This window comes from Ranitomeya variabilis, chromosome 1 (assembly GCF_051348905.1).
Source record: "Ranitomeya variabilis isolate aRanVar5 chromosome 1, aRanVar5.hap1, whole genome shotgun sequence".
NCBI lineage: Eukaryota > Metazoa > Chordata > Amphibia > Anura > Dendrobatidae > Ranitomeya > Ranitomeya variabilis.
Window position 1 is genome coordinate 689,640,598 of NC_135232.1, and position 144,179 is coordinate 689,784,776.

The 144,179-nt window shown below is 45.0% G+C and overlaps 1 protein-coding gene across 1 annotated transcript; it reads right to left on the reverse strand.

The window, feature by feature from the left end:
• Positions 1–2,890: 2,890 nt before the first annotated feature.
• Positions 2,891–79,532, reverse strand: LOC143798431 (uncharacterized). Its single transcript, XM_077281111.1, has 4 exons — positions 79,406–79,532; positions 77,772–77,922; positions 76,242–77,081; positions 2,891–3,005 (listed from the first exon to the last, which is right to left on the reverse strand). The coding sequence occupies exons 2-4, from the start codon at positions 77,783–77,785 to the stop codon at positions 2,891–2,893; spliced, it is 969 nt and encodes a 322-aa protein (XP_077137226.1). The 5' UTR covers positions 77,786–77,922; positions 79,406–79,532.
• Between the last annotated feature and the right edge of the window lie 64,647 nt (positions 79,533–144,179).

A 144,179-nucleotide genomic window follows, 5' to 3' on the forward strand; every position in this document is an offset into this window, starting at 1 on the left:
GAACCAGGTTTAGCACAGAGAGGCCCGCTTACTGATAGCAGAATAAAGAAAGGTAACTTATATGGTCAACAAAAACCCTATCAAAATCCACACTGGAAATTCAAGAACCCCCGAACCGTCTAACGGTCCGGGGGGAGAACACCAGCCCCCTAGAGCTTCCAGTAAAGGTCAGGATGTAGATTTGGAACAAGCTGGACAAAAATACAAAACCAAAACAAATAGCAAAAAGCAAAAGGCAGACTTAGCTGATATAACTGGAACCAGGATCAGTAGACAAGAGCACAGCAGACTAGCTCTGATAACTACGTTGCCAGGCATTGAACTGAAGGTCCAGGGAGCTTATATAGCAACACCCCTAACTAACGACCCAGGTGCGGATAAAAGGAATGACAGAAAAACCAGAGTCAAAAAAACTAGTAACCACTAGAGGGAGCAAAAAGCAAATTCACAACACAGAAGAGAATGGCTTCGGTGGAATGGGCGAAGTCATAAGTACGATTTAATTAAGATTTATTAAAGCAGTCTGTCATTCTTTCAACTAAAGGACTTTTTTTTCTAGGTGTGTGTTTTTATACGATATGACTATGGGGTTAGTAATGAGGGCATCATATTGATGCTTCTCCAATACTAACCTCGGGGTTTAATGTCACCTGATAATACAAGAAGTGCCATCAAGCCCCCCAAGTATCACCCCACTTGCCACCGCTTCAGGGTAAGTGAAAAGAGCGAGAGTATCTTAGAAATGCGCTTTTTCTGGGGTGGCTGAAAGCTGATGCTTTTAGCCTTGGGAGGCCAGTATCCATGGCCCTTTCCTAGGCTGTTAATATCAGCCCACAGCTGTCTGCATTGCCTTTGCTGGTTATTAATTATAGGGGCACTACATAATTTTTTTAGGGTCCCCCATTTTAATAGCCAGTAAAGGTAAAAGTATACAGTTTTGAGCTGATATTAATAGCCTGGGAAGCTCCATGGGTATTACTCCCTTCCCAGGCTATAAACATCTACCCTCAGCCATCAGCTTTCCATATGATGGTTAAGAAAATTACGCAGGAGCCCACGTCATTTTTTTTTTCAGAAAAATAATCTTTTATTAATTAAATACATGTACAGGAAGCTGCACACTCAGTAAGGCTGGTTTCAGACCTGCGTTCCTGTGCGCTGCGGATGGCAGCATACTTCCTCCTTGCTTCCTCAGTGAAGCTCCGTCCAAAATTTTGCGTTTCTGTGCAGGTGCCGCACACCTCAAGTCACCGCATGCGGACACAGCCGCATACAACACATGTCGCTGCGTACCCAATGTGAAAGATAGGCATGCAGGGAAACACTGGACGCAGCTGGTAGTAGGCAGAGCCTGGGCAGAGCTTCACTCAGGAAGCAAGGAGGAAGTACGCTGTCGTCTGCAGCACACAGGAACGCAAGTCTGAAACCAGCCTAAACTAATTGTATTTGTTACTGACATCTGTATAACTATCTATTCTATGTGTATTTACTGTATGTAATTCATCTCTAATATATATACATATGTGTGTGTGTGTGTCACTGACATCTATATATCTATCCTATGTGTATCTTTCTATTCTTACCTGTCACTCTGTGATTTTACTGTACATGGCAGATGAATTGCCAGCATTCCAAAACACATTGGTGCATAAAAATCGGACAGCACTTGAATGGTTCGAGTGCTGTGCATTTTGTTCTCACACCCATAGGCTTGCATTGGCGATTTTACACGCACGTCAAATGCGCCTGAGAAAAAAAAGCTAATGTGAGCTGCCCCATAGATTAACACTGGGCCGAGTGCTATGCGATGTGTTCTCACATACCACTTGGCCGTATTTTACGGTAGTGTGACTCTGAGTAGGAATAAAGCCAGAGGCACCGATATTGCGTCGGTCCTCAGATCCTTGAAGACAGACCCTAATTGATCAGAATATTGTAGCAAATTTTGGAGATATTCCATATCGCTTTATGATGGGAATACTCCTTTAATCTTTTATACACTAAGTTTTATTAAGCTTGATTAATGCATTTCCTTATGAATCATGATATTATAAATAATGTCAATTCATCATTCATATGTCCTAAACCACTTACATCACAGGCCACAAAAATACAAAATTTAATGTACATATCTATTAAACTAAAGCCGCAATTCCTTTCATCTCTTTGACAAAGATATTTCACTTAGTACATTTCGCTGCACAAAAAACGATTTAGGCTTTTTCTAAATTGTGTCCAAAAAGCTTTTCCCCTCACTTGTCAAAAAAGAATTGTGATGTCTTGCAATCAGCTTAATCCTTCACATTTTGTTAATGGCTTTTTGATTAGTAGACTTAGATCTTAGTACTCTGGTGCTATCTTCAAAAATATGGCTGCAAGAGTCAGCACAAATTGTGAGTGTTAGTAAAAACTTTTCCAAGTTTAAGCCAGACAATACACTTGAAATGTGTTTAATAAGGTACTTTAAAGAGGATTTCCACCGATGATAGAAACTTATAAGACATAACCTTCTTTAAAACTTAATTAACATACTAATAAAGGTACATAAAAAATAGAAAATATCTGCTTTTCCAGCACCCACATAGGTAACTCAGATTTATAGTGTCCTGAGTGGCAGTGATTATTTCCCTGCTCTCAAATTTCTCCACTGGGCATCAGAGACAGTGCCATAAAAGCAAAAAAGGTTGACCTCAATATAGGATATAACTTTGATCAACTCTGTCTCCAAGATTTCTCTAATGCTGTGACAGTTTTCTTGAATGCATTACCCCAAACGATCCGACTAGTATCTAGCCTCCATGTTTTTAAGCCTGCTTTAAAACCACATCTCTTTAGACAGGCCTATAACCTGAACTCACAAACCTAACTTTCCCTTGCTCACTCCTAATTGTTAATCATAATCTGCTCCTTCCTTTTCATCTGATCTGTCCCCACATTCTCCGTACACCCAGTAGCGCACGGTTGCTTCACTTAAACAGATACTGGCTGATGACCGGATCATGCAGCTAAATACGAAAACCCTTATTTGTTATAATCATGGCTGGACCATCCATGACAAGCACATTCTACCTTTTGTGTGCCCCTATTGACTTATAGACTGTAAACTTGCGAGCAGGGCCCTCACTCCTCTTGTAAATGTTGAAATATGTTACATTGTATTGTTTTTATTGTCTGTATACTCCCCGCTTAATTGTAAAGTGCTGCAGAATATGTTAGTGCTATATAAATAAAAATTATTATTATCAACTGATCACTGGGTATCTGGCTCTTTGATCCATGTGATAGGGTCAACCTCTTTAACATTATCACGTCCTTTAAACCAGATCCAATGCTCAGTCCGTTAACCAGCATGAACTTTATTATCATTTTTTAGGTGGAGTGTGCACTATAATTGCCCAATTAGACAAACCAATAATTGATGATTGAGCAACAGGAATGCTCATTTCTGACTACCGGCCCATAAAAACAGACCAGCAATCACAAGATGAACAAGCAAACCATCTATTCGTTGGATGCGATAATCTTTACGCTCGCTAAGAAAATCATCATTATCGGCAGCACATCGCCAATGTATACAGGGGATGTGTTGCAAATAGCATGTTATTTTAAGGGCGCATAAGGATTGCATGGCTGAAACACATACTATATACAGTACAGACCAAAAGTTTGGACACACCTTCTCATTTAAACATTTTTCTGTATTTTCATGACTATGAAAATTGTACAGTCACACTGAAGGCATCAAAACTATGAATTAACACATGTGGAATTATATACTTAACAAAAAAGTGTGAAACAACTGAAATTATGTCTTATATTCTAGGTTCTTCAAAGTAGCCACCTTTTGCTTTGATGACTGCTTTGCACACTCTTGGCATTCTCTTGATGAGCTTCAAGAGGTAGTCACCGGGAATGGTCTTCCAACAATCTTGAAGGAGTTCCCAGAGATGCTTATCACTTGTTGGCCCTTTTGCCTTCACTCTGCGGTCCAGCTCACTCCAAACCATCTCGATTGGGTTCAGGTCTGGTGACTGTGGAGGCTAGGTCATCGGGCGAAGCACCCCATCACTCTCCTTCTTGGGCAAATAGCCCTTTAACAGCCTGGAGGTGTGTTTGGGGTCATTGTCCTGTTGAAAAATAAATGATGGTCCAACTATACGCAAACCGAATGGAATAGCATGCCACTGCAAGATGCTGTGGTAGCCATGCTGGTTCAGCATGCCTTCAATTTTGAATAAATCCCCAACAGTGTCACCAGCAAAGCACCCCCACACCATCACACCTCCTCCTCCATGCTTCACGGTGGGAACCAGGCATGTAGAGTCCATCCGTTCATCTTTTCTGCGTCGCCCAAAGATACGGTGGCTGGAACCAAAGATCTCAAATTTGGACTCATCAGACCAAAGCACAGATTTCCACTGGTCTAATGTCCATTCCTTGTGTTCTTTAGCCCAAACAAGTCTCTTCTGCTTGTTACATGTCCTTAGCAGTGGTTTCCTAGCAGCTATTTTACCATGAAGGCCTGCTGCACAAAGTCTCCTCTTAACAGTTGTTGTAGAGATGTGTCTGCTGCTAGAACTCTGTGTGGCATTGACCTGGTTTCTAATCTGAGCTGCTGTTAACCTGTGATTTCTGAGGCTGATGACTTGGATAAACTTATCCTCAGAAGCAGAGGTGACTCTTGGTCTTGCTTTCCTGGGGCGGTCCTCATGTGAGCCAGTTTCTTTGTAGCGCTTGATGGTTTTTGCCACTGCACTTGGGGACACCTTCAAAGTTTACCCCATTTTTCAGACTGACTGACCTTCCTTTCTTAAAGTAATGATGGCCACTCATTTTTCTTTACTTAGCTGCTTTTTTCTTGCCATAATACAAATTCTAACAGTCTATGCAGTAGAACTATCAGCTGTGCATCCACTAGACTTCTGCACAACACAACTGATGGTCCCAACCCCATTTATAAGGCAAGAAATCCCACTTATTAAACCTGACAGGGCACACCTGTGAAGTGAAAACCATTCCCGGTGACTACCTCTTGAGGCTCATCAAGAGAATGCCAAGAGTGTGCAAAGCAGTCATCAAAGCAAAAGGTGGCTACTTTGAAGAACCTAGAATATAAGACATAATTTCAGTTGTTTCACACTTTTTTGTTAAATATATAATTCCACATGTGGCAATTCATAGTTTTGATGCCTTCAGTGTGAATGTACAATTTTTATAGTCATGAAAATACAGAAAAATGTTTAAATGAGGTGTGTCCAAACTTTTGGTCTGTACTGTATGTCAGACCTGACACAAAACCAGGATCACCTTTGCACAGGCCCACTAGACACCTCAATACAAAAGATAGTGTAATGGTCTGATCATTAAAGCTATCTACATGTGAAGATCTGATCTTGACAAAGACTTTTCAGTTAAAATGTGTTGATCCATCCCACAATGTGTTCTATATCCGACATTATGTGCCTGTTTCCATGTTTTATTTGATATGGATTAAAAGTTATTTTTTAGCTGCAACTGATATCGCTGGATTCTCTCCTGCTTTACCTTATGTTTTCTCAGTTGGAACCGTGCTGGACGTCAGCTGGCAGCAAGGAATCTACACAATGGTGAGCTTAGAATTAAAACCAAAGCAATATGAAACAAAGAATCACCAGATAATATATGAGCATGAGAATAATTAAAATATGCCTTTATTCATAAAAGTGGCGATGATTACATAAATTAAAAATTGCATAATATTACAAAAAGTGCGCAAAAGCAGGATTACAAAAAGTAAATATAATTCCCAACAGAACCCCCACCAGTTCCAAATAACAGGATTTTTGTTTCAGCTGTGCATATCAGAAAGTGCCAAAGAATATATAATATGTAAACTGTTTGTGCAAAAATATGACTGTAGCAAGGAAAAAGTGCCAAAGTGCAATACGCCAGATAATATATATGGTAGTGTATAAAAATAATTAGACACAAGCAAAAATGCATAAAGTGCCAAAGTGCAATGACCTACCAAGAGGTTAAACAATGTGCAAATACATGCTAAAAACTGAAGATATTCAAACAAATGTGTGAGATAGCACAGCAGTATATGTCTCATATACCTGGGGGGTAAGCTGAGTCCCGTGCCTGCACACACCCGACGCGCGTTTCGGAAATAATTCTCCTTCGTCAGTGGGTGGCTATTGTGGGCTCTGGAGGGGTTTATATAGCGTGCTAATTCTGAGCGCTGTGGCCCGGGTGTAACCGGCGCATGCGCAGTCAGGAGGTCCGGAAGTTCCGGTCTCCGAGTCACATGACTGGCCGCACAGGAACGGAGTACCTGGCTTAACCAAGGATACATGGACGCAGAGAGCCGGGACCTCAAGACACAGACTGGGCATGACTACGCCATTTTTTTTTCTCTATCTACATGTGTTGTTTCATGAAACAAAAGAAAGTTAAAGTGTGAAAACACTCCAGTGGCCAATGTGACAAAAAAAAACCACAAAACCTGATTTAAATAATAGGTCATTTTTTATGATAGCCTCCCTCTAAACCAGCCCAAGTGGATACACTCAATGGGAAGATTACACTGAGATATCATGGTGTATGTCCCACTTATAAGAAGTGTGGTAGATCAGCTCACTTGGTTGCACATAGTAGACACAGGAACACTGTATCTTTAAATCTTCCACTGGTTTATTAAGAGCACTGCATAAACAGGTGCAACGATAGCAAAAACAAACCCAGCCTTTGTGGCCTAACAGCAAAACAGAAAGATAACGTATGGCAGAGTCCTTGTTGCTACGGGAATCAGCCCACTTCAGGAACAAAGAACAAAAGGTTCATCTTTTCTTAACTTGAAAAAAACACACCTCCACAGCTTTGCACCTCTAGGCCTTCCTGTCACGGGTGTGTCAGAGGCTGCAGACCGTCGCACTGCAGAAGGTCTCAGCAGTTGGCTTTGCAGACTTCTTCCTGGACCTTCTGACTCTTGGACCCAGTGGTAACCTTCCTTATACTCTAAAGGACACACCTGGGACTGGGTATCTATAACACTCAGCTTGCTGTTGAAGTTCCGGTGATATTTCCATCGCCATTTTCCTGTTGAGACTTAGAGCTAAAGCAGTCGGCTACCATCCTCTTTGTGTTTGGAGGACGTTGATGTTTGTCTCTGAGTCTACTCAAGCTAAGTGTTTCCCTTTTTTGTGTATCCCATCTGTCTTTAGCAGTAGTGGGGATTGACTAGTGGCATCCGGTCCATCCCTATGCAGGGCTTATCGTCTGGAAGGGGTTAAGTATCCTGCTCAGCGATAGGTAAGGAACCTATATAGGGATGCTTAGGGCAGACAGGGTGACGTTAGATCTGCCTAGGTGTCTCCACTCCCCCTTCTCTAGTGTTGGGTTCCCTACCCCTTATCCCCTCATGTTGCACTTTGTCTGTCCTACACTGTGCGAGACAACACCCTTCACTGAATGCTCTAGAAGGCTGGGTATTTATCCTCTGGGTTCCTCCCACTCTACAGCTGTTAAATCAACCTACCTAGCATTAAACATGGCTGATTAAACCCTTTCAGCACTTAGTGTGCTGGAGCAATTTTCCTAAGTTGCTATCACTGAAGCTAACACCTTTATGGAAACATAGCTCCCCTCTAGTACTTTGCCAGTGACTGTGTCACATATCTCCGGCTCTGCCGAAAGCCTGTTTTGGCACCTTCAGTCAGCAAACAGGATCTGAGTTACCATTCAGTTTCCTAGGCCTGTGTTCAACATGAAAGTTGAAGTCCTGTAACACTGAGTATCAAATGTGTGACATACTTCTCTGTTTCAAGGGCATAAAAATTAGAAGTTTGAAAATTGCTAATTTTTCCAAATTTCTGTTTTTTATATAAATAAGCGCAAGTTATATCAATTTTTTTTTTTACCAATAACGTGAAGTACAGTATGTCACGAAAAAACATTCTCAGAATCGCCAAGATCCGTTGAAGTGTTCTAGAGTTATTACCTCATAAAGGGACTGTGGTCATAATTGTAAAAATTGGCCCGCTCATTAATGTGCAAACCAAAGGAAAGATAATGATGACCCTGCTGGTAAGAGCTTACAATCTACAATGAGGTGGTGGGAGACAAAGTACAGGTGCTTATTTACATTGATAGTCCAGCCATCTTGAGGAAATGGGGTTAGATAAAGACTGTACGAGTATTTGTAGTGCTTTTGGGTGCAGTGGAGTTTGATGGAGAATTATGTTCAGCACAATAGTGAATGGGCTATATATAAAAGGACTTTAATTAGGGAACATGATAGGCTGCCCTAAACCGGTATGTTCGTAAGGAGCGTCTAAAACTGTGCAAGTTATGATTAGTCCTAATTTCTTGGAGTAGAGCATTCCAGAGGATTGGGAGGATTGGTGCAACTTGTGAGAAGTTTTGGAGCCGGGAGTGGGAGGTGCAGATTAGTGTGGATGTTAGTCGAAAATCGGAGCTTAATGAGCTTGTAGGCTGATAAACAGAAATGAGGGGGGAGATCTAGAGGTGTGCGGCACTGTGGAGAGCTTTGTTGGTGAGAATAAGCAGTTTAAAGTAGATCATATAATGTGTGGGCAGCCACTACAATGACTGGCACAGACCAGAAGCGTCCAAGTAACAATTAGTCAAATAATAAAAACAAAACATATTGCAGAGTATTTGTTGCCACGGGAATACGCCCGCTTCAACAAAAACAACAAAAGAACGGAACAAACAACAAAAGATTGAGCTTTTCTTAACATTAAAAAAAAACAGCTCCAGAACTTTGCACCTCCAGGCTCACCCCTCACTGATTGCTCTAGAAGCCTAGGTATTTATCCTCTAGTGTTATGATCCTTAGTGGTTGAGGATCACAAATTACTACAGCTAAGTAACAAACGTAGGACAAGCTCTAGGGAGGTGGCAAACTGGACTGACCGCAAATCTGAACCTATCCAAACACACTAGAAGTAGCCGGTGAACGTGCCTAAAAATCCTAGACGTCTCGAGCCAGCCTGAGGAACTAACTACCCCTAGAGAGAAAGAAAGACCTCTCTTGCCTCCAGAGAAATAATCCCCAAAGATATAGAAGCCCCCAACAGATAATAACGGTGAGGTAAGAGGAAGGCACATACACAGGGGTGAAAGCAGATTAAGCAAATGAGGCCCACTAATACTAGATAGCAGAAAATAGAAAAGGGAATCTATGCGGTCAGTAAAAAACCCTTACAAAATATCCACACTGAGATTTCAAGAACCCCCACACCAATTCACGGTGTGGGGGGAGAAACTCAGTCCCCTAGAGCAACCAGCAAGCGAGGAAATCACATTTTAGCGAGCTGGACTAAAAACATAATGAACACTGATAATCAAAAAATGATCAAACAAAAACTTAGCTTGTCTTGGAGAGACTGGGAGCAAGGTAGACACAAGGAATCTGAAGAGCACTGAATACATTGATAGCAGGCAAGGAACTGAGTATCCAGGTGAGCTAAATAAGAAACCAACCAAGGATAATGAACCAGCTGATGCTGCAACCTGCAGAAAGACAACACTACACAGTACCGCTTGTGACCATTAGAGGGAGCCCAAAAATAGAGTTCACAACAGTACCCCCCCCTTGAGGAGGGGTCACCGAACCCTCATCAAGACCCCCAGGGCGATCAGGATGAGCCGCGTGGAAGGCACGAACCAAATCGGCCGCATGAACATCAGAGGCGACAACCCAGGAATTATCCTCCTGACCATAGCCCTTCCACTTAACCAAATACTGAAGCCTCCGTCTAGAGATACGAGAATCCAAAATCTTCTCCACCACGTACTCCAATTCGCCCTCGACCAGCACCGGAGCAGGAGGCTCAACAGAATGAACCACAGGTACCACATACCTCCGCAACAAAGACCTATGGAACACATTATGAATGGCAAACGATGCTGGGAGATCCAAACGAAAAGACACCGGGTTAAGGATTTCCAAGATCTTATAAGGACCGATGAAGCGAGGCTTGAATTTAGGAGAGGAGACCTTCATAGGAACATACCGAGAAGACAGCTACACCAAATCCCCAACACGAAGTCGGGGACCCACACCGCGGCGGCGGTTGGCAAAGTGCTGAGCCTTCTCCTGTGACAACCTCAAATTGTCCACCACATGGTTCCAAATCTGCTGCAACCTATCCACCACAGAATCCACCCCAGGACAGTCAGAAGACTCAACCTGACCCGAGGAAAAACGAGGATGGAAACCAGAATTGCAGAAAAAAGGTGAAACCAAAGTAGCAGAACTAGCCCGATTATTAAGGGCAAACTCGGCCAAAGGCAAAAAAGTCACCCAATCATCCTGATCAGCAGAAACAAAACATCTCAAATAAGTTTCCAACGTCTGATTAGTTCGCTCGGTTTGGCCATTAGTCTGAGGATGGAAGGTCGACGAAAAAGACAAATCAATGCCCATCTTAGCACAAAAAGTCCGCCAAAACCTGGACACAAACTGGGATCCTCTATCAGACACAATATTTTCAGGAATGCCGTGCAAGCGAACCACATTCTGAAAAAATAGAGGAACCAAATCGGAGGAAGAAGGCAACTTAGGCAAGGGCACCAAATGGACCATCTTGGAAAAGCGATCACACACCACCCAGATGACAGACATTTTCTGAGATACTGGAAGATCCGAAATAAAATCCATGGAAATGTGCGTCCAAGGCCTCTTCGGAACAGGCAAAGGCAAAAGCAAACCGCTGGCACGAGAACAGCAAGGCTTAGCCCGAGCACAAATCCCACAAGACTGCACAAAGGAACGCACATCCCGCGACAAGGAAGGCCACCAGAAGGACCTAGCCACCAAATCTCTGGTACCAAAAATCCCAGGATGACCCGCCAACACCAAAGAATGAACCTCGGAAATAACTCTGCTGGTCCATCTATCCGGGACAAACAGTCTCTCTGGTGGACAACGGTTAGGTCTATCCGCCTGAAATTTCTGCAGCACTCGTCGCAAATCTGGGGAAATGGCAGACAAAATCACTCCCTCTCTGAGAATACCAGCCGGCTCAGAAACTCCCGGAGAGTCAGGCACAAAACTCCTAGAAAGTGCATCAGCTTTCACGTTCTTCGGACCAGGCAGGTATGAGACCACGAAGTTGAAACGGGAGAAAAACAACGACCAACGAGCCTGTCTAGGATTCAGGCGCTTGGCAGATTCAAGGTAAATCAGATTTTTGTGATCAGTCAAGACCACCACACAATGTTTAGCTCCTTCGAGCCAATGTCGCCACTCCTCAAATGCCCACTTCATAGCCAACAACTCCCGATTACCAACATCATAATTCCGCTCGGCAGGCGAAAACTTTCTTGAAAAGAAAGCACATGGATTCATCACAGAGCCATCAGAGCTTCTCTGCGACAAGACAGCCCCTGCTCCAATCTCAGAAGCATCAACCTCGACCTGGAAGGGAAGAGAGACATCTGGCTGACATAAGACTGGAGCTGAAGAAAACTGGTGCTTCAGCTCCCGAAAGGCCTCCACGGCCGCAGGAGACCAATTAGTCACATCAGAATCCTTCTTGGTCAAATCCGTCAAAGGTTTAACCACGCTAGAAAAATTAGCGATGAAACGACGGTAAAAATTAGCAAAACCCAAGAACTTCTGAAGACTCTTAACAGACGTGGGCTGAGTCCAGTCATAAATAGCCTGGACCTTGATTGGGTCCATCTCCACAGTAGAAGGAGAAAAAATAAAACCCAAAAAGGAGACCTTCTGTACTCCAAAGAGGCATTTTGAGCCCTTCACAAATAAAGCATTAGCACGCAGGACCTGAAACACCGTCCTGACCTGCTTCACATGGGACTCCCAATCATCAGAAAAGACCAACATGTCATCCAAATAAACAATCATAAATTTATCCAGATATTCTCGGAAGATGTCATGCATGAAGGACTGAAACACAGAAGGAGCATTAGAGAGTCCAAAAGGCATCACTAAGTACTCAAAATGGCCTTCGGGCGTATTAAATGCTGTTTTCCATTCATCTCCCTGCTTAATGCGCACAAGGTTATACGCACCACGGAGATCTATCTTGGTGAACCAACTGGCACCCTTAATCCGAGCAAACAAATCAGACAATAGTGGCAAAGGATACTGAAATTTGACTGTAATTTTATTCAGAAGACGATAATCTATACAAGGTCTCAAAGAACCGTCCTTCTTGGCCACAAAAAAAAATCCTGCACCAAGAGGGGAAGAGGATGGGCGAATATGTCCCTTCTCCAAAGACTCCTTTATATAACTCCGCATCGCGGCATGCTCTGGTATAGACAAATTAAAAAGTCGTCCCTTAGGGAATTTACTACCAGGAATTAAATTTATAGCACAGTCACAATCCCTATGAGGGGGCAGGGCACTGGACCTGGGCTCATCAAATACATCCTGGTAGTCAGACAAAAACTCAGGGACCTCAGAAGGAGTGGAAGAAGCAATAGACACCAACGGAGTATCGCCATGAATTCCCTGACAACCCCAACTTGACACAGACATAGCTTTCCAATCTAAAACTGAATTATGAGCTTTGTTATGGTTCTCAATGGCAAGAGAACATAGCCCAGCAAACATGAGTACTAGCTCTTGGAAGGATGGAAACTAAACTGACCATGAACTAAACCTGCCGCACAACTAACAGTAGCCGGGTAGCGTTGCCTACGTTTTTATCCCTAGACGCCCAGCGCCGGCCGGAGGACTAACTAATCCTGGCAGAGGAAAATATAGTCCTGGCTCACCTCTAGAGAAATTTCCCCGATAGGCTGACAGAGGCCCCCACATATATTGGCGGTGATTTTAGATGAAATGACAAACGTAGTATGAAAATAGGTTTAGCAAAATTGAGGTCCGCTTACTAGATAGCAGGAAGACAGAAAGGGTACTTTCATGGTCAGCTGAAAACCCTATCAAAATACCATCCTGAAATTACTTTAAGACTCTAGTATTAACTCATAACATCAGAGTGGCAATTTCAGATCACAAGAGCTTTCCAGACACAGAAACGAAACTACAGCTGTGAACTGGAACAAAATGCAAAAACAAACGAGGACAAGAGTCCAACTTAGCTGGGAGTTGTCTAGTAGCAGGAACATGCACAGAAAGGCTTCTGATTACAATGTTGACCGGCATGGAAGTGACAGAGGAGCAAGGTTAAATAGCGACTCCCACATCCTGATGGAAACAGGTGAACAGAGGGGATGATGCACACCAGTTCAATTCCACCAGTGGCCACCGGGGGAGCCCAAAATCCAATTTCACAACAGAGCTTGCAGCCATGGCAGACCCAAAACGACAACATCATGCAAATTATGCAGAACGAGAAAGCGAATCACCTCCTGATGTACGGGAGTCATGCACATGGTCATTTGCGTCCAATACTGAGGCTTATTCTCAGCCAATGGCGTAGCATCAATTCCCCTCAGAGGAATATGAAATTCCAAAGGCTCCAGGACAAAACCACAGCGCCTGGCAAACGACAAATCCATCAGATTCAGGGCAGCACCCGAATCCACAAAAGCCATAACCGGGTAGGACGACAAAGAACAAATCAAAGTAACAGACAAAATAAATTTAGGCTGTATAGTACCAATGGTGACAGGTTTAGCGATTTTTTTTAAGCGTTTAGAGCATGCTGAGATAACATGAGTAGAATCACCACAGTAAAAGCACAACCCATTTTGACGTCTATGACTTTGTCGCTCAATTCTGGTCAGAGTTCGGTCACATTGCATAGACTCAGGTCTCTGTCCAGAAAATACCGCCAAAGGATGAGCAGATTTGCGCTCCCGCAAACGCCGATCAACCTGAATGGCTAAAGCCATAGAATCACTCAGACTTGTAGGGGTGGGAAACCCCACCATAATATTCTTAACGGCCTCAGAAAGACCTTCTCTGAAATTTGCAGCCAGGGCACACTCATTCCATTGAGTAAGCACCGACCATTTCCGAAATTTTTGACAATACACCTCTGCTTCATCCTGACCTTGAGAGATAGCCAGCAACGCTTTTTCTGCCTGATTCTCAAGATTAGGCTCCTCATAAAGCAGTCCAAGAGCCAGAAAAAATGCATCTACATTAAGCAAAGCAGGATCTCCTGGCGCCAGAGAGAAAGCCCAATCTTGAGGGTCGCCACGCAACAAGGAGATAACAATTTTAACTTGCTGAGCGGAATCACCAGAGGAATGAGGTCTCAGAGATAGAAATAACTTACAATTAATCTTAAAATTTTGAAACCTAGATCTATCTCCAGAAAACAACTCAGGAATGGGTTTCTTTGGTTCTGACATAGGGCTACGAATAACAAAATCCTGAATACTTTGCACCCGTGTAGTAAGATGATCCACACTAGAAGTCAGAGTCTGAACATTCATGTCTGCAGCTGAGCTCAAAACCACCCAAAGTTCAAGGGGATGAAAGAAGCTAAACAGACTGCAGCAAAGGAAAAGCGGGAGGAAAAAAAAAAAAATGTACTCAGGTCTTCTTTTTTTCCCACTTCTGCGATGCATTAAACACTTTTTGGCCTGCTATACTGTTATGATCCTTAGTGGTTGAGGATCACAAATTACTCCAGCTAAGTAACAAACGTAGGACAAGCTCTAGGGAGGTGGCAAACTGGACTGACCACAAATCTGAACCTATCCAAACACACTAGAAGTAGCCGGTGAACGTGCCTAAAAATCCTAGACGTCTCGAGCCAGCCTGAGGAACTAACTACCCCTAGAGAGAAAGAAAGACCTCTCTTGCCTCCAGAGAAATAATCCCCAAAGATATAGAAGCCCCCAACAGATAATAGCGGTGAGGTAAGAGGAAGGCACATACACAGGGGTGAAAGCAGATTAAGTAAATGAGGCCCACTAATACTAGATAGCAGAAAATAGAAAAGGGAATCTATGCGGTCAGTAAAAAACCCTTACAAAATATCCACACTGAGATTTCAAGAACCCCCACACCAACTCACGGTGTGGGGGGAGAAACTCAGTCCCCTAGAGCAACCAGCAAGCGAGGAAATCACATTTTAGCGAGCTGGACTAAAACATAATGAACACTGATAATCAAAAAACGATCAAACAAAAACTTAGCTTGTCTTGGAGAGACTGGGAGCAAGGTAGACACAAGGAATCTGAAGAGCACTGAATACATTGATAGCAGGCAAGGAACTGAGTATCCAGGTGAGCTAAATAAGAAACCAACCAAGGATAACGAACCAGCTGATGCTGCAACCTGCAGAAAGACAACACTACACAGTACCGCTTGTGACCACTAGAGGGAGCCCAAAAATAGAGTTCACAACACTCTAGACTTCTCCCACTCTACAGCTGTTCAATCAACCTAGCACTAAATGGCTGATTAACAACTTTCAGCACTGGAGCAATTTCCTAGGTTGCTATCACCGAAGCCACAACCCTTACTGAATCAAGCTCCCCTCTAGTCCCCTCTTACTTTGCAAGTGACTTTGTCACAGAGTTGACAGACTGAAAGTTAATATTGATGAGTGCCATGAATTAGACCTCACCCTTCCATATGTATTTACCTGTGTTTGTCCATATATTGCATTATTAGTTGCCAGTACCAAAATATGTGTGACTAACATTATGGATTTATTGTTGCTTTGATTGGTAGGTTGCTATAGTTCAGCCGGCTGGCACATCTAATATACTGTATAATTGCCAATCGGCTCTGTCACAGCTTCCGGCGATTGTGTCGCTACCACAATCCACCGCGCCGGAAGTAGCCGACCACCATATCGGAATACCCAAGTGATGGGTATTCCAATATGGCACCCGCTGGTGGTACCGGGCCCTTGCGCAGTACCACCAGCAGGTTATATCATATCCACCTGCTCCCGGCGTGTCTCTGCCTGTCCCTGCTTCTCTGGCGCCGGCAGCTTCTTCCTGTGTTCAGCGGTCACGTGGTACTGCTCTTTAAAGTAATGAATATGGATGCGACTCCACTCCCATAGGGGTGGAGCTGCATATTCATTACTGTAATGAGTGGTACGATGTGACCGATGAACATAGGAAGAAGCTGCCGGCGCCCGGAGACCATCTGTCAGTGAGAAACAGGGACCGCGCCAGGAGCAGGTGAGTATAACGGGGGAGGGTGAGCATTCTGATATTCACCTGTCCCCGTTCCACCGCAGCGTGCTGCTCCATTTTCCACATCCTCTGCCTGTGACGTTCAGGTCTGAGGGCGCGATGACGTGTTTAGTGTGTGTGCGCCGCCCTCTGCCTGAACAAACAATCACTGCAGAGGATGCGGAAAACAGAGCAGCGCCCAGAGGTGGAACGGGGACAGGTGAATATCGCAAGTGCCGGGGGCCTGCTCAGGACAAGAGGTGAGTATGTCATTTTTTTTATCGCAGCAGCAGCAGCATATGGGGCACATGTTTCTATGGAGCATCGTATGGGGCCATAAACAACCATTACGTAGCATTATATGGGGCAAATGTTTCTATGGAGCATCTTATGGGGCCATAATCAACCATTATGCAGCATTATATGGGGCACACTTTCTATGGAGCATCTTATGGGGCCACAATCAACCTTTATGCAGCATTATATGGGGCAAAAGTTTCTATGGCGCACCTTATGGGGCCATAATCAACCTTTGTGCAGCATTACATGGGGCACATTTTCTATGGAGCCTCTTTTGGGGCCATAATCAACCTTTATGCAGCATTATATGGGACAAATGTTTCTAAGGAGCATCTTATGGGGCCATAATCAACCTTTGTGCAGCATTAAACGGGGCAAATGTTTCTATGGAGCATCTTATGGGGCCATAATCAAACTTTGTGCAGCATTATATGGGGCACATTTTCTATGGAGCATCTTATGGGGCCATAATCAACATTTGTGCAGCATTATATGGGGCACATTTTCTATGGAGCATCTTATGGGGCCATAATCAACCTTTGTGCAGCATTAAATGGGGCAAATGTTTCTATGGAGCATCTTATGGGGCCATAATCAACCTTTGTGCAGCATTATGTGGGGCACATTTTCTATGGAGCATCTTATGGGGCCATAATCAACCTTTGTGCAGCATTATATGGGGCAAATGTTTCTATGGAGCATCTTATGGGGCCATAATAAACCTTTATGCAGGATTGTATGGGGCAAATGTTTATATGGAGCATCTTATGGGGCCATAATTAACCTTTGTGCAGCATTATATGGGGCATATTTTTGGATGAAGCATCTTATGGGGCCCATCATAAACTTTATGGAGCATTATATGGGGCATATTTTATTATAGAGCATCTTATGGGGCCCATCATGAACTTTATGGAGCATTATATGGGGGGCATTTTGTATGGAGCTTCGCTTGGGGACGAGAGATTCTCAGTGCTGCAAAGCCTGCCCCCATCGGGATGTCACCACCCTCCCGATGCAATAGCATCAGGCCTCATCTAGTCTTTCAATATTCATAAATCACTTCACCTGCTCTCTTCTGTGATTGTATTTATGTGATTGCATTTTATACAGTGGCTTCATGTATTAATGTCAGATTTAGTGGTTCTGTAGTTTGGGTCATTTGCTGAAATATTATTCTACGTCCAAAACACAAAAACTGCCAATCTGTTTTAAGAAATTCCTACTACCTATTTATCAGACTAAGGGCAGTCATACACCTTCAGTTGCTGATGGATAAATACTAATTTAGCAGACCGCCTTCATACCAATCTCTGCAGCCACATACATGCATAATTTGGCCAAGAGTGCATGCATTCTCAAAAAACCTGTCAAACAGCTCTGGTGGTGGACTATCTCCCATTTCAAAAAAGGATTGGACAATGTTGATATTTTTTACATACCCAATTCTTTTGAACATTGATAATTGCTTAAAAAAATGTCATCTGAACATCTAATCAATCAACCAACCGCTGCAAGATCAGCTCTATCCTCACCTACTGTATTCTCACCCATCCCTTGTAGATTGTGAGCCTTCGCGGGCAGGGTCCTCACTCCTCCTGTACCAGTTATGACTTGTATTGTTTAAGATTATTGTACTTGTTTTTATTATGTATACCCCTCCTCACTTGTAAAGCGCCATGGAATAAATGGCGCTATAACAATACATAATAATAATAATAATAATAATCTAATACATGGATGGTAGACAAAGTTAGTCTAACGCCTATATTTAGAATTGAGAGTCCTCAGTGGTTGATACCTTTTAATGGCTAACTACTGGCTAACACGGTACCAAGATATATTTATTTCCTGTATCTAACGCCTATGACACCTTCAGACATTCTATAAAATATATCAGGATGTGTATTGTGAGTAAGAGTTATTTTAGGAGCTGCGCTATATTTAACATTTGTAAAACTACACTTCAGATATTGTGAAATTACTTCATCCTATAACTACTAAGGATGTTCTGCAAAATAGCAGAATTTTATGATCAGTTCTCAGAAAAGGAAATAATTCAAACACCTGATATGCCTGTTGTGCACATGGATGAGTTTATTGATTATTGTCACACTTTGAAACTGAATACATTTAGGTGTATTAATAATGCATGTAGTATTTACTATACATCCTAATTGCAGTGGTTGCATGCTTAGGCCTAGAGTAGGTAACTAATATGGTGGAATGGGCTTGAGCACACTTGGCTTGACATGTTGAAAACAATAATGCACCTAAACGAATCTCCAATGTCAGCACTAACATGTGGTTTACTGTGCAGTGTAATAAATCTTCTGGGGACAATATAATTTATTGAAATAATTGATTGGGTGGATAGTTCACATGTTGTTCTAATCTCCAGACACCATCCATGGAATTGACTCCGGCTGTGGTCTAAAATGCAATGTCCTCTGACTATATGTGAACACTATACTGGACAACAACTTATATTCCTTAGGACAAGTTAAACGACCATGCAGAAAAAAAGTACTATGCAAGTCCTATCAATAATGAACATATTTTGAGGCATCTCCTTTTCTAAACCATTGCCTGAAACAAGACTGTAACAACCCTGCTGGCATCACTGCATGGCCTTCCATTCCCCATCTGCCTGTTACATCAACTCACTGACCGAGTGCCATGCTGTGAGATCTGTCTGCTGCCAGCTCCATGCCATGTGCTTCATGGCGGCTTGCTCTGTGTACACTTCCTGGCTGTGTGCATAGGGGGGCGGCGCCAGCCACTCCGGATTCTTATTGAGACTGTGTGCACCTCCCTTGGGTGTTCCTGGCCAATAGCCTTGAGGCCTCTGATACTTAAGGCATCCTCACCCATTGGAGGATGCCTGAGCAAACTATTCCCCTCAGTTAGCATTTGCTACTGAGCTGCCAGGTCATGTCTGTTTCCTGTCTCAGAGGGCTGCAATACTGAATGCCTTCATCTGTGTTCTGTTTGTGTATCCGTGTCCGTTCCTGTCTGAACTCTGGTCTATGTCCGTTCCTGTTCCTTATTTGTCATTTCCCACTCTGCTGTGTGTACCTCTGCCTTATCTCTCTGCTCTGCTTGCCACTAACAGTGGTTCTGCATCTCTCTGCTCAGTTCTGCCACAACCTGTGGTTCTGTGCTTCTCAGTTTTCCTCGCCACAACCTGTGGTTCTGCACTCTTTTGCTCTTGGCGTTACCTCCTGCGGTTCTGGCTCTTGGCTCCGCCTCCAGCGTCTTGGCTCCGCCTCCAGCGTCTTGGCTCCGCCTCCAGCGTCTCGGCTCCGCCTCCAGCGTCTCATCTCCACTCTTGGCTCCGCCTCCAGCGTCTCCGCTCTTGGCTCCACCTCCAGCGTCTCTGCTCTTGGCTCTGCCTCCAGTATCTCCGCTCTTGGCTCCGTCCTTGGCTCTGCCTTCTCCTTCTCTACTCTCTGCTCTGCCTTCTCCTTCTCTACTCTTAGCTCCACCTCCTGCTCTTACTCCGCCTCCTGTGATTCTGCTTTGCTTCCACTCTTGCTCTATCTTTATTCTGCAACTTGCTGTACAGGTCTCTACCTGTTTCTTTATGTTCTCCAGTCTGAACAGGTTCTTACCTGTTTCCATACAACCATCTGAATACCAGTTCCTACCAGAGTATCAGTCCTGTTTGCCAGTGCCAGTCGTGTCTGCCTGAGTGCCAGCCGCGCATGGCTGCCTGCCTGTATCTCCGTCAAGCCAGTCTGCCCGTCTGGGCCTCTGCCAAACCCATCTGTCAGCCAGTGCCACAACCGTGCCTGTGTCTTGTCCCCGGTGGGATCAGCATCCACAGTCTGACTCCACCCTGGAGTGGTACCTGGTAGCTTCCTATTGCACAAGTCTGTCCTCACCATCAGAGGCTCCAGTGAACACCCACGAAGCTACTTAGTTACGCCCCTTCGAGGGAAGTTTGGTCTGTGGTCCAGTGGGGCCACACCCCCAGGCGCCCGTGCCAACCAGTCTCGGCGTGAGCGTTAAAGAGACATTATGACTTTGGAGCACCCGCCAGGGCCGTGGGGAAACTCGGTACCGGGCTGGTTCTTAAAGGGATGTGGTCAGGGCAGCAGTGACCCGGTCCATGGTCATTGGCATCCAATAAAAGAGTCAATGAATTGAAAGGGGAAATAAAGTTTGTAGGGGTATTGTTCGTGATGCCACCTGTGGTACTCGGCCAGGAATGGCCGACGCAGCTTAAAGGAGACCGCTGGGGCTGATGGTGATGCAGCAGAGTTGTTACAGCTCTCCACAAGTAGAGCTTATTCCCAGGGCAATTACGGTATTAAAGTCAATGATCGTAGAAGTGATAGTTGTCATGCAGGGAAAGTGATGCAGGAATATTCAGAGGACACAGCTGGGTGCAGTTTTTAACGCTTTACTCACAGTTCTGCAGATTACGGTCTCCAGCCGTGTGCTGTGTCTTCCGGGTCTGTGGACCAGCCAACCCTCAGATGATTCGGGGTACACTTTTCCAGGACTCCTCTATTATGTTCCTTTCCTGGCCATGTCACTGCACTGGCTCCCACCTCTCCGGCCCTGTGCCTTCACACACAGTGTCCCAAGCCACCAACCCCGGATCTTGTCAGGCGATGTCTCTCTAGTCCCCTGGGTCCTATATGGCTGCCTTTTCAGTGAATATGTGTGGCTGTGGCACATACAGATACCACAGCTTCTGGCTGTCTAGCTGAGCCTTGAAGTTCTCCACTTGTCTTGGGGGCCAGTTCCCCATTGCGACCTGGTCCCTCCACCTGGCGATGGGCAGAGTGGATGTGGGCCCCACAGGTGGATTGCTCACTACTCATACCCCTAGGACCCCTTCTTCTTCCTGGAGCTTCCCGCTCCTCACTCTTCTTTCTCTAGCTCCCTCTGACAGGGATCTCCTTTCTGCACGTCTCACTCCATTCAGCTCCTCTCAGCATGTGCTTCACTTTCCCTCAAATTAGCTCCTCCCCTAACTACTGGCTCCACCTACACCCTCTACCTAGTTGCCCTCTCCAGACTGGGATGAGGCCATCCTCCCATAAGGTACGCCCAGGTGCCCTGACTGGAGTGGTGAGGTGTTGGATGCTGGTGTTAGAGCCCTGGGTAGTGTCCCCTCCTTACTTAAGAGTGGGATACCACACCTCTGGCTGAAGTGCAATACCTCTGAGGAGACTGGACCCTCAGGGGCGCCACAATTCTACTTGTGTCTATAAAGGCTTTTGCTGAATGCAATCTGACAAAATTTTGTATCGTACGCAGACCAATGGTATTCTATGGCGCTGTGCACATATCCAATTTTTTTCCTCAGACTAAACCTGTCCAAGAGAAAAAAAAATCGCAGCATACCAGCGTTTGATCTGATATTTGGATTGCACTCTGCCATACAAGTCAGTGAGTCAATGGACTGCACTCCAATGGCTTTTTTTCCTATCTTCTCCCCATTTGAGAAAATTGGATCACACTATGATCACATTCTGATCAGAGTTTGATCAGAGTGTGATTAGTATAATAGTCCTGATTCTCTTGGATGAGAGAAAATACTGCAGTATGACCCAAGCCTAAGGGAATGTGCACACGTTGCAGATTTGCCTGTGGAATTTTCTGCGCAGATTCTTCATTTTCCTACTCCATTGAAGAATAATGTTTACACACACAGATAGATAGATAACAGATAGATAAATGGATAGATAGATAATAGATGAATAGATAGATAATAGATAGATATATCTATAGATCTATCTATAGATCTATTATCTATCTATAGATATATATATCCATCTATCTATAGAGGGACCGGAGATGTTAAACATCCTTGCTTTAGGCAACTTGGCCCCTGGTTTAAACCTGATAGAACAGTCATAGGGACAGTGTGGCGGCAACTCTGAACAACCCTTTTCAGAGAACACATCCACAAAATCCAGAAGTGACTCCGGAACGCTTGAAGTCACCGCAGCCACACATGTGGCCAGGCAATTCTCCTGGCAGAACTCGCTCCACTGAATTATGTCCTGAGTTTTCCAGTCAATTACCGGGTTGTGCATGGACAACCAAGGAAAACCCAAAACCACTTGAGCAGGAAGATTCCTGAGCACCTTACATGTAACCCGCTCGGAATGTTAGAACCCCAATGTGGAGTTTCACCTCAGCCACAAATTCAGTAATCTCCCCCTGAGAGAGAGGAGCAGCATTGATGGTGACCACGCGGATAGGATGAGACAGTTTTTCAATCCTAAAACCTGCTGTGCACGCAAACTCCTCATCAATGAGATTTGTGGCAGAACCACTATCCACAAAAACAGTAATTGGCAGCTCACTGCCAGCGATAAAAACCTTAGCAGGGAGCATGCATTGAGAAACCACCATGGAGGATATACATAAGCTCAGATTGGTCTCCTCCACACCCTCTGAGCTTAGAAGTTTTCCGCCGTTGCATTTTTCTTAGACAGCAGAGGACAGATGTTAATAAAATGACCAGTTTTACCACAGTAAAAACAGGCTCCCTGCTTCCTGAGCTCAGGGGCTCGACGCTTCACATGTGACACCCCTGCAATTTGCATAGGCTCCGTGGGCTCACCTGCAGCAACCTCACGTGAACCTAAACCCTCTCCCATAGGTGGTGTCTCATGCTCCCCCTGACGCAAACAGCGATCAATGCGGACAACCAGACTCATAGCGGAATCTAGAGAAGCAGGAGTCTCATACATCAGAAGGGCTTTTTTAACCCTTCCAGAAACCCCATGAATAATCTGACTGCGCAATGCTGGATCATTCCATTGTGTATCGATCACCCAGCGACGAAATTCAGAAGAGTAATCCTCTGCAACTCTCTCCCCCTGGCGAATAGTGCTTATCTTAGATTCTGCTAGAGCCATTTTGTCGGGTTCATCGTAGATTTTTCCAAGAGAGGAAAAAAAACTCTCCACAGAGTCAAAAGCAGCATAATCAGATGGCAAAGAAAACGCCCATGCTTGGGGATCCCCGCTTAACAATGACAACACCAGGCCCACATGCTGAGCCTCATTAACCGAGGAGATCGGGCGCATACGGAAATATAGTTTGCAAGCTTCACGAAAAGAAACAAATTTACTGCGTTCCCCAGCAAATTTTTCAGGCAAAGGGAATTTAGGCTCAGCAACTCTTCCTGTCGCTCCAGCTTGCACATTAGATACTGCTAGTCCCTGTTGCTGAACTGCCCCCCTCAACTCAGTGACCTGTAGGGACAGCGCCTCCAACTGGCGGGTTATGGAAGTCATGGGATCCATGACAAAAGAAAAAAAAAAGAAAACCCTTTTTTTTTCTCTTTTTGTTGTTGGGCCGATTATAATGTCACGGGGAGACTAGGTGAGCGAGAGCTAATAACCCAGGCCCCTGCAATTTCCCTCAGACTAGGGAAATACTGACTGACCCTCTACCTGGAGTTTACACTGATGGTGTGCATGTCCAGGCCCCGAACCTCACCCTGTCTCCTGTTTCAACCCTAGGCTGAAACCTCCGCCCACCACCCAGTGAAGTGGTAATACACCAATACCCACAGTTAACACAGACAAGGATAAAGGAAAATATACACCACGCCGCAGTCACTCGGGAATACACTATAAATGTGCAGGGCAAAATAAATACAAATATAGGAAGGAGTAAATAAGACTAAGGAAAATACACCACCAGCAACGAATCTCCAACAACCAGCTCTCCACTCCAGACAGAGATAACAACGCACAAGACAGAAGCTATAATCGACGACGCCCAATGATCAGGAGAACTATTTAAAGGCAATGGGCATGGCCCAACTTCCAATCCGAGGATCAGGTAAATTAACCCCGGAACAGCTAGATAAAATCTAGCCGATGCCAATGAGCAAATAGTGATCAAAAGCGGAATTACCGCTGTCTGTCGAACGACCTGGTCTGAACAGCGTCCGACATGACAGCTGCGGGCTGATATTATTAGCCTAGGAAGGGGCCATGGATACTGGCCCCCCAGGCTAAAACCATCACCTCTCAACCACCCCAGATAAGGCACATTTCTAAGATGTGCCAATTCAGGCACTTAACCCTGTAGCGGTGGCAAGTGGGTGGATAGTTGGGGGGGTTGATGTCACCTTTGTATTGTCAGATGACATCAAGCCTTGAGGTTAGTAATGTAGAGGCGTCAATAAGGTGCCCCATTACTAATCCCATAGTCAAATTGAATGAAAACAGACACCCATAAAAAAAATCCTTTTTCCTAAACTGTCGCTCTGTGATTTTACTGCACACAGCACATGAATTGCTGGCTGTTATTCTATCTGTCTTTCTATATATCTATTATTTATATGTGTGTGTTTTGACTAATATTTCCTTTGAAAACTATGTGTAAATGATATAGAGAATTGCTCTATGTAAAAGCTCATGCTAAAATCGTATTGCAATCGGATAGCAATCGCACTGCATTCGGATGTAAATCGAATTTGTATTTGTACTCTGCACTCATAGAGCAAGTTTAGAAATGACGACAATCCAGAACTGGCTATGTGTCATGTCTATTCACCCCTAATTTCCTAATCTTGATGTATATTTGGCTAGCCATCAGATTTCCTGAGCTTCAACATAGGCATGGTATGGTCATGGTCTTATTGACGCCTCTCCATTACTAAGCCGGCTTGATGTCACCTTACAATTCAAAGGTGACATTAACCCCCTATTACCCCATATGCTCCCGCTACAGGGCAGCGGGAAGATGCACCATTTCTGGGCCAGTTGAGTGCTGGTGTTTGTAGCCGGGCGGTGGCCAATATCTATGGTCCCTTCCTAGGCTATGAATATCAGCCCGCAGCTGTCTGCATAGCCTTTTCTGGCAATTAATTATAGGGGGACCCCAAGGTTTTTTTGGGGGGTCCCCCTATTTTAATAGCCAGTAAAGGCTAAATATACAGCTGTGGGCTGATATTCATAGCCTGGGAAGTCCATGGGTATTAACCCCTTCACTGGCTATAAACATCGACCCCTAGTCGCTGGCTTTCCCTCTCTGGCACAGAAAATTGCATGGGAGCCCACGCCATTTTCTTTTTCAATTTTGTTATAAATTAACCGGGGTCACACTTGTGAGAAACTCGCACGCGTCTATGGCATCAATACTCGGCATTGCCGCCGGCACTTGGGACCGGAGCATGCGGCTTCATGTATTTCTATGCAGCTGAACGTTCCGGTCTCGAGTGCCGGCGGTAGTGCCAGGTATTGAGGTGCGAGACCTGTATGAGTTTCTCGCAAGTATGACCCTGGCCTAACGCAGATTTTGTGTGTGTGTGTGTCTTTATTTAAAGACAATCTTATACATCAAGATTAGGAAATTAGGGGTGAATAGACATGACACATAGCCAGTTCTGGATTGTCGTCATTTCTAAACTTGCTCTATGAGTGCAGAGTACAAATACAAATTCGATTTACATCCGAATGCAGTGCGATTGCTATCCGATTGCAATACGATTTTAGCATGAGCTTTTACATAGAGCAATTCTCTATATCATTTACACACAGTTTTCAAAGGAAATATTCGTCAAAACACACACATATAAATAATAGATATATAGAAAGACAGATAGAATAAAAGCCAGCAATTCATGTGCCGTGTACAGTAAAATCACAGAGCGACAGTTTAGGATAAAGGATTTTTTTTATGGGTGTCTGTGTTCTTATTCAATTTGACTATGGGATTAGTAATGGGGCGCCTTATTGACGCCTCTACATTACTAACCTCAAGGCTTGATGTCATCTGACAATACAAAGGTGACATCAACCCCCCCAACTATCCACCCACTTGCCACCGCTACAGGGTTAAGTGCCTGAATTGGCACATCTTAGAAATGTGCCTTTTCTGGGGTGGTTGAGAGGTGATGGTTTTAGCCTGGGGGGCCAGTATCCATGGCCCCTTCCTAGGCTAATAATATCAGCCCGCAGCTGTCATGTCGGACGCTGTTCAGACCAGGTCGTTCGACAGACAGCGGTAATTCCGCTTTTGACCACTATTTGCTCATTGGCGTCGGCTAGATTTTATCTAGCTGTTCCAGGGTTAATTTACCTGATCCTCGGATTGGAAGCTGGGCCATGCCCATTGCCTTTAAATAGTTCTCCTGATCATTGGGCGTCGCCGATTATAGCTTCTGTCTTGTGCGTTATCTCGGTCTGGAGTGGAGAGCTGGTTGTTGGGGATTCGTTGCTGGTGGTGTATTTTCCTTAGTCTTATTTACTCCTTCCTATATTTGTATTTATTTTGCCCTGCACATTTATAGTGTATTCCCGAGTGACTGCGGCGTGGTGTATATTTTCCTTTATCCTTGTCTGTGTTAACTGTGGGTATTGGTGTATTACCACTTCACTGGGTGGTGGGCGGAGGTTTCAGCCTAGGGTTGAAACAGGAGACAGGGTGAGGTTCGGGGCCTGGACATGCACACCATCAGTGTAAACTCCAGGTAGAGGGTCAGTCAGTATTTCCCTAGTCTGAGGGAAATTGCAGGGGCCTGGGTTATTAGCTCTCGCTCACCTAGTCTCCCCGTGACATTATAATCGGCCCAACAACAAAAAGAGAAAAAAAAAGGGTTTTCTTTTTTTTGTGTTTTGTCATGGATCCCATGACTTCCATAACCCGCCAGTTGGAGGCGCTGTCCCTACAGGTCACTGAGTTGAGGGGGGCAGTTCAGCAACAGGGACTAGCAGTATCTAATGTGCAAGCTGGAGCGACAGGAAGAGTTGCTGAGCCTAAATTCCCTTTGCCTGAAAAATTTGCTGGGGAACGCAGTAAATTTGTTTCTTTTCGTGAAGCTTGCAAACTATATTTCCGTATGCGCCCGATCTCCTCGGGTAATGAGGCTCAGCGTGTGGGCCTGGTGTTGTCATTGTTAAGCGGGGATCCCCAAGCATGGGCGTTTTCTTTGCCATCTGATTCTGCTGCTTTTGACTCTGTGGAGAGTTTTTTTTCCTCTCTTGGAAAAATCTACGATGAACCCAACAGAATAGCTATAGCAGAATCTAAGATAAGCACTATTCGCCAGGGGGAGAGAGTTGCAGAGGATTACTGTTCTGAATTTCATCGCTGGGCGATCGATACACAATGGAATGATCCAGCATTGCGGAGTCAGTTTATTCATGGGGTTTCTGGAAGGGTTAAAAAAGTCCTTCTGATGTATGAGACTCCTGCTTCTGTAGATTCCGCTATGAGTCTGGTTGTCCGCATTGATCGCCGTTTGCGTCAGGGGGAGCATGAGACACCGCCTATGGGAGAGGGTTTAGGTTTAGGTTCACGTGAGGTTGCTGTAGGTGAGCCCACGGAGCCTATGCAAATTGCAGGGGTGTCACATGTGAAGCGTCGAGCCCCTGAGCTCAGGAAGCAGGGAGCCTGTTTTTACTGTGGTAAAACTGGTCATTTTATTAACATCTGTCCTCTGCTGTCTAAGAAAAATGCAACGGCGGAAAACTTCTAAGGTCAGAGGGTGTGGAGGAGACCAATCTGAGCTTATGTATATCCTCCATGGTGGTTTCTCAATGCATGCTCCCTGCTAAGGTTTTTATCGCTGGCAGTGAGCTGCCAATTACTGTTTTTGTGGATAGTGGTTCTGCCACAAATCTCATTGATGAGGAGTTTGCACGCACAGCAGGTTTTAGGATTGAAAAACTGTCTCATCCTATCCGCGTGGTCACCATCAATGCTGCTCCTCTCTCTCAGGGGGAGATTACTGAATTTGTGGCTGAGGTGAAACTCCACATTGGGGTTCTACATTCCGAGCGGGTTACATGTAAGGTGCTCAGGAATCTTCCTGCTCAAGTGGTTTTGGGTTTTCCTTGGTTGTCCATGCACAACCCGGTAATTGACTGGAAAACTCAGGACATAATTCAGTGGAGCGAGTTCTGCCAGGAGAATTGCCTGGCCACATGTGTGGCTGCGGTGACTTCAAGTGTTCCGGAGTCACTTCTGGATTTTGTGGATGTGTTCTCTGAAAAGGGTTGTTCAGAGTTGCCACAACATCCTCCCTATGACTGTTCTATCAGGTTTAAACCAGGGGCCAAGTTGCCTAAAGCAAGGATGTTTAACATCTCCGGTCCGGAGAGACAAGCGTTAAAAGATTATATTGCTGAAAGCTTGAGCAAAGGGCACATCAGGCCGTCATCCTCGCCGGTGGCAGCAGGGTTCTTCTTTGTGAAGAAGAAGGATGGCGGATTACGCCCGTGTTTGGATTTCAGGGAGTTGAACCAGATTACGGTTCGTGATCCATACCCGATGCCACTGATACCAGATTTGTTCAACCAGGTGGCGGGTGCTAAGTGGTTTACCAAGCTTGACCTCAGGGGGGCATACAACCTCATAAGAGTCCGTCAAGGTGATGAGTGGAAGACGGCTTTTAATACCCCTGAGGGTCATTTTGAAAATTTGGTGATGCCTTTTGGGTTGACTAACGCACCTGCAGTGTTCCAACATTTCATCAATGATGTGTTCTCGCATGTTTTGGGGAAATTCGTTATCGTGTACCTAGATGACATCCTCATATATTCTTGCGACCGTGATGCTCATTTAAATCATGTCAGGCAGGTGTTACAGCTTCTCAGAGAGAATAAGCTGTATGCTAAACTTGAGAAATGTGTATTTTCTGTTCAAGAGTTGCCTTTCTTGGGTTATATTGTGTCTGCTACTGGTTTTAAAATGGATGCCGCTAAGGTGCAAGCAGTGATGCATTGGGAACGGCCTGATAACCTGAAAGCACTTCAGCGGTTCCTTGGGTTTTCTAACTACTATAGGAAATTTATCAAGGATTTTTCCATCATTGCTAAACCGCTAACTGACATGACTAAAAAGGGTACCAATTTCTCCGTTTGGCCTGAGGCTGCTGTACGAGCATTTGAATTTCTTAAAAACAGTTTTGTTTCAGCCCCCAATCTTGTGCAGCCAGACGTATCAAAACCCTTTGTTGTGGAAGTCGATGCGTCTGAGTTTGGTGTGGGGGCGGTACTATCTCAAGGCTCATCTTTGAGTGGTTTGCGTCCGTGCGCCTATTTCTCCAAGAAACTGTCGCCCGCCGAACGTAACTACGATATCGGCAACAGGGAGTTGTTGGCAATCAAGTTGGCCTTTGAGGAATGGCGACACTTCTTGGAGGGGTCGGTACATCAGGTTACTGTTATTACCGATCATAAGAATCTGCTGCATTTGGAGTCAGCCAAGCGTCTGTCCCCCAGGCAGGCTCGCTGGGCATTGTTTTTCACGCGGTTCAATTTTGTTGTCACTTACAGACCGGGGTCTAAAAACACTAAGGCGGATGCTCTGTCCAGGTGTTTTCCGGGGGGTGAACCTCGGGAAGATCCAGTACCCATCCTCCAAAAGGGTGTTGTGGTTTTGGCTCTCACTACCGAGGTTGAGGCTGAGATTGCCGAGGCTCAGGAGGAGGTACCATCTGAGCTTCCCATCAACAAATCTTTTGTACCGCTTCATCTCCGCTTAAAGGTTTTGGCGGAGCATCATGATACTGTCCTGGCTGGCCACCCAGGGGTTAGAGGTACCTTGGAGTTGGTGTCTCGTCGGTTTTGGTGGCCCAAGATCCGACAGGACGTGGTCTCATACGTGTCAGCTTGTACCACGTGCGCTAGGGCTAGGACACCCCGCTCCCGTCCTGTTGGCACACTACTTCCTCTTGAAGTACCTAGTAAGCCATGGACGGAAATCTCCATGGATTTCATCACTGATTTGCCTTCATCAGCTGGGAACACGGTCATCTTGGTGATTGTTGATCGGTTTTCTAACATGTCGAACTTTGTGTCTTAGCCTTCGTTGCCTAACGCTAAGACTCTGTCTCAGGTATTTGTGCAGGAGGTGGTCAGACTTCATGGGGTTCCGTCTAACATCGTGTCTGATAGGGGGTCTCAGTTTGTGGCAAAATTTTGGAAAGCATTTTGCTCATGGCTGGGGATCAAGTTGTCTCATTCTTCGGCGTTCCATCCTCAGTCAAATGGTCAGACTGAGCGTATGAACCAAAATTTGGAACAGTACCTACGCTGCTTTGTCTCTGATAACCAGGAGGAGTGGTCTACCTTTCTTCCTTTGACTGAGTTTGCTGTTGTGGATTCTGTTGGTGGGCTCCCTCTGGTGGTTACTGCTGGTACTGGGTGACTTTGGTGGGTTGCGGCCTTTGGTTTCCACCTGTCCATCACAGGCTGGGTGTTTCCTATTTTACCTGGCCTTTCTGTCATTTCCCTTGCCGGCTATCAATGTGTTCAGATGTGCTCTGTTTGGTTCCTGCCTACCTGCTCCCAGATCTTTCAGGATAAGCTAAGTGCTGATTTTCAGTTGTTTGGTTTTTGGTCCAGCTTGCTTAGAATGTCTCTATGCTAGCTGGTTGCTCTAGTGGACTGAGGTTCTCCCCATGTGCCATGAGTTGGCACATGGGTTCTTGTAATCTCAGGATGGTTTTTTTGATTAGGGTTTTTTGCTGACCGCTCAGTCCCCTTTTGTATCATTCTGCTTTCTAGTTTTCAGCGGGCCTCTATTTGCTAAAGCTATATACATCATCTCTATGTGTGTGCCTTCCTCTCATTTCACCGTCAATACATGTGGGGGGCAACTATACCTTTGGGGTTAATTCCTCTGGAGGCAAGTGAGGTCTTGTTTTCTCTGCAGTACTAGTTAGCTCTTAGGCTGGTGCGTGGCGTCTAGAACCAACGTAGGCACTCTCCCTGGCTATCTCTAGTTGCGTTTGTCAGGCGTAGGGCAGCGGTCAGCCCAGGTTCCATCACCCTAGAGCTCGTCCGATATTTGTTATACTTTGCTTGTCCTGTGCTATCCCTAGCCATTGGGGATTCATGACAGTTTGCCATCAATAATCACCGCCAGGAGTCGTCTGGGGAGTCTCCGTTTTTTTGTGTTTACGGGCTACATCCTCAATTTTGTACCTTGAGTCAGAGGGGCTCTTCCGGCGTTCCGGAGGAGGATCAGTTAGGAGCACAATTGTCATCAGTCTGGAGGAGAGTTAAACAGCGCCTGTTGAGTGTGGGTGCTAGGTACAAACGTGTGGCTGACAGTAGGCGTGTGCCAGGTCCGGACCTGAGTGTGGATGACTGGGTGTGGTTATCCACAAAAAACATAAGACTCAAAATACCGTCCCTTAAATTGGGTCCACGGTTTATTGGTCCTTTTAGGGTCACCGCCGTCATTAACCCAGTAGCGTACCGATTGGAGCTCCCTACGGTGTATAAGATACACAACGTGTTCCACAGGTCTCTTCTAAAGAAGGTGGTGGGTTCTGTGGACGCGGTGCCTATGCCACCTCCAGTCTTGGTGGATGGTAATTTGGAGTTTGAAGTCTCCAAGGTGGTTGACTCTCGTGTAGTGCGTCGCACTTTACAGTACTTGGTACACTGGCGTGGTTATGGGCCTGAGGAGAGGTCCTGGGTACCAGCCTCGGATATTCATGCGGATCGGCTGGTCAGGTTTTTTCATCATCGCCAGCCAGACAAGCCGGGTCCTATAAGCCGTGAGGGCCCTCGGATCCCTCGTAGAAGGCGGGGTACTGTCATGTCGGACGCTGTTCAGACCAGGTTGTTCGACAGACAGCGGTAATTCTGCTTTTGACCACTATTTGCTCATTGGCATCGGCTAGATTTTATCTAGCTGTTTCGGGGTTAATTTACCTGATCCTCGGATTGGAAGCTGGGCCATGCCCATTGCCTTTAAATAGTTCTCCTGATCATTGGGCGTCCCCGATTATAGCTTCTGTCTTGTGCGTTGTTATCTCGGTCTGGAGTGGAGAGCTGGTTGTTGGAGATTCGTTGCTGGTGGTGTATTTTCCTTAGTCTTATTTACTCCTTCCTATATTTGTATTTATTTTGCCCTGCACATTTATAGTGTATTCCCGAGTGACTGCGGCGTGGTGTATATTTTCCTTTATCCTTGTCTGTGTTAACTGTGGGTATTGGTGTATTACCACTTCACTGGGTGGTGGGCGGAGGTTTCAGCCTAGGGTTGAAACAGGAGACAGGGTGAGGTTCGGGGCCTGGACATGCACACCATCAGTGTAAACTCCAGGTAGAGGGTCAGTCAGTATTTCCCTAGTCTGAGGGAAATTGCAGGGGCCTGGGTTATTAGCTCTCGCTCACCTAGTCTCCCCGTGACAGCAGCTGCCTGCCTAGCCTTTGTTGGTTATTAATTATAGGGGGAACCTACATCATTTTTTTTTAGGGTCCCCAATTTTAATAGCCAGTAAAGGCTAAATATACAGTTGTGAGCTGATATTAATAGCCTGGGAAGTTCCATGAGTATTACCCCTTTCCATGCTATAAACATTGGCTCCAAGCCGTCGGTTTTCCCTCTGCTGGATACAAAAATTGCGTGGGAGCCCACGCTACTTTTTTCCAAAAAATAATCTTTTATTAATTAAATATATGTACAGTAAGCTGCACACACACGGTACTAATTGTATTTGTCACTGACATCTATACATCTACCTATTCTATTTGTATTCACATATATATAACTCCAACTAAATCAAACTTCTGTGAAATCAAACTGTCCACTTAGGAAGCAACACTGTTTGACAATCAATTTCACATGCTGTTGTGCAAATGGAATAGACAACAGATGGAAATTATTGGCAATTATCGAGACACACTCAATAAAGGAGTGGTTCTGCAGGTAGGAACCACAGAACACATCTCACTACCAATGCTTTCTGGCTGATGTTTTGGCCACTTTTGAATGTTGGTTGTGCTTTCACACTCATGGTACCATGAGACGGACTCTACAACCGACACAAGTGGCTCAGGTAGTGCAGCTCATCCAGGATGGCACATCAATGCGAGCTGTGGCAAGAAGGTTTGCTGTGTCTGTCAGCGTAGTGTCCAGAGGCTGGAGGCACTACCAGGAGACAATCCAGTACACCAGGAGACGTGGAGGGGGCCGTAGGAGTGCACAACCCAGCAGCAGGACCGCTACCTCAGCCTTTATGCAAGGGGAAACAGGAGGAGCACTGCCAGAGCCCTGCAAAATTACCTCCATCAGGCCACAAATGTGCATGTGTCTGCACAAATGGTTAGAAACTGACTCTATGAGGATGGTCTGAGTGCCCGACATCCACAGATGGGGCTTGTGCTCACAGCCCAACACCATGCAGGATGCTTTGCGTTTGCCACAGAACCCCAGGATTGGCAAATTCACCACTCGTGCTCTGTGCTCTTCACAGATGAAAGCAGGTTCACACTGAGCACATGTGACAGAGTCTGGAGATGCCGTGGAGAGCGATCTTCTGCCTGCAACATCCTTCAGCATGACCGGTTTGGTAGTGGGTCAGTAATGGTGTGGGGTGGCATTTCTTTGGAGGGCCGCACAGCCCTCCATATGCTCGATAGAGGTAGCCTGACTGCCATTAGGTACCGAGATGAGATCCTCAGACCCCTTGTGAAACCATATGCTGGTGCGGTTGGCCCTGTGTTCCTTCTAATGCAGAACAATGCCAGACCTCATGTGGCTGGAGTGTGTCTGCAGTTCCTGAAAGATGAAGGCATTGAAGCTATGGACTGTCCCTCCCGTTCCCCAGACCTGAATCCAATTGAACACACCTGGGACATCATGTCTTGCACCATCCACCAACATCGCGTTGCACCACAGACTGTCCAGGAGTTGGCGGATGTTTTACTCCAGGTCTGGGATGAGATCCCTCAGGAGACCATCCGCCACTTCATCAGGAGCATTCCCGGGCATTGTAGGGAGGTCATACAGGCATGTGGAGGCCACACACACTACTGAGCATCATTTCCTTGTCTTGATGTATTCCCAGTGAAGTTGGATCAGACTGTAACTTTATTTTCCAATTTTATTTTGAGCATCATTCCAACTCCAGACCTCCGTGGGATATTAGTTGTGATTTACGTTCATAATTTTTAGGTTTTATTGTTCTCAACACATTCCATTATGTAATGAATAAAGATTTACAACTGGAATATTTCATTCAGTGATATCTAGGATGTGTGATTTCAGTGTTCCCTTTATTTTTTTGAGCAGTATATATACAGTGGGGCAAAAAAGTATTTAGTCAGTCAGCAATAGTGCAAGTTCCACCACTTAAAAAGATGAGAGGCGTCTGTAATTTACATCATAGGTAGACCTCAACTATGGGAGACAAACTGAGAAAAAAAAATCCAGAAAATCACATTGTCTGTTTTTTTATCATTTTATTTGCATATTATGGTGGAAAATAAGTATTTGGTCAGAAACAAACAATCAAGATTTCTGGCTCTCACAGACCTGTAACTTCTTCTTTAAGAGTCTCCTCTTTCCTCCACTCATTACCTGTAGTAATGGCACCTGTTTAAACTTGTTATCAGTATAAAAAGACACCTGTGCACACCCTCAAACAGTCTGACTCCAAACTCCACTATGGTGAAGACCAAAGAGCTGTCAAAGGACACCAGAAACAAAATTGTAGCCCTGCACCAGGCTGGGAAGACTGAATCTGCAATAGGCAACCAGCTTGGAGTGAAGAAATCAACAGTGGGAGCAATAATTAGAAAATGGAAGACATTCAAGACCACTGATAATTTCCCTCGATCTGGGGCTCCACGCAAAATCCCACCCCGTGGGGTCAGAATGATCACAAGAACGGTGAGCAAAAATCCCAGAACCACGCGGGGGGACCTAGTGAATGAATTGCAGAGAGCTGGGACCAATGTAACAAAGGCTACCATAAGTAACACACTACGCCACCATGGACTCAAATCCTGCAGTGCCAGACGTGTCTCACTGCTTAAGCCAGTACATGTCCGGGCCCGTCTGAAGTTTGCTAGAGAGCATTTGGATGATCCAGAGGAGTTTTGGGAGAATGTCCTATGGTCTGATGAAACCAAACTGGAACTGTTTGGTAGAAACACAACTTGTCGTGTTTGGAGGAAAAAGAATACTGAGTTGCATCCATCAAACACCATACCTACTGTAAAGCATGGTGGTGGAAACATCATGCTTTGGGGCTGTTTCTCTGCAAAGGGGCCAGGACGACTGATCCGGGTACATGAAAGAATGAATGGGGCCATGTATCGTGAGATTTTGAGTGCAAACCTCCTTCCATCAGCAAGGGCATTGAAGATGAAACATGGCTGGGTCTTTCAACATGACAATGATCCAAAGCACACCGCCAGGGCAACGAAGGAGTGGCTTCGTAAGAAGCATTTTAAGGTCCTGGAGTGGCCTAGCCAGTCTCCAGATCTCAACCCTATAGAAAACCTTTGGAGGGAGTTGAAAGTCCGTGTTGCCAAGCGAAAAGCCAAAAACATCACTGCTCTAGAGGAGATCTGCATGGAGGAATGGGCCAACATACCAACAACAGTGTGTGGCAACCTTGTGAAGACTTACAGAAAACGTTTGACCTCTGTCATTGCCAACAAAGGATATATTACAAAGTATTGAGATGAAATTTTGTTTCTGACCAAATACTTATTTTCCACCATAATATGCAAATAAAATGATAAAAAAAACAGACAATGTGATTTTCTGGATTTTTTTTTCTCAGTTTGTCTCCCATAGTTGAGGTCTACCTATGATGTAAATTACAGACGCCTCTCATCTTTTTAAGTGGTGGAACTTGCACTATTGCTGACTGACTAAATACTTTTTTGCCCCACTGTATATATATATATATATATATATATATATATATATATATATATATATATATATATATATATATATGTGTGTGTGTGTTTGTATGTCACTGACATCTATATATCTATGTATACCATGTGTTTATATCTATTCTATTCTAACCTGTCAGTGTGATTTTACTATACGCAGCACATGAATTGCAGTCATTTCAAAGGACTCCGGTGTTTAAAAATCAGACTGCACTCTCATGGTTCGAGTGCTGTACAATATTTTCTCGCACCCATGGGCTTCCATTGGCGAGTCTCGGTGACAATCACAGCATACTGTGATTTTACACGCATGCTGAATACGCCCGAGAAAATAAACGGTGACGTGAGCTGCCTCATAGATTAAAGGGAACCTGTCGCCCCCCCCAGGGTGTTTTTAAGAAAAAGAGCCACCTTCAGCAGCACTAAGGCTGCATTCTGTGAAGGTGAAGGCTCTTATGTTTTTTTGGCCAAATTTTGTGCTAAGCATCTCATGTTTTTTCATAGATTTCACGAGCCATTATGCTATTCACATTTCATGTATCGCACGTTCATTTGCTTTAGTACAATTGAGTGCAGCCATTCATCTATTTGCTATGTAAATTGTTTTTGGTTATGCACCAGTTCAGACTAGTTCTCTGTTCAGTCAGTTTACCATAACTGCTTATGTTTCTTATCCCTAGGAACGCTGAAATACAGACTTTTATAAATTTCCCGCCATACCTCTTTTGTGTCCTAGAGGTATGTCTTCTCCCCCAGTGTCACCTGCCTCAGAGCCATCAATCAGGTCCCTCTTGTGTCTGTGTGCTGCCTCCTGTGTGCCTGTTACATGCCCGGTGCCTGCGCTCTGCAATCAGTTCTTGGACTTGCGCCATGCGCGCTGCCCGTGAACTTACATCAGGTGCCTGCGCCTGCATGTAGTGGAGGCCACAGATCCCGTCCCGCAGTGTATTATGATTAGTGTTGAGCGATACCGTCCGATACTTGAAAGTATCGGTATCGGAAAGTATCGTCCGATACCGGCAAAGTATCGGATCTAATCCGATACCGATACCCGATACCAATACAAGTCAATGGGACTCAAGTATCGGATGGTATTCCTGATGGTTCCCAGGGTCTGAAGGAGAGGAAACTCTCCTTCAGGCCCTGGGATCCATATTAATGTGTAAAATAAAGAATTAAAATAAAAAATATTGCTATACTCACCTCTCCGACGCAGCCTGGACCTCACCGAGGGAACCGGCAGCGTTGTTTGCTTAAAATGCGCGCTTTTACTTCCTTCCGTGACGTCACGGCTTGTGATTGGTCGCGTGCCGCCCATGTGGCCGCGACGCGACCAATCACAGCAAGCCGTGACGTAATTTTCAGGTCCTGAATGCCTAATTCTAGGCATTCATGATTTTAAAATTACGTTCCGGCTTGTGATTGGTCGCGTCGCGGTCACATGGGCGACGCAACCAATCACAAGCCGTGACGTCACGGGAGGCAGGAGACGCGCGCATTTTTAAAATTACGTCACGGCTTGTGATTGGTTGCGTGCCGCCCATGTGACCGCGACGCGACCAATCACAGCAAGCCGTGACGTAATTTCAGGTCCTGAATGCAGAAATAGGCATCAGGACCTGAAATTACGTCACGGCTTGCTGTGATTGGTCACATCGCGGTCACATGGGCGGCACGCAACCAATCACAAGCCATGACATAATTTTAAAAATGCGCGCGTCTCCTGCCTCCCGTGACGTCACGGCTTGTGATTGGTCGCGTCGCCCATGTGACCGCGACGCGACCAATCACAAGCCGGAACGTAATTTTAAAATCATGAATGCCTAGAATTAGGCATTGAGGACCTGAAAATTACGTCACGGCTTGCTGTGATTGGTCGCGTCGCGGCCACATGGGCGGCACGCGACCAATCACAAGCCGTGACGTCACGGAAGGAAGTAAAAGCGCGCATTTTAAGCAAAGAAGGCTGCCGGTTCCCTCGGTAAGGTGCAGGCTGCGTCGGAGAGGTGAGTATATCCCTATTTTTTATTTTATTTTTTTATTTTACACATTAATGTTGTTTCGATACCGATACCCGATACCACAAAAGTATCGGATCTCGGTATCGGAATTCCGATACCCGCAAGTATCGGCCGATACCCGATACTTGCGGTATCGGAATGCTCAACACTAATTATGATGTATTCACACTGTGGGGCTAGGAATCTGGCACCTGCGCAGTGGAGCGGGTCACCGTGCTCCTCGATAGAAGTGCCGAAGTCTCGTGAGACTTCACAAATCTCGCGAGACTTCGCCACTATCTTCAATGGAGCACGGTGACCCGCTCCACTGCACAGGCACCAGATTCCCAGCCCCGCAGTGTGAATACATCATAATACACTGCGGGACAGGATCTGGGGCCTCCGCTACACGCAGGCACCTGATGTAAGTTCACGGGCAGCGCGCACGGCGCATGCCCGAGAACTGATTGTAGAGCGCAGGTGCCGGGTATGTAACAGCCACACAGGAGGCGGCGCACAGACGCAAGAGGGACATGACTGACAGCTCTGAGGCGGGTGACACTGGGGAAGAAGACATACCTCCGGGACACAATAGAAGTATGGCGGGAAATTTATGAAAGTCATTATTTCAGTGTTCCTAGGGATAAGAAACATAAGAGCCACCTTCACAGAATGCAGCCTTAGTGCTGCTGAAGGTGGCTCTTTTACTTAAAGGGAACCTGTCACCCCCAATATCGATGGTGAGGTAAGCTCACCGTCATCAGGGGCTTATCTACAGCATTCTGTAATGCTGTAGATAAGCCGCCGATGTTACCTGAAACAGGAGAACAAAACGTTAGATTATACTCACCTAGGGGCGGTCCCGCTCCGATGGGCATCTCAGGTCCGGTACAGCACCTCCCATCTTCATTCCATGACGTCCTCTTCTGGGCTTCACACAGCGGCTCCGGCGTACTTTATTTGCCCTGTTGAGGGCAGAGCAAAGTACTGCAGTGTGCAGGCGCCGGAAAGGTCAGAGAGGCCCGGCGCCTGCACATTGAAGTAGTTTGCTCTGCCCTCAACAGGGCAGACAAAGTACGCCTGCGCCGTAGCCGCGGCGTGAAGAGCAGATGAGGACGTCATGAAATGAAGATAGGAGGCGCCGGAGCGGACATGAGACGCCCATTTGACGGGACCGCAGCGGGACCGCCCCTGGGTGAGTATAATCTAACCTCTTTTTCTCATCTTTCAGGTAACATCGGGGGCTTATCTGCAGCATTACAGAATGCAATAGGTAAGCCCCTGATGCCGGTGAGCTTACCTCACCATCGATTTTGGGGGTGACAGGTTCCCTTTAACACTGGGCCGAGTGCTATGCAATGTTTTCTCGCATAACACTCGCCCGTATTCTACGGTAGTGTGACGCCAGCCTTACACTGACTGTCCATAAGCCAATAAGAGGCCATCATTAAAGGGGTTTTCTGATCTCAGACATTAATGGCATATCACTAGACCAATGTTTGCTACAACAAAGCGCTACGAAAGTGCTGTGACACTTCATCTTCTATTGGCTTCAACTCGTCATTTTGATATTTTTAGCATATCCTAGTAACATGCTACTAATGTCTGAGACATGACAGCACCTCTAAACAATAATCAGTAATATAAGAATCATGAATGTGAATATTTAACTTGAACTGTACCATTGTAGTCTTTGTCATTCAGCAATTATTTTTCGAGTAGGTTACAAAAACACACATGACAGGAAATGAGGAGAAAAGAGCTAGTGATTTCCAATAAAAAAAATAAGTTCTATCCTGTAATATTCTAGTTATACAATAGGAGCCCTGGGAATTGGTACAGAATGACTTCCTACTATTCACCTCAGCACTAAAAAGCCTATTACAATAGTCAGTTCTCCTTTCCCACAGACAGATCAGATTCTGAACCGGAATGAGAACATATTAATCTCACCCTGGGAGATTTTTGTTTCTGAGTTTGGAAATATAATTATTATTATGTTAAGCTCTGATAGAGAATTGCCAACCTCAGGCATTATCAAACCAAAAGGGAAGATTGACATTTGCCTGCTAAAATTAAGTAGCAAAGTTCAATGATTTCATAAATGAACTGTTTGTGATTGAACTTGTCTCATAGATTATCTCAATGGGAGGTCGTGAGAAATGCTCAGCTTTGAGCTTAGTTTCCTGAATAAAATAAAATGATCTTTGTAACAAAGGTTTTAAATTATCTACAGACAGTGAAAAAAGCATTTTTTTTTCCAAAAAAACAAATATTAATTTTCTATGATAGTATTATTTTTAATCAAACAGCTTTAGGCCAGTTTCACATGTGCATATTACGGATACAAATCCACATGGAAGGGTGTAAGGGCTCAAACTGAATACTTCATAATATCTGTATTGTGGATACATGTCCCAGCTGAGTGAGAGTTTAAGAAGCCAAAAAGACTAATTCATAGATTCCTATAAGGCAGTGGTGGGGAATCTTTTTTCTGCCAAGGGCCATTTGGATATTTATACCATCCTTCGGGGGCCATACAAACTCCGCCCACAAAGTACATCCTGACTGTGGCACTGGTTTCAGGACGTAATCTTTCATTGCATGCCCTTCAGTGTTCAGTAGTGAACATTGTGTGTGTGTGCTAACAGAGCAAGAAGAAATTAATGAGCTGGTTGTAATCCAAATGCACCTCCCTGCCCAAGAATGCGGTCCCTGAGAATCTGCCCGAGGGCCTGATAAAAGGTCATCGAGGGCCGTAAATGGCCCTGGGGCCTGAGGTTCCCCACCCCTGCTATAAGAGATCCAACTTCCAATAGGAGGCGCTATGGAGTTCAAGTCCTCTTTTTCTCTGAAGAGGCAATTTGCATATTCTATTTCCCAGAGGACCATTGCACAGTGAATAAGCCTCCTTACCTTGACAAGCCAGAGCTGGTATGTCTCTCTCCACAAGAAGAAACCTTACCACTTAGACCTCAGTCCAGAGCCTCTCACCTAGCCAAATCAGTTCTCATGCATCACACTGACGAGGGCCAACAGCCCGAAACACCGTGTCTGCGAATTGAGATTTGGTGTTTATCCTAAGGCTAGTTTCACACTAGCGTTAACTGCATTACGTCGCAAATCCGTTTTTTGCCGAAAAAACGGATGCGTCAAAAAAAGTGAAAAACGTATGCAACGCATACAGCATTTCGACGGATCCGTCGCAAATCCGCTAAACGTTTCCGTCGAAAATACTGGATGCGTTGCATACGTTGCATACGTTTTTACCATCCGTTGCATCCGTTTTTACGACGGATCCGTTTTTAAAATGGGAGGCTCCCAAATTTGATTGGCTACTGGAAAATATGGAAAACTATATAATTACTGTTTTTACAGCCCATCTTTGAGGGTTTTAGTTTTGTGGCAGCGATGGAAGGTGTTCTTGTGAGGATTGCACTTAAATACGTGGCACTTATATACGTGGCACTTATATACGTGGCACTTAAATACGTGGCACTTAAATACGTGGCACTTATATACGTGATACGTGGCACTTAAATACGTGGCACTTAAATACGTGATACGTGGCACTGAAATACGTGGCACTGAAATACGTGGCACTTAAATACGTGGCACTGAAATACGTGGCACTTAAATACGTGGCACTTAAATACGTGGCACTTAAATACGTGGCACTTAAATACGTGGCACTTAAATACGTGGCACTTATATACGTGGCACTTAAATACGTGGCACTTAAATACGTGGCACTTATATACGTGGCACTTAAATACGTGGCACTGAAATACGTGGCACTTATATATGTGATATGTGGCACTTAAATACGTGGCACTTATATACGTGGCACTTATATACGTGGCACTTAAATACGTGCCACGTATTTAAGTGCCACGTATTTAAGTGCCACGTATTTCAGTGCTACGTATCACGTATATAAGTGCCACGTATTTAAGTGCCACGTATCACGTATATAAGTGCCACGTATTTCAGTGCCACGTATTTCAGTGCCACGTATTTAAGTGCCACGTATTTAAGTGCCACGTATTTAAGTGCCACGTATTTAAGTGCCACGTATTTAAGTGCCACGTATTTAAGTGCCACGTATATAAGTGCCACGTATATACGTGGCCATATATGTGGGGTTGAAGGCCCAGGCCAGGTTTATATAGATTTGGGGGTGTCTGGCCATTTGGCAACAAAATCCAGCTTCTGAGCATGCTCAGTGTAAAAAAACGTATTGCAGCGCTGCATTGCGTCGTACGACGTGTCCCGACGCATCCGTCGCTCATAGGCTTCCATTGTAGCCAACGACGCATGCCGCAGGATGCGTCGCGACACGTTTTTTAGGCGGAGACAAAAAACGCTACAAGCAACGTTTTTTGCCGACGACGTATCGCCAAATTTCGACGCATCCGTCGTAAAACGTACACGACGTATGTCAATCCGTCGCAATACGTCGCCAATACAAGTCTATGGGGAAAAAACGCATCCAGCAAAAACTTTTGCTGGATGCGTTTTTTCGGGAAAAAGACGTTTTGAGACGTAATGCAGTTAACGCTAGTGTGAAAGTAGCCTAAGTCATATTGCAGGACTCATTAGGGGGTTGATTGTGACTTGTAGGATCGCTACCTCCAACAGGTGGCGCTATATAGAGTTCAAGTCCTCTTTTTCTCTGAAGAGGCAATTTGCATATAAGAGATTGTGCAGATATTCAGATCACGCTTAGCCATACAAGTCAATGAGTGTGTGAAAAACATTAGACTGCACTTGGATGACATCTGAGTGCAGTCTGATTTCCAAGGACTGACACAATGGAGAAGATGGAGATTTTTTTTTTCCATCTTCACTTGATCAAAGAGAATCGGATCAAACTCTGATCAGAGTGTGCTTTGCATAACACTGGTCTACAAAAAAAATATTTTCTGGCATGGCCTTTAAGAACAGTTTTAGACTAATTTGAGGGTGCTGAATTCAAATCTATATATTCAAATATAATTTCTCTATCACATCATGTTTTTGCGCTATAGGTATATAGCCCATTTTCATGAATTCCATGATAAATATAAGTAGTGTATGAAAAGTGTCGGTTCACTAAGGTAAATTTAGTTTTCATGTAGTCTCCCAATAAATGTGAGAATATTTTTGTTTTCTTTGAACATGCATAATTCCCATTTGTTATGATAACACCCTTGTTTTCTGTGCTACTGGGACAGTAGAGCTACAGCAGAGCATTGGGTGAATGGCCTCAGCGACAGAGTTTGGCATCTGGCGATAAGAATGTCATCCACGATCCTCTAATGGATAGGAAGGACATTGTATTTCCTCCCTTACACATAAAACTTGGATTGATGAAGCAGTTCGTCAAAGCTCTCAATCACAGTAGACAATGCTTTAACTACTGTATATATGCTCAACTTTTCCTGGTCTTAGTGAAGAGAAGAAAAAGGCTGGAATATTTGATGGACCTCAAATAAGAACACTTAACCCCTTAATCTCATATGACGTACTATCCCGTTGAGGTGGGGTGGGTCTTAATTCCCACCGACGGGATAGTACGTCATATGCGATCGGCCGCGCCCACGGGGGGAGCGCGGCCGATCGCGGCCGGGTGTCAGCTAACTATCGCAGCTGACATCCGGCACTATGTGCCAGGAGCAGTCACGGACCGCCCCCCGGCACTTTAACCCCCGGTACACTGCGATCAAACATGAGTGCTGTGCAAACTGTCAGATCAGCGATCTGTGATGTCCCCCCCTGGGACAATGTAAAAAAAAAAAAATTCCTAAATAAAGAAAAAATATATATATTATTCCCATAAATACATTTCTTTATCTAAAAAAACAATAAAAGTACACACATTTAGTATCGCCGCGTCCGTAACGACCCAACCTATAAAACTGTCCCACTAGTTAACCCCTTCAGTGAACACTGTAAGACAAAAAAAAAACGACGCAAAAAACAATGCTTTATTATCATACCGCCGAAGAAAAAGTGGAATTACACGCAATCAAAAAGATGAATATAAATAACCATGGTACCGCTGAAAACGTCATCTTGTCCCACAAAAAACAAGCTGACATACAGCATCATAAGCAAAAAAATAAAAAAGTTATAGTCCTCAGAATAAAGCGATTCCAAAATAATTATTTTTTCTATAAAATAGCCTTTATCGTATAAAAGCGCCAAAACATAAAAAAATGATATAAATGAGATATCGCTGTAATCGTACTGACCCGAAGAATAAAACTGCTTTATCAATTTTACCAAACGTGGAGCGGTATAAACGCCTCCCCCAAAAGAAATTCATGAATAGCTGGTTTTTGGTCATTCTGCCTCACAAAAATCCAAATAAAAAGCGATCAAAAACTGTCACGTGTCCGAAAATGTTACCAATAAAAACGTCAACTTGTCCCGCAAAAAACAAGACCTCACATGACTCTGTGGACCAAAATATGGAAAAATTATAGGTCTCAAAATGTGGAGACGCAAAAACTTTTTTGCTATAAAAAGCGTCTTTTAGTGTGTGACAGCTGCCTATCATAAAAATTCCCCTATAAAAAACTCTGTAAAAGTAAATCAAAACCCCCTTCATCACCCCCTTAGTTAGAGAAAAATAATAAAATTAAAAAAATGTATTTATTTCCATTTTCCCATTAGGGTTAGGGAAAGGGTTAGGGTTAGGGCTAGGGTTAGGGCTAGGATTAGGGTTGGGGCAAGGGTTGGAGCTAAAGTTAGGGTTAGGGTTGGGGCTAAAGTTACGGTTAGGGTTGGGGCTAAAGTTAGGGTTTGGATTACATTTACGGTTGGGATTAGAGTTAGGGCACAAAAACAGCAAATGTATAATTCTGATAACGTTAGAGTAAACTAACAAATCCCACCAAATTTATAGGAACATAGCTATAGTAGGAATTAAAACGTAACCTTTAATATATTACGAAGTAAAATGTAAAAACCAAAAAGACAAACAGTGTCACCCCAAGCAAACTTATAATGGTACTAAATAATGTAACCTATATGATAAAACACCATCATGGGTGGTACCACAATAAAGTATTGGTGAGGACAGCCGTTATAAGAATAAAGTGTGCTGTCCCACACTCACAAGATACCTCTAGTGTATAACAACCGCGCACAATCGTGCCAAGATGTCTAACCAGATGACCTTATTTATATAGGTATTAGCAGGTATCATAAACAATAATGAGAGGTAGGGAGGGGGGTAAGAGAAACAGGTGGATGTCATAAACAACAAAAATGTTTCAAATAGGAACAATCTCACCAATTCCCGGAGGTCAATGACATAAGAGGCCCACAGATCGCTGGAGTGGAGAAATCCATACGATCAGCGTTGTCGGGAGACAATACCCTGTCAATCCCTAAGGGGCTAACAATAGACCTCAAAACCCCAGCTCCCGCCCTTACAAGGGCAGTCCACAGCTACCCCTGAACAAAATCATGCCCTGCACTCTCCCTACTGGTGTAGGACACACCAGTAGGGAGAGTGCAGGGCATGATTTTGTTCCCTTCCGAGCACTCCCGTGCGCCTAAACAGGGGTTTACCCCAACATATGGGGTATAAGCATACTCGGGACAAATTGGACAACAACTTTTGGGGTCCAAGTTCTCTTGTTATCCTTGGGAAAATAAAAATTTGGGGGGCTAAAAATCATTTTTGTGGGAAAAAAAGATTTTTTATTTTCACGGCTCTGCGTTATAAACTGTAGTGAAACACTTGGGGGTTCAAAGTTCTCACAACACATCTAGATAAGTTCCTTGGGAGTTCTAGTTTCCAATATGGGGTCACTTGTGGGGGGTTTATACTGTTTGAGTACATCAGGGGCTCTGCAAATGCAACGTGACGCCTGCAGACCAATCCATCTAAGTCTGCATTCCAAATGGCGCTCCTTCCCTTCCGAGCTCTGCCATGTGCCCAAACAGTGGTTCCCCCCCACATACGGGGCATCAGCGTACTCAGGACAAATTGGACAACAACAATTGGGGTCCAATTTCTCCTATTACCCTTGAAAAAATACAAAACTGGGGGCTAAAAATTAATTTTTGTGGAAAAAAAATAATTTTTATTTTCACGGCTCTGCGTTATAAACTGTAGTGAAACACTTGGGGGTTCAAAGCTCTCACAACACATCTAGAAAAGTTCCTTGGAAGGTCTAGTTTCCAATATGGGGTCACTTGTTGGGGGTTTCTACTGTTTGGGTACATCAGGGGCTCTGCAAATGCAACGTGACGCCTGCAGACCAATCCATCTAAGTCTGCATTCCAAATGGCGCTCCTTCCCTTCCGAGCTCTGCAAATAGTGGTTCCCCCCCACATACGGGGTATCAGCGTACTCAGGACAAATTGGACAACAACTATTGGGGTCCATTTTATCCTGTTACCCTTGAGAAAATAAAAAACTGGGGGCTAAAAAATAATTTTTGTGAAAAAAAATAATTTTTATTTTCACGGCTCTGCGTTATAAACTAGTGAAACACTTGGGGGTTCAAAGCTCTCAAAACACATCTAGATAAGTTCCTTAGGGGGTCTACTTTCCAAAATGGTGTCACTTGTGGGGGGGTTTTAATGTTTAGGCACATTAGGGGCTCTCCAAACGCGACATGGTGTCCCATCTCAATTCCAGTCAATTTTGCATTGAAAAGTCAAACGGTGCTCCTTCCCTTCCGAGCTCTGCCATGTGCCCAAACAGTCGTTTACCCCCACATATGGGGTATCGTTGTACTCAGGACAAATTGCACAACAACTTTTGCGGTCCAAATTCTTCTCTTACCCTTGGGAAAATAAAAAATTGGGGGCGAAAAGATCATTTATGTGAAAAAATATGATTTTTTATTTTTACAGCTCTGCATTATAAACTTCTGTGAAGCACTTGTTGGGTCAAAGTGCTCACCACACATCTAAATAAGTTCCTTAAGGGGTCTACTTTCCAAAATGGTGTCACTTGTGGGGGGTTTCAATGTTTAGGCACATCAGAGGCTCTCCAAACGCAACATGGCGTCCCATCTCAATTCCAGTCAATTTTGCATTGAAAAGTCAAATGGCGCTCCTTCCCTTCCGAGCTCTGCCATGCGCCCAAACAGTGGTTTACACCCACATATGGGGTATCAGCGTACTCAGGACAAATTGCACAACAACTTTTTGGGTCCATTTTCTCCTGTTACCCTTGGTAAAATAAAACAAATTGGAGCTGAAATAAATTTTGTGTGAAAAAAAGTTAAGTGTTCATTTTTATTTAAACATTCCAAAAATTCCTGTGAAACACCTGAAGGGTTAATAAACTTCTTGAATGTGGTTTTGAGCACCTTGAGGGGTACAGTTTTTATAATGGTGTCACATTTTGGTATTTTCTATCATATAGACCCCTCAAAATGACTTCAAATGAGATGTGGTCCCTAAAAAAAATGGTGTTGTAAAAATGAGAAATTTCTAGTCAACTTTTAACCCTTATAACTTCCTAACAACAAAACATTTTGGTTCCAAAATTGTGCTGATGTAAAGTAGACATGTGGGAAATGTTACTTATTAAGTATTTTGTGTGACATATCTCTGTGATTTAAGGGCATAAAAATTCAATGTTGGAAAATTGTTATATCGAAGAAATTTTACCACTATCATGAAGTACAATATGTCACGAGAAAACAATGTCAGAATCGCTAAGATCTGTTGAAGCGTTCCAGAGTTATAACCTCATAATGGGACAGTGGTCAGAATTGTAAAAATTGGCCCGGTCATTAACGTGCAAACCACCTTCGGGGCTTAAGGGGTTAAAGGAAGAGCTACTAATGAGTCTGCAAAATCTTGGATGTAGAATGAGTATCAAGATTCACTATTTACACAGCCATTTGGACTTTTTTCCAGAGAACCTTGGGGATGTGAGCGAGGAACAAGGGGAGCATTTTCATCAGGACATTAAAATAATGGAAGAACGGTATCAAGGCCGGTGGGAATCACATATGATGGCTGACTATTGCTGGAGCTTGATGAGAGACAACCCAGAAGCTGTACATCACAGATCAGCCAAGAAAAGAAAGTTCAAATAACTGCCATTTGTCATTTATCTGTGTGTCATATATATGTGTTTTTATATTTTGTAGTTTAATTCTGTAAGTATATTTGATTTGCTGTACATAGACTTTATAATCTTTGTTATTCCTTGATTAAAAATATACAAAATGTAGTACTGAAAATCATGTGTTTTTATCATAAAACATTAGATAGGAGTAATTTATCAAAAATTTAAAATATCTCGAAATCCTGATGTGATAGCCAAAAACGGAGTTCATATTCGTAATCAGCAGCCAAAATTGACTTAAAATATGTTTTAAAACCTTTTGCCAGAAAAATTGCGTTGACCAGTGTGAGCGGCTCAATTCTCTTGGATGAGAGAAAATACTCATGTGTCACCCTAGCCAAAAGCTGTAAGTCGGATCCTTAGACACTTGGTGGAGCCATGACTTGCACTCCTCTGAGCACTGTCGCCCCAGGTAGCTATGCTACCTTTTACTGTATTGACATGCACAGCTTACAAATACAGTTAATCCCTGGGGTAGAGCACGCCTTCAATACCGCTCTCTGTTCTGTACACCGCAGGTAGCTTGAAGACTATGGTCTACAGAACGGCCAAGGCACCAATGCATGAACAGGACATCAGAGTTACAAGTGCTACGACAGCATGTTGGTCTGGCTGAGCTTTGCGGGAGGACTCGTCAGGATCCTGGGTACGGTGAGTATATGATGTTTTTCATTTTGGTTAAAACCTGGGGCATCATCAAGAATGGGGAACCCTGAAACGGGGGGGCTTATACATTATAGGGACAATACAATCTTGACCCTTATAAAGTGTAGAGGGAAAGTAAATAGTTTGGGGGTTATTGCAGTGGCCATTATACAGTTTGGTGGCTAGAGTGAGGGCCACAATACAGTTTGGGGCTAATGCAGTGGCTATTATGCAGTTTGGGGTCTAATGCGGGGGCAATTATGCAGTTTGGGGGCTAATGTGAGGGTGATTATAGAGTATGTGGGCCATCATACAGTTTGGGGCCTACCGTGTGGGCAATCACAGTGTGGGGACTACTGTGGGGGGTGCTCATACAGAGCGTGGGGACTCTCATGCATTGTAAATGACGAGCCCACAGGGCAGTGGGGTACTCGGTACCGGGACCGGTCGCAAAGGGCATGCTACGACTCGGTGGCTGCGACCCGGTCCGTGGCCCTGGGCATCAACATTAAATGGGCTTAAATGTTCAAAGTTTGTCGTGACACCACCTGTGGAGTTCGGTCAATAGGTGGACCGATGCTGCATTAGAGGTGTCCCCTGGGGGATGTTGCGGCTGCCCAGATGTTACACTTCCCACAGGTGAAGCGGGGTCCCCAGGGGTCCTATGGTGTATGGCGTAGATGGTAAGGCCGGTGAATAAATGGAGGAGACAGGTTGTAAGTCTTTACCTGGTTTACTTGTGGGTGACATGCTACAGTCCACGGCACCGGCAACAGGTGAATTAGAAGTCTGGGTAGTCCAGAGACAAGTGGAATCCACTTGGCAGGTCAGGTAGGAGCCTTCCACTATGCGCTTACTGTCTCTGAGGTCCCTGCTGCCAAGCAAAGTCCTTAGTCCTTAGTCCACAAAAGCCTCAGGTTCCCGTTACCCGGCTACTGCGCTCTGACTCCCTGGAGGCCTTCCTAGTCCCCTCCTGGAGTCCTGTATCTCCACTGTGCTCCGTCCCTGTCTGTCCTCATACACAGACTGTCTGCACTCACTGAACTAACTCCGCCTCCAAACCAGGATCTTTATCCAGGGAAGCTGCCCTAAAACAGGGTTTTGAGCTCCCCCTCCTGGCCTGGATTTGGAAGGTGTTGTGTGTGTGATAACCTGCCAAAGGGAATCTCACTTGTCTCCAGGCATAGCGTAACCATCTCCGAGAGGAAGGCAGCACTACTGTGGTACCCAAACTCCTGGGGTGCCACATTAAGATATCTGTGGGGGGTCCTCAAAGTGTGTGAGCTATTACACATCATGGGAGCTAATGTGGGGGCCATTATACAGTGTGGGCCATTATACTGCATGTAAATCACCAGAATGGTCATGCTGATAATGGCATCGTCGGCACTAAACATCTTCATTGCTATTTCAAAACTGTGCAGAAGGGTGTATAGGTCCCTGATCTGAGACCACTCCTGCAGCGTGATTTGCCCCACCTCTTGATCTCGTTGGCCCAGGCTATACGTCATAACGTTTTGCACCAGGGCTCGTCGGTGCTGCCACAGTCGCTGCAACATGTGCAGAGTTGAATTCCACCATGTGGGCACATCGCATTTTAGCAGGTGAACTGGCAGGCCCAACGACTTCTGTAGAATTGCAAGTCGTCGAGCTGTGGGATGCGAACGGCGGAAGTGAGCACACAGCGACCGTGCCCTCTGCAGAAGCCCATCTAGTCTGGGATAGTGGGATAAAAATTGCTGGACAACCAGGTTGAAAACTTGAGCAATACAAGGCATGTGTGTGACATTGCCCCGGTGAAGGGCCGCACCCAGGTTTGCAGCATTGTTGCACACAGCCTTCCCTGGCTGCAGGTTGAGTGGAGACAACCGTTGATGGAACTCGGTCTCCAGAGCTGACCACAACTCCTCAGCTGTGTGACTCACATTTCCCAGACATTTCAATGTAAACACTGCCTGATGCCGTTGAGCCCTGGTGACAGCATAGTGAGGAGGTGTGCAGGATTCCTTCTGCGCAGTTACAACGTGGGTGGCATTACCAGACAGGCTTTGGGTGCAGGTGAAGGACTGAGAGGAGGTTGAGGAGGCAGAAGCAGTGGAGGAACTTCTAGATGCAGAGGATCGACGAGCAACTCGTGGAGACGGCAAGAGTTGGACAGCAGCCCCTTCTCCTGATGTCACCGTAGTTACCTAGTGCCCAGTCACCGACATGTAATGCCCCTGTCCATGTCTACTCGTCCAAGTGTGTGTGGTGAAATGCACCCTGTCACACACAGAGTTTCTCAAGGAAGCGGTGATGTTGTGTGCAACATGCTGGTGTAGCACAGGCACAGCTTTGAGAAGTAGTGGCGACTGGGCATCTGGTACTGGGGCACTGCATAAGGTCTCGAAAATCCTCTGTGTCCACCAGGCGGAAAGGCAGCATTTCTGTAGCCAACAGCTTGCAGATGGAGAAATTCAACTTCTTGGCTTTGTCATGGCTAGGAGGAAATGGTCTTTTACTTGTCCACATCTGAGGGACTGAGGGCCGGCTGCCGTGCTTAGACGGAGTTGAGTAGGGTGTCCTGGCAAACTGCTGGTCTGTGAGGAAGGTGCAGGCGGAGATGTTATGTTGCCTTGATCAAAATGTGGTGTCGATGTCGGAGAGCATTCAAAACACCAGCAGGTGTTTCCACTTGCAAATGTCCTGACGACCTGCCAATCACACTGGCTGTTGCGGGTAAAGAGGTGGAAGGTCTGCATCCAAAACCAAGTGCGACTGCTGTCCCCACAGTCACAGAGGATGAAGAGGACGCGGATGCACTTGATGGGGCAGACGGTGGTTGACCCGGCCCACTAGGCCGCATTGTAGCACAGTGAGCTTCCCACTGCAACTTATGCCTCATATCCATGTGACGGTTCATGCATGAAGTACTCAAGCTAGTTATTTTTTGGCCTCTACTGAGATTTTGTTGACAAATCTTACAGACAACATGAGTTGGGTCATCCTTTGCGATGTCAAAAAATGCCCAGGCTATGCAAGGCTTAGAGCCCGTGCGACCTGAAGAGCCACCACGACTTCTGGTCTGAGGCACAGTTGGGGTTGAGGATGCAGTTGTTGATGTGTTCCAGTAGTCTGTCTCTGTCCAGGAAGGCGCACCATTACCTCGTCATCAGACTCGTCACTAGCATCCTCCTCCACCTCCTCTGCTGACCTCATGGACTGGTGGACTGGGGATTGACAGTAAGTGGGGTCTACAAACTCATCATCATCATCCTGTGTGTTCTCACACCCGTCGTCCTCAGAGCCAACCTCTTCCTGCCCCGACCAAAAAGTCAGGTTTTCGTTCCAATCAGGTATCTCAGTCTCATCATCATCTTCCTCACTGTCTCCACCAACAGGAGTTACAGTTTGGGAACGAGGGTCTACATTATGCTCAGAACCTTCTTCATCTGGGCCTGGATCCGACTCACAAAGATTCTGGGCATCAGTGCAGATCATTTCCTCGTTTGGATTCACAGAAACTTTGGAGCAGACCTCTGATTCCCAGGCTATAGTATGCGAAAACAGCTCTACAGACTTAACCATGTGTGTTACCCCATGCTCAGATGGGCAGCTGGAGACTTGGGAGCTGTGAGGAAGCAAGTGCGATTGGGGTGACAACTCTGAGGACTGGAGTAGTTGTGATGTTGAAGTTGACATGGAGGAGAGCCCACTTGAACGAGCACTTGATATCCGTTCAGGCACCTGCTGTTTTTGTACCTCATCTGGAATTTTTGGCGATGCTCGTAGCGATGGTCGTAAGAAAGGGATCATATCAGATTGTCCACGAAAAGAAGTAGACATCTTACTTTGGCTGGAAGATGGTCTTTCTTCTGCAGATGTTACTGTTGCTTTACCACCTACCCCACGGACACAACCTTTTTTTCCCTTACCAACACGCCGATTCCCCTTTCCACCAGCAGCAGGCTTTTTGCCACTCACTGTATCTGTAGTTGTTGGCACAAAAACGAAGGATGAAAACTGAGCAGAGCTGAATGGCCAAACTGTGGTACTAGGCCCAAAAGGATTTACTGGGTTAGATACAGTAAAAATTTAGATACACAGGCAGTGTAGCTAGCTTCACAGGCAGGCTACACTGCTGACGTGCAGACACTGCTACTAAGCCCAAAACCCCAACACTATTAACTGGATTAGATGCAGTAAAAATTGAGATACACAGGCGGTGTAGCTAGCTTCACAGGCAGGCTACACTGCTGACGTGCAGACACTGCTACTAAGCCCAAAACCCCAACACTATTAACTGGATTAGATGCAGTAAAAATTGAGATACACAGGTGGTGTAGCTAGCTTCACAGGTGGGCTACTCTGCTGACGTGCAGACACTGCTCCTAGGCCCCAAACCCCCAAACTATTAACTGGATTAGATGCAGTAAAAATTGAGATACACAGGCGGTTTAGCTAGCTTCACAGGCGGGCTACACTGCTGACGTGCAGACACTGGTACTAAGCCCAAAACCCCAACACTATTAACTGGATTAGATGCAGTAAAAATTGAGATACACAGGCGGTGTAGCTAGCTTCACAGGCGGGCTACTCTGCTGAAGTGCAGACACTGCTCCTAGGCCCAAAACCCCAAAATTATTAACTGAATTAGATGCAGTAAACATTGAGATACACAGGTGGTGTAGCTAGCTTCACAGGCTGGCTACTCTGCTGACGTGCAGACACTGCTCCTAGGCCCCAAACCCCAAAACTATTAACTGAATTAGATGCAGTAAAAATTGAGATACACAGGCGGTATAGTTTGCTTAACAGGCTGGCTACTCTGCTGACGTGCAGACACTGCTCCTAGGCCCAAAACCCTAAAACTATTAACTGGATTAGATGCAGTAAAAATTTAGATACACAGGCGGTATAATTTGTTTCACAGGTTGGCTACTCTGCTGACGTGCAGACACTGCTACTAAGCCCAAAACCCCAAAACTATTAACTGGGTTAGATGCAGTAAAAATTGAGATACACAGGCAGTGTAGCTAGCTTCACAGGCGGGCTACTCCGCTGACGTGCAGACACTGCTACTAAGCCCAAAACCCCAAAACGATTTACTGGGTTAGATGCAGTAAAAATTGAGATACACAGGCGGTGTAGCTAGCTTCACAGGCGGGCTACTCAGATGACTATCAGACAATGCTACTAGCCCAAAAGGATTGGCTGAGCTAGATTACACTAAATGCTGTGACTAACACTTGCACAGCACTGGCTGAGACCTGCCTGGCAAACAGTGCTATGAACTGCTGTAACCTACCCTGAAAAGGGCTGATATTACAACTAGTCCCGACTCCTCCCGACTCCCTAATCCCATCTCTCTGAGAATTCGCTCCAAAAAAACACTCTTAGGCCGGCCTCACACTTGGCGTAAGACAATACGCCACGTATTATACGTCCGTACTATGGCCGTAATACGGAGAAATGTTCCTAAAATAGTGATCCGTAGTCAGGGTGTGTCAGCGTATTTTGCGCATGGCATCCTCCGTATGTAATCCGTATGGCATCCGTACTGCGAGATTTTCGCGCAGGCTTGCAAAACCGACATCTAATGGATTTATGTGCTCAAATGTTCGGGAAAACATATATACAGTATATATATATATATATAAATGTCATTGAGACACATATATATATATATTCTGTATTTAGATTTCATTCAGCGCGATATCTGTGAACAGCCGGTAATTCAATTGCCGGCTTTTCATTTCTCCTGCACAAACCCGACAGGATATGAGACATGGTTTACATACAGTAAACCATCTCATATCCCCTTTTTTTTTGCATATTCCACACTACTAATGTTAGTAGTGTGTATGTGCAAAATTTCAGCGCTGTAGCTGCTGAAATAAAGGGTTAAATGGCGGAAAAAATTGGCGTGGGCTCCCGCGCAATTTTCTCCGCCAGAATGGTAAAGCCAGTGACTGACGGCAGATATTAATAGCCAGGAGAGGGTCCATGGTTATTGGCCCCCCGTGGCTAAAAACATCTGCCCCCAGCCACCCCAGAAAAGGCACATCTGGAAGATGCGCCTATTCTGGCACTTGGCCACTCTCTTCCCACTCCCTGTAGCGGTGGGATATGGGGTAATGAAGGGTTAATGCCACCTTGCTATTGGAAGGTGACATTAAGCCAGATTAATAATGGAGAGGCGTCAATTATGACACCTATCCATTATTAATCCAATTGTTGGAAAGGGTTAAAAAACACACACACACACACATGATTTAAAAGTATTTTAATGAAATAAACACAGCGGTTGTTGTAATAATTTATTGTTCTCTCAATCCATCAGGAACACCCTCGCTTGGAAAAATAATAAACGCACAAGATACATACCCTCATCTGAACCGTCACGTCCCACGATGTAATCCATCTGAAGGGGTTAACTAATATTACAGGCAGGAGCCCTGCTAAATGCAGCTGTGCTCGTGCTTGTAATTCCCCGGCGAATGAATGAAATGTAGGTCATTGACCTACATTTCCTTCAGTCGCGGTGATGCGCCCCCTGGTGGATGTCCTCATATGACCTGGAGCGTGGGAAAAAGTTCCCAGGCTGCAGTTCATGAGAACATCCACCAGAGGGCGCCTCACCGCGACTCAATGTAAGTACAGATCCTGCTTTCCTTTCAGCACCCGGGGATTACAGGTACGAGTGAGTGGTTTATTGCAGCTCGTGCCTGTAATATTAGTTAACCCCTTCAGATGGATTACTTCGTGGGACGAGATGGTTCACCAGAAGGTATGTATCTTGTGCGTTTATTATTTTTCCAAGTGAGGGTGTTCCTGATGGATTGAGAGAACAATAAATTATTACAACAACCGCTGTGTTTATTTCATTAAAATACTTTTAAATCATGTGCGTGTGTGTGTTTTTTAACCCTTTCCAACAATTGGATTAATAATGGATAGGTGTCATAATTGATGGCTCTCCATTATTAATCTGGCTTAATGTCACCTTCCAATAGCAAGGTGGCATTAACCCTTCATTACCCCATATCCCACCGCTACAGGGAGTGGGAAGAGAGTGGCCAAGTGCCAGAATAGGCGCATCTTCCAGATGTGCCTTTTCTGGGGTGGCTGGGGGCATATGTTTGTAGCCACGGGGGGGGCAATAACCATGGACCCTCTCCTGGCTATTAATATCTGCCCTCAGTCACTGGCTTTACCATTCTGGCGGAGAAAATTGCGCGGGAGCCCACGCCAATTTTTTCCGCCATTTAACCCTTTATTTCAGCAGCTACAGCGCTGAAATTTTGCACATACACACTACTAACATTAGTAGTGTGGAATATGCAAAAAAAAAGGGGATATGAGATGGTTTACTATATGTAAACCATGTCTCATATCCTGTCGGGTTTGTGCAGGAGAAATGAAAAGCCGGCAATTGAATTACCGACTTTTCACTAACAGCGCTGCGTATTTCTCGCAAGTCACACTGCTGGTCCGTGTGGAATCCGTATTTTTCTCGCCCCCATAGACTTTCATTAGCGATTTTTTTGCGCAATACGCTGACAAACGCAGCATGCTGCGATTTTGTACGGCCGTAGAAAGCCGTATAATACTGAACCGTAATATACGGCTGATAGGAGCAGCCCCATTGAGAATAATTGTGCCGTTTATTTTGCGAGTTTTACGGACGTAATTTCTGCGCTCTTACATCCGTAAAACTCGCTAGTGTGAGGCCGGCCTTAGTCTGTATAGCACCCACAGCAGCAGTGGTGCCGTCTAACACTAAGCTGCAGCAGTGAGGAAATGGTGGCGACGGGGCAAATGGCTGGTTCTTATAGGGCAAGGACATGTGACATACACAGCCAATGACACATGACCTTGCTTGTGTGCATCACATGCACATTGCTGTGTGTGTGCGCACTGCTGATAGGCTGAGAGACTGCACCGCCCCTCTGTAAATGCGGGAAAGAAAAAAAAATGGAGGTCGGCGTTATTTCAGCACCGATCTATCCCCCGCCCCCCCCCCCCCCCGCTATACACTGAAACAGTCCATTAACAATGATAAACAGTTTTAATGTGCAAATCAAGCTAGGCTTTTTGTGAACGAACAGTTATCAAACAGAAACTCGAACAGCCGAATTTTAAGCAAATTGTTCGGGTTCGTCGAACGACTCGAACACCGCCCAAAACAGCTCGAATTTGAAATTGGCGAACAGTTCGACGCGAACACCGCTCATCTCTAGGCGTTTTACCTGCTGATTTTTCAGAATCTGCGTAGAAAAATCTGCACACGAATCCGCAACGTGTACACATACCCTAAGGGTATGTGCACATGTTGCAGATTTGGCTGCGGATTCGCCGCAGTTTTCCATGCGTGGTACAGTACCATGTTAACCTATGGAAAACCAAATCCGCTGTGCCCATGCTGCGGAAAATTCCACGCAGAAACGCAGCGATTTATTTTCCGCAGCATGTCAATTCCTTGTGTGGATTCCGCAGCGTTTTACACCTATTTCATTATAGGAATCCGCAGGTGTAAAAACGCAGGCGAAATCCGCACAAAATGTGCATAAAGTCTGCAGAAAATCCGCAGGTAAAACGCAGGTCATTTTACCTGAGGATTCTGCAGAATGCGTTGTACAGTACCATGTAAACCTATGGAAAACCAAAACCGCAGTGCACATGCTGCGGAAAATACCGCGGTGAAACGCTGCGGTTTATTTTCCACAGCATGTCAATTCTTTGTGCGGATTCCACAGCGTTTTAGACCTGTTCCATAATTGGAATCCGCAGGTGTAAAAACGCAGGTGAAATCCGGACAAAATGTGCACAAAATCCACAGAAAACTCGCAGAGAATCCGCAGGTAAAACGCAGGTCATTTTACCTGTGGATTCTGCAGAATCCGCGCAGAAAAATCCTCAATGGAATCCGCAACGTGTGCACATACCCTTAAAACGTTATTGTTCTCAGAATAAAGCGATTCAAAAATAATTATTTTTTCTTTTAGTTTTTATTGTGTAAAAGCGACAAAACATAAAAAAATATAAATATACTATCGTTGTAATCGTGCTGACCCAAAGAATGGAGCTGTCTTATAAATTTTACTACATGAGGAACGACATAAAAAACTCTTCATAAAACAATTCCTGAATTTCTGGTTTTTGTTTATTCTGTCTTCCAAACATCAGAATAGAAAGCGATCAAAAATTGTCATGTGTCCAAAAATGGTACTAATAAAAACTTCAACTCATCTCGCAAAACACAAGCCCTCAAATAACTCTGTCAGGAGAAATATGGAAAAATTATAGCTCTCAAAATATGGCAATTCAAAAACTAGTTTTTGGAAAAAAAAGGCGTCTTTTAGTGTGTGACAGCAGCCAAATATAAAAACCTGATATAAATCTGATATCAATATAATCGCACTGACACAAAGAATTAAGTTGCCTAACCAATTTTTCACTTGCTGTTGGCTTGTTCATTCTGCCTCCCAAAGATTGCAGTTAGGCTCGGCTCACATTTATCCTGTTCTCTGCGCTGAGTGCTGATACCAGAGTTTCAGTTTAATCTCTGAAATATGTGAAGATTCCATATAATGAGTCAAAAGGAGTCACTGTGGACAGTGTCTGGCCTGTGATCCGGCGGTGTCCATCTTTTTAGGAGTACATAAAAGTGTGGTCCGGTACAGTTTTATGCACTTCTGAAAAAAAGGACATAGCTGAACAGAGGCCGAATGGCATCCACAGTAACTCATTATAGTGAATGGATCTCTCTGGGGTTTAATCTGTCACGTCACTTTGAAATTTAGATGGAAACTCTAAAGTAAGTGATCAGCATAGAGTGGCGGATAAATGTGATCCCAAACGTTATGTACAATGTTCCCAATAAAAGCTTCAACTCAATCCACAAAAAAAGTCCCCACTCGGATCCGTCATCTGTCAATGGAAATATAGGGGGCTTTCACGTTACTGGTAGCACAAAGGCTTTAAAAAGTAAAATGGCTGTCAATGGAAATATAGGGGGCTTCCACATTACTGGTAGCACAAAGGCTTTAAAAAGTAAAATGGAGCATAGCCCCCCACCCAAAAGAAATTCAGCAAATTCTGAGCACCCAAATCCAAATTCCCCCTCCCTTTTGAGCCCCAGTGTGCCTAAACCACATTTACTGTCCACATGTTTGGCATTTCTGTAGAGATGAGAACCCGCCTAATTTACTGATGTATGTCTCCAGAACCGTGAGCTGGGAATAACGTACGGGGCACTATAATGTACTGGACACTACAATGGCAGTTTGCAATTTTCACTCAGCAACATCCACTGCTGCTTGTTTCTGGAAAACACCCATGGATTCAAAATTGTCACTACACCTGTAGATAAATTCCAAGAAGGGGATAATTTCCAAAATGGGGTTACTTGTGAAAATGTAAAATCTGGGGCTGAAACAAAATTATGGTGGTAAAAATGTAATTATTTTTTTCTTCACTGCCCAATTATATAAAATTCTGTGACCCACCTGTGGTGTCAATATGCTCACTGCACCCCTAGATGAATTCATTGAGAGGTGTAGTTTGTAAAATGGTGTCTCTTATGTTGGGTTCTACTGTTCTGGCATCTCAGGGGCTCTGCCAATGTGACATGGCACCATCAAACCAGTCCTGCAAAATCTGAACTCCAATATGGCGCCTCTTCCCTTCTAAGCTTTGCACTGTGCCTCAAAACTAGTTTTCGACCACATACGGATTATCAACGTACTCAACGTACTCAGGAGAAATTACACATTTTCAGGTCCATATGATTTTTTTTACTTTCACAGCTCTATGTTACAAACTTCTGTGAAGCACTTGGGAGTTCAGGGTGCTCAGCACAAATCTAGATAAGTTACCTGAGGGGTCTAGTTTCCAAAATAGTGTCACTTGTGGGGGAGTTTCCACTGTTTAGGCACATCAGGGGCTCTCGAAACGCGACATGGTGTCCACTAATTATTCCAGCAAATTTTGTATTCAAAAAGTCAAATGGCACTCCTTTCCTTCCAAGCCCTGCCATGTGCCCAAACAGTAGTTTTCCCCCATATATGGTGTATCGGCATGCTCAGGAGAAACTGCACAACAAAAAATAATGTGTAATTTCTCCTGTTACCTGTCATGATTCTCAATGGCGAGAGAACATAGCCCAGCATATATGAGAACTAGCTCTTGGAAGATGGAAACTATACTGACCATGAACTAAACCTGCCGCACAACTAGAAGTGGCCGGGTAGCATGCCTACGTTTTTTTATCCCTAGATGCCCAGCGCCAGCCGGAGAACTACCTAATCCTAGCAGAGGAAAAGACAGTCCTGGCTCACCTCTAGAGAAATTTTCCCAAAAGGCAGACAGAGGCCCCCACATATATTGGCGGTGATTTAAGATGAAATGACAAACGTAGTATGAAAATAGGTTTAGCAAAATCGAGGTCCGCTTACTAGATAGCATGAAGACAGAAAGGGCACTTTCATGGTCAGCAGAAAACCCTATCAAAACACCATCCAGAAATTACTTTAAGACTCTAGCATTAACTCATAACACCAGAGTGGCAATTTCCGCTCACAAGAGCTTTCCAGACACAGTAACGAAACAGCAGCTGTGAACAGGAACAAAATGCAAAAACACACAAGGACAAAAGTCCAACTTAGCTGGGAGTTGTCTAGTAGCAGGAACATGCACAGAAAGGCTACTGATTACATTGTTGACCGGCATGAAACTGACAGAGGAGCAAGGTTATATAGCGACTCCCACATCCTGATAGGAGCAGGTGAACAGAGGGGATGATGCACACAAGTTAAATTCTACAAGTGGCCACCGGGGGAGCCCAGAATCCAATTTCACAACAGTACCCCCCCCTCAAGGAGGGGGCACCGAACCCTCACCAGAACCACCAGGGCGATCAGGATGAGCCCTATGAAAGGTACGGACAAGATCGGAGGCATGAACATCAGAGGCAGTGACCCAAGAATTATCCTCCTGACCGTATCCCTTCCATTTGACCAGATACTGGAGTCTCCGTCTGGAAACACGAGAGTCCAAGATCTTTTCCACAACGTACTCCAACTCACCCTCAACCAACACCGGAGCAGGAGGCTCAACGGAAGGCACAGCTGGTACCTCATACCTGCGCAACAATGACCGATGAAAAACATTATGAATCGAAAAGGATGCAGGGAGGTCCAAACGGAAGGACACAGGGTTAAGAATCTCCAATATCTTGTACGGGCCGATGAACCGAGGCTTAAACTTAGGAGAAGAAACCCTCATAGGGACAAAACGAGAAGACAACCACACCAAGTCCCCAACACAAAGCCGAGGACCAACACGACGACGGCGGTTGGCAAAAAGCTGAGTCTTCTCCTGGGACAACTTCAAATTGTCCACCACCTGCCCCCAAATCTGATGCAACCTCTCCACCACAGCATCCACTCCAGGACAATCCGAAGATTCCACTTGACCGGAGGAAAATCGAGGATGAAACCCCGAATTACAGAAAAACGGGGACACCAAGGTGGCAGAGCTGGCCCGATTATTGAGGGCGAACTCCGCCAAAGGCAAAAAAGCAACCCAATCATCCTGATCCGCAGACACAAAACACCTCAAATATGTCTCCAAGGTCTGATTAGTCCGCTCGGTCTGGCCATTAGTCTGAGGATGGAAAGCAGACGAAAAAGACAAATCTATGCCCATCCTAGCACAGAATGCCCGCCAAAATCTAGACACGAATTGGGTCCCTCTGTCAGAAACAATATTCTCCGGAATACCATGCAAACGAACAACATTTTGAAAAAACAGAGGAACCAACTCGGAAGAAGAAGGCAACTTAGGCAAGGGAACCAGATGGACCATCTTAGAGAAACGGTCACACACCACCCAGATGACAGACATCTTCTGAGAAACAGGCAGATCCGAAATAAAATCCATCGAGATGTGCGTCCAAGGCCTCTTCGGGATAGGCAAGGGTAACAACAATCCACTAGCCCGAGAACAACAAGGCTTGGCCCGAGCACAAACGTCACAAGACTGCACAAAGCCTCGCACATCTCGTGACAGGGAAGGCCACCAGAAGGACCTTGCCACCAAATCCCTGGTACCAAAGATTCCAGGATGACCTGCCAACGCAGAAGAATGAACCTCAGAGATGACTCTACTGGTCCAATCATCAGGAACAAACAGTCTACCAGGTGGGCAATGATCAGGTCTATCCGCCTGAAACTCCTGCAAGGCCCGCCGCAGGTCTGGAGAAACGGCAGACAATATCACTCCATCTTTAAGGATACCTGTGGGCTCAGAATTACCAGGGGAGTCAGGCTCAAAACTCCTAGAAAGGGCATCCGCCTTAACATTCTTAGAACCCGGTAGGTAAGACACCACAAAATTAAACCGAGAGAAAAACAACGACCAGCGCGCTTGTCTAGGATTCAGGCGCCTGGCAGACTCAAGGTAAATTAAATTTTTGTGGTCAGTCAATACCACCACCTGATGTCTGGCCCCCTCAAGCCAGTGACGCCACTCCTCAAAAGCCCACTTCATGGCCAAAAGCTCCCGATTCCCAATATCATAATTCCGCTCGGCGGGCGAAAATTTACGGGAAAAAAAGCACAAGGTCTCATCACAGAGCAGTCGGAACTTCTCTGCGACAACACCGCCCCAGCTCCGATTTCAGAAGCGTCGACCTCAACCTGAAAAGGAAGAGCAACATCAGGCTGACGCAACACTGGGGCGGAAGAAAAGCGGCGCTTGAGCTCCCGAAAGGCCTCCACAGCATCAGGGGACCAATCAGCAACATCAGCACCCTTCTTAGTCAAATCAGTCAATGGTTTTACAACATCAGAAAAACCAGCAATAAATCGACGATAAAAGTTAGCAAAGCCCAAAAATTTCTGAAGACTCTTAAGAGAAGAGGGTTGCGTCCAATCACCAATAGCCTGAACCTTGACAGGATCCATCTCGATGGAAGAGGGGGAAAAAAATGTATCCCAAGAAGGAAATCTTCTGAACCCCAAAAACACACTTAGAACCCTTCACACACAAGGAATTAGACCGCAAAACCTGAAAAACCCTCCTGACCTGCTGGACATGAGAGTCCCAGTCATCCGAAAAAATCAGAATATCATCCAGATACACAATCATAAATTTATCCAAATAATCGCGGAAAATGTCATGCATAAAGGACTGGAAGACTGATGGGGCATTTGAAAGACCAAAAGGCATCACCAAATACTCAAAATGGCCCTCGGGCGTATTAAATGCGGTTTTCCACTCATCCCCCTGCTTGATTCGCACCAAATTATACGCCCCACGGAGATCAATCTTAGAGAACCACTTGGCCCCCTTTATACGAGCAAACAAATCAGTAAGCAGTGGTAACGGATATTGATATTTAACCGTGATTTTATTCAAAAGTCGATAATCAATACACGGCCTCAAAGAGCCGTCTTTCTTAGACACAAAGAAAAAACCGGCTCCTAAGGGAGATGACGAAGGACGAATATGTCCCTTTTCCAAGGACTCCTTTATATATTCTCGCATAGCAGCGTGTTCAGGCACAGACAGATTAAATAAACGACCCTTAGGGTATTTACTACCCGGGATCAAGTCTATGGCACAATCGCACTCCCGGTGCGGAGGTAGTGAACCAACCTTGGGTTCTTCAAAAACGTCACGAAAGTCAGACAAGAATTCAGGAATCTCAGAGGGAATAGATGATGAAATGGAAACCAAAGGTACGTCCCCATGAGTTCCTTTACATCCCCAGCTTAACACAGACATAGCTCTCCAGTCGAGGACTGGGTTATGAGATTGCACCCAGGGCAATCCCAGCACCAAAACATCATGTAGATTATACAGCACCAGAAAGCGAATAACCTCCTGGTGATCCGGATTAACACGCATAGTCACTTGTATCCAGTATTGTGGTTTATTACTAGCCAATGGTGTGGAGTCAATCCCTTTCAGAGGTATCGGAGCCTCCAATGGCTCCAAATCATACCCACAGCGTTTGGCAAAGGACCAATCCATAAGACTCAAAGCAGCGCCAGAGTCGACATAGGCGTCCGCGGTAATAGATGACAAAGAACAAATCAGGGTCACAGATAGAATAAACTTAGACTGTAAAGTGCTAATTGAAACAGACTTGTCAGGCTTCTTAGTACGCTTAAAGCATGCTGATATAACATGAGTTGAATCACCACAATAGAAGCACAACCCATTTTTTCGTCTAAAATTCTGCCGCTCGCTTCTGGACAGAATTCTATCACATTGCATATTTTCTGGCGTTTTCTCAGTAGACACCGCCAAATGGTGCACAGGTTTGCGCTCCCGCAGACGCCTATCGATCTGAATAGCCATCGTCATGGACTCATTCAGACTCGCAGGCACAGGGAACCCCACCATAACATCCTTAATGGCATCAGAGAGACCTTCTCTGAAAATCGCCGCCAGGGCGCACTCATTCCACTGAGTAAGCACAGACCATTTGCGGAATTTTTGGCAGTATATTTCAGCTTCATCTTGCCCCTGAGACAAGGACATCAAGGCCTTTTCCGCCTGAAGCTCTAAATGAGGTTCCTCATAAAGCAACCCCAAGGCCAGAAAAAACGCATCCACATTGAGCAACGCAGGATCCCCTGGTGCCAATGCAAAAGCCCAGTCTTGAGGGTCGCCCCGGAGCAAGGAAATTACAATCCTGACCTGCTGTGCAGGGTCTCCGGCAGAGCGAGACTTCAGGGACAAAAACAATTTGCAATTATTTTTAAAATTTTGAAAGTGAGATCTATTCCCCGAGAAGAATTCAGGCAAAGGAATTCTAGGCTCAGACATAGGTGCATGAACAACAAAATCTTGCAAATTTTGTACCTTTGTGGCGAGATTATTCAAACCTGTAGCTACACTCTGAAGATCCATTTGAAACAGGTGAACACAGAGCCATTCAAGGATTAGAAGGAGAGGAAGAGAGGAAGGCTGCAGTATAGGCAGACTAGCAAGAGATTCAATTAAGAGCACACTCAGAACTAGAGGGAAAAAAAAAAAAAAATTGTAGCAGACTTCTTTTTTCTCTCCTTTCTCAGCCAGTAATTTAACCCTTTTTTGGGCCGGTCAAACTGTCATGATTCTCAATGGCGAGAGAACATAGCCCAGCATATATGAGAACTAGCTCTTGGAAGATGGAAACTATACTGACCATGAACTAAACCTGCCGCACAACTAGAAGTGGCCGGGTAGCATGCCTACTTTTTTTTATCCCTAGATGCCCAGCGCCAGCCGGAGAACTACCTAATCCTAGCAGAGGAAAAGACAGTCCTGGCTCACCTCTAGAGAAATTTTCCCAAAAGGCAGACAGAGGCCCCCACATATATTGGCGGTGATTTAAGATGAAATGACAAACGTAGTATGAAAATAGGTTTAGCAAAATCGAGGTCCGCTTACTAGATAGCATGAAGACAGAAAGGGCACTTTCATGGTCAGCAGAAAACCCTATCAAAACACCATCCAGAAATTACTTTAAGACTCTAGCATTAACTCATAACACCAGAGTGGCAATTTCTGCTCACAAGAGCTTTCCAGACACAGTAACGAAACAGCAGCTGTGAACAGGAACAAAATGCAAAAACACACAAGGACAAAAGTCCAACTTAGCTGGGAGTTGTCTAGTAGCAGGAACATGCACAGAAAGGCTACTGATTACATTGTTGACCGGCATGAAACTGACAGAGGAGCAAGGTTATATAGCGACTCCCACATCCTGATAGGAGCAGGTGAACAGAGGGGATGATGCACACAAGTTAAATTCCACAAGTGGCCACCGGGGGAGCCCAGAATCCAATTTCACAACAGTTACCATTGTGAAAATGCAAAATTTGGTGCGCAAAAAATCATTTTTGTGGGAAAAATGTGATTTTTTTTAATTTTCACGGATCAATGTCACAAACTTCTGTGAAGCACCTGGGGGCTCAATGTGCTCACCACACATCTAGATACGTTCCTTGAGTGGTCTAGTTTCCAAAATGGTGTAACTTGTGGGAGATTTCCACTGTTTAGGCACATCAGGTGCTTTCCAAACATAACATGGCATCTGCTAATTATTCCAGCAAGTTTTGTATTCAAAAAGTCAACAGTGCCGAAACAGTGGTTTTCCCCCACATATGTTGTATCAGCATGCTCAAAATCGCACAACAAAGTTTGGGGTACATTTTTTCCTGTTAGGCTGGTTTCACATTTGCGGTTGTGTCTGCAGCGTTTCTGACGCATACATCAGCATGCATCTTGATTTCATATCTTTTACATGGTGGACGCAGATACATGCGTTTGCATGCGTTCACCTGCGTTCGCTTACGCATGCATCGCTTTGCGGTGTGCTGCTGGGCGTGGCTATCGCACCATGTTGCAATTTTTGAGGCGGCAAATTTCCGCCGCTATACGCATGCGGACTCTTGCGGAAGGAGTGCGTCAAAGCAGCGCATGACAGTCTATGGGAACGCATAGGAACACAAGGCATGCTTTCGCTTGCATTTGCGTACGCATGTGTTATCTGAGTAAACAAGAAATCCCATGAGACACGCCCATTTGGCGTGGCTTGTGTCAAGGAAATTCTCCTGGAAAATCTTTTTCCTATCGAACGCATGCACATTAAAACCACAAACGCATGCAAAAACGCATACAAACGCATGCAAAGGCAGATAACAAAATGCTGCTTTATTATGCATTTGCATGCATTTTGCATGCATTTGCGGTTGCTGACAAGACGCTGCGGACTCAACCGCAAATGTGAAACTAGCCTTAACCTTGCAAGAATAAAAAAAACTGTGTCTAAAGTAAATTTTTTGTGAAAAAAGTTAAATGTTCATTTTTTGCTTCCACATTCTAAATATTCCTGTGACAAACTTGAAGGGTTAATAAACTTCTTGAATGTGGTTTTGAGCACCTTGAGGGGTGCAGTTTTTAGAATCGTGTCACTATTGGGTATTTTCTGTCATATAGACCCTTCAAACTCACTTCAAATGTAATGTGGTCCCCAAAAAATGGTTTTGTAATTTTTGTTGAAAAATGTTAAATCGATGGTCACATTTTAACCCTTATAACTTCCTAACAAAAAAAAAAAGTTTAAAAAATTGTGCTGATGTAAAGTAGACATGTGGGAAATATTACTTATCATCTATTTTATGTGACATAACTCTGATTTAAATGCATAAAAATTTAAAGTTTGCAAATTACAAACTTTTTGCCAAATTTTCATTTTTTTCACATACAGTACAGACCAAAAGTTTGAACACACCTTCTCATTTAAAGATTTTTCTGTATTTTCATGACTACGAAAATAAATTAACACATGTGGAATTATATACTTAACAAAAAAGTGTGAAACAACTGAAAATATGTCTTATATTCTAGGTTCTTTAAAGTAGCCAAGTTGCCACCTTTTGCTTTGATGACTGCTTTGCACACTCTTGGCACTCTCTTGATGAGCTTCAAGAGGTAGTCACCGGGAATGGTCTTCCAACAATCTTGAAGGAGTTCCCAGAGATGCTTAGCACTTATTGGCCCTCTTGCCTTCACTCTGCGGTCCAGCTCACCCAAAACCATCTCGGTTGGGTTCAGGTCTGGTGACTGTGGAGGCCAGGTCATCTGTCATAGCACCCCATCACTCTCCTTCTTGGTTAAATAGCCCTTACACAGCCTGGAGGTGTGTTTGGGGGTCATTGTCCTGTTGAAAAATAAATGATGGTCCAACTAAAAGCAAACTGGATGGAATAGCATGCCGCTGCAAGATGCTGTGGTAGCCATTCTGGTTCAGTATGCCTTCAATTTTGAATAAATCCCCAACAGTGTTACCAGCAAAGCACCCCCACACCATCACACCTCCTCTTCCATGCTTTACGGTGGGAACCAGGCATGTAGAGTCCATCCGTTCACCTTTTCTGCATCGTACAAAGACACAGTGGTTGGAAACAAAGATCTCAAATTTGGACTCATCAGACACCGAAGCACTGATTTCCACTGGTCTAATGTCCATTCCTTGTGTTCTTTAGCTCAAATAAGTATCTTCTGCTTGTTACCTGTCCTTAGCAGTTGTTTCCTAGCAGCTATTTTACCATGAAGGCCTGCTGCACAAAGTCTCCTCTTAACAGTTGTTGTAGAGATGTGTCTGCTGCTAGAACTCTGCGTGGCATTGACCTGGTCTCTAATCTGAGCTGCTGTTAACCTGCGATTTCTGAGGCTGGTGACTCGGTTAAACTTATCCTCAGAAGCAGAGGTGACTCTTGGTCTTCCTTTCCTGGGGCGGTCCTCATGTGAGCCAGTTTTTTTGTAGCGCTTGATGGTTTTTGCCACTGCACTTGGGGACACTTTCAAAGTTTTCCCAATTTTTCGGACTGACTGACCTTCATTTCTTAAAGTAATGATGGCCACTCGTTTTTCTTTACTTACCTGCTTTTTTCTTGCCATAAAACAAGTTCTAACAGTCTATTCAGTAGGACTATCAGCTGTGTATCCATCAGACTTCTGCACAACACAACTGATGGTCCCAACCCCATTTATAAGGCAAGAAATCCCACTTAATAAACCTGACAGGGCACACCTGTGAAGTGAAAACCATTCCCGGTGACTATCTCTTGAAGCTCATCAGGAGAATACCAAGAGTGTGCAAAGCAGTCATCAAAACAAAAGGTGGCTACTTTGAAGAACCGAGAATATAAGACATAATTTCAGTTGTTTCACACTTTTTTGTTAAAGGGAACCTGTCACCCCGTTTTTTCCGTATGAGATAAAAATACTGTTAAATAGGGCCTGAGCTGTGCATTACAATAGTGTATTTTGTGGACCCTGATTCCCCACCTATGCTGCCGAAATACGTTACCAAAGTAGTCGTTTTCGCCTGTCAATCAGGCTGGTCTGGTCAGATGGGCGTGGTGTCTTCCCCCAGATCTTGCTTAGTTTTCCGTTGGTGGCGTAGTGGTGTGCGCATGCCCAAGTCCAGAATCCACTGCACAGGGGAGGTAAAATAGCGCGATCTGCGCTATTCCCCTGGTGATCGGTGGGGGCGGCCATCTTCCTGTGGCCGTGCGTGCGCAGATCGAGCGCTCTGCTGCCCGGGGCTTCAGGAAAATGGCCGCGGGATTCCGCGCGTGCGCAGATGGAGATCGCGGCGGCCATTTTCCTGAAGCAGAGTTCGCATCTCTGCTTCAGGAAAATGGCCGCCGCGATCTCCATCTGCGCACGCGCGGCATCCCGAGGCCATTTTCCTGAAGCCCCGGGCAGCAGAGCGCTCCATCTGTGCACGCGTGGCCACAGGAAGATGGCCGCCCCCACCGATCACCAGGGGAATAGCGCAGATCGCATTATTTTCCCTCCCCTGTGCAGTGGATTCTGGACTTGGGCATGTGCACACCACTACGCCACCAACGGAAAACTAAGCCAGATCTGGGGGAAGACACCACGCCCATTTGACCAGACCAGCCTGATTGACATGCGAAAACGACTACTTTGGTAACGTATTTCGGCAGCATAGGTGGGGAATCGGGGTCCACAAAATACACTATTGTAATGCACAGCTCAGGCCCTATTTAACAGTATTTTTATCTCATACGGAAAAAACGGGGTGACAGGTTCCCTTTAAGTATATAATTCCACATGTGTTAATTCATAGTTTTGATGCCTTCAGTGTGAATGTACAATTTTCATAGTCATGAAAATACAGAAAAATCTTTAAATGAGAAGGTGTGTCCAAACTTTTGGTCTGTACTGTATAAATGCATGTCATATAGAAGAAATGTTGCCACTAACCAAAGTACAATATGTCACGAAAAAACAAACTCGGAGTCAGTGGGATACGTTTAAATGTTCTAAAGTTATTATCTCATAAAGTGACACTGGTCAGAATTGTAAAATTTGACCTGGTCATGAAGGTGAAAACAGGTTTGAGGGCTGAAGGGGTTAAATGTTAACCAATTCACCACCTTTGGTTTTTCTGTTTTTTTTCGTCTTTTACTGGACTTTTTTCCCAGAGCCATAACTTTTTTTTTTTTCCGTCAAAATGGCCATGTGAGGGCTTGGCTTTTGCTGGACGAGTTGTACTTTTGAATGACACTTTTGGTTTTATCATATCGTTTAATGGAAAATGGGGAAAAATTTAAAGCGTGGTGAAATTGCAAAAAAAAGTGCAATTCCACATTTTATTTTTACCACGTTCACTAAATGCTAAAACTGACCTGCCATTATGATTCTCCAGGTCATTCCAAGTTCTTAGATACCAAACATATATGGGTTATTATTTAAGTAGTGGAATAAAAATCCAAAATTTGTAAAAAAAAAAATGTTGCCAATTTCTGAGACTCGTAGCATCTCCATCTTTCGTGATCTGGGTCTGAGTGAGAGCTTATTGCTTTGCGTGCCGAGCTAATGTTTTTATTGATACCATGTTGGTGTAGATACGATATTTTGATCGCCCGTTATTGCATTTTAATGCAATGTTGCAACAACCAAAAAGCTGTAATTCTGGAGTTTTGATTTTTTTTTTCTCGTTACACCATTTAGCAATTGGATTAATTCTTTTCATATATTGATAGATATCGCCGAGTTCAAAATCGCCCTAACAAATATGTGTATTTTTTTAAATTGTTTTTGGGTGAATGGGGCGAATATAAACTTTTATTTATTTATTTTTTATATTTTTAAAAACTTTTTTTTACTTTTTACTGGCTTCAGTAGTCTCCAGGAGAGACTAGAATTGTGATCTTCTGATCACTTGTGCTATACAAGGCAGGGCTTCAGCTCTGTTGTGTATAGCTAAAATGCTCATCTGCTATAAGCGCCGACTACTGATCAAATCATCTGACGTGCCAGAAAAGTTGTGGGCTCATCACTGGAGACCGCATCAAATCGGGAGGCGACCTTGGATATACCCATACATCCAATGTCACAAAGGGGCACTTAAGAAGCATTATAGTTATAGAAACACTTAGGGTACTGTCACACTCTGCAACTTTCCAATGATCACGACCAGCGATACGACCTGGCCGTGATCTTTGGAAAGTCGTTGTGTGGTCGCTGGAGAGCTGTCACACAGACAGCTCTCCAGCGACCAACGATGCCGAAGTCCCCGGGTAACCAGGGTAAACATCGGGTTACTAAGCACAGGGCCGCGCTTAGTAACCCGATGTTTACCCTGGTTACCATTGTAAATGTAAAAAAAAAAAACACATACTCACATTCCGGTGCCTGTCACGTCCCCGGGCGTCCGCTTCCCTGCACTCCTCCTGCATCCTGTGTAAGCGTGGCCGTAAAGCAGAGCGGTGACGTCACCGCTGTGCTCTGATGTACGGCCGGCGCTGACACAGGATGCAGGAGGAGTGCAGGGAAGCGGACGCCGGGGACGTGACAGGCACCGAAATGTAAGTATGTAGTGTTTTTTTTTTTTTTACATTTACAATGGTAACCAGGGTAAACATCGGGTTACTAAGCGCGGCCCTGCGCTTAGTAACCCGATATTTACCCTGGTTACCAGTGAAGACATCTCTGCATCGGTGTCACACACGCCGATGCAGCGATGTCAGCGGGTGATCCAGCGACGAAATAAAGTTTCAAACGATCTGCTACGACGTACGATTCTCAGCGGGGTCCCTGATCGCAGTAGCGTGTCAGACACAGCGAGATCGTAACGATATCGCTGGAACGTCACGGATCGTGCCGTCGTAGCGACCAAAGTGCCACTGTGAGACAGTACCCTTAGAACATTGTGGCCTTCAAAGGGGGATAATGTAAAGACTGTTTATCTCAGTAGGTTTAAATTGGTTGTCCACTACTCAGACAATCCCTTCTCAATCACTATGTTAGGGCTGTCCCACACGTCCAGATAATTCCGGTACCGGACAAATCGGTACCGGAGTTATCCGTGTCCGTGTGTCCGTGAGCTCACGTAGGCCATCCGTGTGCTGTCCGTGTGCTGTCCGTGTGTCCGTTTTTGTCGTCCGTGTGCTGTCCGTGTGCTGTCCGTGTGCTGTCCGTGTGCTGTCCGTGTGCATACGTATCACACACAAAGTTTGCAAGGCCCATATGAGGGGTTAAGGCTTTAATTAAAGGGTTTAAACTAGCAAAGCTGTGAGCCATTAATGATGATGTGTTTAAATAGTTCCTAAAAACTTTGCCACACTGACATATCATCATAGGGGTGTATGTTAGGACTCCTTAGGTGTCACAAATATGTCTACTGACAATGATGCGTTGTTGTGGCTGGCATGGCTTGTCTCACGTCGCTTTGGGGTTCGCAACCATATGCTTGAAGAGGCACCACAGCGCCAAAAGAGGCTATGGGTTCACCCTCTACTGTTGCTACGTGGGGCATATGGTCATTTTGCAAAATTATATAATGAACTGCGCAGGTACCCGGTGAAGTTTGTTGCTTTTTGTCGGCTTTCCATTCCCGGCTTTGACAACCTACTTCATGTTTTGCGGCCTTACCTTCTCAGACAAGACACCTGCATGAGACTCAGCATTTGTCCGGAGGAGCGTTTGCTTGTAACCTTGAGGTTAGTTTTTGGTTACTAAACATAATATTGCCAACAATAACGTGAAAACCATCGTAATGGGTTAAGTGTTTAGATCTCTAGTTAGTAATGTTCAAGGTCACTAGGTTATACGATGCCCATAATCCGGTCTGCAAAACATGTATTGTTTAACCCTTGACATAGAAATGAAGACAAACACACACTTTGGATATGTCTTCTTACTAACAAGCCAATAGTATGGCCCCCAAACAAACTCTTAACATGGCCACTTTGGGAAATGTTCCTTATAATTGACACCTGTGTGGTGCATTAATGGGTGTGTGTTTTATTTGAGCAAACATATATTTTAGGTCTATCTGTGCTGGCTTACATTCACTATGTAATCCTTTTTAGAATTACCAACATAACCAACAATTGAGGGGAATTGTTTCACAGCCAAACTATGGTTTTGTTAACAGATTCCTGGCTACTGGACACTCATATTCATCACTTCATTTTGAGTTCCTCCTTGGCACATCAACCATAGCCGGGATTGTGCGCTCAACCTGTGATGTGATTTGGGACAAGCTCAAGAGTCGCCTCATGCCTCAGCCAAACACACAAGACTGGCTTCGGATTTCCCAGGGTTTCATGGAAGACACAGAGTTTCCAAACTGCATTGGTGCCCTGGATGGAAAACACATTCGTGTAAAAAAGCCGCCAAACTCTGGGTCACGTTTTTTTAATTATAAAAAATATTTTTCTGTTGTGCTCCTGGCTGTAGCTGACAGCAACTACTGTTTTGTTCTTGCTGACATTGGGGCATATGGGAGTGCCTCTGATGCTCGCATCTTTAGAGCTTCAAGATTAGCTCGGCGACTTGCTGAGACTAATCTAAATCTTCCACAACCATGTGTGCTTCCTGGTTCATCAGGCCCACCTGCACCATTTATCATGGTTGCTGATGAGGGTTTTGCACTCTCAAGGCACGTTATGAGACCCTTTCCACGTCGAGGTTTGGATAACCGGAGAAGAATTTTTAACACTCGACTGATGAAAGCCCGGCGATTGGTTGAGTGTGCTTTTGGAATCTTGACTTCAAGATGGCGTATATTTGAAACCCAAATCCAAATGCATCCCCAAAATGTACAGGCAGTCCTAAAGGCAACTGTTGTTTTGCATAATTTCTGCAGACAACAAGAACCGGCCTTGGATGATGTTGATGATGGGAGAGTGGTTAATGTGGCATTATCAGAGGATAGAGACCATGCTCCACGAGTATCTCAGTCTGCCCTTATAGTGAGGAATATTTTTGCAGATTATTTTTTATCACCAGAGGGTATTGTGCAATGGCAAATGGAGGAGCCCAACTAAAGTTACCCTTTTCTTTTTTTTGGTTTGGTTTTTAAATAACCTTTTTTTTCTTAGTTAGGTCACAATTTGTTAGGGTCTCGCAAGGCAATGAGGACCCTTGACGTGGGTTGCGAGCTTACATTTGATGTGGGTACCTGATACATGTGTGTCTCTAAAACACATTGCTACCCATTACAAATAACTAATACCTCATTAATGTGTTTACTGGGGTTGTCCAAAATATCCCATGTCTGAAAGTCTTGATTTTGGCACATAATTGTGTCCTACAAACAAATAAATAAATAAAGGTACCGTCACACATAGCGACACTGCAGCGATCCAGACAACGATGCCAATCGCTGCAGCGTCGCTGTTTGGTCGCTGGAGAGCTGTCACACAGACCGCTCTCCAGCGAACAACGATGCCGAAGTTCCCTGGTAACCAGGGTAAACATCGGGTTGCTAAGCGCAGGGCCGCGCTTAGTAACCCGAGGTTTACCCTGGTTACCAGCGAAAAATAAACCAAAAAAAACCAGTACATACTCACCTGCGCATCCCCCGGTGTCCGCTTCCTGCACTGTGTGAGCGCCGGGCCTAACACCAGAGCGGTGACGTCACCGCTGTGCTTTCACTTTCACTTTAGGGCCGGCGCTAAGTCAGTGCAGGAAGCGGACGGCGGGGGACGCGAAGGTGAGTATGTGCTGTTTGTTTTTTAAAATTTTACACTGGTAACCAGGGTAAACATCGGGTTACTAAGCGCGGCCCTGAGCTTAGTAACCCAATATTTACCCTGGTTAACAGTGTCAAACATCGCTGGTATCGTTGCTTTTGCTGTCAAACACAACGATACACGGCGATCGGACAACCAAATAAAGTTCTGAACTTTAGTCAATGACCAGCGACATCACAGCAGGATCCTGATCGCTGCTGCCTGGCAAACTAACCGATATCGCTAGCCAGGACGCTGCAACGTCACGGATCGCTAGCGATATCGTTTAGTGTGACGGTACCTTAAGACCCGCCCTCATTGAGTGTGATTTTGCAGAAGAGTGTGTGACCGTTAGATCATGTTATTCAGACATACTGTAATCTAAATGTACATTTACAAAGCTACTTTGCCATGGAAAATAGATCAACGCAGTTGAGAGGCCGCATCTTTAACTAACTCACTGAGAGTCACTGTATCTGCGGGCATCACCACCATCTCATCCTTTCCCATTATTTGGAAGCCATGATGGATTCTTAATTCCAACATCCTTTATTTAAATTCTGTATTTGCAATATATGGATGAGTTACTGTGCCCTATTTTTTTGTTTTTTCTTGGTTTTGGGTTGGGAAAAATGTGTTACACCTTATGATTATGCTCATATCAATAAAGTAGTGTGCAAATTACATATACATTCTAAACTAAACAAGACATATTAACACTTGAACGATGTGTTTTATTTTTCAGCAAACACATTTAGTCAGCCAATTGTGTCGGACAAATCAAGCTAACTTTAACAACAAAAAACAAACAATACAGAGTTAGATTCCTTCTAAATCCACAAAGTCACCATGACTGGATACAGATTCATCTGTGTTATTTTCTGCGCTGACACGTTCAGGGCTGCTTGAGAGTGAGGGCATTTGTCCTGTAGTCACTGTGGGCTGGCATGTGCTTGTTTGAGGTGGTTCAGTGTGCAAAAATGATGCTGTTCCTGATGTAGATGGGGTATAAGGTTGCGTTTGGTCTGTTTCTTTCACAAATGTGGCCTCATCACTTTGTGGGTGAGGTAAAGTAGGTTGGGACTGACCAATCTGGCTCACATATGATTGTGAACTACTATAGGGCTCACCTCTTGCCATACGGTTTGGCGGAACAAATTGTGTGACCATAGGTGTCTGTTGCCTTGATGGCATATTGTAGGGATGTGGATTTGCAAACTGAGCACCACTAATATCACCCACAGACATGCTGGAGGACAGGGTTTCTGAATGTTGGCTGGAGTTGTGGCTTGCCTCAGACCTTTGCCAATATTGCTGAGTTGTGGCACGGGCATGAGGCACAGAGGAAGGCTCAGACATTTGTCCGTATTGCTGGCTACTGGCCCGTGAATAAGGCCCAGAGGTAGGATCGGACACTTGTCCGTATTGCTGGCTACTGGCCCGTGAATAAGGCCCAGAGGTAGGATCGAACACTTGTCCGTATTGCTGGCTACTGGCCCGTGAATAAGGCCCAGAGGTAGGATCGGACACTTGTCCGTATTGCTGGCTACTGGCCCGTGAATAAGGCACAGAGGTAGGATCGGACACTTGTCCGTATTGCTGGCTACTGGCCCGTGAATAAGGCCCAGAGGTAGGATCGGACACTTGTCCGTATTGCTGGCTACTGGCCCGTGAATAAGGCCCAGAGGTAGGATCGGACACTTGTCCGTATTGCTGGCTACTGGCCCGTGAATAAGGCACAGAGGTAGGATCGGACACTTGTCCGTATTGCTGGCTACTGGCACGTGAATGGGGCACAGAGGTAGGATCGGACATTTGTCCGTATTGCTGGCTACTGGCACGTGAATGGGGCACAGAGGTAGGATCGGACATTTGTCCGTATTGCTGGCTACTGGCACGTGAATGGGGCACAGAGGTAGGATCGGACATTTGTCCGTATTGCTGGCTACTGGCACGTGAATGGGGCACAGAGGTAGGATCGGACCTTTGTCCAGAATCATGGGTGTAGCTATGGGCAGGAGGAAACCAAACTGGAGCAGTCCTTTGGGGATAACGAGGTCTTACAGCAGGAGGTGGAAGCATGGACGAGGGTGCAGGCCTTTCCTGTGTTTGTTGTGTACCTACATTTTGGTCATTTGTTATATTGGTAGCAGATGGCATCTGTATTTGATGTTGGGCAGCTCGCCATTGTTCAATGGGCCCTAGCACCTGGTTGGGTTCCTGCTCTCCTTGGCTAGCATCAATGAGGGTCAAGATTGCAGCACGTACTCGTTCCTGCCGTCCATCAGGAACTTTGCCAAGGCAAGGAGACAGTGAGCGACAAAACCTATCTACAGCCGTTTCTGGTGTCATGGAATTGAGTATGGATAAAACTCTAGCATCAATGAGCTCGGGCAGCATACGTGGCTGTTCCTGTCGCCTACTTCGCCTATCTCGGAGACTGTGTGTTAGATACATAGGTAGGTTTGCTGTTGATGCTGCCTGTGGTGCTGGGGCTGTTTGAGAATTGCTTTGGGATGCTGTTTGTGAAGTGCTTGGGGCTGTTGTTTGAGAAGTGCTTGGGGCTGCTGTTTGTGAAGTGCTTGGAGCTGCTGTTTGTGTGCTTCCAGGACCACCATCAGTGGAGGTTTCAGCAGCATCAGACACCTGATCATCAGGCTGTGTTGTGGGTGTCGGGTCTGCTGGGGCTTCGGTCTCCGATGCCGAGGTTCCTGGCATTGATGTGGCTGTTGGCGATTCATCCGAGTCCTCAAGGTTGTCATCAGTCCTATTAGCAAAGAACATTAACAGTTTAGTTCACAATGCTACCAAACTTTAACCAACATTTGTGAAATTTAGTTTTGGAAAACACTTTTGGATAATTTTGGAACATGTTTGTATTTAGTAATGGAACATATAAATATGATGATTTTTGAAAGCACAAATGTACTTTTGACAAATAACTATGGGTAAAATCTGACCCCGAATTTTGGAACATGGTGAAGCTTTGGAAATGTGTTAAAATACCGTGTAGTTATTTGACTATAAAGAGTTGATTAATCCATTTCCCTGAAAAAGGCAAAATTTGGAAGGTAGTCAAATCCACAAACCTTTATTGAAACAAATCCCTAAAATAGTCGATACCAATAGTAGTCAGCTGAAGACTAAGAACACGTTTGTGTTTGAAACGCGTACAGCGAGGGCTGATATGTGATACTATGCCTAAGCAACTATTGGTATCGACTATTTTAGGGATTTGTTTCAAGAAAGGTTTGTGGATTTTAATGCTTACTAATTTTGCCTTTTTCAGGGAAATGGATTAATCAATTCTTTGGGCTTCTACCACGTCCTGGCCTGGACGTTTTCCCTGCTCGGATGTTTGTATCACTTGTGTATCCCTGTTGTGTAATCATAAAAATTAAACCACCAAAAAAAGGTAATTTAATATGTTTGTACAATCATACTCAGTCACACTTACTGATTTAGCTCCATGATTGGGCGAAGAAAGGCTAAGTTGCGGGAGAAAACATATTTCCTCTTTTTTGTGGCACCTGCTGTGGAGGGTAGGGGATTAAATTCCCGCCGAAATTGGTCCCTGGCTGAGCGCCATCGCCGTTTCACCAAATCAACTGTAGGAAAAGTAGAGACACAACAAGTCACATTCCCACAAATAAATACATATTCCTTAAACAACACAATGTGTTAATCTGTGTTATAGTTTAAAAGTATTATGCTTGTGATCATCATGCCTGGCTGGAAATTAATTTTTGAATCCAAAAACCAAAAAATTTATGAGTTAGAATTGTGTGACCATTTAGCACCATGTCGTAATGTTTACAAGTAAGATCTAAATAGCATGCGAACTGTTTGGAACGCTTGCACAAAACATAGGCTGCATGACTGTGTGTGTCTAACAACACAAACATTAACACAAGTTGCATTGGCCATTAGACATATGTAAGAGCTTGCCTTGTGTGAATAATTGCGGATGATGGCATTAATTAAGTGGAAACATTTGCTTTCAATCAGTCACACACACAAACTGTGCTGTGGCCAGCAAGACATATTAAAATCAAACACTACATTTTTAACAAAATCCTGGTTTGGTGCTGACCAAAACAGGCAGCACATGTTGATCCTTACATGTTTAACATTATCTTTTAACAGAAATTGAAAAATCTCAAAAAGGAAAAGAGACTTTGTTGGCCTAATGCATATTGATCTGTATGTATTGCAACAACTATTGTTTGTTTAATATGATGTGATTTATATATATCTGCATGCATATTGTTCACATGTCAACAAAGTTCCCCCAAAAAAAAAAAACCTCATTTAGAGACAGGATGCTCCTCCTCCTCCTTCCCTGTGAGCACATTTTCTTGTGTGTGGAATTGAAAGTGAAAGTAACAGCAGATCTCTCTCAGAAACCAGATTTATCCTATTCTCATGTTGAATGCTGAATGTTCTTAGTTCTTAATAAATGAACATTATCCGTTGAAAGTTGGGGACATCACGCTGATTAACCCGCTGCTACCAGACTTTAAGGGCTTGACTTTTGGCATATAGTCCAACAGTCAAGTTCAAAATCTGAACCCAGAAAACATTGTAAAGCATAAGAGCAAATAATGTTAGACATCTATGGAGATATGCTTGAATACAGTTCACTTTGCAAAATCTCATGTAGCATGTTTTTGAACAGCAGGGAAATGTGTGTCAAAAATGCAGGTTGTGAACATGCCAGACAACTATGCCTTCAGTTACCCAGGTATTCTTTAGTTTGTCCTAACATGACAAAACCAATTTTCCCATAAATGCAAAAAACCATAAAATGCTGGCAGCAACACACAAGGCATTTTTGAACAATTATAAACATGCATGCTTCAGGCAAAAAGAATCAATCAAACACAGGGAACATACTGGAAAGTAGTAAGAATCTTGTAAAGTGTATATGATAAGGTCCATGTAAATATAAATATTAAGAACACATAAGCCCAATGGTTAGGATGTTAAGACATGGACCCTAACATATATAATTCACAATATGATTTTTTGGCATATTTTTCACATAAATTTCGGTTTAAGACAACAAGGAACACCTATGGGGAAACTTACCAAACTTTGCCTGCTTGGCGGGTGAATATGTGGACCAACCACGTCTGGGGTACAGCTGCGCAGCTACAGCAAACCAAGCCCGTTCAATGGCCAGCCTGTCATGATATCCTTCACAGCGTGTGTCCCACAGTTGAGGATGTTGCTCCACCAAAGTTATTAGTCGCTCTGTGTCCACCCGAGGAGGCATAATATTAGGCTGTCAGCAGAGTCTGAAGATGCCAGCACTGTGATAAGTTCACAACTTCACCTCAGAGGCTAAAATGAAGTCTAGACTGATGTTTAGCTTTGTCCCAATCAATGTCTAGACACCTGTCTGGTAATTGCTAGAATTGCTTCAAATGTTAACCCTAAAATTTGGCAAACGCACACGGACCGCACACGGACGGCACACGGACGTCATCCGTGTGCGGTACGTGTTTACACGCACCCATTGACTTTAATGGGTCCGTGTGAGGTCCGTGTGATCCGTGCGCTCCCACGAACACTGACATGTCTCCGTGTTTGGCACACGGACACACGGTCCGCACACGGTCCGCACAAAATCAATGACATCTGAACAGATGCATTGATTTTTATGTGTCTACGTGTGTCAGTGTCTCCGGTACGGGAGGAAACTGTCACCTCACGTACCGGAGCCACTGACGTGTGAAACCGGCCTTAATAATAACACTTATATTCACCTCCCATGCCAGTGCCTTTCTAGCATAATTGACATTCAATGGAAATTAGAGCTGCAGCTGTTCTCTAACTTCCTCCGGATGTCTTGATTTGTCCTAAAGAGAGGAGAGTGAAGCAAGGGCTGATTGTTATGTCACGTGATCACCGCTGTCAATGTCACGTGAATCCCGAGAGAGCCAGTGCTGACACCTCTGGAATGGTGCCAGAGATGGGTATTGGGGTTGTTATTTTATTTTGAGGAAACACAGGGATTCTGGGCTTATATTTCTCTTAAAGTGTGTTGAGTTCAAAGTTTAAAAAGAACCTTACAATGGATTTTTTTTTAATTTAAACTCATCCAATTTGTGCTGCTCTGATACAGCAACAGTTTTTGTTATCTTTTTTCTGTTATGCTCCCCTGCAATAAATATGTAAATTTTCCCTTTAACTAACTGGGTGTCTACCAGAGAACTTCTCCTGTTTTGTTTGGCCAGCATAAGAGGAAAAAATTAAATGCCCACAGGAAGTTCTATGGTGGACACCCAGTTCATTAAAGGGAAAATCTGCATTATTACAGTGGAGCATAACCATGAAACGGGGATACAGAAAAAACTGAAAACTGTTCCAGAACCAGTGGAGCAGTGCCAACTGGAGGAGGTGCTCAGCTTAAATAAAAAAAAATCTAATGAAAGGTCCTCTTTGAAAGTATGCAGTAATCTCCCCTTAGTGATGGCTACAGACAGCCAAAACTTCAACATTTCACTCAATATTTATACATGGAATATGAAGTTCTGTGTTAGAAAAATGGATCTCAAACCATTTCCAAGATATTTTGAGAAATAATTCAGCAGAGAATGTTGAAAGTCAGCATGACAAGGGATACAAAAGGTCTATATTCATTTTAAGCATTAAAATAAAAAAAAAGGCTAGCACATCTGTTATATGTAGATAATTTACTCCCAGCAGAAAACCCAGTAACAATAATTTATTCAAGTTATCTTATTTTAGATGCTGGGGGATGTACATTAAAAACATGCACCTTAAATGGAAGTCCCTTTAAGTTGACGGGCTATAGGAAGACTTCTACTTTTCAATAAATGTCTTACATAAACTCAAGTACTGACAGATACAGTAGGGAGAAGCCATAGCTATAATAACTTAGATGTGCCTGAGGGTAGGTTACAACAGAGCTGAAACAGATAAGTGAAGGAGGCATAGCAGAGAGAAGTCAAGGGCAGACTGACATGGTGACTCATCTCAGCTAAACCTCAGACAATTGATCGGCAGACCCCCATACCGGAAAAGTGTATATACGGTAGCAAAGAGATGGAGAATAATAAACAGCAACGAATGTACCAAGGGATATTCAAGAGTGATGTGCATGTAGGAAGGTCATACTGAATATAAATATGTAGTTTTTGAGTTAACGCCTTTATATGAAATTTAAAATTACTTAAAATGTAAAAAAAATGAGAGAAATCTGTTTAAATTGTATTATTCCTTTTGTAAAAGAACTATCATTGTCAAGGGGCACATTGAGACATCTGACAACAGCGTGGCCTATAAGTTGACGTAAGGTCAAGTACAGAGGCAACAGGGAGGTCATTGCTTTTTTGCAAGTACTGGTTTTAGGTTTTGCTGTTTATTATGCTTTAGAACTGCTGAGTAGACATATTAGGTATTTGCACTAGTTTGTATGGATTTCCTCACATGTTATAGGAGGCTAACCCTCTGATAAATGACACACTTTTTAAAAAAGTTCGGTGAACGACTAAAAACCTTCTATTATTCAGCAAATATTGTGTGAACCATAATTTGAAACTAATTGTGCAGGAAAACTGGTGCAAAAGATATACTGGTAAATTCTCCTAATAATAAAAACCCAGCTTCAGAATTACCGGTACCTTAACTTGCTATGGGTAAAGTCCAATATTAAATTTTTATCCTAATTTGTGAAATCCAGAATAAAGCCTAGAAATCAGCTTAATATTTCAATATACGTACTTTTCCATCTTCTAATTTCTTTAGCTGTAGGCAACAAATATGTAAATCTTGCCTTGATTGGCAGCGCTCCACGGAGTTAAGGCTCGGTGGATTACTTGTAAAAATTGTTTTACATGTTATATTAACAGGCTGCTCCAGTTTCCAATCTGCTCTGGCTGACTGAGAAGTCAATAAGATGCATTTTTTTTCCGCTAATTAGACTTCTTGAGACTTTTAGCCCTAAAAGGACTGTTGATAATATATCTATAGTTTTAGCTCTATGACTTCTAAGTTCATTCATCACATGACTATTAACCTGCAAGCAATTTGGAGTGGGAAACAAAGAGGAACAAACGATTGCCAGAATTTTGAGAATTTCGAGATAAGTACAGCTGAAAAAAAGGTGTTAAATGCAAAGATTGGAAAAGTGCAAGTTGAAGAGTCATCCCTGATTCATGGAGCATTGTAATATTTTTCACTATGATACTTGTTGACAAAGGGTCACAAATAGAGTTGAGCGACTTTTACTTTTTTGGGATCGAGTCGGGTTTCGCGAAACCCGACTTTGTGAAAAGTCAGGTAGGGTGAAATCGGCCGATTATTGTGAAAAGTCGAGGGCCGACTGAAACACGAAACCCAATGCAAGTCAATGAAGAATCAAAGTCGGCAGAGAGTGGAGGACAGGAAAACACCTACAGTGCCCATTTTAATGCCAAAAACATCAATTCTTATTACTGAAGCTTGTCAATCTTAATTAACTTTATAATAATAGTTATCGTTTCTCCTTATGGAGAGTGACATACCATCTCTGGCTTGTCAAGGTAAGGAGGCTTATTTGCCGTACAATGCTCCTCTAGGAATTTAAATATGCAAATTGCCTCTTCTGAGAAAAAGAGGACTTAAACTCTACAGCGCCACCTACTTCCAATAGGTGGCGCTGTAGAGTTTAAGTCCTCTTTTTCTCAGAAGAGGCAATTTGCATATAATAATAGTTAGGCATTGAAAACTGGGGGTCATTTGGCTAATATTGTGGGGGGGGTAGGGCTGGCTCAAGTTTTTCGTGGGCCCAGGAAACGCGGAATATGTCACGGCGGTGGAGCAGGGAGAGGTAAGTATTTCAACTTTGGAAGTGCTGTGATCCTGAGCAAGCAGTGGGGTCCCACTCATTGGCATTGGCACTGGCACAGGGCCCCTCATAGTACGGCGGTGTGTTTGACGGCGGGTGGCGCCTCCCACTGGCAGAGACACTTTTGTGTACTATGAGGGGCCCTGTGCCAGTGACGTCGCCAACGAGTATGCCCCCACACCTAAAGAAGGAACCTGCACTTTCATCTGCACCTTCCTCTTTGTCCCCATGTAAGGTGGTATAGTATGCGGGAAGGGGAACCTGACTTTCAGCAGGGTCAGATTCTGGCTGTGTAGAGTGCAAGGGGAATGTAGTGGTCTGGGTCAATGTACCATCAGACTCATCTAGCAGTGGCTGGGCAATGGGCAGGATGAGGAAACACAGATATAGGCCCAAATAATAAAGTGGGCTAAATGCAGTTCAAAATTGGTAACAGGACTAAACTGGCGGCATTGCTTTGTTCAGCGGAGGACAACTGTAATGAGAGGCTGACACAGTGAGTAGGCCCAAATAAGTAAGTAGGCTAAATGCAGTTCAAAATTGGTAACAGGACTAAACAGGCGGCATTGCTTTGTTCAGCGGAGGACAATTGTAAGGAGTGGCTGACACAGTGAGTAGGCCCAAATAAGTAACTAGGCTAAATGCAGTTCAAAATTGGTAACAGGACTAAACAGGCGGCATTGCTTTGCTCAGCGGAGGACAATTGTAAGGAGTGGCTGACACAGTGAGTAGGCCCAAATAAGTAAGTAGGCTAAAAGCAGTTCAAAATTGGTAACAGGACTAAACTGGCGGCATTGCTTTGTTCAGCGGAGGACAATTGTAAGGAGTGGCTGACACAGTGAGTAGGCCCAAATAAGCAAGTAGGCTAAATGCAGTTCAAAAATGGTAACAGGACTAAACTGGCGACATTGCTTTGTTCAGCGGAGGACAACTGTAAGGAGTGGCTGACACAGTGAGTAGGCCCAAATAAGTAAGTAGGCTAAATGTCTGCCAAAATTTTTTTCATAAATAAACAGGTGGCATAGCTAGGTACAGGGGTGGGCTCCTCTGCTGAGTAGCAGACAGTGGTAGTAGGCGCAAAGTATTAACTGGTCTAAATGGAGGCCAGGGCCCCTGTATATTTTAACTATCATCTATCATTTCAACAAATTTGTATTGGCAGTGCCATTGAAGGATTTAACAGCACAGACTACACAGTGGTGGAGCAGGGAGAGGTAGGTATTGCAAGTGGTAGAGCACTGTTCGAGCTGGGGGGGAACACTCTCTCGTGGGCGGCGGTACTGGCACAAGGCCCCTCATATTACGACGGTGTGTTGGACGTTGGTCGTGCAACACCACCGTCAGAGACACTTCATTGTACTATGAGGGACCCTGTGCCAGTGCCGTCGCCCAAGAGTGGGCACACCCACCTGTCCAGGCAAATGGCACTCGCACGGGTGCTTGCACCAGGTGGTGACCTTGGCCCTGTGGGGGGAGTCAGCCCATTTAGGGAGGTATAAAAATGGCCTATGGTGGACATTCAGCAGCTGCAAATGGAGGAACTGAAGCAGTCAGTAAGAGGAGGGGCCAAAAGCAAGACATCTTTCAGGCAAGCTACGTGTCAGCAAGGAAACCCAAAACTTTTTCCTGCTGCTCCGGCTTTAAAAGCGGTTTCCCTACTCCAAGATAAGGGAGCCTTCGAGGCCTTGTGTAGCCAGACGATGACGCTGGCTCAAAACCTCCAGCCTTAGGTGCTATTTTGCTTTTCCCACTACCACCAGATGCTCAACCTCCACCATCAGTACCAGCTGGCAACGACCGCCCACGGCCTCTTCCACCAGACTTCCTCATTTTTGGGAAAATGTAACCAAAATAACAACTGTTATATGGTACTGTAAAACAAGGTAGAAGGTGTATATAAACTTGTTGAGAATTTAAATCTCCCTTTTTATTTTGGGGAGACTGAACCAAAAGTCAGGCCCAGTGTATAACACAACACAATGTAAGTGGCAGAACGTGGCTGGCTGATATACGACAAACTGACAGAATTGACATATATCCACTTTGTGACAATTTGAATCTCCCTTTTTTTGGGGGGGAGACTGCACCACAACTCAGGCCCAGTGTATATCACAACACAATGTGAGTGGCAGCAAGTGGCTGGCTGATATACGACAAACTAAGAGGACTGAGGTATATCCACTTTGGGAGAATTTGAATCTCACTTTTTTTGGGGGGAGATTGAACCGAAACTCAGGCCCAGTGTATAAAACAACGCAATGTGAGTGGCAGCAAGTGGCTGGCTGATATACGACAAACTAAGAGGACTGAGGTATATACACTTTGTGAGAATTTGAATCTCACTTTTTTTGGGGGGAGACTGAACCCAAACTCAGGCCCAGTGTATAAAACAACGCAATGTGAGTGGCAGCAAGTGGCTGGCTGATATACGACAAACTAAGAGGACTGAGGTATATCCACTTTGGGAGAATTTGAATCTCACTTTTTTTGGGGGGAGACTGAACCCAAACTCAGGCCCAGTGTATAAAACAACGCAATGTAAGTGGCAGCAAGTGGCTGGAAGATATATGAAAAAATACAAGGACTGTAGTACAATTTCAATCTCCCTACAATGATCTCAGGACAAGTATGGCAGCAATAAAAAGGACTGCTGCACACAAAAGTGTGGACAAATAAACAAGATAACTGTGCAGAAAGGAGCAACAGGATTTTTGCTTTTAAAAAAGCAGTTGGTTTGCACAGCAGCATGCAAACAGCAATGCAGCTATCAGGGAGCCTTATAAGGCAGCCTAATAAGCTACAGAGCTGATGCACAAAGATATAGCCTCCACTGTCCCTGCAAAAAAAGGTGGTGTTGAACAGTGGAAATCGCTACAGCACAAGCGGTTTGGGGGTTAATCTTCCCTCCCTAACTATGTCCCTTCTTCTGACGAAGCTGCAGCAACCTCTCCCTATACTAAGATTGGCATAAGTAAGATGGCGGTCGGCGTGCACACCCCTTTATAGCCCCTGTGACGCCGCAGAAAGCAAGCCAATCACTGTCATGCCCTTCTCTAAGATGGTGGGGACTGAGACCTATGTCATCACGCTGCCCACACTCTGCGTCCTCCTTCATTGGCTGAGAAATGGCGCTGAATGCGTCATATGAAACGTGACTTTGGCGCGAAGATCGCCGACCTCATGGCCGATCCCACACTAGGATCGGGTTTCATGAAACCCGACTTTGCCGAAAGTCGGCGATTTTTGAATTTGTCCGATCCGTTTGGCTCAACCCTAGTCACAAATGCTAAGATATCAAAAGAAAATCAAATTAACTATGAAGAAAACTGTTGCATATGTACCGTATATACTCGAGTATAAGCTGAAATTTATTTTCAGCCCATTTTTTTAGGCTAAAAGTGCCCCTCTCGGCTTATACTTGAGTCATTGTCACAGGGGGTCGGCGGGGGAGGGGGAGCGGCAGGAGTGGCGGCTGTGACAATATACTCACCTGCTCCCGGCGCGGTTTCTGCACTTCCCTGCTTCTCAATGGTCTCTGGTGCCTGCAGTTTTTCCTGTGTTCAGCAGTCACGTGGTACCACTCATTAAAGTAATGAATATGGACGTGACTCCACTCCCATAGGCGGAGGGCATATTCATTACTTTAATGAGCGGTACGATGTGACCGCTGAACACAGGAACAAGCTGCAGGCACGCGCCAGAGACAAGCGGAGAAGCAGGGCCATACAGAGAGACCGCGCCAAGATGGGGTGAGTATGACGGGGGAGGGTGAGACATGCAATATTCACCTGTCCCCGTTCCACCGCCGCTCTGTGTCTTCAGGTCAGAGGGAGCGATGACGTGGTTAGTGCGCACCCTCTGCCTGAACACTGCAAAGACCGGGAAGACACAGCGGTGTGCGGCGGTGGAACGGGGACAGGTGAATATCGCAAGTGCCAGTGTCCTGAGCCAGCGGTGACTCCGGCACCTGACAATCATAGCATACTGGTGTCCCTGCCTGCTCAGGCCCTCGGCACTCGGCGCCTAGCGATGAGAGGTGAGTATGTAATTTTTTTTAAATCGCATCAGCAGCATACGGGGCATATTATGCTATGGAGTATCTTATGGGGCCATCAACCTTTATGGAGCAGCATATGGGGCGTATCATGCTGTGGAGAATCTTATGGGGCCATCAACCTTTATGGAGCAGCACATGGGGCATAATATTCTATGGAGCATCTTATGGAGCCCATCATGAACTTTATGGAGCATTATATGGGGCTCCTGATTCAATATGGATATTCAAAAACACTTAACCTACTGATGTCTCAATTAATTTTACTTTTATTGGTATCTACTTTTATTTTTGAAATGTACCAGTAGCTGCTGCATTTAGCACCCTAGGCTTATACTCGAGTCAATAGGTTTTCACAGTGTTTTTTGGCAAAATTAGGGGTCTCGGCTTATACTTGGGTCGGATTGTACTCGAGTATATACGGTATATAATATTTCCTTCCCCCAGCCTGATCTGCCACTAGTGATAATTAAATACCTATGGCTGTCCTGCTTGATTGTTTATTTTAATCAACATAAGATGTACATTTTTATGGCCATTCACACATTGGGTTTTGCTTTAGTTTTTTACCCTATTCAATGACCCCCAAAAACAAACATTTAATGGAACAAAATTACAAAGTTTATTAATAGTCATAGTACGATATTATCAAGACTACAATACGCATTATTTATATTTTATTAATTGATACTATTTGTAATAAGTCACCATAAAACATATTTATAGCTGATTAAAAAATAAATAAAAATAAGACATGTTCCCATCTAGAATGAATGATATCGCTGTAAAATACAATCTGTCAGTCATTCTCTTCTGTATATTTGTCCTTATCTGCTGTTTTAAGCTAAACTTTGACCAATGTCCATAGGGGCTATTATTATTATTTATTTAGCACCATTAATTCCATGGTGCTGAACATGAGAGAGGGGTTAAGTACAGAGTTATATATATCGTTTACAGTAAATAAATTTACAATGACAGACTGGTACAGAGGGGAGAGAACGCTGTCCTTGCGGACTTACATTCTACGGTATAAAGGGGAAGAGACAGAAGGTTGAGGGTGTGGCAGCTCTGGTGGTGGTGAGGTGGCAGCTCGGGTGGTGGTGAGGCGGCAGCTTGTGTGGTGGTGAGGCAGCAGCTTGGGTGGTGGTGAGGCGGCAGCTCGGTTAGTTGTGAGGCGGCAGCTCAGGTGATGGTTAGGCGGCAGCTCGGGGGGTGGTGAGGCGGCAGAATGGTTATTGCAGGCTGTAGGCTTTCCTGAAGAGATGGGTTTTCAGGTTCCATCTGAAGGGTCCGAGGGTGGTGGATAATCAGATGTGTTGAGGTGTGGAATTCCAGAGGATGGGGGATATTCGGGAGAAATTTTGGAGGCGGTTGTGTGAGAAATGAATAAGTGTGGAGGAGAGTAGGAGGTCTTGGGAGAATCGAAGATTACATGAGGGAAGATATTGGGAGATTAGTTCAGAGATATAGGGAGGGGACAGGTTGTCGATGGCTTTGTAGATCAGTGTTAGTAGTTTGAACTGGATTTGTTGGGGAATTGGGAGCCAGTGGAGGGATTTGCAAAGGGGAGAAACGGGAGTAGCGAGGAGAGAGGTGGATTAGCCAGGCAGCAGAGTTGAGGAGACTGGAGTGGTGCAAGAGAGTTAGTGGGGAGGCCACAGAGGAGAGTATTGCAGTAATCGAGGCGGGAGATGATGAGGGCATGCACAAGAGTTTTAGTGGATTGTAGGCTGAGGAAGGGACGGATTCTGGCAATATTTTTGAGTTGGAGGCGACAGGAGGTGGCAAGAGTTTGGACCTGCAGTTTGAAGGACAGGTCAGAGTTGAGAGTTACCCCGAGGCAGCAGATTTCAGGTGCAGGAGAGAGCGTGATGCCATTTACCATAATAGACAGATCAGGTAGGGGGGGATAAGCGAGATGGGGGAAAGATGATGAGTTTGGTTTTGTCTACATTGAGTTTTAGGAAGCGAGAGGTGAAGAAGGAGGATATGGCTGATAGACACTCCGGGATTCTGGACAGCAGAGTGGTGACATCTGGGCCAGAGAGGTAGATCTGTGTGTCATGCATACAGGTGGTACTGGGTTATCACCCAGGTTTCACAGTACACTGAATAGCAAATCTTGCAGTAAGGCTTGGCGCACATTTATCCTGCGCTCTGCGCTGAGAGCTTGCACCGGGGTTTCGGTGTAAATCTCTGAAATAGTTGATTCAGATGGAACCTCAAGCAGAAGATTCCCTATTATGAAGCAGATGGAGGCTCTGTGGACGCCGTGTGACCTGTGATCTGGAGTGTTATGATCTGGTGGCCTAAGAGCAGCATGAGACGTACTCTGGAGAAGGTGGTACCTGTACTGACCGCAGACCCTGAACTTAGCACCGCAACTAGAAGTAGTCGTGGAATGTACCTATCACTCCCTAGACATCTCGACACAGCCGGAGGACTAATTACCCCTAGAGATAGAAAAGGGAAAACTATCTTGCCTCAGAGAAAATTCCCAAAGGATAGACAGCCCCCACAAATATTGACTGTGAGAGGAGAGGGAAAAAACATACACAGACTGAAATCAGAATTTAGCAAAGGAGGCCACTTCTAGCTAAATAGAAAGGATAGGACAAAGTACTATGCGGTCAGTATTAAAACACTAGAAAATATCCACCACAGAAAATACAAAATCTTCACAGCTAACTAAAGATATGGAGGGTATATCTGCATCTCCAGAGATACCAGCTTGGCTAAACAAATCCTTATACAGACCAAGCTGGACAAGACAAAAACATGGAAAAGAACTGAACAATAAGGCCACAGCATGTGGACAGCAAAAATCAAGGCCAGAACTTATCTTTGTTGAAATGAACAGCAATGCAGGAGAGAGCAGGCAGGGATGTGAATCCTCCAGGAACAATGGACAACTGGCACTGACTAAAGGGTCAAGCAAGGCTAAATAGCCCAGTCAGGATTGCAAAAACTTGACACGCCTGATGAATGCTGTGATCCAGAGACAGCAGCACTACCACTTATAACCACCGGAGGGAGCCCAAGAGCAGAATTCACAACACTGGTGGTGTCAGTCTTTAGGATTGCATAAAAGTGCCGTCGGCCACAGTATTGTGCACTTCTGAAAAGAAGGACACCGCTGAACAGAGGCCAGATGGAATCCAGAGTCTGCTTTCTCATTATAGTGAATTGATCCATCGGGGGTATCATCTGAATCTCGTCACTCAGAGATTTAGATGGAAACCCCAAAGTAATTCCTCAGCGTATTACGCTGGATAAATGTGATCCCAAACGTTATGTAAAATGTTCCCAAAGCTACAACTCAATCTGCAAATAAAAGCAAGTCCCCACTCAGGTCTGTCATCTGTTAACTAAACTATAGGGGGCTTCGATGCTACTGGTAAGGCTCTAGAAAAGCAAAATAGATCCTCACCCACCAAAAGAAATTCCGCTCTCAAATCCAAATGCCCCCTCCCTTCTGAGCCCCACAGTGTACCAAAACCACATTCTGCATCCACATTTGGCATTTCTGAAGCGATGAGAGCCCGCCTAACTTATGGGTGCATTTCTCCAGAAGCATGAGTTGGGCATAATGTACTGGTGACTACAACGTACTGGTGACTACAACGGCAGTTTGCAATTTTCACTCGGCAACATTGCTGCTTGTTTCTGGAAAATACCCACCAGTCAAGATTATCACTGTAGATAAATTCCTCAAGAGGTATAGTTTCCAAAAAGGGGTCACGTGAGGAGGGATTCTGCTCTTCTAGCAATTAGGGGCTTTGTATATGGAGTCCGCAAACTGTTCTAGGAACATCTGCGCTCCAGGAGACAAATAGCTCTATTCCTCCCGAGTCTACTTGTATGGCTAAGTAGTACCATACTGTCACATATGGAGTGTTGCCACATTCAATAGAAATTGTAGGCCAAATTTTGGTGCCATTTTTACCCACTTCTTGTGTGAAAATGTCAAATCTGGAGCTTAAACAAAATTTTGGTGGTAAAAATGTAGTTGTTTTAACTTTACTGCCCAATAAAATTCTGTGACATCCCCGTAGTGTCAATATAATCAATGCACCTATAGATGAATTAATTGAGAGGTGTAGTTGGTAAAATGGTGTCATTTTGGGGGGTTTCTGCTGTTCTGGCACCTCATGAGTGGGTCATGGCACATGCAAACCATAACAGTAAAATCTGGTGCTCCTTGCCTTCTGAGCTTTGCACTGTGACTGATTACATGTAGGGTATTGGCGCACTCAGGAAAAAATGGACCTCAGTTTGTTGTAAAAAAAATGATCCTAATAGCTCTTAGAAAAATTAAAAACTTGGGGCAAAAACAACATTTTAGTGGTAAAAATGTAATTATTCTTTCTTCAACACTCAGTGGTATAAAATTCTGTGAAGCACGTGTGGTGTCAATATGATCACTGCACCACTAGATGAATTCATTTTAGATTGTACTTTGTAAAGTGAGTTCACATATAGGGTGTTTCTGTTGTTCTGGCACATCAGGGCCTCTGCCAATGTGACATGGCACCCTGAAACCATTCCAGCAAAATCTGAACTCCAATATGGCACCTCTTCCCTTCTGAGCTTTGCACTGTGCCTCAAAAGTAGTATTCCCCTACATATGGGGTATCGGCATACTCAGGAGAAATTGCACAACAAATTGCATTGTGCAATTTTTCTTGCTACCCTTATGAAAATACAAAACTTGTAGGGAAAATGTTATATTGCTATTTTCAAGGCTCAACATTATAAACTTATGTGAAGCACCTGGGGGTTCAAGGTGCTCACCGCGCATCTAAATACATTCCTTGAGGGGTCTATTTTCCAAATTGGTGTCACTTGTGGGGGATTTTCACTGTTTGGGCACATCAGAGGCTCTTCAAATGCGACATGGTGTCTGCCAATTGTTCCAGAAAATTTTGCATTCAAAAAGTCAAACGGCGCTCATTCCCTCCCGAGCTCTGCCATGCTCCCAAACAGTGGTTATGCCCCTCATATGGGGTATCAAAATGCTCAGGAGAAATTACACAACAAATTTTAGGTTCCATTTTTTCCTGTTACCCTTGTCAAAATAAAAAAAAAATTGGACCTGAAGTAATTTTTTGTGTAAGAAACTAAAAAATGATAGTGTTGGCCCCCTTAAAAATAGTCTGGGTGAAATGGTGGATGAGGATGAGGAAAAAGCCAATATGCTAAATGACTTTTTTTTATCAGTATTTACACAAGAAAACTCCATGGCAGACAATATGATCAGTGATAACAAAAATTCCCCATTAAATGTCACCTGCTTAACCCAGCAGGAAGTACGGCTGCGTCTAAAAATCACTAAAATTGACAAATCTCCGGGCCCGGATGGGATACACTCCCGACTACCGCAGGAATTAAGTATAGTCATTGATAACCATTATTTTTAATCTTTAAAGACTCCATAATAACAGGGTCTGTACCACAGGACTGGCGTATAGCAAATGTGGTGCCAATATTCAAAAAGGGGACAAAAACTGAACTCGGAAATTATAGGCCAGTAAGCTTAACCTCTACTGTGGGTAAAATCCTGGAGGGCATTCTAAGGGATGCTATACTGGAGTATCTGAAGAGGAATAACCTCATGACCCAATATCAGCATGGGTTTACTAGGGTTGAGCGACCTTTAGTTTTTTTGGGTCGAGTCGGGTTTTGTGAAACCCGCCTGTCTTAAAAGTCGAGTCGAGTGAAATCGGCCGACCACCGTGAAAAGTTGGGTTTCGGCCGAAACACGAAACCCAATGAAGGAAACTTCTTCTCCTTCTCCTTCTCTCTCTCTCTCTCTCTCTCTCCTCCGTCCCAGCACAGAAAATTCCGTATTGCACATTCCAAATCCCTACTGCGCACAAGCGATAACATGACGATAGGCGTTCACTCCCCTAAGACCTATGTCATCACTCTGCCCACGCTCATTCATTGGCTGAAAAAATGGCGCTAAACGCGTCATACGAAACGCGACTTTAGCGCCAAGATCGCGTACTGCATGGCCGACCACGCACAGGGATCGGGTCGGGTTTCATGAGACGCCGACTTTGCCAAAAGTCGGCGACTTATGAAAATGCACGACCCGTTTCGCTCAACCCTACTAGGGACCGTTCCTGTCAGATAAATCTGATCAGTTTCTATGAAGAGGTGAGTTCCGGACTGGACCAAGGGAACCCAGTGGACGTAGTGTATATGGACTTTTCAAAAGTTTTTGATACGGCGCCACACAAAAAGTTGATACATAAAATGAGAATAATGGGGATAGGGGAAAATATGTGTAAGTGGGTTAAGAGTAGCTCAGGGATAGGAAACAAAGGGTGGTTACTAATGGAGCACACTCGGACTGGGTCGCGGTTAGCAGTGGGGTACTACAGGGGTCAGTATTGGGCCCTCTTCTTTTTAACATATTTATTAATGACCCCATACGGGCATACAGAGTAGAATTTCAATATTTGCAGATGACACCAAACTCTGCAGGGTAATCAATACAGAGGAGGACAATTTTGTATTACAGAATGATTTATGTAAACTAGAAGCTTGGGCTGATAAATGGCAAATGAGCTTTAATGGGGATAAATGTAAGGTCATGCACTTGGGTAGATGTAATAAGATGTATAACTGTGCTTAATTGTAAAACTCTGGGCAAAACCGTCAATGAAAAAGACCTGGGAGTATGGGTGGATGACAAACTCATATTCAGTGGCCAGTGTCAGGCAGCTGCTACAAAGGCAAATAAAATAATGGGATGCATTAAAAGAGGCATAGATGCTCATGAGGAGAACATAATTCTACCTCTATACAAGTCACTAGTTCGACCACACTTAGAATGCTGTGCACAGTTCGGGTCTCCGGTGTATAAGAAAGACATAGCTGAACTAGAGCGGGTGCAGAGAAGAACGACCAAGGTTATTAGAGGACTGGGGGGTCTGCAATACCAAGATAGGTTATTACACTTGGGGCTATTTAGTTTGGAAAAACGAAGGCTAAGGGGTGATCTTATTTTAATGTATAAATATATGAGGGGACAGTACAAAGACCTTTCTGATGATCTTTTTAGTCATAGACCTGAGACAGGGACAAGAGGGCATCCTCTGCGTCTGGAGGAAAGAAGGTTTAAGCATAATAACAGACTCTTTGCCACATGGGTTTTTCTTGCCTTCCTTTGGATCAACATGTTAGGCTACTTTCACATTAGCGTCGTTCGACGCATGTCGCAATGCGTCGTTATGTAGAAAAAACTCATCCTGCAAAGTTGCCCGCAGGATGCGTTTTTTCTCCATAGACTTTCATTAGCGACTCATTGCGATGGAGTGCCACACGTCGCAACCGTCGTGCGACGGTTGCGTCGTGTTTTAGCGGACCGTCGGCACAAAAAAAGTTACATGTAACGTTTTTTTGCGCGTCGTGTCTGCCATTTTCGACCGCGCATGCGCGGCGAAACTCCGCCCCCTTCTCCCCGAACATTACAATGGGGCAGCAGAAGCATTGTAAAACTGGTTCCGCTGCCCACGTCGGGCATTACTTTCACAACACGCGTCGGCACGTCGGGTCGACGCATAGCAACGGCCCCGTGTCGACGCTAGTGTGAAAGTAGCCTTAGGGCATGGTAGGTTAGGCTATGCATTGAACTAGATGGACTTAAATCTTCCTTCGACCTTAATAACTATGTTACTATGTAAAATCCACATTCCAAAAATTCCAAAAGCACCTGAAGAGTTACTTGAATATGGTTTTGAGTACCTTGAGGGGTGCAGTTTATAGAATATTGCCACTTTTGGGTATCTTCTATCATATAGACTCCTCAAAGTGACTTCAAATGTGACATGGTCCCTAAAAAATGGTTTTGTACATTTTGTTGTAAAAATGATAAATCTGTGGGTAACTTTTAACCCTTATAACTTCCTAACAAAAAAAATGTGTTCCAAAATTGTGCTGATGTAAAGTAGACATGTGGGAAATGTTACTTATTAACTATTTTGTGTGGCATATCTCTGTGATTTAAGGGCATGAAAATTAAAATTTGGAAAATTGTGAAATTTTAAAATTTTTTGCTAAATTTCCGTTTTTTGTTTTTACGAATAAACTCAAGTCATATCAAACAAACTTTACCACTATGATGAAGTACAATATGTCATGAAAAAACAGCCTCAGAATCACTGGGAACCATTGAAGAGTTTTAGAGTTATAAGCACATAAAGTGACAGTGGTCAGAATTTTAAAAATTGGCCTGGTCTTTTTTTTTTTTTTTTTTTTTTTAACAAAAAGCACATAGACTCTTTATAATCTGGCTATATTCATATATCCAAAATTGGCCTGATTTGCTGACCAAAGTCACCCATCCAAATGAATGAATTGTAAAATCAAATGGGCAGCACATGGATATCCTTAGGACACAAGAGCCAAAAGAAGAATAAAACTTTTCCATTTAGGCCGGAGTCACATAAGCATATAAGGCCAAAACAATGCATGTGGAGGCAACCGCATACATTCGCATGGCCTGCAAACCCAATGTTAAAGATAGGTACGCAGGACGCATGCCGACCTAGGCGGAGCTGAATGGAAGAGGTGCAGCAGTGGGCGGTGCTTAAGGAAGGAACTATGCAGCCCTCCTCAACTCTGCCCTACGCAAGTGTAAAACCATATGGACGAGTGCTATGTGAGAAAACATTGCAAAGCACTCGGACCAGTGTTACTCTATGGGGAAGCTCACATCACTGTTTTTTTTTCTTGGGCGTATTCAGTGTGTGAGGGAAATCACAGCATGCTGCGATTGTACGCGAATATCGCCCTAGTCTCACCAATGCAAGTCTATGGGTGCGAGAAAAAAATCGGACACCACACGGACCATCAGTGTGACTTGCGAGAAATACGCACACATTTTACTCATTTCAGCCCATTGAGCCATTAAATTCATTGGGGATGAGCAGTGAGAAATGTAAAGCCATACGCATGTCATACAGATACAGGCTCGGACTGGCCTGGAGGATTCTCCGGTGGGCCCAGGCACTGACACCTGCTGGCATACTGGCCAGCAGCTGCCTAGGGCCACCACTGCTCCAGGGGCCCCTTGCCAGTGGCTATAGTGCCCCTGAGTCAAGGGGGCCCACCCTGTGCCAGTAGCAGCAGCTGGAGACAGGATCCTGTCCCCGCTGCTAAAGCCAAATGAATATTCATGCTTCCACACGCCCCTATGGGTGTGGAGAGGTGTGAATACCCTTTCTCTTTAATAGTGGGCAGCATTAGCCGCAGGGTGCAGCTAACACTGCCCGCATGTAAAGCCGCACCACACACACACACTCACAAAGTACCGCACACCCACACACACAGTACCGCACTGCACACATACGCATGCAGGCACACAGACATAGGGTATGTTTCCACGTTCAGGAAACGCTGCGTTTGACGCTGCATTGAGCTGCAGCGTCAAAAACGCAGCATCCAGATGTTACAGCATAGTGGAGGGGATTTCATGAAATCCCGTCTCCACTATGCAGTAAAAGACGCATGCGGCATACCCGCGGAAACGCACATGCGGCGCGTCTTTTAAGAACGCAGCATGTCCTTGCATTGCTGAAACAATGCAAGGACAATGCAGGTGACCTGCCAGTGACCTCAGGTGCAGATTTGGTCAGGATTTTACCTGCATAAAATCCTGACCAAATCCTGAGGCAATCCTGAACGTGGACACATACCCTCACAGAGCAGCTCACCTCCCGGCATCCTGCTTCCTGTCTGAGACAGCCCAGCTGGATGATGTCATCATCCAGCATGCTGCTGTCTCAGAAAGCTTCCAGGAATCCAGCGAGGAAGAGGCTGCTGGAATGAGTTGCTGCTGCGGGGAGGTGAGCTGAGCTGTGCTGTGTGCAAGAGTGTGTGTGTGGGTGTGTGTGAGAGAGAGAGAGTGTGTGTGTGAGTGTGAGTATGTGTGATGAGCTGCTGCTGCGGTGAGCTATGTGTGTGTGGTGAAGGACAATGATATTGGTGGGGGAGACAATGACAGAGGTGATGGGAAATGATGGTGGTGGGAGACAATGATGGAGGTGAGGGGCAATGATGGTGGGAGGGAAGACAATGATGGAGGTGATGGGCAATGATGGTGGTGGTGGTGGGGAGGCAATGATGGAGGTGAGGGGAGGCAATGATGGAAGTGATGGGCAATGATGGTGGGGAGACAATGATGGAGATGATGGGCAATCATGATAAGGGAGGGAATGATGAAGGTGATGGGCAATGAGGGTGAGGGGAGGCAATGATGGTGGGGGAGGCAATGATGGAGGTGATAGGGAATGATATGGGAGGCAATGATGGAGGTGATAGGCAATCATGGTGGTGGGGGGAGGCAATGATGGAGGTGATGGGCAATGATGGTGATGGGGGAGGCAATGATGGAGGTGATGGGCAATGGTGGTGGTGGGAGGCAATGATGGAGGTAATGAAATGGGCAATGGTGGTGGGGAAGGCAATGATGGAGGTGATGGGCAATGATGGTGGTGGGGGAGAGGCAATGATGGAGGTGATGGGCAATGGTGGTGATGGAGGTGATGAAATGGGCAATGGTGGTGGGGGAGGCAATGATGGAGGTGATGGGCAATGATGGTGGTGGGGGAGAGGCAATGATGGAGGTGATGGGCAATGGTGGTGATAGGAGGTAGTGATGGAGGTGATGAAATGGGCAATGATGGTGGGGGAGGCAATGATGGAGGTGATGGGCAATGATGGTGCTGGGGAGGCAATGATGGAGGTGATGATGGAGGTGATGAATTGGACAATGATGGTGGGGGAGGAGGCAATGATGCAGGTGGTGGAATGGGCAGTGATGGAGGTGGTGGGGGAGAATGATAGGGGTGGTGGGGGAGAAGGCAATGATGGAGGTGGTGATGAGGACAATGATGGGGGTGGAGAGGGGCTGCATTATACTTTATGAGAGGGCTACATTATATTCTGTGGGGGACTGCATTATTCTCAGGGGACTGCATTATATTATGGGGGCAGCATCATACTATGTGAGGGGGCTACAGTATACTCTATGGGGGCTGCATTATATTCTGTGGCGGGGCTGCATTCTCTCAGTTGACTACATTATATTCTGTGGTGGCTGCATTATACTATATGAGGGGGCTGCATTGTACCCTATGAGGGTGCTACATTATATTCTATGGTGGGGACTGCGTTATACCTGAGGGGGTTGCATTATATTTTGTGGGGTGCTGCATTATATTCTATGAGAGGGGACTGCGCTCTATTTTATGAGGGGGCTAAATTATATTCTGTGAGGGGGCTACCCCAACCCTTGCTACATAATTAAGACATGAACTACCTTATATTATACCCTGATATTAGTGCTTTTTACCGCACAATTGGTGGTCTTGTATTTATTTCTATGTAGCTACATAGTGGGCCCCAAGAATGATTTTCTCTGGTGGGCCCAAGGTGCTCCAGTCCGACGCTGTACAGGTACATAGATGTGAGGAAACCTCATCATCGTATTGCAAATGCATTACCCACGGATGACCATCCAGAGAACATTTGTGCGACTCTCGGCCAAGAGAAACGGACCGATTGTTCATACGTTAAATGTGACTCCGGCCTTATTCTGCGTATGAGAAAGAAAAAAAAAAAAGAGATCTGTGAATTTGACTTAACGATAAGGCTGGCGTCACACTCAGCGTATGGAAATATGGTCCGTATTTAACATGCGTAATACGCAGAAATGTTTCCAAAATAGTGATCCGTATGTCATCCGTAGGCAGGGTGTGGCAGCGTATTTTATGCATGTCATCCTCCGTATGTAATCCGTATGGCATCCGTACAGTGAGATTTTCTCGCCAGCTTGCAAAACGGACATAGAATGGATCCATGGGCTCAAATATTCGTGAAAGCATATATACAGTCTACATATAAATATATATATGTCAGTGAGACATGTACATATATTTATATTTCATACAGCGCTAGATAGCAGAAAAGCCGGTAATTCAATTGCCGGCTGTTGCTATCTCCTTCCCAAACAAGACATGATATGAGACATGGTTTACATACAGTAAACCTTTTCATATCCCTTTTTTTTGTATATTCCTCACTACTAATGTTAGTAGTGTGTGTGTGTGTGTGTGTGTGTGTGTGTGTGTGTGTGTGTGTGTGTGTGTGTGTGTGTGCAAAATTTGGGGACTCTAGCAGTTAAAATAAAGGGTTAAATCGCGGAAAAAACTGGTGTGGGCTCCCGCGCAATTTTCTCCGCCAGAGTGGGAAAGCCAGTGACTGAGGGCTGTAAGATAATGTAAGACTATTCTTACTGAGTGTATTGGGGGACACTCGCTTTGCCGCGATATTCAGCACACGGGCACGGGTTTTTAAAACAAAACAGTTTATCTGGTTTATTAGGGTATCATAAACCACATAGTGAACAGTCCATTTACACACTGTACCAGGACATCACATCACGTTTCATATCCTCATTCTGTGGCAACTAAACACGCTGGTCCTCACTGACCAGTTGCCACGGGTTACTACACAGTTCAGGTTACAAGCACCAACAGCTTATAGAGGTACCTTATGGGAGCTCCTGCTCCTTCTGCTGACTCCTTGTCAGTCCTCTCTCCTGGGGAAACTGCCTAACGGGGTTCACCAACCTGCCTGGCCGGCACACATCAGTCAGTCCAGAGCCACCGAAGGCCGGTAGCTTCCCCAAGGCCGATCATCCAGGTCCACAGTCTCTCAAGTGCTCCAAGAAGACTCCACTCACAGGAGCTTCTAACACAGACTGTCCAGGACCATGATCACACTGTAGTCTTCAGAACGTCCATCCCACCTGGGACCGTTCAACACCGAGGCATGTGGCCTGTCTGGGTGCTATTCAGGACTTAGTCCAACACCCAGGCCACCAGGTCCAAACCATGTGCATACACAGGAAGCCTCCTTCCAGGTCTTCCAACACGGGAGCACACAGCTCATGCACAGGCTTCCAGGACCTTGCACTTGGACCTCACAGATCCAAACACTGGCACCACACAGGATCCACACAGGGGACCATGTGACCCACACCCTGGTCAGGATATGTACCTGTAACCACACCCACAGTAATGGATCACCTGGGCTGGTCACGTGATCCTGACATCACTGCAGGTCGATTCTCACGGGCTCAATACGACTCCGTGCACATACCGGGGAGACCATGCAGCGCCCCCTACCTGTTACAGGGGTCACTATATCACATATCCCCCCCCTCTGTTCAAGCTTGTGGGGTTGAACACCTGTCATACACGTGGGGTCACGGGTTATGTCACGCACGTTGCCCTGCCCTACCTGTCGAGAGAACCGTCTCAGTCGGTTTTGAGCATCACACACAACCATTCAGTTGTTGAGTTTACCCCGCCCCCAGCGGTCAACATGTAGGCCTTGAGCTTTGGCCTTTAAGTCACAGTCTGTCTGTGTCACCAAACCTTTAGTCAAGTTTGTCTCTTTACTCGACCTTTCTCTCCAGGGTCGCCACCCACGGTTGGTGCGGTCATTAGTCCCACATACAGTCGAGACTAGCAACTGATCAGAGTCTGACCCTCCATCACTACGTCTACTACTGTACATGTCCCTTTTGTTTCCTTTTCCTTGGGAAGAAGGCGGCCGCCACCTTATGTTCTGCAGCTGTTTATTGACCTGCCGTCTGTACAGTCTTAGCTGCTCTATTTCTCTCAGGTAGGCCACGCGATACCTCAGGAGCATCCGGATATTCCCTAGACTCTCCTTGGACCCGACAACCAGGAATGACACCATTCCATCTTCACCCACCTGGGCCTCGTCTTCAGCCGGAATCCTCAGTCTCTTCACACCGGACACATCCACCATCTTCTGCATCACTTTCCCAAATCGGCCAATGAGCTTCGCTACCAGAGCTCTGGGCACTTGGACTGTGTACTCTACCAAGCCCAGACGACTTTGAGCTTTCCTGGCTTGCTCCAAACGAGTGGCCTCACCATTCCCCAACAGGACCATCTGTTTCGTGCGGAGGCACCGTAGGTGCATGTCCCTCAGGACAGCCACCTTTTTCACTGTGACTTCCTTAGTAGACAGTATCACCAACTGTTTCGTCTCCAGTGCCCAGTGCACACTACACGCTTCCATTGCCTTTTTAAAGGCCTCATGCACACCCTCGCGGGCACATGCATCTTGCGCCTCTACGGGTACATCTATCATGCACTTGAAGAGCGGAGTCTCACTTTCTTCAAGAACAGATGGCTCCTGCCTTGCCATGGACCTTTCCATCAAGACACCTGTCACAACCGGGTGACAATCTTGTTCTGCTTTTAGCACCAACTCCTCTTCAGCTTTACCCTCATTACCACTCTGGTACTGGCACGAGAAGTCTGCGACCACCACCTCTTTTCCTTGTAGAGGGCCTTTTAGTGCTTCTCTAAGCACTACAATGACTTCCTTTAGGGTCTGATACACACTTTGCCATGTGAACAGGTGACCTCTGAGCTCAGAGACTTCCCTCTCTAGCTCATCCACTCTGCGCTCAGCCGCTTGTCTCAGGACCCTTTCTCGTTCAACATGGTCTTTCACCGTCTCTTTAATCAATTCTATTTCGCTTCTCCCATCCCCTGGATTGGTGGATCATCCATCACTTGAGGAGGTATTTACTTCAGGCACCACTTCCTTGGTGGCCTCCTCCACTTCTGCACCCTCAGACTCTGCACTGTCAGGGTCGGCCCTCTCTTGGGTCTCCGCGGTGACATCATTAGGTTCGTCCCTTTTCCCTGGGACTTCAGAGTACTTCATACACCCCAGGTCCTCAGCATCTTCCATCAATTCTTCACAGGGTGCAACTGGTTCAGCCCTTTTGCCTCTCCGGCGACGGGAGGAAGACTTGCCATTTGTACCTGAGTCAACCTTATTGCACTCTTTCCCACTGGCATCACCGTCTGAATGGGAGTCACCACCAACCGTCACCACAGGTCCTGGACCCCGTCCTCCACCTGTCACCACAGGTCCTGGACCCCGTCCTCCACCCGTTACCACAGGTCCTGGACCCCGTCTTCCACCTGTCACCACAGGTCCTGGACCCCGTCCTCCACCCGTTACCAAAGGTCCTGGACCCCGTCCTCCACCTGTCACCATGGCACATGCGCTTGTTACTGACCATGACTTGTCACAGTCACCCCCAGAGTCTGTGTCACTCCCCACAGTATGATGACCCCGCACACACTCTCCATCCAGCCAAAAAGAACACAGTCGTGACTCCTCACTGATTGCCGCCCCTTTTTGGCTCCGCCCCCTTTTCGGACAAGTGCTCCGCTTTTTGACACCACCCCGGTTCGGGATTCAGCCTCCCTTCGGGATTCCACCCCTTTTTGGGCCATTACCCCTATTCGGGTTACCGCCCCTTTTTGGGACTCCGCCCCCTTTTGGGCAACCATCTCCATTTGGGTCAGCGCTCACTATTAGGGATACTCCCCTCCCTGGGATACACCCCGTGAACTTCCCCACGGCACTCAGGCCCCAGTTCGCACAGTACACCCCTTTGTCTCTGGGCTTGTACTGGCCCTTTAAGAGTCAGAACAACTTGGCAGAAAAAGGGAGAGAAAAAAAAAATTAACACTTTTTTTTTTTTCTTTTATACGTCACTTCACCAGCTCCTGCTGGTACCGCCACAGCTCCCGCTGCAGTCACATACAACCGGCAGCTCCGGCTGCCAACCACAAGCCACTGCAGCTCTGCCTGCTGTGGAACCTCTTGCTGCCACTGCAGCTACGCTCCACAAGGCTCTACCGCCGACTTCGTGGACCCGCCGATCCACAGGACGCGGCTTGTCCCCTTCGTAACCCCGCCGAGTTACAGCCAGACGCTTGTCAGCTTCGTAACCCCGCCGAGTTACAGCCAGACGCTTGTCAGCTTCGTAACCCCGCCGAGTTACAGCAATCAACTCCACGTGTGCGTGCTGGATCGTTGCCCGCATTCGAGCACCAAATGTAAGATAATGTAAGACTATTCTTACTGAGTGTATTGGGGGACACTCGCTTTGCCGCGATATTCAGCACACGGGCACGGGTTTTTAAAACAAAACAGTTTATCTGGTTTATTAGGGTATCATAAACCACATCGTGAACAGTCCATTTACACACTGTACCAGGACATCACATCACGTTTCATATCCTCATTCTGTGGCAACTAAACACGCTGGTCCTCACTGACCAGTTGCCACGGGTTACTACACAGTTCAGGTTACAAGCACCAACAGCTTATAGAGGTACCTTATGGGAGCTCCTGCTCCTTCTGCTGACTCCTTGTCAGTCCTCTCTCCTGGGGAAACTGCCTAACGGGGTTCACCAACCTGCCTGGCCGGCACACATCAGTCAGTCCAGAGCCACCGAAGGCCGGTAGCTTCCCCAAGGCCGATCATCCAGGTCCACAGTCTCTCAAGTGCTCCAAGAAGACTCCACTCACAGGAGCTTCTAACACAGACTGTCCAGGACCATGATCACACTGTAGTCTTCAGAACGTCCATCCCACCTGGGACCGTTCAACACCGAGGCATGTGGCCTGTCTGGGTGCTATTCAGGACTTAGTCCAACACCCAGGCCACCAGGTCCAAACCATGTGCATACACAGGAAGCCTCCTTCCAGGTCTTCCAACACGGGAGCACACAGCTCATGCACAGGCTTCCAGGACCTTGCACTTGGACCTCACAGATCCAAACACTGGCACCAAACAGGGGACCATGTGACCCACACCCTGGTCAGGATATGTACCTGTAACCACACCCACAGTAATGGATCACCTGGGCTGGTCACGTGATCCTGACATCACTGCAGGTCGATTCTCATGGGCTCAATACGACTCCGTGCACATACCGGGGAGACCATGCAGCGCCCCCTACCTGTTACAGGGGTCACTATATCACAGGGCAGATATTAATAGCCTAGAGAGGGACCATGGTTATAGGACCCCCACGGCTAAAAACATCTGCCCCCAGCCACCCCAGAAAAGGCACATCTGAAAGATGCGCCTATTCTGGCACTTAGCCTCTCTCTTCCCACTCCCCTGTAGCGGTGGGATATGGGGTAATAAAGGGTTAATGCCACCTTGCTATTGTAAGGTGATATTAAGCCAGGTTAATAATGGAGAGATGTCAATAAGACACCTATCCATTATTAATCCAATAGTAGTAAATGGTTAATAAAACACACACATTATGAAAAAAGTATTTTATTGAAATAAAGACACAGGGTGTTGTAATAGTTTATTATACTCTCAATCCAATTGAAGACCCTTGTCACCTGAAACAAAGTTAAAATAAAAAAACAACAATATCCCATACCTTCCGTCGTTCAGTCTTGTCCCACGCTGTAAATCCATCTGAAGGGGTTAAATAATTTTACAAGCAGGAGCCTGCTAATGCAGCCGCCCCTGCCTGAAAACTCTGGGGAATGAATGGGAAGCAGGGGGACGTAGTTACCTAGACTTGTAGTGCTGCGCCCCCTGCTGGCATAAACTCACATGAATTCGAGCATGAGAAAATATTCAGAAAAATTCCCACGCTCGAGTTCATATGAGGTTATACCAGCAGGGGGCGCAGCACCGCAAGTCTAGGTAGCTACGTTCCCCTGCTTTCCATTCCTTCCCCAGATTTTACAGGCAGGGGCGGCTGCATTAGCAGGCTCCTGCTTGTAAAATTATTTAACCCCTAAAAAGGGATATGAAAAGGTTTACTGTATGTAAACCATGTCTCATATCCTGTCGGGTTTGGGAAGGAGATAGCAAAAGCCGGCAATTGAATTACCAGCTTTTAAGCTATCTAGCGCTGTATGAAATATAAATATATATATATATACTAGATGGTGGCCCGATTCTAATGTATCAGGTATTCTAGAATATGCATGTCCACGTAGTATATTGCACAGCCCACGTAGTATATTGCCCAGCCCACGTAGTATATTGCCCAGCCACGTAGTATATTGCCCAGTAATGTAGTATATTGCCCAGTGATGTAGTATATTGCCCAGTGACGTAGTATACAGCAGAGCCACGTAGTATATTGCACAGCTACGTAGTATATTGCCCAGTGACGTAGTATACAGCACAGAGCCACGTAGTATATTGCCCAGCCACGTAGTATATTGGCCAGTCACATAGTATATTGCCCAGCTACGTAGTATATTGCCTAACCACGTAGTATATTGCACAGCGACGTAGTATATTGCCCAGTTACGTAGTATATTGCCCAGTGACGTAGTATATTGCCCAGCCATGTAGTATATTGCACAGTGACGTAGTATATTGCCCAGTGACGTAGTATACAGCACAGAGCCACATAGTATATTGCCCAGCCACGTAGTATATTGGCCAGTCACATAGTATATTGCCCAGCCACGTAGTATATTGCACAGCGATGTAGTATATTGCCCATTTACGTAGTATATTGCCCAGTGACGTAGTATACAGCACAGAGCCACGTAGTATATTGACAAGCCACGTAGTATATTGGCCAGTCACGTAGTATATTGCCCAGCTATGTAGTATATTGCCCAGCGACGTAGCATACAGCACAGAGCCACGTAGTATATTGCCCAGCCACATAGTATATTGGCCAGTCACGTAGTATATTGCCCAGCTACGTAGTATATTGCCCAGCCACATATGTCACAGGTTAAAAAATAAACATATACTCACCCTCCGAGTGCAGGCGGCAGCTTCCGGTCCCAGGGTGGGTTGATGTCGCGGTCACATGACCGTGACGTCATGGCAGGTCCTTCTCGCGCAGGCGCGCAGGACCTGTGATGACGTCGCGGTCACATGGCAGGCCCTTGTCGCACACCATCCTTAGCACCAGAACCTGCCGCTTGCATGGAGCGGTGAACCGGAGCGTCGCGAGGAGCGGGAAAGGCGGCGGAAGGTGAGTATATAATGATTTTTTATTTTTTTTATTATTTTTAACATTAGATGTTTTTACTATTGACGCTGCATAGGCAGCATCAATAGTAAAAACTTGGTCACACAGGGTTAATAGCTGCGGTAACGGAGTGAGTTACCCACGGCATAACGCGCTCCGTTACCGCTGGCATTAACCCTGTGTGAGCCGTGACTGCAGGGAGTATGGAGCGGGCGCCGGGCACTGACTGCAGAGGAGTAGGGAGGGACTAATCGGACTGTGGCCGTCGCTGATTGGTCGCGGCAGCCATGACAGGCAGCTGGTGAGACCAATCAGCGGCTTGGATTCCATGACAGACAGAGGCCGCGACCAATGAATATCTGTGACAGAAAGAAAGACAGAAAGACAGACAGAAGGACAGACAGAAAAACGGAAGTGACCCTTAGACAATTATATAGTAGATATATATATATATATATATAATTGAATATATATATATATATATATATATATATATATATATATATATATATATATATATATCTCCCTATACTATGTGTAGACATTTATTCTATCTATTCTAATAAAACCTGTCAGTGTGATTTTACTGTACACCGCACTAAATTGCCGGCTTTTCTATAGAACACCGCTGCGTATTTCTCGCAAGTCACACGCATGGTCCGTGTGTAATCCGTATTTTTCTCGCCCCCATAGACTTGCATTGGCGTATTTTTTTGCGCAATACGCTGACAAATGCAGCATGCTGCGATTTTCTATGCCCGTACAATACGGATGCGTAAAATACGGCAGATATGAGCTGCCCCATAGAAAATCATTGGTCCGTGTGCAATGCGTATTTTCTGCGCCTCTCATACGTCCGTAAAACTCGCTAGTGTGACGCTGGCCAAATGAGGGCACCAAACAGGTGGAGAAGGGAAGAAAAGACCCAACAAAGAGAAATGAAAATAATAATAATAACCTTTCAATTTCTTGAAAACGCTTATGGCTGATGATAATCACTGCAGAGAGAGCCCCTTAAAGGACTTGCTATTTGGCCGCATTTATTGGAGTTCTGATTTAAACAATATCTATTCTTACTATTTTCTTCGACTGTTTTCTGTACTGAACTGAGAGAAGGTTCCGCAATGCTGCTAAAATTACTTGTATTTATCATGCAGACTTTGATCACCAGGGCATCCAGACAAACCAATTGTTTTGCTTGCAGCTGAATAAATAATTGCTGAAATGTTAGTAGTCTTATGAATATAATTATTAATGGAAATTATACTCTCAGTCAAGTTTATAATCTCATTATAGGTACATTCTCAGTTTAAATAAAATGTAAGCGAGTCTGATTTACAGTTATTGCACTTTTATATCAGTCGGTGCAGGCTCATTGTGTCCTTGAATTGTATATTTATATCATATAATTGCCGCACATGTAAGCCGAAGTTAGAAGTTTATGCAGTGGTAATGATTGTTATGCAGAGCTGAATGGCTTACTGACTATAGGGAACATTTACTGGGAATATTAATGTAACCATTTGTGCAGAGTTCCATTTATTTGCATAATATTTTGTGTACACTGTGCTTTATTTGAAGATATTTGTATTTTTTTATAGCAAATGCATTAGCTTTGGAGGATCTCTTGATTAAATTATTAGGGCACTGCATACATGCTTATAAAGATAGGGTGTTATTAGATGTCCAGTCCTGCAGGAGATAGGACGAAATAACAAGATGTTCTACATGTCTTATCCAAAAGGGTGTCACTGAAGCTTAGTGGTTCACAAAGGGAGCAACAGTTTTCTTACAAACTGATCACTTGTGAACATTACCTCCCAGTCATGGTATGGTTCTCAACTATATCATGGAGAATCTAGCAACAACAGGCATTACTGGAATAAGTCCCCTCTAGCTGGCCATAGCTTGATCTCAGCCACAAATTCTTTTGCAATTGCAGACTAGTTTCCATTAGGTTTGGCCACATCACCTGAGATGCCTGCATGTCTGCACAGGCAATTCAGGACCTCCAGCAGAACAGTGTCATGCAACTCTGACCAAACACCAGTGCCATAGACAAACATTCTCTGCCCAAGTAGAAATAGCAGCTGACAGCACTTCAATGCAGGGGTGCACGTTCCGATCCAATGGCCCAACTTGAAAGAAAACACAGAAAGTCCAGTACAAAAAAGGAACAGCATCCCATCCAAGTGATGAAAGATTAAAAGCTTTATTCTGCCATGATGCAACGTTTCGACCATTATAGGTCTTTAATCTTTATCAAGCATAAAGACCTATAATGGTCGAAACGTTGCATCATGGCAGAATAAAGCCCTTTTAATCTTTCATCACCTGGATGGGATGCTATTCCTTTTTTGTACTAAACATTCCCTGCCCATCTAACATGATGGAGCCAGAGAACAATTGCTGGATAGTACAACAAAGATGCGATGCAACACAAAAATATAATACATGTACATTCCGCTGCTCCCTTTCCCCATGATCTTTACCCTTTGCTGTGCTCCACGTCAGGTTTCACAAGTTGCTCAGCATAACTCACTGACACAATCATTCCAAAGGCCCCTGATTTATCAAAGAAAATTCGAAAGAATTCTGGGGTAAATTGCCTTGAAAAGTCGAAACATTTTGGTGCAACCCAGAGTTGTGTAAAATTGTTGCGATGTATGGTGTTTTCGTGCCAGTTTCACCTAGTTCCACTAAAATGAGGGGCTTGTCTAAGTAATGATGAGATGTGGTGTTTCTTCCGCCAGAAATATTACTCTAGTCAAAGAAAGGAGTAAAATTTATGATGTGGTGTGTGGAGGCGTATACCACTCATCAGATGCTGCAGATTCATTAATTGGCATCCAAATCAGGAGGTTCTGACTCCAAATTGCCCCCACATCGAGACCAGTGAGAAAATCGCCGGTTTGATTAATCGGAGCCAAGATATTTTAAGGTTGACTTCTACACACACCTGTGTTTCTGAGTATTCAGTCAGTGTTGTGTTCATTTGCTGTTGGTCTTAGAGTTTGCCACCATTCTGTTCCTTCAGCTGAAAACATTTCTGTAAACTTCTGTGGTTTATAAAGCCTGTATCTACTTCTCCTCAGACCTGCTGATTAACCCATCATCTGCTGCACGCATTACAAACCGTTATTTAGAGACTGTTCAATTTATTCTGCAATTATATCTATAAAGTTCTGTGGATTCCACAAACCTGCATCTGCATCCTGGTCCAGACCTTCCATTTAACATTTCCACTGCTCTCCTGTGTTTGCACTCCTGGCTGTGTGGTATCTGGACATCCTGCTCTTTTTGCTTGCTTGCCATCCAGCACAGACCATTGTCTAGGTCCCCATAGGCAGGGTCGGCGTTAGGGGCAGGCAGACTAGGCAGCTGCCTAGGGCCCCCGCTTCCACAGGGGCCCACAGCCAGTGGAAGAGGAGAAATGAGTAATGTATTTTTATATATCAGTGAGTGAGTGAGTGCATGATGGCCATAATACTGTAGGACTGCATTGTATTATATGGGGTGGCTGCATTTTATTGTATGGGGGGGTACATTATATTCTATGGGGTCTGCATTATACTCTATGGGGTGGCTGCAATATACTCTATGGGGGCTGCATTGTACTCTATAGGTTGGCTGCATTGTACTCTATGGGAGGCTGCATTATACTCTTATCGAGGAATGCGGACAGTGCATTATACTATATGTTCTATATGGGACCTGCATTATACTGTATCGAGGACTTTGAGAAATGCATTATACTATATCATAGAATCATAGAATGATAGAGTTGGAAGGAACCTCCTGGGTCGTCTTGTCCAACCCTCTGCTCAAAGCAGGATTCACTAAATCATCCCAGACAGATGTCTGTCCAGCCTCTGTTTGAAAACTTCCATGGAAGAACTCACCACCTCTCGTGGCAGCCTGTTCCACTCATTGATCACCCTAACTGTCAAAAAGTTTTTTCTAATATCTAATCTGTGTCTCCTCCCATTCAGTTTCATTCCATTGCTTGTAGTCTTTCCTTGTGCAAATGAGAATAAAGATGATCCTTCTACAAAGTGAAAGCCCTTGAGATATTTGTAGATGGCTATTAAGTAGCTATTAAGTCTCCTCTCAGTCTTCTTTTTTGCAAGCTAAACATTCCCAAATCCTGTAAACGTTCCTCATAGGACATGGTTTGCAGACCGGTCACCATTCTGGTCGCTCTTCTCTGAACTTGCTCCAGTTTGTTGATTTTTTTTAAAAATGTGGTGCCCCAAACTGGACACAGTATTCCAGGTGAGGTCTGACCAAAGAGGAGTAGAGGGCAATAATGACTTTGCGTGATCTAGACTGTAAGCTTCTGTTAATACATCCCAGAATTGCATTTGCCTTTTTTGCTGCTGCATCACACTGTTGACTCATGTTCAGTATATGATCTATTAGTATACCCAAGTCTTTTTCACATGTACTGTTGCTTAGCACTATTCCTCCCATTCTGTATATGATTTTTTCATTTTTCTTGCCCAGATGTAGTACTTTGCATTTTTCCTTGTTAAAAACCATTCTGTTAATTGCTGCCCACTGCTCCAGTTTATTTATATCTCTTTGAATCCTCTCTCTCTCTTCTCTAGTACTAGCTATCCCTCATATCTTTGTGTCATCAGCAAATTAGTGTACCTTTAATTTATTCATCTAAATCATTGATAAAGATGTTGAACAATACAGGGCCCAGGACAGCACCCTGTGGTACCCCACTTGAGACATTCTTCCAACTGTATGTGCAGCCATTTACGACCACTCTTTGGGTCCAATCACTAAGCCAGTTATGAATCCACATAACAGTTGCCTTGTCCATTCCATGAAGAACTATGGGGTGCATTATACTATGGGGTGTGCATTGTACTACATGGAGGACTGTGAGGAGTGTATTTTAATATATGGACTATGGGGTGCATTATACTATGGGGAGTGCATTGTTCTACATGGAGGACGGTGAGGAGTGTATTATATTATATGGAGGACCGAGGAGTGTATTTTAATATATGGAGGACTATGGGGTGCATTATACTATGGGGAGTGCATTGTACTACATGGAAGACTATGGTGGGTGTATTATACCCTATGGGGGACTATGGGGAGTGTATTATACCATATGGAGGACTATGGGGAGTATATTATACCATATGGAGGACTATGGGGAGTGTACTAAACTATATGGATGACTATGGCAACTGTATTATATCATATGGAGCACTATCGGTGGTGTATTATACCATATGTAGGACTATGGGGAGTGTATTATACTAAACAAACAAAATGCCTTTTCATCAAGTAATTGGATTGGTTATGTTGCAACAAAAATCATTGTCCTCAGACCGGTGAAAACTGCACATATGCTGCTGATAACATGTGACTGTATGGTGACAGATTGATCTATTAGTGATCGTTCTGTCCCCATCATTGTTCCTCAGTCAGTGTAAAGAGGCCCGGAAACAAGTGTCGAAATACTTCAATATTGTTGATCACACTCGTTTAGCGGACTGAAATCAGTGCATGTAAATACAACCAAAATGTTCCTGTGTGATGATGCAATATACAGTTGCTTCTCACAAAATTAGAATATCATCAAAAAGTTAATTTATTTAAGTTCTTCAATACAATAAGTGAAACTCATATGTTCTATAGAATCATTACAAACAGAGTGATCTATATCAAGTGTTCTTTTCTGTTAATGCTGATGATTATGGCTTACAGCCAATGAAAATCCAAAAGTCATTATCTCAGTAAATTAGAATAATTAACAAAAAACACCTGCAAAGGCTTCCTAAGCATTTAAAAAGGACCCTTAGACTGTTCCAGTGGGCTCCACAATCATGAGGAAGACTGCTGACTTGACAGATGTCTAGATGGCAGTCACTGACTCACTCCACAAGGAGGTAAAGCCACAAAAGGTCATTGCTAAAGAAGCTGGGTGTTCAGAGTGCTGTATCCAAGCATATTAACCCCTTAAGCCCCGAGGGTAGTTTGCATGTTAATGACCGGGCCAATTTTTACAATTCTGACCACTGTCCCTTTATGAGGTTATAACTCTGGAACGCTTCAACAGATCTTAGCGATTCTGACACTGTTTTCTCGTGACATATTGTACTTCATGATAGTGGTAAAAATTCTTTGATATAACTTGCATTTATTTGTGAAAAAACATAAATTTGCCGAAAATTTTGAAAATTTCGCAATTTTCCAAATTTGAATTTTTATGCCCTTAAATCACAGAGATATGTCACGCAAAATACTTAATAAGTAACATTTCCCACAAGTCTACTTTACATCAGCATAATTTTGGAACCAAATTTTTTTTTTATTAGGGAGTTATAAGGGTTAAAAGTTGACCAGAAATTTCTCATTTTTACAACACCAAGAACGTTGTTGTCAAATTTGTCCCGAGTACGCTGATACCCCATATGTTGGGGTAAACCCCTGTTTGGGCGCACAGGAGAGCTCGGAAGGGAAGGAGCACTGTTTTACTTTTTCAACACAGAATTGGCTGGAATTGAGATTGGACGCCATGTCGCGTTTGGAGAGCCCCTGATGTGCCTGAACAGTGGAAACTCCCCAATTCTACCTGATACCCTAATCCAAACACACCCCTAACCATAATCCCAATGGTAACCCTAACCACACCCCTAACTGTAATCCCAACCCTAATCCCAACCGTTAATGTAATCCAAACCCTAACTTTAGCCCCAACCCTAACCCTAACTTTATCTCCAACCCTAGCCCCAACCCTAACCCTAGCCCTAACCCTAGCCCTAACCCTAACCCTAGCCCTAACCCTAATGGGAAAATGGAAATAAATACATTTTTTAATTTTATTATTTTTCCCTAAGGGGGTGATGAAGGGGGGTTTGATTTACTTTTAGGGTACGTTCACACAGGACTTTTTTGCTACGTATTTTTGCTGCGTTTTTTTATGCTAATTTTCAGCTGCTTTTTACAGTACCAGCAAAGCCTATGAGATTTCAGAAATCTCATGCACACACATTGGGTTTTTGTTTGATCAGTATTTTCTGCTTTGCTGCGTTTTTTGGACATAGGGCATGTCACTTCTTTCAGTGTTTTTGCTGCGTTTTTGCAGCATTTTTTCACCCATTGACTTGAATGGGTGATGGAAAAAACGCTGCAAAAACGCAGCAAAAACGCATGTAGCATTATTTGCTGCGTTTTTTGTGCAGAAAAATCATGGCCAGCAGGAAGTGATCTCACAGCCAAGAGCTTAGGGGTGTGGTTAGTGAGGTGTGAAGAGCCATTGTGAGCCATTGTGAGGTGTGAAGAGCCATTGTGAGGTGTCCTGATTGTGATCTATTGTGAGGGAGTTCCTGGTAATGAGGTGTTAATTATAATTTTTCCATATTTTGGTCCACAGAGTCATGTGAGGTCTTGTTTTTTGTGGGACGAGTTGAAGTTTTTATTGGTATCATTTTCGGACACGTGACAGTTTTTGATCGCTTTTTATTCTGATTTTTGTGAGGCAGAATAACCAAAAACCAGCTATTCATGAATTTCTTTTGGGGGAGGCGTTTATACCGTTCCACGTTTGGTAAAATTGATAAAGCAGTTTCATTCTTCGGGTCAGTATGATTACAGCGATATCTCATTTATATCATTTTCTTATGTTTTGGCGCTTTTATATAATAAAAGCTATTTTATAGAAAAAATAATTATTTTGGCATCGCTTTATTCTGAGGACTATAACTTTTTTATTTTTTTGCTTATGATGCTGTATGGAGGCTCGTTTTTTGCGGGACAAGATGACGTTTTCAGCGGTATCATGGTTATTGATATCCGTCTTTTTGATCGCGTGTTATTCCACTTTTTGTTCGGCTGTATGATAATAAAGCGTTGTTTTTTTGCCTCGTTTTTTTTTTTCTTACGGTGTTCACTGAAGGGGTTAACTAGTGGGACAGTTTTATAGGGTGGGTCGTTTTTTTTTATTATTATTTAGATAAAAAAAATGTATTTATGGGAATAATTTTTTTTTTTTTTCTTTATTTAGGAATTTTTTTTTTTTTTTACACATGTGGAATTTTTTTCTTTTTACTTTGTCCCAGGGGGGACATCACAGATCGCTGATCTGACAGTTTGCACAGCACTCTGTCAGATCAGCGATCTGACATACAGCGCTGCAGGCTTACCAGCACCTGCCCTGGACCCGGAAGTAGTCCCTGCAGGACCCGGATGCAGCCCCACGGCCATTTTGGATCCGGGGCCTGCAGGGATACGAGGTAAGAGACGCTCGGAGCAACGCGATCACATCGCGTTGCTCCGGGGGACTCAGGGAAGCACGCAGGGAGCCCCCTCCCTGCGCGATGCTTCCCTATACCGCCGGAACACTGCGATCATGTTTGATCGCTGTGTGCCGGGGGTTAATGTGCCGGGGGCGGTCCGTGACCGCTCCTGGCACAAAGTGCCGGATGTCAGCTGCGATAGTCAGCTGACACCCGACCGCGATCGGCCGCGCTCCCCCTGTGAGCGCGGCCGATCGCATATGACGTACTATCCCGCCGGTGGGAATTAAGGCCCACCCCACCTCGTGTGGATAGTACGTCATATGGGATTAAGGGGTTAATGGATAGTTGAGTGGAAGGAGAAAGTGGTAGAAAAATTTGAACAAGCAAGCCTTGAAAGGATTGTTAACCCCTTAGAGACAGAGCCAATTTGGTACTTAATGACCAAGCCAATTTTTACAATTCTGATCACTATCACGTTATGCGATTATAGCTCTAGAACGCTTCAACATATCCCACGGCTTCTGAGATAGTTTTTTCATGAAATATTGTACTTCTTGTTAGTGGTAAAATTTCTTTGATATAACTTGCGTTTATTTATGAAAAAAACGGAAATTTGGCAAAAAAATAGAAAATTTTGCAATTTTCAAAATTTTTATTTTACAGGTAATGTGGAAAAAAAGAACATTTTACTTTTTTCACAAAAAATTTACTTTGGAACCAATTTTTTTTATTTTCACCAGAGTATAAGGAGAAAATGAACCACAAAATTTGTTCCACAATTTCTCATGAGTACGCCGATTGTTGTGATTCGGTTCGTGGGCTCCCCCGGTGGTCTCTTGTGGTACTGGTGTCCTGCAAGCTTTGCCTTCTCAGTTCACCTGTTCCTATCAGGATGTGGGAATATCCTATTTAACCTTGCTCCTCAGTCATTCTAATGCTGGCCATCAATGTATCCAGAGTGATTCTGTTGCATGTTCCTGCTCCCAGTTTTCTGCTCAGCTAAGTTGGACACTTTAGTCCTTAAGTCTATTTTTGTATGTTTTGTCCAGTTTGCACTTATGTGAATCTCTGCAGCTGGAAGCTCTTGTTGGGCTGAAATTACCACTCCGGTGTCATGAGTTGTCACATGAGTTAAGGTAATTTCAGGATGGTGTTTTGAAGGGTTTTGCAGCTGACCGCGAAGTCCTCTGTTGTATCTTTCTGCTATTTAGTTAGCGGGCCTCTCTGTGCTAAATCTGCTTTCATACTACGTGTGTCTTTTCATCTGCTCTCACCGTTATTATATGTGGGGGGCTGCTATCTCCTGTGGGGACATTCTCTGGAGGCAAGCCAGGACTGTGTTTTCTTCTACCAGGGGTAGTTAGTTCTCCGGCTGGCGCGCGGCATCTAGAGACAACGCAGGAATGCCCCCTGGCTACTTCTAGTGTGGTGTGTAGGTTTAGCATCGCGGTCAGCTCTAGTTTCCATCACCCGAGAGCTTGTCTGTTTATTCTATGCTTCTGATGTTTCCTTGCCATTGGAAACCATAACAGCCGATACCCCGTATGTGGGGGAAGGCCACCGTTTGGGTGCATGGCAGGGCTCAGAAGGGAGCACCATTTGACTTTTTGAACGCAAAATTGGCTGGAATCAATGGTGGTGCCATGTCGCGTTTGGAGACCCCCTGATGTACCTAACCAGTGGAACCCCCCAATTCCCAACCCTAACCATAACCAGTGGACCCCCCCAATTCCCAACCCTAACCATAACCCTAACCACAACCCTAACCCCAACACACCTTTACCCCTAATCCCAACTCTAACCCTAATCCTAACCATAACCCTATCTTTATCCCAACCCTAACTTTAGCCCAACCCTAACCCTAGTCCAACCCTAACCTTAGTCCAACCCTACCCTAGCCCCAACCCTAGCCCCAAACCTAACCCTAATGGAAAAATGGAAATAAATACTTTTTTTAATTTTATTATTTTTACCTAACTAAGGGTGTGATAAAGGGGGGTTTGATTTACTATTTTTTTTATTTTGATCACTGGTGATAGGGTCTATCACAGTATTTAAAATGAACCAATAGGAAAAATTTCCTATTGTTGCCGGGTGCAAGCTGGCAGATCTCGGTGGGCACACTGCACATGCGCCCGCCATTTTCTTCCCAAAAGAAGATGCCGGCGGACATCATGGGGGGATGCAGGAGGGTCCAGGGACACCGAAGGTATCGGGGGGGAAATCGGGGGACCCCATTTCTCTCTCCTCTGATGTGCAATCACATCAAAGGAGAGAGAAATTACAGTATTTTCTAGACTATAAGATTATTATTATAAGATGCACTTTTTCCCCAAAAAAATTAGGACAAAAATGGGGGATGCGTCTTATAGTCCGAACGCAGCCTTACCGGGGGTTGCGGCAGTGGTATAGCAGCATCCCTTCATCAGGGAACCGGTGGTGGCAGAGGTGTGGCGATGCTGAGGCTCGGTGTTGGCGGTGGGCGGTGCGTAGTGCATTATAGGTTTCCTTGCGGGCATCTTCCTGAAGCCGTGGGCTGCCGGAGGCGGCGCGTGCGCTGATTGAGATCTCGGCGGCCCTCGGCTTCAGGAAAATTGCTGCCGGAGGCCGCACGTGCGCAGGTTGAGATTTCGGCAGCCATTTTCCTGAAGCCGAGGGCCGCCAATCTGCGCACGTGCGGCTTTAGGAAGATGGCCGCCGAGAAACTGGTGATGCACTCAGCTTTGTTTGCCACGGACACCGGGCCATGGTGTCACCACATTTCTGCTGCTGGCATCCTGAGGAAGGGACCCTGCACCATGCTCTGCCTCACTGCCAACACCGGACCCACAGCATCGCACCGCTGGGATACCCCGGGACTGCAGCAATTGCACCACTTATGCCGCCGCTGGCTTCCTGAGGAAGGGACCATGCCTCCGGTGACCCCGTTCTACCACCGCCGACCCAAAGGTAATATACCTTAAATTCGGACAATAAGACATAAAAATCTTTTTTCTACTATTTTCCACCCCAAAATTTTGGGTGCACCTAATGGTCTGCGTCTTGTAGTCCGAAAAATGTGGTAAATGGGAAATCTAAAGAGAGGCGGTGAGGCATAAGTACCCTTAACTGCCACCGTTAAAAGGCGTATCGGCGGTTGTTAAGGGGTTCAAATATCATGCTCACTTTTTAGCTATACAAAGGTAACTTTTCTTTCCTGTTTCACACCCAACAAATGAAGTTTCCATCGTCTTAATAGCCTTGGGAACAGTTGATGTCAGTGGTATACTTAATTGACACTGATGGGAAAACATTCATTTTCCTGTCTAAAACGATTACAATAACAATTTAGGAAAACCCGGCATTACTAATTCAGCTAACTAATAACTACCCAACCAAGAGAATGTATCTGTAACAATAACAGTACGGGCTGTAGCACCAAAATGCCTTGCTTCAACCAATGGAAACTTGCTTCTTAGGTTGGTGTATCATCACAGCATGTGATTACTACTACCAGAGAAAACAACGGTGCACATACATAATATTTGCACCACTGGAAAGATGTTTTTCTACATAGTGTGTCATTGTCATTTTTGCAAAGATCCTTCAATATACACTGTACCCCTTTAACTATCTGTCCCAGTTGTGATATACACTCACTGGCCACTTTATTAGGTACACCTGTCCAACTTCTTGTTAACACTTAATTTCTAATCAGCCAATCACATGGCGGCAACTCAGTGCATTTAGGCATGTAGACATGGTCAAGACAATCTCCTGCAGTTCAAACCGAGCATCAGTATGGGGAAGAAAGGTGATTTGAGTGCCTTTGAACGTGGCATGGTTGTTGGTGCCAGAAGGGCTGGTCTGAGTATTTCAGAAACTGCTGATCTACTGGGATTTTCACGCACAACCATCTCTAGGGTTTACAGAGAATGGTCCGAAAAAGAAAAAAAATCCAGTGAGCGGCAGTTCTGTGGGCGGAAATGCCTTGTTGATGCCAGAGGTCAGAGGAGAATGGGCAGACTGGTTCGAGCTGATAGAAAGGCAACAGTGACTCAAATCGCCACCCGTTACAACCAAGGTAGGCCTAAGAGCATCTCTGAACGCACAGTGCGTCGAACTTTGAGGCAGATGGGCTACAGCAGCAGAAGACCACACCGGGTACCACTCCTTTCAGCTAAGAACAGGAAACTGAGGCTACAATTTGTACAAGCTCATCAAAATTGGACAGTAGAAGATTGGAAAAACGTTGCTTGGTCTGATGAGTCTCGATTTCTGCTGCGACATTCGGATGGTAGGGTCAGAATTTGGCGTAAACAACATGAAAGCATGGATCCATCCTGCCTTGTATGGAGCATCTTTGGGATGTGCAGCCGACAAATCTGCGGCAACTGTGTGATGCCATCATGTCAATATGGACCAAAATCTCTGAGGAATGCTTCCAGCACCTTGTTGAATCTATGCCACGAAGAATTGAGGCAGTTCTGAAGGCAAAAGGGGGTCCAACCCGTTATTAGCATGGTGTACCTAATAAAGTGGCCGGTGAGTGTATATCTAAGCATAATTTATGTAGAATCATGCAAAGAGTGTTAACAGGCAGCTATTATATACTGTTATATGGACTGCTATATATTGTAGGAGTTTCACTCAGCTGCGGTTGAGGCAGGCACAGAAAGCTGCTTCAGTAAAATGTCCAGGCAGGTTTATTAAAGTGAACCTGTCACCCCCAAAATCGAAGGAGAGCTAAGGCCACCGGCATCAGGGGCTTATCTACAGCATTCTGGAATGCTGTAGATAAGCCCCCGATGTATCCTGAAAGATGAGAAAGAGGTTAGATTATACTCACCCAGGGGCGTTCCCGCTGCGGTCCGGTCCGATGGGTGTCGCGATCCGGTCCAGCTCCTCCCATCTTATGATGACGTCCTCTTCTTGTGTTCACGCTGCGGCTCTGGCGCAGGCGTACTTTGTCTGCCCTGTTGACGGCAGAGCAAAGTACTGCAGTGCGCAGGCGCTGGGAAAGGTCAGAGAGGCCCGGCGCCTGCGCACTGCAGTACTTTGCTCTGGCCTCAACAGTACAGACAAAGTACACCTGCACCGGAGCCGCAGCCTGAAGACAAGAAGAGGACGTCATTGTAAGAAGATGGGAGGCTCCAGACCGGACCGTGACGCCCATCGGATCGGACCGCCCGCCCAGGTGAGTATAATCTAACATCTTTTTCTCATCTTCCAGGTTACATCGGGGGCTTATCTACAGCATTCCAGAATTCTTCTCGCACGATGACAACTATCGACAAATACATTATGAGTGTTCTTCCCTGCTCACCTCTGACATTTGACACGTCTGTGTGGACCACAACATCCAATGCCAACAGAACTGTCTGTTTACACAGGGCTACCTTTAGTTCCTAGAAAGCCGTCTCAGCTTCTGAGACCACTTAGCCATAGTCGACTTTGCAACCTTAAAGGAGGTCCGTCAGATGGGCAGCTATCATGGCAAAGTTAGGGATAAACTGACAGTAATAACCCACGATGCCCAAGAATGCTCTAACCTGCTTCTTTGAGAGTGGTTGTGGTCAACTCTATTAGACAGGGTCTTTGACAACAATTCAGATGCCTCCTGGGCTCTTGGAAGCCCCCCAGATGTGGCTCTTTTTCCCCTCTTTTGGATGTAAGCCCCCCTTTGGGAATGGAGATGCTAAGACCCCTTGCTAAGACCCCCTTCCTTAAGGAACTCTCCACCTCCTGGTACCGTTCCATGAGGGTCACCAAGTCATCGGCATTACAGAATAACCCTGGGCAACCCAGGATTGCACCGGCTTCAGTAGGGAGTATATGAACCTGTCCATGACGACCCTCTCCACCATCTCTTCTGGGGAAGAAAATTCAGGTTGCAACCATTTTTGGGCCACACTTGGAAGTCAAGCATTTTGGACCAGGGAGATTTGTCACCACAACAGCCCCAGTGGGGCACCTGTTGCATCCTGACAGTCAGAGTTACTCCTAACCGTCTCAGTCTTCAACTTAGCATACACTTTTGCATCCTGCAAGGTCAGGTCATAATGGACCTTCTGGGTTTTCCTGTTCAGTATAACAAACAGCTAAACATAGAAAAATTCAAGAAGACACATACCATACAGATACGGCCTTCCCAAACCCTGTCTGATGACAAATGCACTAGCAGAATTCAGCAGGCCTCCACTAATAAAGGCAAGGGGCAGCACAGGTGCAAGCTACTGATAAAAACAGCCAACCCCACACCTTCCAGATTATGGAGGGGTTGGCTTCCTAGTAGAAAAAAAATTGCACACTAATAGGGCATGCATAGGACGCCAGTCACACCTGTGTGTCTGGCATCCTACGCAAGACCTATTAGTGTGCAATGTTAATGAGTTTGTCTAGTCTTCATCATATGTCTTTTTCCACTAATATTTTGTATTACAGCAGTTGTTGCAAAACCTCCTAGAAGCTACATGCATGTGTAATGAGCTGGCCAGCTCTGACTGTTCTGTTATCATTGACATAGAAGAATCTGTGACAGACACTGCCCCCGTGTGGCCAGAAGTTATACCTATGCCGAATGTGATTACAGAGAAACAAACTGTATTGGCTAAGCTCCCCCCTGTTATGTCATGTGACCAGGAAGGAGAGAGAGAAGGAGGGCCCGGGAAACTTCTCTGTGCAGAGAGAAGTCTGTGTATGCTGGTGCCCTCCTGTAGATGCGACATAGGAGATTGCCTGGACGATTCCCCTCTCTTGAAAGCTGGCATCCAGATCCTGAACCCACGAACTGTAAGCGGGTCCTCTGTTGAGAGGCCGAATATTCACTCAGCGGTGACATCTCCACAGATCCTGAACCCACGAACTGTAAGCGGGTCCTCTGTTGAGAGGCCGAATATTCCACCCCTACCTGCCGTACCCCAAGGACTACAGTCTGGACCTGAGAGACGGAGCTTTGTTTAATCCCTGCAGAGACAGACAGGCCTGCGACGTGGGAAGATAACCTTCTGGAGCAAAGAGACTGGTAACGTGTGGATAGGGAAAGTGAGGGACAGCTTGTATTACACGTTTATTTCTGTGGATAGGCATATTTTGTGTTGTTTATTATTGTGTTTCACTGTGTTAAGGAAAAATGTACAACAGTAAAGATATGTTTGTTAAAATGGAATCTGGGTGTGGAAGTTTTGCTGAGCCAGATCATGGATATACATGGGCGAACTTGCCCTCGGTCACTTCACATGTACATGTGTAGAATTGAGTGTTGCACAAAGTTGCAAAAATTATTACATGAGACAATTTAAAGGGAACCTGTCAGCAGTTTGGGCCGATATAAGATACGGCCATCACTTGTCAGGGCTTATATACAGCATTCTATAATGCTGTTGATAAGCCCCCAACCTGACCTGTAAGAACTGAAAAATAACTTTTATTATACTCATCTGCGGGGTGGTCCAGTCCGAGGGGTGTCACTGGTCTTGGTCCAGCGCCTCCCATATTCTTATGATCACTGCCCTCCTTCTTGCTTCTTGTGAATGACGCGACCCTGCATCATCCAGTCTCCCCGGCATCGCGCTCCTAGGTAGGTGTACTTCTCTGCCCTGCTGAGGGCAGAGCAAATTACTGCAGTGCGCAGGGGCCTGGGCTCTTTGACGTTTTCCGGCCCCTGCGGTCTGCAGTACTTTGCTCTGCCCTCAATAGGGCAGATAAGTATATCTGCGCTGGAGTGCGATGCCGGGAAGCCTGTGTGGATGATGCAGAATTTCATCATCCACAAGAAGCATGGAGGACGGCGATCATAAGAAGATGGGAGGCGCCGGACCAAGACAGGTCTGTATCTTAAAGTGCTGACAAGTTCCCTTTAGGTAGTTTCACAGATAGCACATTTTTGGAAAACCACCACTGCAGTTCTTCTTGTGTTTGTGAGCCAAGTCCATTGAAAAGGAATGAGAAATTTAAACAAAGGGGTTGGTAAGTACATTTTTCTTTTTGCAGGATAAACCTTTGAATTTGGCTCCGAAGAACTACAGCAAAGTTTTTGTAATAAAATGCTCTGTGTGAAAACAACCCTAGGCTCAATGCCTGTGATGCATTTTCCTGCATAAAATTGCACAAAATAAATTCTTCATCAACTGTTGTAGATTTTGATGCTTTTTTTGTGGATTTGTGTTTTCTTGCATTTTGTTGCGTATTTTTTCTGCCACGTTATGCATGCATTTTTTTGGTGGTCCTTCCTGCTCCTGGGACATCACATTCCTATAGAAAGACACACCACCATGTAGCAATGTGATGCAATTTAAGTTCATACAGACGTCAATGCAGGTAAATCGATTGAACAACGCAGAAAAAAAGCAGAAACAATTGACATGCTGTGCTCTACACCGCATGTCAATTTAAGTGGGAGAAAATTCCAAATGTATTTTCCTGTACCTTAGGGTACGTGTCCATGGTCAGGATGGCCGGCGGTATCGCCGCTCGGCGCTAAGCCCCGCCCCCTTTCTGGGACGCGATGATGCCGGATGTGTTAACTGTACACATCCGGGATCATCGCTCTCTCCCATAGCGCCCTGTGATATGCCTTGCGGGGATGCTGCGTCCCCGCAAGGTGTACAGACATGCTGCGATCTGAAAAGACGCGCAGCATGTCCGGAGTCACAGGGAAGACGGATGCGGGTTTCCACGCATAGTGGACACGGGATTTCCAAAAATCCCCTCCACTATGCTGGAACATCTGGACGCTGCGTGTTTGACGCTGCAGCTCTGCGCAGCGTCAAACACGCAGCGTTTACTGACCATGGAAACTCACCCTTACCCCTATTCAAGTGAATGAAATAAGGCAAAGTACCCAGAAGGAACCACTAAATATTGTACAGAGTTGTGTTGTTCAAGCCCCATGCATTGTTTACATCTGGTCACTTCTGAAGCAAATAACTGCCGGGTATCAGAACCCCGCCAATTTGATATTGACAATCAATTCAAGGGATAGGTTGTTAATATGCTAGTCCCATTTAAAGGGTTTGACCGGTCTAAAATGAAAAGTCTGAATTCACATTGTGTGACTGCACACTTGGGAATTCTCCCACTGCACGCACTGCGTGTGATGAAGATTCGCCATTGTCTGCACCAGGAACAGTGGTCAAGTATTCAATATGCATACTCCTAGGCAGAACCCGTCTAGTGAGTGTGGCCTCCCTCAACACAAGTGTATTAAGTGAGGTCATGCCCACTAGATGGGTTCTGTCCGAGAGTATGCATATTGAATACTTGAACACCGTTCCGGGGCAGACAATGGCAAATCCTCACAGAGAACAGTATGTGCGCTAGGAGGATTCACAAGTCTGCAGTCACACAGAGTAAATGTAGACTTTTAATATTAGACCAGACAGCCCATTTAACCATAGGAAGACAAATAAATCTGTGTCTTAGTGGCTGGGGGATGCACAGAATAGCATCAGGGTTCCCCAGATTTAAAGCTCTGACCCAAACCCCCACCAAATTTTTCTGTTATAAACTGTATCAGCAAACATCAAAGTTCAGAAACACAAGTGAGTAGTGGACCAAGAAAAGAAAAGAAATTACTTCTTCCACAGTATCATTGGTTGTAGTCTGTACTTTCATAACATTATGTAAATAGCTCCATCTTGTGGTAAGAAGTAATAAAACATGTAAAGCAATACCCTGTTGAATTAACTTCACTATTGCACTTAGGCCTCTTTCACACGTCAGTGTCTCCGGTACGTGTAGTGACAGTTTTCTCACGTACCGGAGACACTGACACACGTAGACCCATTTAAATGAATGGGTCTATGCACATGTGCGTGTTTTCACACGGACCGTATGTCCGTGCTGAAAACACGTAGACATGTCCGTTTTTGACCGGCAGCACGGACCACAATACGGACAGCACACGTGCACACGGAGAACAGTGTGCACTCTCCTCCGTGTGCACGTACCGCCCGCAGGAGAGACAGCGCTACACTAAGCGCTGTCCCCCCCGCATGTGGTGCTGAAGGCGGAATTCATCTCTTCTCCCCCGCCGGAGAGAAGAGATGAAAGATCAAGTTTGTTTTTTTTTGTGAAAAATAAATTTTGCATGTGCTTCCCGCCTCCCCCCTCAATGCGCCGCCTGGCCCCTTGCCGCAGAAATACTCACCTAGCTCCCGCGATGTCTCCTCTGTCCTCTCAGCGCTGGCAGCTTCTCCTGTGTGAGCGGTCACGTGGTGCCGCTCATTACAGTCAGTGAATATTCCCTGACTGTAATGAGCGGTACCACGCCAGCCAGACCACTGCCAGGAACAAGTGAACCAGCCATGGAATATGTTTTTGTAGGTGATGAAGCCTTTCAACTGTCGCCGCACCTACTGAAACCTTACAGTAGCCGGAACTTAAACCATACCAAGCGGGTCTTTAATTACCGGCTTACTAGAGCACGAAGAGTAGTGGAGTGTTCCTTTGGCATATTGACGGCGAAGTGGCGAGTTCTGCTGACGGCTATCAAACTGAAAACAACAACTATAGACGAGGTAGTTAAAGCCTGTGTGGTGCTCCACAACTTTGTCCTTTCAAAGGAGCCCGTTTCTTTGGATGATGAAGAGTTGGAGACCACATTGTGGGACTACCGCAGCAGCTCGGTTCGCTCTACAGGTTCAGTTACAAGGATGAGGGACCAGTTTGCTGATTATTTTGTGTCACCTGTCGGGCGGATCCCATGGCAAGACATGATTGTGTAACCTGTTTTCCATGTGTTTGTTTATGTAAAAAAATGTGTTTCTTCAGAAAAAAAAAAAAGTACAAAAGCGTGGTTTTCTTGCTAGTAAAACCAATATTTTATACCTTTCATACGTCTGCTGTTTATTTTTATTTTATCTTTGTTATTAGTTACCATATGACCTTAATAAATCCACACACACACAGAGTAGAATTTTAATCCAACTGAATTTCATTTTGAACTCTTTTTTCAACATTTTTTTTTTAACCAAAAAATATTTAGATATTTTTTATTTTCACAATATTTTGTAAACCATTTTCAAAGTTTTGAACATAAAACATAACTTTTTACATTTACAAATCTTCAAAGTGGGGGTGGAGATACGAGGGGAGGAGGGGCTGGAAGGTTGGACCACGTCGATAGGTGGGGAAACCCTACTTGTTTGGGGTGCAGTGGAAGGGGGGGTAAAACCAGGAGGCTGACCAGAGGGGGGTGGTGTTGGGGTAGGGGGAATACTTATTGGGGAAGGGAAGCTGGGCAAGGACGAAAACACTGGGGAAGGAATTTGGTTTGGGGGCCGGGATGGGTATGGGGACTGGGTTGGGTATTGTGACTGGGTAGGGTAGTGGGACTGGGTTGGGTAATGGGGCTGGCGTGGGGTTTGTGGCTGGGTTTGGGAATGGTGCTGGTGTGGGGATTGGGGCTGGGTTTGGTAATGGTGCTGGTGTGGGTATTGGGGCTGGGTTTGGTAATGGGGGGTATGGTGTGGAAATGGGGCCTGGGGTTGGGCATGGTGTGGAAATGGGGCCTGGGGTGGAATTGTAGTGGATGTGTGGGGAGGTGTGTGGGTCGATTGGGGCTCGTTAATGGCCTGCAGTAGAGCATTATGGCAGGTATTCATTACCCGCATCTGTTGCTCAAAAGAAAGCTTCTCCATGCTCCTAAGCATGGATTGGAAAAAAATATTGGCCGGATCTGGACTTACAGCTGAATGCAGCCTATCCAAGCGACTGCTGGTTTCCTGGCTTGTTTCACTGATGCGTGACTGCACCATGTTGAAACCAGCAGTCACTTGCTCTCCCAAAATTTTGAAAGAGCCTTGGAAGGATGCATTCAGGTGTAAGAACTCAGGAGCATAGCTCCTTTCCTGACCCCTCTGTCGCTGCCGCCAAGAACCTAATGGTGGTCTAGAGGTGGCAGGATCAGAGGGGTGGGGTAAAGGGAACGCTAACTGTTCAGCATCAGATGCGAGCAATGAAGGCTGCAATAATGCTCCACTGCTTGGGGCGGATGAAGTGGAGGGGACAGAGGGGTCAGAGGAGGGGAAAGAGGGGTCAGAGGAGGGGTCAGTGGTGTGAGGCCTACCGACGTGGCCCTCAGTGGCGGACTCAGGAGGGATCGCTCCAGAGGGCGCAGAGGAAGATGCAGGCGCCCGGTGGCTGGAGAAGGTGCTGTGAAAGAAAAAACAAAAGAAATTAATACATTGATATGAAAAAGCCCTGACTGAAAGCAAACTAAGTAGACAGGTTAACATGGTTAGTAGTGGGCTGTAGAATACTTACACTCTGCTCAGCATGGTTCGCCTCAGGAAGGAGAGGGCCGGGCCATATTTGTATTTGCTCCTCTTCCTTCCTGCAGAGCCACTCGGGGCCTGCATCTCCGCGTTAAATTCCCTCTTAAAGCGATCCCTCAGTGACCGCCACCGCTTCCTAACCTTTCCACCTGTGAAGACAAGAATGAAAAGAAAAAAAAAAAATTGGTAAATGCAATACATTAGTCAGCTCAAAACATCACTGGAAAGTGAATACTTACCTAGTTTGCTCAGCTGCTTTGGATGAAGGCTCTCCCACCTTGGAAAGAGGTTGTGACACACTTCGTCCCAGAGCCGACGGGTGACACCGGTATCGGAATGTTTGCGGTCAGCCATGTTCCACAGCGGCTCCCGCTCGCGAACCTCCTCGATGAGACCATCTATGTCGATGTCGTCATCATCGTCATCGTCATCTACTGCGGGAGCACGCTGTGAAGCCTGTGCCAAAAAAAAGAAGAAAAACAAACAAATTAGTACACTGAAACACTAAAGTACCAATAGAATCCCCCTCCCCCCCAAAAAAAAAAAACTCACTGATGGCCGACTGCGGCGACGAGTCCGCCGACTCTGGGAGTGTCTGGGAGAACCTTCAGCGGCAGCAGCAGGAGCAGCAGCAGCAGCAGCAGCAGCCTGAAATAAAGGAAACAAATTCTCAGTAATGTAGGCATATATTTTCTGTGTTTAGTTATGTATGAAAATCTGTTTTGTGTATGGTGCAGTGTGATGTGCGAAGCAACTGTTTCACCACTACTTACACTTGGTTCCTCCTCCACTTGCATCTCTCCACCCGTCTCGCCCCCTTCTGACAGCTCCTCATCTGATTCAGCTTCCTGTTGAAACATAATTTATGCATGTAGTGATCAAAAAAAATGTAAATTAAAAAACCAAAAAAAAACCCAAAACATTTTTTGTGTTAACTTACCGATACACGCTGTTGCTGTGGAGGAGGGCTGTCAGAAGAGGACATTGTTGCGGTAGCAAGGCCGGCGGCTGTGGTCCTGGTGTCTCTGTAAGTTAAAAGACACTTGCAATCTGCTCTACACATTGAAGCAGCAGATTTGGGGTCTTCAAAACTTACTTGTAAAGATTTGTGGCTGTGGTCCTGGTGGGCTGGTCCTGGGCTGACGACAGGCGGCGGCTGTGGTCCTGGTGTCTCTGTAAGTTAAAAGACACTTGCAATCTGCTCTACATATTGAAGCAGCAGATTTGGGGTCTTCAAAACTTACTTGTAAAGATTTGTGGCTGTGGTCCTGGTGGGCTGGTCCTGGGCTGACGACAGGCGGCGGCTGTGGTCCTGGTGTCTCTGTAAGTTAAAAGACACTTGCAATCTGCTCTACATATTGAAGCAGCAGATTTGGGGTCTTCAAAACTTACTTGTAAAGATTTGTGGCTGTGGTCCTGGTGGGCTGGTCCTGGGCTGACGACAGGCGGCGGCTGTGGTCCTGGTGTCTCTGTAAGTTAAAAGACACTTGCAATCTGCTCTACACATTGAAGCAGCAGATTTGGGGTCTTCAAAACTTACTTGTAAAGATTTGTGGCTGTGGTCCTGGTGGGCTGGTCCTGGGCTGACGACAGGCGGCGGCTGTAGTCCTGGTGTCTCTGTAAGTTTAAAGACACTTGCAATCTGCTCTACACATTGAAACAGCAGATTTGGGGTCTTCAAAACTTACTTGTAAAGATTTGTGGCTGTGGTCCTGGTGGGCTGCTCAGTGGATGTGGTCCCTGGTGTATCTGTAATATGTATAATGGATTTATAGTTAGGCCACCCCCCGAAGTAGGCAATGTTTAAAGATAAACACCCTGCTAAAATGATGTGAGAAATGTTCATTAAAGGTGAACACCAAAACCCAAAAAAAGAGGCACGTTATACCATTCATTTCCATGTCCCTAAAAAAAAAATTTTGAAATGTGAACCCACCATGCAAAAATATATTTGCCACATTTTATTTTAAAAAATCACCTCCCCCCAAAAAAAAAACCTTTACAGTATAACCTTTATTAAAAAATAAGCCCTCAACCAACTCTGTATTGCATGTGTAACCATTGGTACATACACCAGTTTTAAATTTACCTTTATGAAATGATACTACGGACATTTTTTTAACAAACATTTTATTATTTTCTTTTTTTTCACTTTTTTTTTTTTTAAATCACAATTAGGAGCTGACATGCTCTTTATTTTAAATACAAGTACATCAACTGCAAATGGTTTTAACAGTAAAATAAAACCAACACTTTTAAATAGAAAAAAAAAACCACACTCACACATTCAAACCACAAGCTGCAGACCGCTAGACTTTTTAAAAAATACATCAGATTTAAAAAAAAAAAAAAACACATTTAAACCACATGCTGCACAGACCACTATACAGTCAATACATCAGAAAAAGGCAATTAACCAATTAAAGCATGGACAAATGCACATGCAATCAACAAGACGCACACAAACATGCATGGTATGTGTCCACATTCCGGATCGCATCAGGATTTGGTCAGGATTTTCCATCAGTATTTGTAAGCCAAAACCAGGAGTGTAACAATTAGAGGGAAAGTATAATAGGAAAACAGGCACACTTTTGCTTTTATCACCCACTCCTGGTTTTGGCTTACAGATACTGATGGAAAATCCTGACCAAATCCTGATGCAATCCTGAACATGGACACATACCCTCCCACATGAACAGGCATAAGATTGGCAAAGGCATAATAAGGTGCAGGCACATGATACAAAAGCACACAGCCGTACAAAAATACACACATACACATGCACGCACATAGCTTTATGCAAATACACATATGTACAACAAAGGCAGAAAGGTGAACCCAATCAGAAGACGCATACACACACATTACACACACACATACAAAAGGCTGACAATCCTTTGGCTGGAGCTGCAGGTCTTCACAGTGGCTGGCATCAGGGTGGATCTGGATTCTAGCATGGCACTGGCTGGTGCAGGACGATGGCAGGCCTCAGGTTCTCTTCAGGTTTTAAGCTCTTGCTGTAGTCAGTACCTCATACACACAGAAATGCACAGGCACACAGATGCACACAAAAATTGCAATACTCACACTGGCTCTATGGTGGCTGGAGTCTTGTGGCTGGAGTCTTGTGGCTGGAGTCCTGTGGCTGGCTCCTTCCTGTGGCTGGCTCCTGTGGCTGGCTCCTGTGTCAGGCTGGGGTCTTATGGCTGGGGTCCTGTTGCTGGCTCCTTCCTGTGGCTGGCTCCTGTGTCAGGCTGGGGTCCTGTTGCTGGCTGGGGTCTTGTGGCTGGCTGGGGTCTTGCTGGCAGTCTTCTCCTCTCTGGGTCTTGCAGGCATATGTGGGGTTGAAGGCCCAGGCCAGGTTTATATAGATTTGGGGGTGTCTAGCCAATTGGCAACAAAATCCTGCTTCTGAGCATGCTCAGTGTAAAAAAAAACGTATTGCAGCGCTGTATTGCGTCGTACGACGTGTCCCGACGCATCCGTCGCTCATAGGCTTCCATTGCAGCCAACGACGTATGCCGCTGGATGCGTCGCGACACGTTTTTTAGGCGGAGACAAAAAACGTTACAATCAACGTTTTTTTCCGACGACGTGTCGCCAAATTTCGACGCATACGTCGTAAGACGGACACGACGTATGCCAATACGTCGCAATACGTCGCCAATACAAGTCTATGGGGAAAAAACGCATCCAGCAAAAACTTTTGCTGGATGCGTTTTTTATGAAAAAAGACGTTTTGAGACGTAATGCAGTTAACGCTAGTGTGAAAGTAGCCTAAGTCCTGTGATGTGTTTTTCGCCATTCTTTTTGCATATTGAGTTTCAGGATTTACCAGTTAAATCAAAATTCTGCAGTTTTGATTTCAGTGCTTTTTTTTCAGAAATCATTAATAATTTGCATGTACTCCTGATTCCTGAATAAGGCTCTTTTATGCTACTTTTTAGGGGGCAAGATCTCTACGATGGATCTGGTTTTAAAATGGTTCCAATGAATTCTCACAGATCAAACTGATCTATAATGGGAAAAGTTTTTAAGCAATATAGTATATGCCCAACCTTTCTTCCCTGTTCTCATCAGCAGGTAATGATCAGCCAACGCATTTACTGCGACTCCATAACTCTTCATACACTATAGTAACTGGTACATTTAGATAAGCAGAGGAGATGCCATACATATGGCCTGACTCTGTAATAACATCTCTGTAAGTGGTGCATGGCACTGGAATAATGCCTAATGCACAGTATAATTAAGAAAACATTGCCATCGTGCAGTAAGTGATATTGATCCCATTTCTGTTTGATATTTTATGGGAAAGATTAGAAGACTTTTCCGGCATCAATGTTGGATTTAAAACCTGCTTAGAGAGTCCTGGCTCACAGAGGTACATCAGACATGCACTCTAGTTACTTATTTATAAGCCTGATAGCAGAAAATAAATGCATCTGTCCAGTACATAAGAGCCACGGAGAAAGCTGCCTTGTGCAGTTTACCCATTTTTCTGACTTGTATAATCAAAGCTTGAATTTGTTTAAAGGGAACCTGTCATTGGATTGCACCTTTTAAAAAATACATTGTTAAACATCTAATTAGTAATTACCCCCATATGTTTTCACTGTCACTGTGAAAATGAAGAAAAAATCCCAGCATGCTGTAGTTCCATATTTCTGACGAGACTCGCCTATATAAGTCTACGGGGGTGCAATAAATCAGATCCCTCATGGATTATCTGTATTTCATCTGTTTTTAGGGATGTCATACGAATTTAAAAAATGGTCACATAGATGGCAAATATTAAGGCTCACCTGGTGAGGTGGATTCACAACGGCCAGGGAACCGGATCTAGCCTTAGGGTTCTACCATAGTAGGAAGGCATATGAGTAGCGAGGACTTAGCAACACAGAACTCAAAGGGATGAATGCAAACACAAAAGCACAGATGGTGCAGCACACAAACATAGGAATCTCAAGACACAGGTGTGTCTGTCAATGAAAAAGGTCTAGGGAGATGATGCCATTGATCCACTCAGGGCAACCTGAAAATCCCAACGTGAAGCACCGCAGAGGGCAGTGGACCCAGGGGAAGTAGACGGAGCCCGGGACACCTGATACAGATGTGTAATAATAATTATGGAACACGGATGAAAGTCGGTTTCATCCGGAAAAATGAAAAGACACCCAGATAGTGAGTTAGTGCAAAAGCAGTAGGAGTAGCAAAACCAAATCCCCCATACAAGAGAGAATGTTGTGTTCCCTAGTGAAGGCTACGAAAAAGAGATTTTACAGTACCACAAATTTTAATTTCTCAGGCACTTTATTGAGGAATACAAGAACCATGGTTCATCCGAAAGCAGTACCTGTGGTGGGAGAACTAATACCAGGACTGCAAAAAGAAGAATAGCAATCCCTCAGGTTAGTATCCGAGCAACTGCTGACCGCATGTGTTACCCTTCTGGTAAGACTTGCATCCCTAGATGCAAAGGTAAGAGCTCCACAAAGATGTGGATTTAAGACTAAGTAGCGGTCCTCTGGAATAGAAGAACTGGCCCCTGGAGGCGTATGATGCCAAAAGCTTCTACCACATGGGGGAATTGAGGAGTGCTCTCATAGGTTTGCCCTAGCTTAGCCGGATCTTCTGCATTGTCAGATCGAAACCAGTGAACAATATTAGCCATAGAGATGGTTCGACCTCTTCAAGAGCAAACCAGAATGACCAACAATGCATTTAAATGGAGCTGTGAAAGATAGGCAGAGCTGCACAGCTTTGACTATGTGGCATTGTGTAAGAAGCTCCCAGGGAGATGACAGGCGAAGTGCATAAAGGAAGGAGAGCAATCTCCTCATTAAGGCTGGTTTCACATTTGCGGTTGTGTCCGCAGCGTTTCTTCCGCAATTATCCGCATGCGTTGTGTTTTCCTATATTTAACATTAGGGACGCATGTGTCTGTGATCGGTTGCGTTTTGCCGCGTTTGACGACGCATGCATCGTTTCGTCATCTGCTGTTTGGCGCGGTAAACGCTACCTGTAGTAATTTTACAGGCGTCAATTTGCCGCATAGAAACCTATGCGGTTGTTAGCGCAAGGAATGCGGCTAAAAAACGCATTACTATCTATGGGAGCGCATGCGTACACATGTCTTTGCGTACGCATGCATTTGATGCGCTTGCGTACTTCGGACTGCACATGCCCATTAAAGACACACCCTCCTGGAAATATCAAACGCATGCGCATAAAAAGCACAAACACATGTAAAAACGCATGCAAACGCTGCAGTTTTTTTTACCATCATGCGTAAGCTGATGCGGATAAAAAACACTGCGTTAACAGATGTTTGCATGTGTTTTTGCATGCGTTTGCGGTTGCGGATGATACGCTGCGGACTTAACCGCAAATGTGAAAGTAGCCTTAGATGGAAGGTAGCGAACGCACTAAGGAGAAAGAAGTGTGCCTTAAGCAAGACCACTCTGTCCTGGGAACCAAGAGACACAGGTGAGAGCTACCACTCGGAGCATCATCTAATGGAATAGATTGCTAAAAAGAAAATATGAACCTGCTGGAAAGTCAAAGTGGAGAAATATTTCTGATAGGCACAAACGAGAGGACTGAAGGGCATCCAAGAGCAGATACTAAGCTAAACTGAATAACTGGATGTTGGCTGGCCAAGTGTAGGCTGTTGGGGAGAAGTCAGCCTTTTTTCTAAGATGTACACTGAAAATTCATTCTCACATGCGAGAAACTCGGATGAGTCTCGCACATCAATACCCGGCACTGCACCCGGCACTCGGATCGGAGCGTGCGGCTCCGCTTCTGAGTGCCGGGTATTGACATGCGAGACTCACTTGAGTTTCTCGCATGTGAGAATGAGCCCTCAGTGTGAGCCTCCAGGTAGCAGCCTATAACCCATGGTTCCTGACTTCCAATGAAGAAATCACTATGTTATCAGCAGGATATTATCTTAGAGGACCAATAAACCTGCTGCCAGGCAATCAAGCATATTCATGATCTGCATATAACACCCCCCCAAAGCTGCCAATCAGTGGTGTGTGGGTGGGGATATACAGGACTCAGCATTGAGAGAACTGCTAGATCTGCAACAGATAAAACTGTTATTTTATCAAAATGACAGAAAGTAGCCCAGTAAGTGACATATCACTGGAATCACGGTCTTTGCCACTCCATCATTCCACTCTCCAATGGTGTACCAAAAATCTGGTGAAAGATTCCCTTTAAAGGGAATCAGTCACCAGGTTTTTCCAATATAAACTATGGCCACCACCTTTAATGACTTTTTTACAGTAATCTAGAAAGATGTACTGTATATAGATCCCCAGCCCCCCTGCTTAGCCCTAAAAATCTACTTTATAATCTGCCCATATGGCGTTGTCTGCTAGACGTCGCTGATGAGTCTTTTCTGGTTGCAATCGCCTTCCTCCTGTTTGCTTCATGTGGATGACGCAGCTACACAGCGCCCTCAGTCACACTCTTGTACTGGCATACTTTGCTCTGCCTCGCTGCGACAAGAAGGGATGAAAGAAGACCAGCAATGACCATTGAAGCGGAACTCGCTGTATGGGGGGATTGCAAAACATATTTTTGGGGCTATGCAGATGGGGTTGGGGACTTATGTACATTTGCTAGACTACAGTAAAAGAGGCATTAAAGGTGGTGGCGGCCATAGTTTATATTGGGAAAACCTGGTGATAAGTTCCCATTAACACCTTCAAGCCAGTACAAGGGCAATGTTTTGACAGAGACAGAGTTATTTAAGGATTTCCCTGGTTTTGCACCTGTATACAAAATGTAATTTATGAAGGTAAAATGTATCCCTCACAGAGTTATTTATGTCACTACAAGAAGAACTTATTCCGCATGCTGCACTATTGATCTGGTAATATTCATATTTATGTGGGATGGCATACAAAAAAATACCCTTTTGATCTTTCTTTCTTACTTACAGCCCACACGGAGCTGCAAGTGCAAGATAAAAAGAAATATTATTCAGGACACATTTTATTTTACTGTTACTTTGAACTTGAAAAACAGAGATACTTGTTTGTTTATTTTGCTCTTGCTGAAAACATACTGTATCTAAAAAGGGGACAAACGACAAGCATAAAAAACAAGGAATAAAGAGCCACAAACGAACAGGGGCTGAGGAATTTGAGTTTAATATCTTAAACTTCTAATTGAATGGGGTGCTTTGACCATTGTTATTCAAACATTGGCAATTGATATCGTTTTATGAGTGTTTATCTAATGGAAGAGCTGAAATGCCACTATGTAAATGATTTAGGATGAGTCATCCACACGAAGCACGGAAGGAGGACGGTGATCATAAGAAAAGAGGAGGTGCCAGATCAAGACCAGAGACACCCATTGGACCAGACCGTGCCATCTGCAAGTATAATAAAAGATATTTTGTGTGCCTTGCAGAATGGGACATATGTACAGCATTCTAGTAAGCTGTTACAGAGGGCTTACAGATGCTGGCCGTACTTTATATGGGGAAAACCTGGTGACAGGTTCCCTTTATAAAGTGTCTCACAATGACTTTTTTTGGACAAGTGCCATGATAAACAAGCAAATGGCCCTGGAATAAACCTTTATCCCTGCCAAATACTTGTTACACGACGCCTTATACAGTAACTAATGAAGCAACTCATAGTTTTGCTTTTCTTATGGTTGCTTTGCTCATTTATCAGAACTTCCTCTATGTATATATTTGAAACACGCATAAACATGAAATTGTGTCCATCACTGAGTGAAGGTTTCCCCCAGGACTGAGGAAGAAATTGTTCTAGCATTAAAATATGTTGATAATAAAAATGGTGAGCAAAGGTCCCGAGAAGTTCTCTGTTAATACAGGGGATTTTACAGACAGACTTATTTATCTGATGCTCTCAACCTCATTGTTGGCTATATTTCATAGTCCTCATTGTGCTACTGTCTTTAAAACTATAATAAAATATAAATGGGTGAGAGCCACCAGTTCTTATTTATTTTCTTTTTGTGGCATTGTTGGTCGTCACAGAAACAGAGGTTATAAATTATCATTTTTAGCTTGACTGTAGAGGATGACTTCATAATTTATTTATACTGGCACGTTTTTGACATAAGTATTTTTTCTTCCACTAGAGGGCACCAAATAATAACATTTACTTCAACATGAGAAAAGCTTCTGAAAGGGGACTGGAAGAGAATTACTTAAGGAAACACACAAAAAAATAATGTAAAAAATAAATAAAAAGAGCAATTTTATCACAAAACTTAAAGGTAAATGTGTGAGCTTAAATTAATTAAACCCCTTTACCCACCAAGCCTGTATGCACTTTCATGACCAAGCCAAATTTTGCACTTATGACCAGTGTCACTTTATGCGGTAATAACTCTGGAATGCTGAGACTATTTTTTCATAGCATATTGTACTTCATGACAGTGGTAAAATGTATTTGCTATGACTTGCATCTCTTTGTGAAAAAAATCAGAAATTTGTTAAATTTTGAAAATTTAGCAATTTTCAAACTTTTTATTTTTATGTCCTTGATTAACAGAATTATGTCACACAAAATATTTAATAAATTACATTTACCACATGTATTCTTTACATAAGCACAATTTTTGAAACATTTTTGAAACATAATTTTCTTTTGTTAAAAAGTTAGAAGGGTTAAAAGTTTATCAGCAATTTCTCATTTTTCCAACAAAATTTACTAAACCATTTTTAGGGACCACACTATATGACAGAAAATACCCAAAAGTGACACCATTCTAAAAACTGAACCCCTCAAGGTGCTCAAAATCACATTCAAGAAGTTTATTCACCTTCAGGTGCTTCACAGGAATTAATGGAATGTGGAAAGAAAACATTAACATTTTACTTTAGACCCAAATTTCTTTATTTTTCACAAGGAGAAAATGGACCCCAAAATTTTTTGTGCAATTTCCTCTGAGCATGCCTATAACCCAAATGTGGGGGAAAAGTACTGTTTGGGCGCATGACAGGGCTCGAAATGTAAGAAGCGCCATTTGACTTTTTGAATGCAAGATTGTCTGGAATCGAAAGTGGACACCATGCCTCTTTTGGAGTACCCTGGTAAGCCTAAACAGTGGAAATCCCCCACAAGTGCCCCCATTTTCAAAACTAGTCCCTCAAGTGACTTATCTAGATGTGTGGTGAGCACCTTGAACTCTGAGGTGCTTCACAGAAATGTATATAGTTGAGCCGTCAAAACAAAAAATCCAATTTTTTCCACAAAATTGTTCTTTTAGTCTAATTTTTTTATTTACACAAAGGTAACAGGAGAAAATGTACCCCAAAAATTGTTGTGCAATTTCTCCTGAGTATGTCAATACCCCTTATGTGGGGGAACTAGTTCTGTTTGGGAACACGGCAGGGCTCAGAAGGGAAGGATCAGCGTTTGACTTTTTAAACGCAAAATTGGCTGGGATCATTAGTGGACGCCATGTCACGCTTGGACAGCCCTTGATGTGATTAAACAGTGGAAACCCTCCACAAATGGTGACAATTTGGAACCATGACCCCTCAAGGAATGTATCTAGATGTGCGATAAGCACCTTGAACCACCAGGTGCTTCACAGAATTTTATAACGTTGAACTGTGAAATAAAAATCAAATTTTTCCCACAAAAAAGTTATTTTAGCCCCAATTTTTTTTAATTTCACAATAGTAACAGGAGAAATTGCACCATAACATTTGTTGTGCAATTTCTCCTGATTGCGTCAATACCCCATATGTGGGGAAAAGCTATTGTTTGTGCGTAAGGCAGAGCTCGGAAGGCAATAAGTACCGTTTGACTTTTTGAACTCAAAATTTGCTGAAAACATTAGCAAACACCATGTCCCCTTGGAGAGTACCTGATGTGCCTAAACAGTGGAAACCTCCTGCAAGTTACCCCCATTTTGAAAACTAAACCCATTAAGGAATATATCTAGATGTGTGGTGAGCATTTTGAACATCCAGTTGCTTCACAGAAATTTATAACATTAAGCTGTGAAAATTTAAAAAAATCACATTTTTCCCACAAAAATGTTGTTTTTTGCCTTTCACAAGGATAGCAGGAGAAAATGGACCCCAAAATTTGTTGTGCAATTTCTCCTGAGTACGCTGATACTTTCTCTATATGTGGTCGATAACTACTTTTGAGACACAGTGCAAAGCTAAGAAGGGAAGAGGTGCCTTATTGGAGTTCAGATTTTGCTAGAGTGGTTTGACGGTGCCATGTCACATTGGCAGAGCCCCAGAAGTGCCAGAACAGCAGAAACTCCCCGATATATGACCTAATTTACCATATTATACTCCCCAATGAATTCATTTAGGGGTGCAGTTGTCATACTGACAAAACACGGGACTAAGAGAATTGTACACTATTGGGCGGTAAAGAAAGAATAATTACATTTTTACCACTAAAATGTTGTTTTAGCCCCAACTTTTTAATTTTTCTAAGCGCTAATAGGAAAAATGAACCAGTGTGTTGTAAAAATTTCTCATGAGTATGCCAATAACCTACATGTAAACGGGGAATACTTTTCAGGCACAGTGCAAAGCTCAGAGGGGAAGAAGCACCATATTAAAGTGCAGATTTTACTGTTCTGGCTAGCGGGTGCCATGACCCACTGGGAGTGCCCCTGAGGTGCTGAAACAGCAGACCTCCTCATAAGTGACCCTATTTTACAAACCACACCTCTTGATGAATTAAAGGGAACCTGTCACCCCCCCCCCAGGCGTTTGTAACTAAAAGAGCCACCTTCTGCTGCACTAATGCTGCATTCTGACAAGGTGGCTCTTTTAGTTCGGGTCCCTGGCACTGCTGCAATAATCGCTTTTGAAGTTTGTTCCACATACCTGTGAAATCGCCAGGGGGGCAGGTCTTTCAAGGCTAATCCAAACACCTCCCAGCCGTCACTCATGGCCTCTGCATGCCGGATGCCGCCTCCTCCTCCTTCATTAGTGTCCCTGGCGCCTGCACTGTTGTTTTTTTTTTCGGGCATGTGCAGTTGCGCTGCCCTTCGAACTTACAGCGCAGGCGCCTGGGACGCTAATGTAGGAGAGGAGGCAGCGCCCGGCGTGCAGAGGCCATGAGTGACGGCTGTGGGGTGTCTGGATTCGGGGGGAAAGACCTGCCTCCCTGGCGATTTCACAGGTATGAGGGACAAACTTCAAAAGCGATTATTGCAGCAGTGCCAGGGACCCGAACAAAAAAAGCCACCTTGTCAGAATGCAACATTAGTGCTGCACAAAGTGGCTCTTTTAGTTACAAACGTCTGGGGGGGTGACAGGTTCCCTTTAATCTGGGAGTGCAGTGATCATATATACACCACAGGTGTGTCACAGAATTGTATACCATTGGACAGTGAATAAAAAATAATTACAATTTTACCACAAAAAGAATTAAGTTACTTACCGGTAACGGCATTTTTCGGAGGCCCATGACAGCACCACAAGAGAGGGGATCCGCCCTTCAGGAACAGGAAACCTACAGATACAAAAGGGCGGCACCTCTCCTACACATCAGTTGGATTACAGAGCTTGAGAGGACCTCCATGGTTAATGGCACATAAAATATATACAACTTTAACAATTCACCCTATGTGAAAACTTATAAGAGGAAGAAGTGTACACCCATACTTCAAGGGATGGAATTAAGGGTGCTGTCATGGGCCTCCGAAAAATGCCGTTACCAGTAAGCAACTTAATGCTTTATTCGGACTCCCATGACAGCTTGTTACCACTGCCGCTGCCCGCCGCGCTGTTACCTCTGCCGCTGCCTGCCGCGCTTCCATCACTGAGTCCAGGTGTCTCCACTCTGCCTCTCCAGCTGGGGCTTCCGTTCCTGCCGCTGCGCGCCCCCGCCGCTCGGGCACTCTCTTTCCTCCTGCACGCGCGCGCGCCCAGCGTTCTACTTCCGGGTCCAGTCTTGCCAGCAACCTCTCTTCACTTCCGGCCTCTTCGGTCTCAGCAGGACTGCGGGGATTGCGCAGGCGCTCTAGTTTCACTAATAAGCGCAGGCGCGTTGTGCCTAATCCTACTTCCTGGGGTCTAGGTCAAGGTCAGTAATGCCACAACCAATCCTGTCTCTGCCTCTGCTATAAGAGGCAGTCTCTCCTGTGCTCAGGTGCCTGATTGTCATAGCATTTCCTGTGCTTCTGGCCCCTATTCCTGTGCTTAGTACTCAGTACCTCTTGTTCTGTGCTTTGCATCTCTCTTCTCCGTTCCTGGTTGTCCATACTTCCCCTTTGTATTCCCCTTGTGCCTGCTTTAAGTTTCTTACGTTGTCTTTTGTTATTTCTTCCACAGTCCTTTTCAGTTCCGGCTTCTTGTCTCCAGTTGTCTTCGTCTTCCCGGTTTTGCTTCTCCGTGCCTTCTGCTTCTCCTCCCGTGAGCCGTCCCTCTCGGTACTTCACCGTGGGTAAGTGACCTCTGGGCCTGTCCCTGACGGTCCCTGTATAGGGGTCGGTTCTACTAGGTCCACTCGCCCAGGGGTAGGTCTTCCCACGGTCCAGAGGGTCCACTCTCCTTTCTAGCCTTGACCGTTATAGTACAATCAGGCCATGGACCCCGCTAGTACACCCTTTTCGGCTCAGAAGGAGTTGGCCCATTTGTGCGATAATCAGCAGCGCATAATGGCCTTCATGAAGACCATGGAGTCACGCTTCACTTCTTTGCAGGCAGCAGATCCTGTGAATGCCGCCCAGTTGGCGACCCTTCAGCAGGAGTTGTCCCAACAGCGAGATACTCAGACCCGCATGCTGAGTTACATGGCATCTATAGATGATCGCCTGTTTAGTCTTCAGTCGGTTCCTGCCATCCCCGCCTCGGCGTCTTCTCTTGATTCTACTCCTATTCCCTCCTCTCATCCTCCTCCTCATTTGGGCAAACCTCCCCGGTATAGCGGCGATCCTAAACTCTGCAGGGGGTTTCTAAATCAATGTCGGCTCCATTTTGAGCTTCTGCCCCAGCAGTACCCCACTGATCGTGCTAGAGTTGCCTTTATTGTGTCTCATTTGGAGGGGGAGGCCCTGGCTTGGATTAATCCCTTGTGGGAGCGTGATGATCCCGTAGTGTCTCACTTAGAGGATTTTTTTGAGACCTTTCGCAAGGTTTTCGATGAGCCTGGACGTCTAGCTTCCACGACTGAGTCTCTTTTTTGTTTACGTCAAGGCTCCCTTTCTGTCGGACAGTATGCCATCCGCTTCCGTACTCTGGCTTCGGAACTGGCATGGAATAACGAGGCTCTTGTAGGCGCTTTCTGGCGGGGTCTGTCTAGCCGAATTAAGGACGAGCTCGCCGGACGTGACACTCCAGCCACTCTAGAGGATCTTATCTCGCTCGCTACCCGCATAGATCTTCGCTTTCAAGAACGTTCCCGTGAGTCGGCCAGAGAGAAGAGACCTAATTTTTCTTCCCCTTCCTCCCGTCAGCCCAGCAGTCCTCGAGTCCCCGTCTCAACCACAACTACCTTCGCTTCATCTGAACCTATGCAAATAGATCGAGTAAAGATGGCGGAACAACGCCGAAAGGAGAGACGTACGCAGGGTCTCTGCTTTTATTGTGGTAGTGCCGCTCACTTGCTACATAGCTGTCCAGAAAGACCGGAAAACTCCTCCGCCTAGGACAGGTAAGAGAGGCCTTCCTAGGTGTTCCCACTCCCTCTCAACCTTTAACTCTTTCTGTTCTACTCATTTCTCACCAGGGTCGTTTCTCTGAGGTTGCGTATGTGGATTCGGGCTAATTTTATCAGCCTTGAAGCGACTCGGAGGCTTCGCATTCCAGTCTTCTCTTTGGACTCTCCTCGTCTAATTGCTTCTGTGGATGGAAGACCCTTACAAAAGACAATTTCTTTGGTTACAGAAGAGGTGGAATTACAGATCGGGGCTCTTCATCATGAAAAGATTGCCTTCTATGTTCTGCCTAAACTCTCTCATGCTATATTGCTCGGTCTCCCCTGGCTTCGTGTTCATGAGCCTGTCCTTAATTGGCGTACCGGAGGTGTGCTGCGCTGGGGTGCCACTTGTCATGCACGATGTCTTCAGTCTGTTCGTCCAGTTTCCGCTCCACAATCCATCCGTGTTCCTGAAGGATTACCTTCTCCTTACTGGTCTTATGCGGACGTTTTTAACAAGCAAGAAGCTGAAAGCCTTCCTCCACACCGGCCCTATGATTGCCCAATTGATCTTATGCCCGGTTGTTCTCCGCCTAGGGGAAGAATCTATCCTTTGTCGGCAGCAGAGACCCAGTCTATGACTGAATACATTAAGGAGAATCTGGCTAGAGGTTTCATCCGAAAATCTTCCTCCCCCGCAGGAGCGGGATTCTTCTTCGTAAAGAAAAAGGACGGTTCTTTACGTCCTTGTATCGACTATCGAGGGTTACTTGGGTTTCTTATTCCAGAACTCTTCGACCGTCTTTGTGGTGCTCGTATCTTTACGAAACTTGACTTGCGGGGTGCCTATAACCTGGTTCGTATCCGCGCCGGCGACGAATGGAAAACAGCATTTAACACTCGGGACGGCCACTACGAGTATTTGGTCATGCCTTTCGGCCTTTGCAATGCCCCCGCAGATTTTCAAGAATTCGTCAACGATGTATTCCGAGACCTTCTCTACTCATGTGTAGTGGTATATTTGGATGACATCCTTGTTTTTTCCTCTGATCTACCTTCTCATCGAAGAAGTGTTCATCAAGTCTTGCAACGTCTGAGAGAGAACCACTTGTATGCCAAATATGAGAAATGTCTGTTTGAACAGACTTCCCTGCCATTCCTCGGGTACGTCATCTCGGACTCCGGCCTTAAGATGGATCCAGAAAAAGTAACAGCTATTCTTAATTGGCCACGCCCCTGTGGAGTAAAGGCCATCCAACGGTTTATTGGATTTGCCAATTATTATAGGCAATTCATTCCACATTTCTCATCTATGATCCAGCCTCTTTCCATCCTCACCCGCAAGAGTTCCTGCTCTAAAGCCTGGACCCCGGATGCCGAGAATTCCTTTGAGTCTCTTAAGAAGTACTTTTCCTCCGCTCCAGTCCTGCATCACCCTGAAGTTAATAAACCCTTCATTCTGGAGGTAGATGCTTCCTCTACTGGTGCCAGAGCTGTGCTCTCGCAGAAGACTTCTGAAGGTCGGGTGGTTCCCTGTGGCTTCTATTCTAAAGCCTTTTCCAACTCCGAACGAAATTATACCATTGGAGATCGAGAGTTGCTGGCCATCAAAATGGCTTTAGAGGAATGGAGGTATTTGTTGGAGGGTTCAGTGCATCCATTTGTAATCTACTCTGATCATAAGAATCTTGCATATCTTCAAACAGCACAAAGACTAAATCCTCGACAAGCCAGATGGTCTCTCTTCTTTGCCCGCTTCGAGTTTGAGTTACGTTTTCGACCCGGCAACAAGAATGTCAAGGCAGATGCTTTGTCCAGGTCTTTTCAATCTCCTGATACTGTGGAACAACCGGCATATATCATTGACCCCTCCAAAGTCCTAACGGTGGCGCCACTGCAAATGATTCTTCCTCCGCCTGGTAACACCCTCGTCTCGGATAACGACAAAGTGAGAGTGTTGTCCTGGGGTCATTCCTCAAAGGTGGCTGGACATGCAGGATCAAAGAAGACTTTCCTCCTCATCTCTCGCTATTATTGGTGGCCTACGTTACGTCTGGACGTTAAGGAGTTTGTCACATCCTGCCCTTCCTGTGCCAGGAACAAGGTACCCAGACACTTACCGTTTGGCAATCTCCTTCCTCTTCCAGTTCCGTCGGCACCTTGGCAGCATATTGCCATGGATTTCGTTACTGACTTACCAAGTTCCTCTGGATGTACAGTTATCCTTGTCGTCGTAGATCGGTTCTCCAAAATGGCTCACTTTGTTTCGTTATCCAATCTACCCTCTGCTCCTCAGTTGGCGAAGATATTCATCCAGAACATTTTCAGACTCCATGGTTTCCCTCTCCACATCGTGTCTGACAGGGGGACTCAGTTTACTTCCCGCTTCTGGAGAGCTTTGTGCAAACTTCTAGGGGTGTCTCTGGACTTTTCTTCCGCTTATCACCCACAAACTAACGGTCAAGCTGAGTGAACCAACCAGACTTTAGCTGCCTATCTGCGACACTTCACTAATGCTCATCATAATGACTGGGTCGATCTGCTTCCTTGGGCCGAGTTTGCTTTCAACAACCACTCCAGTGAAGCGTCAGCGAAGACTCCTTTCTTTGTGGTTTTCGGGCAGCATCCTAGTCTGCCTCTACCTGTCTCTTCGGTCTCTGGGGTCCCAGCCGCAGACTCTTTAGCTCACAACTTTTCCACGATCTGGGGTGAGGTTAAGAACTCGCTTGATAAAACTTCCTTAAGGATGAAGAGACTGGTCGACAAGAAGCGTTTGGATTCCCCTCCTTTCATGCCTGGAGATAAAGTCTGGCTTTCTTCTAGATACATAAGGCTTAAGGTTCCTTCCTACAAGCTTGGTCCACGCTACGTTGGTCCTTTTGAGATTCTGCGTCGGGTCAACGA

Bases quoted from the DNA above. Each gene is read 5' to 3' on its own strand.
- LOC143798431 (XM_077281111.1), bottom strand. The intron at 3,006-76,241 runs GTCCGATCCTAC...TTTCGTATTTAG, and splicing joins AGCCAGCAATACGGACAAAT to CTGCATGATCCGGTCATCAG.